At 44.9% G+C, this 144,179-nt stretch overlaps 1 protein-coding gene across 1 annotated transcript; it reads right to left on the reverse strand.

The window, feature by feature from the left end:
• Positions 1-10,077: 10,077 nt before the first annotated feature.
• RFX8 (regulatory factor X8) lies at positions 10,078-69,884 on the reverse strand. The gene is made up of 11 exons (XM_061210912.1): positions 69,813-69,884; positions 33,787-33,897; positions 33,127-33,180; positions 30,101-30,214; positions 29,048-29,198; positions 26,865-26,923; positions 25,327-25,483; positions 21,892-21,986; positions 18,108-18,222; positions 14,291-14,607; positions 10,078-10,254 (listed from the first exon to the last, which is right to left on the reverse strand). The coding sequence occupies exons 1-11, from the start codon at positions 69,882-69,884 to the stop codon at positions 10,078-10,080; spliced, it is 1,422 nt and encodes a 473-aa protein (XP_061066895.1).
• Positions 69,885-144,179: the final 74,295 nt, after the last annotated feature.

Raw genomic sequence — 144,179 nt, forward strand, 5'->3', positions numbered from 1 at the left:
TTTCCCGCTGGATGGCACAGGTTTTGCAGCCAGACGGGGGGTGGGGGGGGTTCAAATCCCGGCTCAGCGCACTCCTCCACTCACCAGCTGTGTGGCCCTGCCGAGTCACGTAAGCTCTCTGTGCCCGGTTCCTTCATTAGGAAACGCAGAAAACAGTATTTACATCATGGGAGTGAGGGATGGGAGGATGGAACGGGTTAATATTTGGAGAGGCTTAGAACAGTGTGTGGTGCGGAGTAAGCGTTATGTGCTGTGAAATAGACACAAGGTAGGGATGGTTATCATTTTATGGAAGAGGAAGCCGAGCGAATGATGAAGATTAGCACCAAGTCCGTCTGAGGCCAAAGCCCATCCTCTTGCTCTGTAAGGACCGTAACCATCTTACACTTCGCTGTGACAGGAGGGCATTGCTTCCAGTTAATCTAAAAGCAGAATCAAATTACTCACTACGCATACACTAAAATAAAGTGGAGTCAGCAGTACCCAGGGAGAGTGTGGCCGGGATGGTGTGGCAGAGGATTGTATGAATGCACCACCCTTAAACACATTCTCTTATTGATGGGAAGTTGGCTTGTTTCCAATAATAAAGTTTTATGAACAGTCTTGTATTCTGATGTATTGGTATCTTTTATGCTCTGTCTCACTTCTCTGGGCTCCTCTGTTTTCTCCTGTTGTTGCTGTGGTAACCAACTAATGGTAGTACAGACAGCAGCAGGTTACCTCACCAATCTGCATGTCCCTTGCTTTCTGCCTCAGGGCCTCTGTGCCAACTGCCACGTGGGACATAGGTAGGGTTCCACTAAGCAATGTGAAAACCCACGAGTGCAGAACATTAACCCCCCATTGCCACGACCTTTGGCGAATGGGTACAAAAGCCAGAGGATAAATACTCCCCACTTCAAGTCACAAGTGGATGATTCTGAGGGCCACTCTACACAATTTCTCGGAGGGTCTCCAACAGGATTGAGCCCCGGTTACTCTCAATGCTAACCAACTCAGTGATGCACCCTTAGAATGGCTTTCCGCCCTCCGCGTTCCAATCATTCTAATCAGTCCCCGCACTTTGGTGCTGTAGGACTGCATCCCAGAATGACTAGCTAGGTGCAGGTCCTCTTCTCAGACTCGGTTCTCGAGAGGATGCCAAGCTCAGGCACAGGTGCGCACACGCAAGAGCTCTCTCGAGTATGTACCTTGTAGTGGAGTTGCGGGTTCTGGGGCATGAGTCTGTTTCATTTTATTATATACCATCACACTGATTTCCTCAACGATGGGACCAATTTATTGCTACCATCAGTGTGTGGAAGTTCCTGTTGCTCCACAGTCTCATCAACACAGATTATTGCGAGGTTTTCTGCCCCCCACCCCAGCAATCTGGTGGATGAGTAGTGATAACTCATTTTTATTTTAATGGCTCATGTGGTTGATCACCTTCTCATACAAGTATTGGCCAGCTGGATACCCTCTTTTGTGAAACGCCTGTTAATGTCTTTTGTCCATTTTTATTGGGTTGTCTGTACTTTTTTGTATTGATTTATTAGAATTAATTTTATTTCCTATGTTCCAGGCTTTGGGTGTTCAAATATGTCACGAATTGTCTTTGGCTTGTTTGAATGGTTCATTTCATGTGTTAACTTGACTGGGCTAAGGGATGCCCAGATAGCTGGTAAAACGTTATTTCTGGGCGTGTCTGTGTTTCTGGGAGAGATTAGCATTTGCATCAGGTTGAGTAAAGATCGCCCTCACCAATGCAGTGGGCGTCATCCAACCCAATGAAGGCCTGAATAGGACAGAAAGGCAGAGCAAGGACCGGTTTGCTGTCTGCCTAAGTGGGACATCTTTGCTCCGCTGCCCTTGGACATCGACACTCCTGGTTCTGGAGCCTTTGGACTCAGGCTGGGACTCACTGCATTGGTCCCCCTGGTTCTCAGGCCTTCGAGATGTCAGGTTTGAGAGCCCTCACCAGAAACTGGATCAGCTGGAACCTTGATCTTGGACTCCCCAGCCTCTAGAACTATGAGAAAATAAATTTCTGCTGTTTAAGCCACCAGATCTGTAGTTTATTGTTATGGCAGCCCAAGCAGATGAATACAATAAACCTACTGAAATTAGCTTATCCATTATCCTAATGATGGTTATTAGTATTGTTTTCAGGTGTTATCTGTTAGGAATAAAATTGCTATAAATATCCTTCTACAAGTCTTTTTGGGAATGTATGTTTTCTTTCCTTTGGGTAAATACCTAGGAATAAAATCATTGGGTCATAGCGTAGGTATATGTTTAATTTTATGCAGAACTTTCTGTTATGGACTGAATGTTTGTGCCCCCCAAATTCATATGTTGAACTTCTAACCCCTAATGTGACAGTATTTGGAGATGGGGCTTTTGGAAGGTAAGTAAGGTTAGATTAGGTCATGAGGGGATTAATGGCCTTATGAGAAAAGGGAGAGTCCCCGCGCCCCCCTCCCCCTGTGTTTCTGCTCCAAGGAAAGCCCATGTAAGGACACAGCAAGAAGGCAGGTGTCTGCAAGCAGGAGGAGAGCTCTCACCAGGAACCCATCACCTGGCACCTTGATCTTGGACTTCTAGCCTCCAGAACCGTGGGGAATAAATGTCTATTTTTTTAAGCCACCCAGTTTACGATATTTTGTTATGACAGCCCAAGCAGATGAAAACACTGTCAAACTGTTTTCCAAAATGATTTTTGACCGTTTTATAGTTCTACTAGCAATGTATGAGTACTTCAGGAGGTCTCTAAATGATGCATGAGGTGATTTCACAAAGAAGGAGCTATTTTGAATTGGGGCTCAGTTACTTGGCTTGGTAACATTTCCCATAGATTTCAGATTTGTTTATTGTAAGCAATCCTGAACCACCATGTATGTGCTGTTATAGAAAAGGACTCCCCCCCTGGCAAATACTATGAGGTTTGGCTGCAGGAAATTGGTCCTTGGTATATTTACAAGCAGATTTGACTTGTAATGGGAGAAAATGGATTGCATATCTGCTGCTTATCTACCACTTCCCATTAACAAATACTTTGTCAAGGACAATGAGAGGCACATAGTCAAAGGTAACAAAGCACCATTTAAAGTTTGGGGCTGGAAATGTACAAGAGGAGCCTGGGATGTCTTCTCGAGTCAAAAAAAGCAGCAGCAGCTAGAAAAGACCAACGAAACACGTCAAAAGAAGCAACTTGAAAGGTCCTCCACTGGGAAAAGATGGAATAATTTAGGCATCAAAAAGAAAAATGATGGCAGGTAAAGAAAGACCTAAATGTACATTTACCATACTTCCCAGCAATTGCACTCCTGGGCATTTATCCCTGAGAAATAAAAACATATGTTCCCCACAAAAACCTGTATACACCATTGTTCATAGCAGCTTTATTCATAATAGGCCCAAACTGGAAACAACCCGACTGTCCCTCAATATGTGAATAAACAAACAGCAGTGTATCCATACCATGGAATACCCCTCAGCACTAAAAAGAAACAAACTATTAATAAATGCAACAACTTGGGCGTATCTTAAGAGCATCCTGCTGAGAAAAAAGAGCTAGTCTCAAAGGTTACATAGTGTATGATTTCATTTATATAACATTCACAAAATGACAACATTATAGGGGTGGAAGACATAGTTGTTGCTAAGGGTTAGTGATGGTGTGTGGCTATATAAAGCGGTAGCATGAGGGAGATCTCTGTGGTGATCAACAGTTCTGTATCTTGACTGTGGTGGTGGTTACATGAACCCACAGGTCATAGAAAGTGCTAGAACTCTACACATACATTGCATCAATGGCAAATTCCTGCTTTTGATGTTACAGTCCAATTGTTTAAGATATAAGTATTAGGGGAAACTGGGTAGAGGGTACACAGGTCTCTCTGAGTGAATAATGATTAGAAACAAAATTAAAAACAAATCCTCATAAGTCGTCACTAGAAGTTGTTAGGACATCCAATTTATTCTGAAAAAAATTTTTTTCAGATAATTCTAAACAACTTAAAAAATTTTTATTTTATACTGGAGTAGAGTTGATTTAAAAAGTTGTCTTAGTTTCAGGTGTACAGCATAGTGATTCAGGTATACATATACATATACCTATTCTTTTTCAAATTCTTTTCTCAGTTAGGTTATTACAGAATACGGAGCAGAATTCCCTGTGCTATACAGTAGGTCCTTGTTGGTTATCTATTTGAAATATAGTCGTGTGTATATGTCAATCCCAAACTCCTAATTTATCCCTCTCTCCCACTCCTCCGTGTATATACCTAAGAGAAATGAAAACATATGTCCACACAAAAACTTGTACACAAATGTTTACAGAGGCATTATTCAAATGGGAATGAACTTATTCATGTTTTCTATTAAGTGAAAACAACCTGGGTGTCCATCAGATGATGAATGGATAAATAAAATGTGGTGTATCCATACGATGGAATATCATTTCAATAAAAGGAATGTTTCTGGGGGCCAGGAAAAAGGGGAAAAGATAATGAATGTGAATGTGTATGGGGATTCTCTGAGGTGATGAAAATGTTCTAAAATTAGATTAAGGTCATGGTTGCACAGCTCTCCAGATATGCTAAAATCATTGAATTTGATGAAATAAAATTCACGTTTTATGGCAAGCCAAGAACATTTAATTATAAAATTTGTCTTTGCCTGTTTGCCTTCTCTATAGTGTATACTGTGTATACCAGATCTCCTTAGGAGATAACCTTCCTTCTTAATCTTGTAAGGGGCCAGGATGACCCATGACCCACTCTTCACTTTGTACATGTAGATCCGGATCGTGTAAACTGTCAGTAATATGCCATTTGACGTATAACCTTTTGTCTCAAAAACTCATATAACTATGCTTTGACCTCTGACAGGCGGAACTGTTCTCAGAGCTTTCTGAATAATCCTCAAGTTGGCTCAAATAAAAATTTTCCTTTCTGAGATGGACTATTGATTAATTTTTTCATCAACAAATTGTATACTTTAAATTAGAAAAATTTCTGGTATGTATATCTCCAAAAAAATATCTTTAAAATCTGATCTGGGGCAAGCTCTTGGTTACAATTTCTCAGGACAGCTTTCCCCACCCTGAGATACTCAGCAAGTTTCTTTGTTGTTTCCTGGGTGGGTGGAGGCAGGCAGGAGGCGTCAGGAGGGCAGCCTTACTTCTGACTCACCCCTACCTGCAGTGTGTAGCCCTGTGGATGTTCTGGTTTGTGAGCTGTGCCACTCGACTCCCCACCCTGGGCAGGTGTGATATTTGATGACTGCCCTCTTTACCCTAAGAGGTCATCCAAGTTGTGTGGATTGCAAAACATCGCCTTGGCGTTTATGTTTTTTATTTTTATTGTTTTAAAGGTTTTTTCTTTGATGGGGACCATTTTTAAAGTCTATATTGAATTTGTTACAATATTGCTTGTTTTTTTTTTATGTTTTGGTTTTTTGGCCGTTTTTTGGCTGCGGGATCTTAGTTCCCCCACCAGGGATCGAACCCATACCACCTGCAGTGGAAGCGAAGGGTCCTAAACAGTGGACTGACAGGAAAGTCCCTTGCCCGCTTTTTGATGCTTTTAAGATATTTCATAGTTTTTCTAACAAGTATTGTGTTCACCTGATGAGTTGGTTCAACTACACTAGCTTGCCACATTCCTGGAAACCAATAATGATGTTAAATTCCTTAATCATTTTAAACTCATGGCCAATAACATCAAGGGGGCCCAGGGGCTACTTCACATCTCTGATTCATTCTCCCTCCCTTCTAGAAGACTCTCACACCTCTCCTTCTTCCTACTTTCTTTGGATCTCTTTTCAAATTACATCTTGCTTGTAAATCTTGTAAGAAGTAACATTCCCAACCTTGTCACTCTCTCTCTTTTTTTTTTTTTGGCTATTAATGCTTTTCTTTCCTTTTTAATTTTTATTGGAGTATAGTTGCTCTACAACATTTTGTTAGTTTCTGCTGTACAGCAAAGTGAATCAGCTATACGTATACATGTATCCCCTCTTTTCTGGATTTCCTTCCTGAGTCGGTCACCACAGAGCACTGAGTAGTTCCCTGTGCTATACAGTAAGTTCTCATTAGTTATCTATTTTATACGTAGTATCAATAGTGTATATATGTCAATCCCAATTCATCCCACCCCCCCTTCTCCTTGGTGTCCATACATTTGTTCTCTACGTCTGTGTCTCTATTTCTGCTTTGTGAATAAGATCGTCTGTTACCAATTTTTTCAGATTCCACATATATGCATTAATATACGATATTTTTCTCTTTCTGACTTCACTCTGTATGACGGTCTCTAGGTCCATCCACTTCTCTACGAATGACCTAATTTTATCACTCTCTTCTTTATTGTGTGTTATTTTTACTATTACACTTATCACCACCTAAGATATTAGGCTTTATTTTGTTGATTAGTTCATTGCCAGTCTTTTTTACACCAGGAATATAATAAGCTCCTGCTGGGGAGAAAAGAATTTTCCTCTACCTTTCAAAGGTCTTTTGGTTGGTCTAATAACCAAATCAACATGAGACAGAGTAACAGGAGAAAAACAAATTTAATTTTGTATGTACAGGAACCCCACATGCATGAGAGGTTCAAAGACAGAAGTGTAAAACGCGGTAGATATGCCATCCTGAGCTAAGGAATGGGAAAGAGGCCTGGGGCTTTGAAGGGGGGTGCAATTCTCAGGACAATAAGAAGATTCAGTGACGTTTGGTAATTAGATGTTTGCCCTGCCCTACAGGTGGGTCACTCGCATAAAATTTATCGCTGGTAAGTCACTCTGGAAAATACCCCCAATTTAAATTCTTCTAGGTGGTCAAGAGAAGGGAAGATATTTCTCTGGAGCCTGCAGGGTCCCCATGCCAAAGTGGCACATTTTGGAGAGGGCTGGTTGTTCTGAGCCTCTTCACCCCCGAAGGGCAGGGAGATACCTGTTTTGTTCACTGATGATCCCCCATGTTTAAAAAGTACCTGGTAAAAGAATGCATGACAGTTATGGGACACATCACTGTACATTTTAGATCAAATTTCTGGTTTTGGAAAACTCTGCTGACAGAATGTTAGTGGGCCTCCAACTCGTCATCATCATGTGTGAAAATTTATGTTCCAAGATCTATGTGGGTGTAGCTATTATTACTACGTGAAGAAAAATGCGATGTGCTTCTCTTGCTGTGGGCATCACATGGACAACCAGGGATGTGCCCTGGGGAGATTTCCATCTGTACAAGGTCTCACTATTATCCCTACTTCAAATTACTGTTTCAGAAACTACTCTTGACTCTCTGCAGCGTTGAGGAACAGATGTTTGTGTTTCTTATCAGGTTAGGTTGCATGAGGGCAGCGCTGTCATAATATCACAATGGGTGATGCCGTGGTGGTGACTGTGGACTCAGTACTGCGGATCAGGGTCTCACTGCTGCCTGGATGACCTTGAGCAGGTCATTTCCCCTGCAAGACTGTCTCCCTAACCAGACATCTGGGATAATGATTTGGACAGTAGATAGCGCTGACCTTGATAAGGTAGATTGAAATGGATTGTTTGACACACACCCTCCCCCCCAACCCTGCCCCGTGTGCACACCCTTTCCTAGAGGCATCTCTACTTGGCTTTGGCCAATGGGACAGGAACACGCCGATGCAACAGATGTGTGAAAACCTGCTTGTGGGTTTCCATTTCCGCCCTCTAGGCCCGCAGCTCTGCCATGAGAACGTGCCCGGGCTGGGCTGCTGGAGAGATGTGGGAGCAGCAAACAGGGGAGCCCAGTCATCCGAGGGGGGGAGGCCGTCCTAGACCTGCGGGCCCCCACGAGCCCGTCAGGGACAGCAGATGGCCAAGCAACTCAGCCGAGGTTCGCCAAGTCCAGCCCAGATTAGCAGAACCATCAAGACACCTGCAGACTGGTGAGGAATAATAAATACACGGTGGCTCTTACAAGGCATCGAGGATTAGTTTCTCACGCCCGCCATCGCGGGCTGATGGATGGCGCAAGCAGAAAACAAGCCCTGCCACCTGCTCTGTGGATTATTTCCGGCTCTCGGATGAAAAACCAAGTTTAGGGGAGGGGCTAGGGAGTTCCCGCTCACTTTGAACTAGTAGAAGACCACCAGTTACCTTCAAACATAAGAACCGTCTCTGTTCAGTAATGAAAGTGTCCAGTCCAGTGTGATCATCGAGATGTCAGACTGTATGAAAGATGAACGTTTTCCCCGTCTCCCGACTGAGAACTGTGCTGGGACGGGAGACCCTGGTGAGGGAGGTGGATGGTTGGATTCTCCGTCTCATTGGGCGGGCGGTGGGGCCGGTGCAGGTCTCTCCTCGCACCGAGCCCGCTTCCCAAACCCGCCTGTGTGCTTCTTAGCCTCGCTCCCACCGGGAGCCTCCAGTACTAACCCCACGACGTGTGCACTTTTTTTTTTAATTCAATTTTTTAAATTGAAGTATAGTTGATTTACAGTGTCATGCCAATCTCCGCTGTACAGCGAAGTGACTCAGTTATACATATGTATATCTTTTTATAGTCTTTTCCATTCCGGTTTATCACAGGATATTGAGTAGAGTTCCCTGTGCTCTACAGCAGGACCTTGTTGTTTATCCATCCTCTACATAAAAGCTTACATCTGCTGACCCCAACCTCAGTCCTTGCTTCCCCACCCCCTCCCTGTGTGCACTGACTTCTATTTTAAAAAATACATTGTCATATATAACATATGCAGAAAAACAATCATAGCAAGTTTTAAGCTTTGGAACACAGTTTTCAAGATGAACATGCTGTAGGGCCACCCCCAGACCAAGAATTGGATGAGGGTCCCAGAAGCCCCTTCCTCTTCTCTCTGTTACTACCCACCCTTACCCCCATCCTAACTTCTAACCCCACAGATAGACAATTGGAATTATTTTCTTTGATAACCTGGATGGCCTTTCTAAAGACGGAATGCCCTCTGCTAGTTCTCAGCGAATCACTTTACCCCAAACTATGCACATAAAATTCACTGTTTCCAGACCCATAAATCTTGTTGTTGCCTTTGTTCCTTGACTCAGCCCATCACCTGTCTGCTTAGATGTGAACAAACAAAGGATATGCAAAGTCACTGAACAGTGAGCAAAGGAATGAAGGTCTCTGAGTTGCTTTTTGACAAATAACTGCTCCCAGATGGCTTAAGAAATGACATAGCATGTTCAAGGTAGTGGTAAAGGCTCTGAAATACGGTTACTTTTTAAACCATAAAGGAGAATAATTCTTAATGAATCTAGTGACACAAGAGTTCTGACGTTTCTTTAAAATTTCCAAGCATTACAGGAAATTGAATTCATTTCTTATGTAACAGGAGATCAATAAAATATTCTCTTATTTCCACTGCTACCAGAAACTGTGTTAAGCATGAATTGTCAAATTCCTTCCAAATACCATAATCAGTTACATGAAAATGGATCTGGTTCAACAGTGATCTGTGCCTAGTTTCAAGATTTTTAAAGGATTTTGCTAGAGGGGAACAGAGCATCAGTGGGACATCCTCATTTGTTGCAGACATTGTTGGATTCATAATTCTACATAACTTTAAGAAAAGTGCCATGTGAACCAAGCGAAGCTGGGATGCTTTACTGGACTAGTAAGTCTAACAGTACTCCCAAATAACTGAGTTTTTTCCTTTTGCTCACTGCCTGAGGGGATCTTTCTTCAAATTCTATGTTGACTGGGGCACTACCAAGGGGAAGAAAAATATTACGATGGGCCTTTGACTGCTTGCACCAGCTGCTATTCTGTAAACTTTATCTTTCTCTGGAGAATGATCATGTCTTTACTACCAACAAGATTTCTCAAATTTCTCTTTAGTCCCCATAGAAATACTGGGAAAGCCCCAAAGCAAAGCAACAGAGGCAAAAAGTATTCTCCATATTAGTTTATATGATTCATCAAAACCAACTCCTTGAAATACATATAAACAGGAGATAGTGCTACCTCGAGCATGTACATAAAATCTTCTTTCTTATCAATACAAAAGCTTTAGCATTTACTGTAATCTTAAGAATGAAAAATCTATGTTTTCTCAGGTCCTAGTCAAATAAATAATCTTAGGTGTCAGCATTACTGTCCCTAAGATAAATATTCTCAGAGCTTTGGGATACATCTGATACGTGAATCACAAATTTTTGTCCATCTTTCAGGGTTATGAGGGTTTCTTGTTCCAGAGGAAGGTTGAGTTTGATGGTGCTTTCAGTGGCCTTATCTTCCAATAATACCTGGATGAGCTACAGGGGGAAAATGTTGAAAAGAAACGATGGGAAGAGGAAGTTACATTATTCCCTGTTTCAGAACCCACCATTTGAATTCTTCTACCCCACAGTCGTCCCACCCTGGGACCTACTACAGGGGACGCTGATTTCTCCGGGGAGCGCTCAGGGGCTGGTGAGGAATCTCAAACCCAGGATGGTGCACGAGAGAGGGGTCGGGGGGAGTGGGAGCAAGTGGGCTCCCTTTAGGGACAGGAATGGGGGTCTGTAGTTGTTTGTGAGGCCAGAGAGCAAAAGAACGCTGCCATTAAAGACACGGAGAGCCCAGGTCGGTTCTGAAAGTCAGGAGTAATGCGCATCACCTTGGCTGCCTTCCAGACGGACACGGATCCCTGCTTTCTTGGCAGTTCTGAGCTGACAGAGTTGGCTCAAGTTCTCACATAGACCCTCCCCCGAACACCCGTCAAATAGACCAGTATATAAAGGGGGAAATCTGTGAAAACCGTCATTGGTTACATTAACACTCTATTGGGTAGTAACTGACATGAGAGATTCACAGAGTCTGATGTCGGCGCAGGTGCCAGCTCTCAGTCATCTAGTTGCCTGAGCCAGCCTTCCTGTAGGAGAAACAAGGGTAATATGCCACCCTCAGCTCCAAGGGTACTCGGAAGATGGGCAAATCCTCCGACATGATTACTTTCAAACCGGCGGAGATGTATTTTCTTGGTGTGACTTCTTCAATAGCCTCCCCCTTCCCACGAGCTAACATATTGTGACAAAGATGCGCACGAGATAACTTTGAACGTGAGGTTAATGAAAGTACATTTCTCACCCATTCTCTCTAAACTCAACAATAACCATCACCAACCAATGAAAAGATATTTTTCTTCTCCCTCTCTCTCTCAAAAAAACTGTCTCCACCTTTACCCTATAACTGAAGTCACTTATTTTAAAATATTTTTGCCATGCTTTAATCCCTCAGTACACGACCTAAACTGAAAACTGTGTAGTAGGTTTTTAAGAAGCATAGCCTTTATTTAGTATCAGTGTAATTTTTCCCTTTATTCTAAAAACAAGTCTTGGCATCTTACTGTTTTGAGCATCGCTAGAATGGAGAAGAGCGACAGATGGATATGGCAATGGGGATTGCTCACTTGAGTTGTCACCATTGGTGCAGGGCAGCCCCAGATGTGCAGCTGAACAGGCGATAACCCATGGCAGATGAATGCAGACGGGACACGGAGGGTGTGCTTTTTTGTTGATGAGTGCAAATACTGACTAATGAATGCAATGAAAATTAGATGAGCGTAATTTTTTGGTGTTAGATTAAGTCCTTATAGCTAATTCAGCAGGCTTGCACGAGCAGAAACAGGTTTAATTAATCTCTAATGCATATCACCTTGGATTATCTGACATTTATCTGTTTGTACTGCTTTATTATGTCGTTCAATTAAATATTTAATGTCTCCTCTACTGTTTCCACCAATTAAATATAGATGGAACGAACTCCTTGTCATGAACTTCAGAATCGCTAGGGCATTGGGTAGAGAGTGTTCTGGAAAGGTGTTCAGATTAGGAGGTTTTGGTGGAGAAATAATAATGATGACTGGAGTTATGGGTACTTACTATGCTCTAAGAATTTTACAATAATTAACTTATTTAAACCTCATTATAGCCCTGTGGAATTAGATATATTGATCTCCATTTTGCAGATGAGGAAACCGAGGAGCAGATAAATTAAGCAACTTGCCCAAGGTTCTCAGCTAATGAGTGGATGATGGGGAACTTGAACCCAGGAAGTTATGTACCAGAACTGCCTGCTTATTTTCCCAAATCATCAGACTTGAAGAATTTTTAATCTACTCCCAACTCACTGCTTTTGGAATTAAAGCACATGGTAGGTAGTAGCCTCTGGGGAGAGAGGGTGCTAGGAAATGACAGCCTGGGAAGATCTATGGAGCTCTGGAGTCCTGCTCTGCCAATTATTAGCGAGGTTACCTTGGGAACATGACTCAACCCCTCATGAGCCTCAGTTACGCCATCTGTGAAATGGGGGCAATGATAACAGTATCTCACTGTGTTGCTGAAATGATGCCTTTAAATGCCCAGCACAGGGGGCTCAGCAGGGTCTGCTCTCCACCCGCTTCCAACTGTGGCCCAAGAGGTATAAGCTGACTCCCTGTTACCTTGGTGACCAAGGGGCATGTCAGCTGGTCCCTCGCCCCAGCCAGTGAGCAGGGATCTGCACACGTGGTGCTGATGTCCAGCACAGACACGTGTCCTACTGGGGCTCCCAAGTGACTGGGGTGAGCCCCGCCATGGGGCCCTGTTGCCAGGACAGGGTGTGTTCTCCACAGGGTCAGGAGCCGGGAGAGGGCTCTCCTGGGCACAGCCTGGCCAACTGGTCCCTTCTCCAGACTTGGCTGGGCCTTCTGTCTGCCCACAGCCCTGAATCACCAGCTCGAGAGCGGGGCCTGAACCGCCCCCAGCTGGTCCTCTTCTCGGGCAGCCCAGCGCCCCTCCCCCGCCGTGGGTCCCTTATCGGGGGCCAGTATTTCCCTGTTTCCTGTCTCAGCCGTCTTGTGGGCTTCACATACACACTCCCGGAGAGGATGAGTCCCTTATTGACAGACACATGTCGGAAGCTGCAGCACTGAGACCATGGAAGGCAGCTGGATGTATGAATTTACTGTCGCAAGGTGAGCAAACGGAGACCAAACAGAGACAGAGGGTTGGCGCCCACGAGGGAGGCAGCTCTGCTTCTCCTGATCCTATTCTTTTTGTCTGACCGTGTTCGGCTGTGCTCAGTAACAGTCTGTCCAGGTTCTGTGCACTTGGAATGAGGAAGGAAAGCCCAGGGAAGGTTCTGGTTATTCTGAGGGCTGCAGGGCAAGGACAGTTCAGGCGTAAGTCAGCCACATGGCCGGGACCACGTTTCACCCAGGTCGAGGTCACGCCCCCGCCTTCAGTGGTCTCCTACTAAGCAAACCCCGCATCTACTCAAAAGCGGAACTCGTGGGTGTGAAAACAATGCTATGTAAAGAGGCTAAACTTCCAAACATGCGTATAGGAGTTTTAGAAATTAGGACGGTTGTCAGGATTTTTTTCCAAACAGCCCACTCCCCTGCCCTGCAGCAACAGAGGAGCATCAGCTGCTTCTTGATCAATCTGGCTCCTTTTCCCGGCATTCAAGGCCCCACCTCAGACCTCTGCAGCCTGTGTCCTACTCTTCTCGGGGCCTGGACCCACCTTCTCCCATCTAGTGTTGTGGGAGAAGAATGGACTTGAGATCAGGTAGGCCTGGGCACCACTCTCTGTTCTGCTATCTACTTGCTGTGTGACTCTGGTCCACTCGCTTAGCTTCTCTGAGCCTCCATTTCCTCATCCATGGCATGAAAATGATAAGAACAGATACTGTGCAGGGTTGTATGGCTTTGAGAGAATGTATATCAAGGGTACGTAGTAGGTGTTCGATAAATAGCAATTCTTATTTTTGCTATTTTATTTTAATTTCTTTGGCCACGCTGCGTGGCTTGCACGATCCTAGTCCCCTGACCGGGGGTCGAACCCAGGCCCCGGCAGTGAAAGCACGGAGTCCCACCTACTGGACCACCAGGGAATTCCCGCAATTCTTATTTTTATATCTTTCAAGATGGACCCCAATTCCATCTTTTCAATATCCTTTCTATTCAGACTATTTAATGTTTCCTTTCTTTAAACGCCGCCAGAGGCATTTTCAGGGCATGTCACTCTTTTGAGTGGTAGTGATCTACTGCTCAGCGAGTCTAACCATCCCAGGCAGGCTCTGGGAAGGCCAGGCTTGGGCCGTCCCCATATTCCACACCTCTAATCAAGCCGGGCACGTCTCAGAGCTGACCAGTGGTCAACAGACATGCTGTTATCATCACCCCTGGCAAAATCAGCTAAGGCTGAGATGAAGCTAGAATCCCGTACCCTTGTTTGGACAACGTATACCCTTTGTGGGCTTCCTAACCACCTGGCAGTTCTCATTTCCCTGAAAACACGACGGAAGTTGGCGCTCCAGCATCTGTACCTTGTCGCCCGTGACGATGTCCACCAGGAAGCCCGGGACCCTGACGACCACACTGCTCCCCTCCGTGGCACACTGGCTCTGGCTCTTGTGTCTCAGCGTCACCCGGGGGGGATCCGCACTCGGGCTTCTACGCTCCTGAGCTGGGGAGGGGTCTGGAGGGCAGGAGAGTTCCTGGTCTGGCGGGACAAGAGGCTGGTCGTCTGGTAGCATCTCCTTGAGATTTCCCACGTCACCGCCCTCCTCGTCCTCCTCTATGCACGACTGAAGTATGTGAATCACATATTCCAAAAGCAGCAAATGAAACAGATGCCAGGAGCCTACATTGAAATAACAACCCCAAATGAGTAAGTAGATAGACAGATGGACAAGTAAACAGATCCCTGTGAAACTAACAGCTTTTCTGGGGCCTTGAACTCCTGGGCAGTAAAGCCTCACTCCTACTGGCTGATCCTGAGGGCCCCGGGCAGCGTCCATCACCTGCGCGGCATCCCGTACCCAGAGGACCCCAGCAAGGCGGCTTTCGGACAGAAAGCACAGGGGGCTTAATGGCCTGAGCCATGGAAGGGAACGTAAACCCAGCTAGTGTGAGATGGGAGGAAAGCAACCCTACAGAGAAATGGGTGCCGTTCCCAGAGCTGGAGGATGTGCCCCTCGGCCGCCTGTGGTTGGCACGTGCAGCATGGCTGCATCTCCTGGAGGGAGGCGGGTAAGGGACGCATTCTCTCACGCGGGCCCGCAAGGGTTGTCCTTAGGGAGTCTGGGGTGGGGGACAGTAGGGCGTGTGGCTCTGCTGACTGCTCTGAATCCTAGGGCCTTTGGTTCCAGAAAAGAAAAGGATAATTAATGTTCATCTGAGCAATGGGGGTGGGGGGAGATCTGGCCTATTATAATCGTTAAAAGATAATTACTTAATGAAGGTAAAACCACGACTCTTATACAGATATAAAATGAATGTGGGTCAAAGATTTTACGGGACTCAATTAATGAGGGAACTAGTAAGATGTTGCAACTGATTCAAAAGAGAATTCAGGACTTCCCTGGTGGCGCAGTGGTTAAGAATCCGCCTGCCAATGCAGGGGACACGGGTTCGAGCCCTGGTCCGGGAAGATCCCACATGCCGCGGAGCAACTAAGCCCGTGTGCCACAACTACTGAGCCTGCGCTCTAGGGCCTGCGAGCCACAACTACTGAGCCCACGTGCCACAACTACTGAAGCCCACGCGCCTAGAGCCCGTGCTCCACAACAAGAGAAGCCACTGCAATGAGAAGCCCGCGCACCACAACGAAGAGTAGCCCCAGCTCACCTCAACTAGAGAAAGCCTGGGTGCAGCAATGAAGACCCAACGCAGCCACAAATAAATTAATTAATTAATTAAAAAAAAAGGAGAGAGAATTCAAGACACTAAACATACATAGACAACAAAGAATGCCACTGACAGTAATCTACAAACAGATGCCACACAGCTCTGTGCCCAGGGCAGTTATCAACTGCATCCTGCTGACACACTAGTTTGCATTTGTGTGGAGGAGAATCATTTGCATTATTATCTGTTTGATACAATTTACAAGATTTGTAAAATAACTCAAAGACCATGGAAGACCAGAAGGGTGTGTTGACCCTTTCTGTCCATTTCAAAGCTTTATACAATATTCACTATTCTCTGCTAGATCTCAGGTGAGAGAACCTGGCTCCATGAGAGGCATGGCCTGGTCTGGAATAAGCCGGACCCACAAACAACTCCTGGCTTGTTTAACTTCGTGAAACCATGGTCCATGTGAAGGGGAAAAACTAGTGGTGTGAATACTCTGACTTCATAAGAAGGTCCAAGAAGGCAGAGGGGAAAAGCACTGTGAACTGAGAATGCCACCTGCCTTATCAGTAAACAAAGGATTTTGCAGCCATCAAGCCATCACATGATAGCCACCCTGAGACCGTGAGCCCTGAGGGAACTCAGGATAGAGGCAGGATGCCCCCATCTAGTAATTAGCTGCTGCAGCCGCCCGCAGCCGTGCACCCTGAGGAGACTCAGGAAGAGAAAACGCAGGATACTGGCCCCAGATAGCTGAGGAGCACATCAAAGGGATGGCTGCAAGGAGCCCAGACTCTTGCATCTTCCCGAACGTAGAAAAGTGCTGAACTCCTGAACTTGAGATGTCTGGTTTTCTTTAACTACCAGTCATCTTTTGATGTTCTGACGACCTGGTCTTTGTTGCAAAAACTGCTCCTATCTACCCTGGCCCCCGCCTTGCCTCTCTGGAGCCGTCCCTCGGAGTGATCTGAGATGCTGTGTCCCGGACCTTAGTCCTCAGTTTTGTCCACCGAATAAAACACAACTCTCAACTTTCAGGCTGTGCATTTTTTTCAGTCGACAGCACTAACTACAGAGCTGGCTTTCCTTCTGTGGTTGCACCTGAACTCTGCCCTCATCTTCATCTGTGGGGTGAGCCTCATGACGAATGGGGGTCACATATATGGCTGTGTACAGCCACAACCCTCCCAAGAGCCCCAGTGTTTGCAGAATGGTCTAGAACAGGGCTTGTCTGCTCTTCCTGTTCTGTGTACCCGCTGCAAGGGCGTCTGGCAGCCCTGGGGCAGGGATTCCTTGCCCTGATAGGTGTGTGAGTTTGTGGGCTGGAGGCTCTGTCTGTCTGTCTGTCCACGGCCGTTGTGTCCAGTGCCCAGGAAGGTGCCTGGGACTTTGCAGGGACGCACGACATCTGCTGAAACGAGTGATCCCCTCCGTGGGGCTGGGGGGCTCAGTGGTGACTGTCCCTCCCCACGACTCTCCTGTGCTGTGTCTGTACCACAGCTGTGACAGATGGGACCCCCCGGGCCCAGAAAGACCCTCTACTAGACCAGAAAGTTGGCAAAACAGACACTGCTTTACTCTTTCCACCATCCGCACGCAGTGGGGACTTTATCAACTCTTATTCCTGAAGGTTAAATCCGGGTGCCCCCAAAGAACCCATTTTTTGGTCCATCTCAGTTGGGAGATGGAGAAAAAGAGGACGCTTGCTGCTTTTCTCACAATGTCTGAAAGCGCACAATTCAAATGCCAGGGGAGGTTTCCCGCGCGTCTGACAATGATGGCAGGGGAGTGACAAAAGACATGTCCACATATTGAGATACAGGGAAGTCATTCTGGCTTATACATGAGTGAACTTGAATTTGATGCTAACTAAAATAGCCTGTGTGTGGCCTATCAAACCTACACTGTACCTCTGCTTTAATTATTAGAGAAAAGGACACACTGACCAGAAGTAAAGAATGTCCATGTTAAAAATAAAGATTAAATGCCTCCCTTCCTGGGATACCGATACTGGTTACTCCTTTGATGGTAAGTCCCCCTTCCCAGGTGACAAGGCCATACTGACTCGCTGGGTACTTGCTGGTCTGTTTTTTTTAAATAACCTTGAAGAAATGAAACCCTGACTTGTTTAATGTTCTTTGTTCTGACAAGATATAAAACTGTGCTGCTCTCCGGGGCAGTTTCTCAGAGTCATCTGGGAAGCTGGCTTCCAGGCTAGTCCTCAGTTTGGCTCAAATAAAACCCTTTCTATTCTTATTTTAGATTGTTTATTGATTATTTTCATTGACAGGAGAGTGAGGCGTGGTCCGGCTGTTGGATGAACTATCATATTGCCATAATAAAAAGATTAATATGCTTTTTTGTGTGTGTGGTTCTCTGTGTGTTGTATTTTACATAAAAAGGTGAGAAAAAGACGAGTGGGTTCCAGGTAGCAATGTGGAAAACGCTTAGGCTGTCATAACATCTGTAAAAGGTAGAATACAAAATGCTGTGCGTTCTCGGACTTACCGAAGCTGTCTCTGTGCCAGAGGGTCATAGCTTTGCTCACGGCCGTGAGGAGGAAATTCCATCTCAGCTGGAAGCTGGCGGCCAATCTGATCAACTCCTCTTTGCTTCTGCTCGGCTGTGACATTTTAGAGAGAAAAAAATGCTGGGGTTTATGATAAAAATCAAGGCGAGCGTGTTGTCAAATGCACCCACGGGTGGTGCACAGACAGTCTCACGAGGCCAAAGCGGGGCAGGAAGAAGGAAAGACGAGGTGCGAGGAGGCCCAGGCCTGGGCCCGGTCTTGCACCGTCTCCTGTGGGGATGGTTCCAGGCAGAACCCTTTGAAGTGGGTGGGGAGAAGGCAGGAGGTGGGAGAGCGGCTTACTTCCTTTTTTTCATCCCACACAATTTTTTTAGAAAAAGGTCACTTGTGGGGAGCAACAGGGGAGGGAGGCCTGCAGGACGGCCTTGCTGCAGCCCCCTTGCCAGTTGCCTCCGAGAGGGTCGGGGGCTAATTTACACTTGGCAAGTCTGATACCGTGAAGAAGGGGCCCAGAATCCCACAGCGATGGAAGGAAGGGTGCCAATTTTGCAAAGCACAAAGCTGGCCGCTGTGCCGGGTGAATTATCTGAGGCCCGGAAGCCCCACCTGTGTGTCCAGCGGAGCCAAGGTCATCAGATGGCCTGAGTGGCACTAAACTGGGTACCGGGGAGATGCCTCCACGTGCAGACTAAGGAACTCCCCACTAGATTGACAGCAGCCTCAGGCCACACTTCAGGTGAGTTACAAACCAACAGAGTCGTATGTAATTTCCAGCACAGGTTGGAGTGAACCCCCTGAGCCTCTCCTGAGTCTCCTGCGTGAGGACCACCCAGGGACTCAACCGGAAGTCTCCGAGGAAGAACGGCAGGGACTGGCCGGGAATAAGGAGATGCCCTTTCCTCTCGGTTTCTGTTCAGGCCCCACTGAGAGCCCCCAAAGGCCCGCCCTGGGCTCTGGGTGGGCGTGGACCTGTAACCAAGCGGGACCCTATGGGGCCCTCCCAGGACAGAACCCCCCCTCCCCCAATATCCTCTGCTGTAGCTCCTCTCTGAAGTACCTAGATAATAGTATCTCATGCATATTTCCTGAGAGTTTCAGATGCTAAAACCCCCCCAGCAAATGGAAGAAATTAACTACTTGATAATCATGAGACCTACTGGGGCCTAAGGACTGATCACCATCAACCAATCAGAGAACTGTGCACGAGCTGATCACACACCCTGGGACCCGGCCCCTCCCCTCCCCTGGCCTTTCAAATTGCTTTGTTGAAACCCTTCCGGGCGTTCCGGGGTATTCTGAGCACGAGCCACCCATCTCCTTCCTCGTCTCCTTGCTTGGCCCTGCGGTAAACCTTTCTCTGCTCCAAACTCCAGCCTTTCAGTTTATGTGGCCTCGCTGTGCATCAGGCACGTGAACTGGGGTTTGGGAACAGACTTCCCTCGGCAGCGGCACCCTCCCCCCACGACTTGGGACCACCTGGAACGGGGCTCTCGGGGGGAGCCCGGCTGGTGTTCAACACACACAAGGATGCTTCCTAAAACCATCCAGAGAAGGAGCTGTGGGCGATCTCCGTACAAACGTTCACACGTGAACACAGACATTTACCCAGCTTTCCTCCTCTTGCCGGCAGCGTGATACCTCAGGTTCCTACATTTAGAAATGACTCCTGGGCCCAAACTGCACGAGAACCAGGGGAACGAAATGAAGCACGACAGAGCTGAGCATTTCTCTCCTCTGGCTCTGCCAGATGCTAACAACTTGAGGCCATTAGTCATCTTGGACAAGCCCGAGGGTTCACATTTTAACAGTCTGAGTATCTCATTGACAATAGTTTGTGGTTTTTTTTTTTTTTTTTTATCAGCCAGGTTGTTTTACAAAAACAAGCCCTTCAAAGGCAGGCAGTTACAAAACCACCATTTTTCGAAGACGCCTCACTCATGACGCTGCAGGGGTGAGGACAGAAACACCGCGTTACACAGTCTTGCATGCAGGACCGGTACCAACGGTCTCAGTGGTCTCAGCGGGGGTGAAGTGGAGGCTGCGTGAGTGTCTGAAACAAGGACCAGAGGATGGAGAGCTTCATCTTGTCGAATGAATCGCTGTCTCTGCAGCTATGCACCCGCGCACGTTACCACTGGTGCAAGTGAGCTTTGCCGAGGACCAAGGAGGGGGAATCAAAACCACACAGAATCTGGAAAGATTATATCCAAGGAGCAAAGAATGGAAACAGACACCTGCCAAGGCTTGGGACCAGCTTTCAAGCTCCTTCCTGGGTTTTCTGGGGGAGATGGAGGGGGCAGGAAGACATGTGGCTGGAGGCTTAAGGAGAAAACCCGAGTCATGTTCTGGTCCCAGGCCCTCCAGGTCCTTGCTCTCTGCTGCAGAGATGTCCCCCTCTTCCCTAGACCGGTCCCCCACTTTCCCTACGCCCACTCCGCTCCTGCCGTCCTGTCTTGGGAACGGTGTCTCCCTTTCTCAGCTTCTTTTAATCCTATCTGCCCTTCACCTCCCAGTGGAACCCAACTCCCTCATCAAGGTCTTTTCCTGCTGCTTCGGCCTTCAGAGTATGATGCCTCGAGGGGCGGGAGGCCCCGTGTTTCGGGCCCACTGGGGCCAGGGTGCTGGGGCGTCCCCTGACGGCATCCTCCGCTCTTACAGGGTGACTGTGGGCAGCTTTGGGCAGAAAAGAGCTCTTTGCAGGAGGTTCCTTCGTCTCGTCACTAACCTTAAACCAGGCGCCCCCACACTCTACTCATCTCCGGCCCTAGCACACCTTTTAAACCTTTTGATCACACGATACTTTGCCTAACTTGTTGGTTCTTTCCATAGATCAAAGAAATAGAAATGAAGAAGTAATTAACAGATGACCGATCTCTTCCCCAGCTTCCCCTTTAGTAATCTCAAGAACAAACTGTGTGAACAGGATAGCATCTGAAGAAAGAGCACAGGAAGTCGACAAGCCTGCACACCGTGGGGCATGGCACCACTCTGACCCCCTATCTCAGTGATTAACTGAGATGACTTCCCTTTTCCGCTTTAAAAACTTTCATGGCCGAGCAGAATCTTCGGAGGTGGTTTTGGGGAACACTGAGTCCACCGTCTCCCCGGACTGCCGATATTCTGATCAAAGGCAATTTCCCTTTCTGCCAGCACTTGCCTCTCTTGAGTACTGATTTTTGAGCTGCAAGCAGCTGGACCTGATTTGGTAATGTCACTGCTGATGAGGGTGATGATGACAGTCAAGCCAACAGGCCTACTGAGAAGTCAGTCCAAGTGACATGTCCAGCAGAAGGACGAAATCCAAAGCCAATTCATCTTGGCTTCTGTGAACCCAAGCCTGACACCTTACTGGGACTGTCTGCAAAACCCCCAGATGAGTACCATTGTCCCCAAACAGACAAACCCATCTCCCTCCTAAACACTCCTGCTTGGGGCACACATACTCCACTGCACACTAACACTTACCTGCCCACACCCACTCACATGCCCTCCCACGCACAGACATGCTCACATATGCACACATGTGCTCACTAGCAAGCAAACACACACACACAGAGTTGCATGATGTGCCAGCCTCTGAGACACCACTTCCCCATCCTGAACCCCCGTCCCGGCCTTGACACATTTCTGTCCAGAGCACCACAGAAAACCTCTTCCTTTGCACCAGGTCCTGGGCACTCAGTGCTATAATGTAGCTAGAATGACCCACACCCACTTCTTCTCTTAAAAAAAAAAAAAAAAAAAAAAATCATGGTTTTGTACCTGGAAGACAAGTGTTTGGAGATTTGAAGACAGACAATTCAGGAATACACTGAGGTCTGCTGACGTCCCCAGCAAAGAAATTAAACTGCTCAAACCTATCAACAGACAAAACAAACCCAATGATTGTGAGCAGTAGAGCAGAATTTCCCGGTAGGTATTTGTATCCCGGGTGACCTAGGGGATAACATCCGCCCTGCAGTTCAAAGGAATTCCCTGGGGCCTCACCCTCATTTTGAACACAAAGGCTGCCTTGGGCTGGATCTGTCACCCCAGGCCGTCTGGTTCAGAGCTCTGTGGTCTTGCCGTCTAGCAATCCCCTGGGCTACTTGTTGAAATGGGAAGAAATAGTTTGAAATCATAACTACACCTTGTAATTACACAGGACCTGGTTCCAAGTGAGCTCACCGCAGGATACAGACGTGACCTCACCCATCCCTGCCATTTTTATAAAGGGGGTAGTTTGTTCAAGTCCTTTAACTGACGGTGGACATCAAAGCCGCCGAGGGATGTTAGGTGAGTTGCCCAGGGCTACAGACCCTGTCAGTACAGGCCCAAGGGCTGCAGCCCAAGTGTGCGACGTTGGGACTTGGGTCCCGCACCTGTGCAGGCAGCGCTGAGAGTGGAAGGACAGCCTTTGGCCCCTCCCCCACCCGTCTGAGTGCCCCCATGTGCCAAGGAGATTTAGAAAACCCAGTGGGCTGCCATGGCCCTGGTGCAGGTTTGGTCAGGCTCCGTCTAGAAGATTTTCCAGGCACATCTCAGGCATTCGTCTGCCAGGGGTCATGCTGTCTCCCTGCCGGCTCCGTGCCCTCTGGAAAGGACACGCAAGGATGCCAACAGGAGCCCAGGAGCCCCTGGCAGGCTGGCGGGCAGCTGGGGGAGAGGCCTCATGCCTCCTGGGTCTCCCTGGGCTTGGGCTGGGGGTGACAGCAAGGTTTGGGTGGCCAGCTGGGATTGCTGGGGAAGCCAGTGGCCTGGGAGGGGGGGCTTCCACTGCCCTGAAGCCTGCTGGGTTAGGTGTTCACCTTTCAGCTGCTGGTCTGGTTGGAGGGGAGTCTCCCAGGGGAGGATCTGGGATTTGGGACAGGCAGGCAGTAGGGACAGGGGAGATAATCAAGGGACAGGCAAGCGGTGGGGGGAGGGAGCTACTCTGCAACAAGTAAGGACCCATTTCATTATTTTAATAACTGGTACAATACTACCAAGTCAGCCCCACCTCAAGGTCAAAGGAAGAGGACAGGATACTTTGCGGTGCTTTTATGCATCGCTGAATCCACGTAGCCATTTGGTCGTGAAATGCTGAGGTGCCCCTGTGTGCCAGCCCCGTGTTGGGTGGGCCGTGATGAAGCCCACAGCCCACACCTTGAGGGGGCTTCAGGCACTGGGGGGCAGCTTTATGCATGGCTGACCCCTCCCGGCAGCCCTCAGACCAAAGCCTAGCGACTGGGGGAGGAAGTGGTAACTGGTCTGCAGCCCCTCCTGAAGCAGATCCCGGCCCCCCCGAGTGGGGAGCCTCCTGCTGTGGCGACTGTCCCCTCCCAGTGATGCCACCACGCGTGGAACTGTAACTGAGGCAGCACCCTCCGGGGCCTTCCCAGAATAGACCTCCACCTGTGTCCTCTGCCTGCCTTTTGTCTGTAGAAAAACTTCAGCCAAAGAAGAAATTTAATCAGAGAAGTGAGAAAATGCAGAAAGAAAGGAAAACAGGCAAGCAAGACAAAATAATAATACTTTAGCCATTAAACACAGTCAAGGACCTTTAGGTCCTCCTCAAGGACTCTAGAGAATATTCTGAGCCATGTCCCTTGAGCTGTTTTGCAGATACTGAAACCCCCTCCAGGTGGGAGAAGTTAACTGTCTGCTGCCCACGAGCAGAGAGACCCCAGACCGCTTGGAACCAGAAGGTTGATGATGCCGACTCCCGATTACCTCACCACCAGCCAATCAGAAGAGTGTCCACGAGCTGACCACGCCCTGCTCCTTGAACGCTGTAAGACTCCTCACGACCCCCTCCAGGGCAGGACACACAGTCTTGAGGGCATGAGCCCGCTGTGGCCCGCTTACCTGGCAAAGCAATAAAGCTATTTCTTTCTACTTCACCCACAACTCTGAGATTTAATCTGGCACCAGTGTACAGAGGCCAGATTTTGGCATCAGAATGGAGATTTTCTTCCTTAAAATTAACTACAATTGTCAGATAGTGTCAGGGCCCAGAGTAGGCAGCTCCAAAATGTGCCTCAGTGGCATATTGGTTAATTTGATTGAAAAGTTACTTAAGAAACGGCCAACACAGGAAGGACACTGACTCTCCCCCTCGGTCTCCCTGAAAACAGGAACTAAATCTCCGGTGTGAAAGGTGCCCTTCCGGCACCAGGATGTAAAGAGACACCCTTATCCCCAGAGACAGGGAATTCAGGCTGAGAACAAACCATGTATAAACAAACCATGTTACTTTTTTTTTTTTTGGCTGCGCCGCCAAACCTGTGGGATCTTAGTTCCCCGAGCAGGAATTGAACCCAGGCCCTCGGCCATGAAAGCACGGAGTCCTAACCACTGGACAGCCAGGGAAGTCCCAAACCATGTTAGTTTGTTAATTTACTACCCAAGCCCCAATTCTGTTTAGCTTCTTCACTAATTGGGCACCCCAAAACCTAAGTTTCTTTGTCTTCTTCTTAGGTCCTATTTCTATAAGACCTCTGTGCACATGAATTAAAATCTGTGTCTTTTTCTCCTGTGAACCTGTCTTGCGTCAGGTTTATTATTAGTCCAGCCAGGAGAACTCAAGACTGGTAGAGGGGGAAATTCCCCCTTCCCCGGACAATAGCAAAGGGCAAGAATATTTATGGGCTTATATAGCACTTGTTTGTAAAGTAGTGAAATAAGGTCAAAGCACCACCGTTAAACTTCATTGTTAAAAATAACACTTGGTGCAGGAATTCCCTGGCGGTCCAGTGGTTAGGGCTCTGTGCTCTCACTGCCGTGGGCCTGGGTTCAATCCCTGGTCGGGGAACTAAAAATCCCACAAGCTGCGAGGGTGCGAAAACAAACAAACAAACAATCAAACAAAACTACAGTTAGAGCAGAAACTGGCAAGGCAGAGAGCTAAGTCAATCCCACTCAGGCCCGAAGAGGCGATCTGTGTATCTACAAGAGGGATGCAGGAGGGTTTTCCAAAGGAGACAAGAAATACTGTCAATCAGCAACCACACTCACTCGGCAAATATGTCCTGGTGCTACGGACCCCAGGGCAGGCCCTGAAAGAGGGTTCTCGGGGCACTCCTCACCTTCCGCAGGAAGAGGTGTGCGAGCAGATAAATTATAACGTCGAAGAGGAACGTTCTAACTCTACTAGGAAATCTATAAATCAGTGATGGCCGTACCAGCCCTGATTATATACCAAACACTGCAACCAAGCAGCCGAGGAAAGAGGATTACATTTCATCTCTGTGTTCTCCTCCAGGTCGTCAGTGCCGCTCGGGTTACTCCTCAGGGCTTTCTCGGAAATATCCAAAGCGCCCTGACGGATGATGGCGTGTAGATCCGACTTCAGGAGGCTGACTCTCCGGCTGTTTTCCAGCACCGTTCTCATGGTCTAAAGACAAACGGCAAATGCTACACTTAATGAAATCTTGTCATCTTACTTTGGCCTAATGCCCCCTCTCCAAATTACCAAAATTTTCTTGCTGTCGAAGAGAAAGAAAAGTGGATTTGGGTATTTTTGCCCGTAACAACTGAATCTTAAATGACAATCAAAATGTTCAAATTGCACACATTCTAGAACTGCCTTTCTGAAACTCAGCATTTAGAACACTTCTGCTCCCGGGCAGATGTCTCAGGGCCCTGCAGCTCCTCCTCCCGGTTCCTTATCCTCTGCACCCCGAGCAAGGAGCCTGAATTCTCTCGAGAGGGAAACAGTGGGTAACTGGGCTCTGCAAGTGCGGTTCTGGAGAAGCAACAGGGCGGGCGGACTCTACAGGACGGCTGTGGGGACTCAGAAGCTCTCCAGTCCTTCCTCTGGGGAGCCTTGGGCAGTGAATTGGGTCTCTGCCGTCCAATGGGACAAACCTATCCCTTACGTGTTCGGGGTCTGCAGGACGAGCGGTGAGTCATCCTCACACCAGCCCCAAGGGCAGGCACTACAGCCATGTCTGTTTTACGGAGAGGAAAGGGGCCCTTGGGTATTAAGTAAACTCTCCTGGAACAGTGAGTGTAAAGGTACAGCTCCCAGCAGGGCAGGCTCTGGACCTTGAGCTGGCCGCTCCAGTGGATAGGGATGGAGGTCGGGTTGCAAGGTTGTTGCCATCGCCCCGGTCGGGAAGGTGAAAGTGCCAAGAACCGGATGGGCCTCTAGCTCAGAAGGAGAAACAACCCTTCTGGTGGAGGACGGAGATGGTCAAAGGGCGGGCCTGGCTGGGCGACCCCCCTGGCCGGGGCTGATTTGGGGTAGAGGGCCAGTCCCAGGCTCTGTCCCCATCTGCCGCTGTGGGATTTCAGAACAGATCCTAGAACCTCTCCTTCAGCCCCTCTCTCCCCTCCCCTAACACCCAGGAGTGAGAAGGTCGGAGCCAAGGACCTGGTGGCCCTGACACACAGAGTCCACAGGGCCATATGCACAGGGTGCAGGGTCTGTCTGCCCGTCCGTCTGTCCTAGGCTCTGCTACGATGCCCTTCCACCTCTGATGTTGGCTTGCCCGGGACGCCACCCCTGGGGGGACTCCCTCTGGAATTTTAGAACCTTGACCTGCTGGCCCTGCGTCCTCTCCTCCACGGGCAGAGCCTGGAGGCCAGAGGGGAGGAGGGGGTGGCTTCCAGCTGAGCACCTGGGGCCCAGCAAGCTGTCCTCTGCCCTCCAGGTGGGTGGGCCGGCCTCCCTGCACAGGGCCTGCTGCCCGCTCTGAGGGACACTGGCAGCCTTCACTTTTCGCTTTGGGAAAGCTGCTTTGTTCCCTCCTGTCTGGTTGCCTGAAACCTACCTTTGCCATGTTGGAAAGGTATGTCTTTCTTCTTAGTCTTTTGACAAACACAGTAACTTCTGTGAAGAACAATACACACGGCCATTATTGATACTGTAGCTTCAAGTTTGCACGCAGGAAGGCAGGGACGAGGAGGCGCCTGCAGGCAGCGCATACAGGTGGCACATCCATCTGCCCAGGAGGGCAGAGCCGTCCACCTGCCCCACCCAGCCAGGCCCCCAGCACCCTCACCCCCCTGCCTGCTCGCCCCTTCCCAAGTGGCTCCGAGATCCCGGCAGGGGCGCATTGACTAAACAGCCCCCCACTCGCGCAACGCCAGGAAAATGATGTCCTCCAGCGTCTGCCATGTGCTCCATGAAGTTGAGGATTTTGCCCAGGAACCCTGACTTCCCCCAACTTCTCATCTCTACGTGCTCTCCTCGGGAAACGATCAGAAATGAGAAAACATGAGAGAGGAGATGCTCTCCTGGATGTACTCATTCATTTATTCACATATTCACTTCCCGGGGACACTCGTGCAGCGTCTGCTCGGTGCTGGCTGCACGGCTGGATGAAGGGGAATGACCTCCACCCTCCAGGGGCTCCCCACGAAGGGTAGGTTACCGGGGGCACAGACAGCGTCCCAACAGCAGAGTAAGTGCTCCCGGCAACGTGAGACACAGGGAGAAGGAAGTGAGCGGTCCTAGCAGAAGAAGGTATCAGGGACGGCTTCATCTGGAAGGGGACATTCTGCCTGGGCCTTAACGCATAGGTAGGAGCTGGCAGGGAGCAATGGCGGGGGGCGGGGGCGACTAGGCACAGACAGCAGTAGGAATAAGGGCCTCTTGGGGACGACCAGTCTGCGGTGCTGGGGAACGCCAGTGGGTCAGGGGGGCAGGGGGACAGGGTCGGGCCAGAGGCCAAGCAGGGAAGGAGAGAGGACCATCCGGGCAATGGGGGCCGTGGACAGTTGTTAATTGATCGAATCGCTGTTATAGAGCACCTGCTGGGAGAGGAAGGGCGTGTGACCGAGGCGGGGCAAGGCTGCAGGCAGGCCCATCAACTAGGAAGCTACTGAAGATCCTAGAGGGGGTTTGGAGAGCCAAAGGGCTGGGATTAGGGCAGGTGGTGAAGAGGCCACCGGAAAACTGTATCCCTTTCAGGCGCCCCCTTTCCCAACAAGTTCCAGACCTCACTTTCTCTCTGCAGGACCCTTCCTGCTGCCTTCTTGGCTGGCAATCACACGGGCCCAAGGGCCCAGCCTGGGCATGTGAACTTTTCCAAGTGGGTCAGACAGGGATCAACACAGCCTGGGGTGCTGGGGATGCCAGGGGTGGGTGAAGATTAGATGTGGCCTGTTCTGCGGGCCCTCGGGGGAGAGAGCACACAGGGTGCAAGGGTGGCAGACCTGCAGAGGGGAAGGGAAGGAAGTGGTGAGGGCTTGGCGGGCGGGGAGAGCTAGAGGCAGTGATGGAGAACCTCACAAAGGCAGGAGGGAGAAAACCGGGAATTTCCAGGACTGTAAAACGCGATCCACACAGTGGGTGTGTGCTGGCGTTCACAAGGGCCACGGAGCTGGAGGGATACCAAGGGGTCAGATGCAGGGAGGCCGGGGACAGCCAGCAGAACAGCTCGGGCTCCCAAGAGGAAGCCGTCGCAGGCTCGAGCGGACGAACAGCCTTCTGCGACAGCAGGTAGTGTTCAGACACTGCGCCCTGGCAGCCGGATGGAGGGGAAAGTCACCAGGGTGACTGGAACCACGTGGGTGTTAACGCCTGGCGGCCTGGAGTTGAGCAAGTCAGGCTATGGGCGGAATTTCTAAGGAGGGCCCACCCAGAGCACAGAGAGGCGGGAGGATGCTGGGGTCGGAGCCCTCGTCGGCGCTGCTTGGGTGGGCAGTGAGCTGAGGACTGCTGGCTCAAAAGAGGGGAGGCACGGCCCGCCTCCCCCTTGCCCTTTCCTACCTCCCCGTTCCCTTGGCCCTGCCACGATTCACGAGGGGGAAATGGTAAGAGAGTGTGGGTGTATCTGCACAGGCATCCCCTGTGGGCACTACAGGAAAAGCCGGGAGAGCTGAAGCGGCCAGGCCTTGTGGACTGCAGTTTAGTGCCTGAGGACAGAGTTAACACGAGAGGGGAGGAGGCCTGCCCCACGTGGAAAGTTCATCTGCCCTCACAGCATTTATCTTGTCCACCGAAACCTACCTCTGAGCTTGGAGATCTGTAAGAGGGCTGGAAAACCTTCCAAAGCAGTGAGGAGCCACAGCTTAAACTTCTTACTAAACGACTGGACAGATTCCAGATGCTGAATAGAAACATCTTCCAAAAAGTCATGAAGGAGAACGTCCTCAATTCCCTACAACGGAAGTGTCAAGACATGTGACTGCCGGCCGGTGTGCACGGCCTCTGGTTACGAGTGGCCGCAGGTCACGTGAGCCACAGACAGAGAGAGAGGCCGGGTCTCCACCTGCTGAGGGCTCGGCCACCTCGCAGCCCTGGCCACTGCCCACTGGCAGGACATCAGGCTGGAGAAGCTGGAATCGGAATTCTTTCCAAGATTTCCAAGTATTGATAACTGATTCAAAAATTTAAACAACACAAATGCTGGCCAATACGGGGTGGGGGGAAAGGAGGGGAGGTCAACCCAAAATATGTAAGGGCTGGACCCAGCCTCCAGTTTTCAACCTTTGTGGTAAAAATTTAGAAGCCCTGGATTTTTTTTTTTTTCCTAAGAAAATAATAAAATAAAAGGTAAAAGTTCATGACTAGCTCAAGGGGAACACATTTTCACTGTAGAAATTATATGTAATTGACCCCCAAACTATAATAATCACTCCAGAGCTTAAAAAACAAACCCACAAGCCCTGGCAGGTATATACAATGCAAAGCAACTACTCCAATTACTCCTTTTAAAAAGCTCTCTTTTGCTGAAATATCAGAGGAGGAACTCTGACTCAGTTCAGGGTTCACGGATCACCAGAGCCACAGGTCACCATGTGTACTGGCTTTTTCTCCACATGAGGTAACTCAGATGCTCAGTGAATTCAGAAAGAAAAGCTGAGTCTTAGGGAAAGATCCAAGGCTCACGGTCCAAGGGCCCCACGACTGACTCCTCAGAAGGTCTTAGGAGGAGACCTTCTCCATTTTCTCCAACCCCACGGACACCGCCGAGAGTGAGGGCTGCGGGTCTAACCCCAGCATCTGGTACCAATTTCTGGGAAGGATACAAACCAGCACCTCGAAGGAACTTCCTCCTACCTTGTACAGCTGTCTGTCGTAGCATTTCAGGAGCTGGCACACGTCAGGCAATGACATGAGCATGACTGTGTCCTGCTGCAGAGATTTCCAGAAGGACGTGAGTGAGTCCTCCACCTGATGTAAAGAACGGCACGTATCTCTGAACGCTCGTTTTGTGCCTGGTGAGGCCAATCCAGCCCACCCGCCCCCCACTCTTCATCAGCCCCAAATGGTAACAGAATGAATTTCATTCCAACCCACAAAAAGCTCTGCCTATTGGCTTTTCCAAGCTGTATCTCAGAAGTGATTTTACACCCATCAGAGACCACCTGCCAGTTGGGTGGGAGAACGTGGACCACCTTTTTCCTGAGGCAGTTTTCTGGAAGGAAGGCTGTTTCTGACCACAAGGGGGCTCCTACTGATTACAATAAGATGAGGATCAGGCCCCAGGGGTACAAACCAGAGTTTAGAATAAATTTTCATTGACTGATTGACCCCCTCAATTATTTTGCAGCTCAGGAAGAGGTGTAACAGTATGGAATCAAAGACACCTCGGGACTTCCCTGGTGGTCCAGTGGGTAAGACTCCACCCTCCCAACGCAGGGGGCCCGGGTTTGATCCCTGGTCAGGGAGCTAGATCCTGCATGCGTGCCGCAACTAAGAGCTCGCATGCCACAACTAAGACGCAGTGCAGCCAAAATAAATAAATAAATAAATAAATATTTAAAAAAATAAATAAATAAAGACACTTCCTCCTTGACATCATGTCAGAATTCACCTAAGGACGGTGTAGACTAAAGGGAACTGGTGCGATTCTATTGCACAAAGGAGCCTTCTTTAAACACTTCTGTGGACAACTTTTGTTTTGTTTTCCCCCATGTTGACTTTTCAGATTCCATCTTTGGACCAGGTGGCCAACCTGAGTTGTCAGCTCATGAGGACTCTTGCCTTTGGGGATTCCTGCAGCTCAGATATTCTGAGACATCACAATACTGACCCCAGGGCCCTCCAGTGACCCCAGGCAAGAAGCTGTTCCTTCTGTGCAGGCTATCAAGGGAGTGAGGCCTGACCCTGGAGTTACCTGATTTTAAACTCTCTTCTAGAGAAGACGTCTCCCAAGAGACTCATAGATATTTACCGAAAAAGACAAGCGTGGGATGAGCAGGATGTATTGATCCTTCGACTCCCAGGTCGGAGGCTTTTGGGGCCCGCGGGTCTGGATGAGACAGCACCATCTCGGCCCACTCCCCCAGCACCCAGGTCCCAAATCATCTAATCCCGACGCGCCTGCTTCAGAAATATTTCTGATTTGTCCCTCTTTCTCTCTGATGTCACTGTCACTGGAGCTCCCGATCCAACCCTCCTTCCTTCTCACCTTGACTGCGACAAAACCTCCTTTGCACCCTCTGCTCCAATATGGTCCTTGGATGTCACTGCCAACCCGTCTCCTCAGTAAGTCAGGGTCTTCCAGAGGCCCTTCCTAGCACCGGCCGATTCCCACCTCCCCTCTGGCTTCTCTCCTTTCGAGATAAATCCGGCCACAGCGACCTTTTTTTTTTTTTGGCGAGGGCTTTCTCTAGTTGTGGCAAGTGGGGGCCACTCTTCATCACGGTGCGCGGGCCTCTCACTATCGCGGCCTCTCTTGTTGCGGAGCACAGGCTCCAGACGCGCAGGCTCAGTAGTTGTGGCTCACGGGCCTAGTTGCTCCGCGGCATGTGGGATCTTCCCAGACCAGGGCTCGAACCCGTGTCCCCTGCATTGGCAGGCAGATTCTCAACCACTGCGCCACCAGGGAAGCCCCACAGTGACCTTCTTGTCCTGTGATGCCGGTGACCATCCTGCTGCCTTTGCCTGCACCACTGATTCCGCCTGGAATCCCTTTTCTACCCCATTTCGAGTCTGTTGAACTTCTGCTTTTCTAAGAGAGTTGCCAGCTACGTGGCTTCCCCCGGGGGAGCCCGCTCCAGCTGTCTCTGTTCCTCTTCCCTTGGGCACCCAGAACCGTCCATCACACTGTGTTCTAGAACTTTCCATACGGTATCATATTCATTGGCTTACATCGTTCCTTTCAGTACCAGACTATAAGCTTCTCCAGCCTCCTGGGGAATACCTTCCTAGTTCCAGAAACGGTGCTGGTCACAGGGTAAGAATTCAGTTAGTACTTGATGAAGCAATGAAGGCAAGAAGGAATGGATTTTTTTTTTTTTTTTTAATTTTTTGGCCATGCCACACAGCATGTGGGATCTTAGTTCCCTGACCAGGGATCAAACCCACGCCCCTTGCATTGGAAGGGTGGAGTCTTAACCACTGGACCACCAAGGAAGTTCCAAGAAGGAATGGATTAGCTATCCAACACGCATGGATGTTTACAACACGGCATTAATAGGCCAGGGGCCACTCTGAAGACCGCGTGGTCCCTCCCTCACGCCAATGCTTTACACAAAGTACAAAATGCATTCATGCTGAGTGAATATTATCTCCCAAAGGTGAAGTGCTTAGAACACGGAGGCCTCAGAAACTTTTCATTTAAATGTGCACTTGCTTCCCTGGATTTTCATTTTATACAGCAAAAGACAGAATTCAGAATGGTTAAGAGATTTACTCGTGTCTTCCACAGTCAATTCTAGAATAAAATACAATCATCATGATACCCACGTCAGAGCACCCTGCTTCGAACTGCTTCTTGTTCAGTTAGCGTGTATCAATAACGGCTCTGAAGCATCACTGAGAATTCCAGGGTAAATAACATTACCAATACTGGATTCCAAATCAGCTGGAATTAGGATCTAAAAATAGCTGAATTTTTATTTAAAGCGTAAAGTGAGCCATATGAGCACCTTGGAACACTTCCAGATGATTAAACTGAATAAAAATAGCACCTTCAAGAGCTCACTGACTATAAAATAGCTTCATTCTAAGCACTTCAGTCAATGAATTCCCACTAGACATCCCTCGAGGGGTCTTTTCAAGTAGAAAGGTTAAGAACAAGTCATTAATGCTGGTATTTTGCAGATAAAACCTACTCTCTCGAGTTCTTGGTTCCTCACGTTCTGTAAAATGTCTTGACAATAGTTGCAGTATTCATCAGCAAGAAAGGCCATCTAGGAAGGATACGGAGAATCATTTCAGTTTGCAGCCCACTTCCAGAATGAACTGCTCCTCAAAGATCTTTCTGAGCCCCTAAGATGCTGCTTGTGTTGCTATTTGGCTATGACAGCAGCTGGGCTCTTTCCTGGGGCCACGTGTTTTTTAGCTACGTGGAGTAATGCATAACTTATTGGCCTGAAATTGATGTAGCTCCATTTCTGATGCCATAACTCATATATTTCCAGGATCTGCACCACCCACTCTAAAGGCCACCAATCTTTGACAACTTTCTTTCCTAACCCCAATTTCTCCCTCCACACCCCCCAGCCCAGGTTCTAGGAAATGCACATATGTGTTCCCTGTCCTGTCATGGGGAGGCCCTCATTCTAAAAGATGACAACGTGGTCCCACGTGGAGCCTTTCTATAGGACATGAAGAGAAGCCCTGAATTTCCTGACCACCATCAAGCCCAGGAGGGAATGCTGGTTCTCCCTGGTCTGGGAGAAGGCAAACATTACTCCAACTGGTACGACTATGATCACAGGCAAACTAAGAAGCCATTTACTGCCCCCAGGCAGCCAAGGCATGAACGTTAATCTCCCTGATGCATGCAAGCTTACTGTTTTGTAGGAGTACTTCTTTGCCAGTTCCTGCTCCCAGAATGGACATCTCCTGAATTCAGACAAAGGGGATCCAACTGGGTCTGTCTTATTCGGCGAATGACTGGCACCCTAAAAACCATTTACACATGGATTATTTCTTTAAGCCAGGTGATAATTACACTGCTGCTGTGGAGTAATCTTTTATCCACACCTCTGGACACACTATTGATCCCAGCAATTTTCCCTTATATTTCATTGCAAATAATACTAACCTTCCTCTGTAAGTCTACGCACTACAGTCATCAGGGAGGAATTAGGATTTAATATATTGCACTCTTACTGCCGTGTATTACAAATGCTGAATAGTGACGTACAGTAAAAATATTACCTATGAACAATTTGATGCCATAAATACATTCTACAACTCTTGTCTATCTCATTGCCCCTCCTTGAACTAAAACCATATCCTGTCTGGGTCACCGTGCCTGGATCATACAAATGGTTAATCATATAAAAAATCTCAGGGCCTAACGGACAAGGAAAATGAGGGGCACAGACTTTCCTTTAGAAGAACAGATTACAGAATGTAAAACCTTTCCATCAAGGATGGAAAAAGGCAACATGGTGGAAAGCGAATTCAATATTCCTGCCTTTTGTCATCCTGGATGTTCTCCCCACCTCCCCTCCCCACCCCCTCCTCCCCCCGCCCCCCAGAGCAAGGGGAGGCATGGTTGCCCCTGGTTTGAATGAAGGACATCAACTGTATTTGAAATTACTTCTTCAGGATTTTCCCAGACGCCTTTTGAATAACTTCCATTTTAAAAGAGTCGGTGAAAGCATCCCTGGGGTTTGGAAGTTAAGCAGCTAAGCCTGCTGGACTGCACCTCGGGGGCGGGGGGGCTGGCTCCCCTTCATTTTCTCCAACCTCATGGCCCGCCGTGTGGCAGCACAGTTCCAAGGTCAGCAGTTCCTCCTTAGCTCTCTCCGTTCTCACGCGCTCAGAGCCTCACCTAGCTACTCGCTTATATCTTGCTTAGTAGCTCTTTGATGTGGGTTTGCAGTAGGCTCTTGTCTACAAGCCACTGGAGGCCAGACCAGCCTTCTGAACCGCCAGCCCCTATCCTTAGGGCCAGGAGTGCCCCCAGCTGCGCGCTGCACCCACAGAGAACAGCCACCGCCAGCTTTCTCCTGAGCTGATGCTTCCTTGTTATCAGCCAATATCACATTGAAGTCCGGGGGCGTTTAGGGTCACACTCAACAGTCTTCTTAAGGACCTAAAATCTGTCACTTCTCAACTCTTTTGTGGTCCTGAACCCCTTTGAGCACGTGATGAAAACAAATGAGCTTCTCCCCAGAAAAATGCACATTATGCACTACATACTGTGAAGATGCCAAGTTAAACTCCCGTTGTTAATATTTTTGGAAGAAAGTAAGGGTGTAGATGTCTAAATAAATAAAGCAGTAGCACAGAAAGGTGATAGATCAAGAGGCATCATTCCATGGGGTGCTGTTTGGTTTCCACTGGGGGCTGTTCCACCCTCATTCCTACCATTAACCCTGGCAACATTCAGAGTCCTCTGATGGGTACGCTTCCAGGATGTGGGTTGGGGGGATGATGCTCGGGCTGGTCATCAGGAAGGACGGGGCTGTCGCATGGACTTCACTGGCCTGGCCACCAGTGCTGCTACTGGAGAAGAACTGAGGGATCCTCCTTTCCAACCCTGGGCTACCCTCTCCTCTCACGCTGCACGATCCCAACCACGTCCACTTTCTCCGCGGCACACGTGACCTCCCGGGCTCATCAATACTCTCGTGACGCTGATTCTGCCAGTATCCAAGCCCGTGTTTCTCAAGGGCGGCCCTGAAACCAACTACATCAGGATTCCTGGGGTGCCTGAAGTTCATAGCGCTAGGGCCCTCGTGAATCACATGAGGCCAGAAATCTCTCGTTTTAACCAGCTCCCCAAGTGAGCCTTACGCATCTCAAGCTGAGACTACAGCTCCGGGCAGGCTGTGTTGTCCAACTCTGCAGAAATCCCTACATTAAACACGGCTACTTCTAATTAGAATTCAAAATTCTAATTTCCGATACTTCACAGTTTCACCTGTGCAGAAGAAGTCATCTGAAAACACAGTATTGTCAGAATGGAAACGGAAGCTACAATCAAAAATAATAATAAGTAAATTCATTGCGTTCCTGAAGTCAATTCCTTTTGGGCTCTTCCTGTGAAAAGAACTGATCTTTCAGAAAAAAAAAAGAAAATCATGAATTGAAATCTTTTCTTCATAATATAAACAATCAGAAATCTAAAGGGAGCGAGTGTCTGGTGCAGAACCACTAAAGTCTGAATCTCTGCGGGACAAGGCATTCAGGAAAGAATCAGGGGGATTCCTGTTCTGGAGAAATAATTCAGCAAAATGACAAAGAAAAAAGTGAGAAATTGTATTTAGATTTTTTTAGGTGTATTAAATACAGCTTGGGATCTTCAGGAGATCCAAGAACAGTCATTGGGGTTATTATCATTCATTTATTCCACCTACCTTTAGTGAGCAGGTACTAAGTGTCAGCCCCTGGAGAAACGCTGGAGGACCTTCCTGTCATCACCTGTGCCTTTAGGCACCACCTGCCACCCCTGAGTTACTCTATGGATTCTCTTGATGACTTTTGTCCTTCCTGCATTCTTGAAGACACTGCTCCCAGAATTATCGCCCCCAAAGCAAATGTATCCTGTCATTCTCCTTCTGAAGATGTCTCAGTGGTTTTCCCACAGTCTCTTGGGTGACACCCAAATTCCCCAGCCTGGCATTGACAAGCTGTCCACCATCTGGACCTCATGTTGAGTCTACTTCTCCCCGACATCCTCACTTCCGGTTCTCACTGCCCGCACACCCCCCAGCATGAATGCAGGCTACATATTCCCTCAAGATCAACACCTCCTAAAAAGAGGATCTCAGCGACCCTGTCCAGGACCAGCTCAAGGGCAGCAAGATAGGTGGAAGAACAGCCCCTCGAAAACGCCCACATCCTAGTCCCTGGAACCTTACGTGGCAAAGGGGCTTTGCAGGTGTGATTACGGTTAAGGACCCTGAGATGGGGAGATGACCCTGGATCCTCCAGGTGGCCCCAATGTAATCACGAGGGTCCTTAAAAGCAGAGAGCCTTTCCCAGCTGCAGAGAGCCAGAGAGATGGTGTCATGAGAAGGACTCAGCCTGCCTTTGCTGGCTGAGGAAGTGGCCACAAGCCAAGGAATGTGGGCAGCCTCTAGAAGCTGGAAAAGGCCGGGAACAGATTCTCCCCTCCAGGTTCCCCAGAAGGAATGTAGCCCTGTCAACCCCTTGCTCTTAGCCTGGTGAGAACTAGTCAGACTCATAACTTCTAGAAGTTTTAGATAATAAGTTTGTGTTAAGTCATGAAATTTGTGCTAGTATGTTACAGCCACAACAGGAAACAAACACAGGCCACCTCTTCCATGAAGCCTTTCCTAATTACTCCTGGCCCACATCCTTCCTCCCTCCCCCCCTGTGGAGTTCCCAATCCCCCTGTAGCGGGCACGGGCCCCTCACAGCACACCCATAGTTTTATGTCTGTCTTAGATCCCCAGCTACGAAACTGTATTCTATTCAAGTATAGGGAATATGCTTTTTGTTTGTTTGTTTTTACTTTTCTTTCACACCCCATTCAGCCCTCAAGACGGCTGGTCACAAAACAGGCTTTTCAAAGGGTGTCTACTCAATGCCACTTGTCGTAGCAAAGTGCTATCCTGTCATCCTGGGCAATCAAAGAAAAGTTCACCTCGTGATGTCACAGATTAGCTATTCATAGGTCTGGCGTCCTAATTCAAAGAGTTATACATGTAATTGGAGACACTTTCACACAGATTTATTGCTAATAACCTATGCTTCTTTTCTAATTATAGCAGAAGAAACACTGTTAAACGACTGATGAGTAGCTAGGTAGTTTGTTCCTGAGGACAGGGACCTCCCGTCCTCACACACCGTGTGTACACAGTGGACACACAACAGTCCTGGCTGGAGGGGTGAGTGGTTGAGGGCTGCCCATAGTAAGAATGTTACACACAGGAAAACAGTTGCATCTAATTCAGCAATTACTGAATATTCCAGGGTCTATCATAACAAATCTATTTTATTCAACACTCACTGCTCCTTCTTCTTGGAGAATGCTGTTATAATTAGCAGATTTTTCAAAGGCAACGACGTCTCCACTGTGACATAACAGACAACAGAGAAATAATTTCAGTTAGACACCCGTTTCTGAGCATAAGCATAGAGTTTCTTTGGCAGTGAGGTTACTTGTTGTGGGGTAACTTTGATTTCAAAACCCTCCTCCAAGTTTCATTCCACAACTGCTGATTATCACCTGCTTAGAGTTTTTTGTTTTTTGTTTTTTAATCCATTTCTGTAACTGGGATAACCACGTATTTATTTTTATAGGTTTATTCCCTTCAGAAGCAAGAATATGATGTCATCATGGGTAGGACTTGCTCCAGTGAGAAAAGAAAAATTATCATGGAAATGAAGTCTTCTATTTTCTGATTTGGGGCTTTGAAAATGATCTACTCAGAAATGATAATATCCTCTGAGTTGATGGATGAAGCAGGGCAGCTTCACAGCACAAGGAAACTGAGAATGAATAATAAGATGTAAGTTCCATGTCACCATGCCTCTTGGGTTCATATATCGTACTGGAGACATTTATTTATATGTCGCAGAGAACAGATTCAGTTCTATCTATGCGGTGTGGTGCATTTCCCCTTTAATTGTGGGCATCGAGAAACTGGGAGCCCAGGGCCCCCCACTTTGCACAGGAAATGTGCATCCTCCAGATGCCGGAGGTGGTGGCTTCTCCACGCCCTGCCCAGAGCTGTGGCTGCGGCTTCCACTCCCACACACGCCCTCACGCCTGACTCTTTGAATTCTATGTAAATATGCAAAGAGGAAGGTAGCTGGCTAATGCTCTGCTTCTGGAAGCAAGACCAAGGTCTTCAAGGCAGGGATGGCCTGGGGCGGGGTGGGAGTCGGAGGGGAGTGGAGGAAAATGGCTTTCATCTCATATAGGAAGATCCTACATCCCCTCCCAGCCTCTCTACAGCCCTGGGAGCTCTCTTCTGAAGGTTTGGGTCAGTCCATTCTCCATGGAAATCTGGACAGAACACTTGATACCCATGTGATCAATGTTTCTGCATGATATTCTATCTCAAAACAGGGCAGATAGATTCAGGGTCTGGCTACACGCCCACTAGAAAGCCACCGTCTTCATTGTTCAGTAAGAGTTGTTATCACAACAGGAAGTGTACTGTGGACTGCTCATTGGCAAAAGGGTTTCAGGACACGGAATCTGTTCAACCTGGAGGAGATCCAGGATGATGGACTGACGGAGAATCTGAAATGTCTCGGGAGTTCCATCTGTCACGTCTCAATGACATCTTGGGTAGGTGTGGACAATGATGGAGTTTCTCCAGGTAAAATCTATGAACAGCCCATGGCCACAAAGACTCTGAGACATTATAGCAACAAAAACAACACGCAACAATCACCACCTGAAAGCATAAAACCTAGAATGAAAGAAGACAAGAAGATGTCGGAAACAGAAGTTCATTGAATAAAGGGCTAATAGAAAAGGAATCTAAGTAGAAAAATAGGATCATCATCAGCCTTTAAGAGATGCGTAAGAATCACTTGTGAGGCGTCCCTCAGCTGAATCGGAGGCAGAGCAGCTTCTCCACAATCCACGTCTGTTCTCCTGCTGCCCCTAATATGTCTTCTTTGGAAAATGAATGCAAGACCGTGAATGTATTCCGCTTCGTCCATCCATTTCTCATTCATGCGTTCATTATTCACTGCGTACCTACTATATTGGGGCATCACGCTAGGCCCTGGGGGATACAGCTGTGGTCGTGATGGACAAGGTCTGCCCTCTGAGAGGTTACAGCCCGCGGAGGAGAAAAGCTGTTAACACGAATAATTGCAAAGTCATTGTTATGACAGCTAAAGTACAGGCTGTCAGGGGAACCTACGTCAGAGGGCCCATCCTCTTCTCTTATTAGTTCAACAGTTTACAGGCGTATAAACTGGCAGCTTGATCAGCTCGGGGGAGCTTCCCTTGTGATTGGTTAGTGTGCTTTGGTTGGTACTTATCACAACCCTGTACTTGGAGGGCACTTACTAAAGTCTTTGGATGGTAACGGCCATCTTCCTGGGACATTCCTTTGGATACTCAGGAGTCTGGAAGCTAGAAGGTCTGGTTTCTGACTTAAAGGAAGGACAAGGGAAACCCTCCACCTTATGGCTCACCCCTCCCCCAACCCTGACTCAGGAAGCTTTGGAGGCTAAGCCACTGAGAGTGATATTCAGTAATTTTGGATTTGTAAGTGAAACTCCTAAGTTTCTGCCATCGGTTCAATGTAGAGTATGAGTTTAACTCAACAGCCACTGAAAGGAGGGTAGTGTTACAAGGAAGACTGAAAGGGGACTCCTTGCCATGCAGAGGCCTATGTGAGGCCAAAAAGGGGATGCAATGCTCCTATCCTCACTGGGGAGATATGCAACTTTTGTAGCATTTAATTGGGGGATTTTATGCACTGAGACAACAATAATGGGAAACAGAAATATGTCAACCTCACGGAGAGATTCGGTCATCTGTTAGAAAGTCCTCATCTCCACGTAGCCAGACGATGATACCTCTCTTGTTCAAAGGAACGGAGAGGCTGTCTCTTCCCACCTTTGGAAGGTCCTCATTCAATAAATGGCTCATCACATGGGTCAACATGTAGGTTCAGTAAGATCTTAATTATCTATTTAAAAAATTACCTAGTTTCAGAGGTCCCATGCAAGCCAAGAGGCATGAAAATCTGCATGAGATAGAGGGTGGCAATACTAGAGCCACGCTACAAAGCAGCTGAGCAGAGAACAGCTGCAGGAGACCAGCCCTACTGCAAGAGGAGGTCCGTGGAGGTCCAGGTCAAGGGCGTCGGCGCCCAGAGCATCTGGCCGAGTGAACACTGCAGGCGTTGACTGTGCTCTGATCTTGCAGGCCAGGCTGGGCCAGGCTAGAAGGGGGGACTGTGGCAGACAGGTGCCCCACCGAGGGGTCTTCCACCCGAGAGCAGGGGCGCTCAGGGTGAGGGGCTGAAGCAGCACTGGAGGTGATAGTTTTAGCTCTCAGGGTCCAGCCAGGATGGCCTCGTGTTCTGGGGGGGGAGGGGGGCGGTCACTGTCCCTGTGTCATTTCCCGTGTGTGGTTCTGATTCAGTCCTTTGGGACATTTATTAGGTTGTGATCAAAAGCACAGTCATTGTGAAAATAGGGCTCTAAGAAAACCATACCAAACATCCAGAGCTGACCTTACTGGGAAGAAAGTGCTTCCAGCTCAAAAGGAGGTCTTCTTCCATCATCCTCTGAGGCCTGAGATGCTTTATTTTTTAAATTTTTTAAATTATTTTTTTTGGCCGCACAGCTTGTGGGATCTTAGTTCCCCAACCAGGGATCGAACCCGGGCCCTGGCAGTGAAATTGCCCAGTTCCTAACCACTGGACCACCAGGGAATTCCCCCCCACCTTTTTTTTTTTCTTGAGATGCTTTAAAGGCGTAGACACATAAAAACCACATTTTACTTTAATTAGTTTTTACGATCAATTGGGCTAAGAAGGGTCCAAAGTAAAGAGGGCTGAGACATGATTATATGCCACATGACTCATCCTTTTTTCCCCGGGAAAATCTTTCAAATGTCGTGTTAGCTTAATATGCCTTCTGGCATTTAACTTTCTTTTAGTTCTATCTGCAATTTGCATCCACATTCTCAGGTTTTGACATCTGTTGTTATTAATCCAGACTTTCATTTACATCATCTGGGCATCGTCATTTGCCCTTGCAAATCATTCTAACAGCAGTGAAACAACGTGAAGCAATTACAAAGGTAAGAGGATAAAAATGTAATAAAACTGAATTCACGTCCCATACTTGTTCAGTGTCAGATTTCGGAGGGAAGGTGCTTCATCTTCTCATCAATGAAGGGCCTGATTTCAATTTTTACTCAGAGCACACGAATTAGTTATTTTGGTTTTGATTAGGAGAAGATACCCTCAACTTGATATTTTTATATCTAAACAGTCAATATTTGTATTCATATCAGGATGGGTGTTATGATTGCAAAAGCTTTATTTAATATAATTTTGATTATACTAATGATGCTAATCACTGAAATATACTGAGCATTCACCCATTGCTAAGCGCCTTACGTGCATCACCTTAGCCCTCCCAACAATCCGTTAGGTGGTGGATAATAATTCATTATTATTCCCATTTCACGTATGGGAAACGAGAAACAATTCAGAGCCAGAAACCCAGCTCTAACTTCACATCTTCACCTCTATTACCTCTTCCACTATTTCCGTCTTGTAAGACACGTGTGTGCATGATAACAAATAACGTACACGAGGAGAGCAAAGGAAGACGCGAGAGTTTTGAAACTTAAAGTGGAAAAGAACAACCTTCTCTCTTTAAATTTTATTTTATTTTATATCGGACTATAGTTGATTAACAACGTTGTGTTAGTTTCAGGTGTACAGCAAAGTGATTCAGTTATACGTATACATATATCTATTCTTTTTCATTCTTTTCCCATTTAGGAAGAACAACCTTCTTTTTAAACCGGGTTAGGTGAGCGTCGTGGATTTGTCATTTTCGGCGTTGGGGGCTGTTGCTTTTACACTGCTTAACTCTATTCCCATTAGATTTTATGAGCAACTTAATGGCAAAATGATGACCTGGCGGGACACCTTTAAAAGTGTTGAAAGTCTAACCTGTTCACATTCACCTTCCGGAGACAAAACTCAGCAACTGGATGCCAGTCTTCCTCAGCAGATAGCACGTTGCCTTGTCTTGGCGTCTCGGCTGGAGATGAGCATGTAAGGGACACTCTGAACAGGTGAGATAGTTTGGGAGCTTCACAGCATTACCGGCTTTTAAAACCTTCCCCGAGGGATCCCCTGGTGGCGCAGTGGTTGAGAATCTGCCTGCCAATGCAGGGGACACAGGTTCGAGCCCTGGTCTGGGAAGATCCCACATGCCGTGGAGCGACTAGGCCCATGAGCCACAATTGCTGAGCCTGCGCGTCTGGAGCCTGTGCTCCGCAACAAGAGAGGCCGCGATAGTGAGAGGCCCGCGCACCGCGACGAAGAGTGGCCCCCCCTTGACGCAACTAGAGAAAGCCCTCGCACAGAAACGAAGACCGCACAGAAACGAAGACCCAACACGGCCAAAAATAAATAAATAAATAAATAAAAAACAAAAACAAAAAACCTTCCCCAAGCAAAGGTGCAGTCTAGGGCAGGATCCTCTACACCTATGTTTTTTGAGCTGCTAGACAACGATCAGGTAACGCCTATTTTTTTTAACCTTAACAAGTTCTAACCAGCCTTGCAAAGCATAGGGCGGACAAGGCCCAGATGCGGGTTGCAACTTGGACCCCTGATTATACCTGAGAGGGAGGCCGCACGGGGCTCGATAGAGCCCTGGCCCTGGGAGGGTTCAGCTCCTGCAGGTACCAGGGCTGCACGGACAGAAAGAAAAGCTCCGAGGTAACTGCTGATGTTCTGACATCCTTGGGTCCTCGGTGCCCACAATCGCCCGGCTGACGGCTCCCTGTCAACTCACCCTCCTGGGGTGGTGAGTCTGAAAGATGAACCCTGAGCCTTTCTGCTTTGTCAGCACAACTAGCCAGCTGTGGACCCACAGCCCTGGGTTCTGCAGGCGCAGGGCCGCCGGGCAGCCCCCTGGGCTCATGAGCTGGCAGAAGAACAAAGGCGCAGAGAACAAAGGCGCAGACTGGGGAAGGCCCAATTTTAGAAGCTTTCTAAAGGCCTTTAATATGCTACGTTGGAAAAGCTGAGAGAGAGAGACAGAGAGAGAGAGAGACAGAGAGAGAGAGAGAGAGAGAGTGTGTGTGTGTGTGTGTGTGTGTGTGTGTGTGTGGTGTGCTGGGGAAGGAATGAGGGCAACGGTTAGTTTCCATATATCCTGAGAGAAACGTGAGCCTCTGTCCCATTGATGTCAGAAGTCACGTGCGATAGAATGGGCAGTCATCTGTCAAAGATTTCCTTGTAACATATGAGCCAGGGATTTGGCCTAAGAGATAGAGAATAAACCTGAGTTAAGCAGAGCTGTTTCTCTAGATGTGACAACAACACACACACACACACACACACACACACTCTCTCTCTCTCTCTCTCTCTCTCCATTCCCCTCCCCCTCCCCTGATGATAATAGAGCATTTTATACTTTGGCCTCAATTCTCCAGTACATTCTAGGTCAGGACTCAGCCTGGATGCCAGCTAAACAAGACTGGGATCTGGGGAGGCCTGTTTCCTGTAAAATTATGTTACCCTGGAGCAGGGTGGGAAACGTCCTGGATTTTGGGAAGGGGTCCTTTTCATCTGGCACACACTACATATATATATATTTTAATTTATTTATTTTATTTTTGGCTGTGTTGGGTCTTCATTGCTGTGCACAGGCTTTCTCTAGTTGCAGCGAGCGGGGGCTACTCTTTGTTGTGGTGCGCGGGCTTCTCACTGCGGTGGCTTCTCTTGTTGCGGAGCACGGGCTCTAGGCATGCGGACTTCAGTAGTTGTGGCACGCGGGCTCAGTAGTTGTGGCTTACGGGCTCCAGAGCGCAGGCTCAGTAGTTGTGGTGCACGGGCTTAGTTGCTCCACGGCATGTGGGATCCTCCTGGACCAGGGCTCGAACCCGTGTCCCCTGCATTGGCAGGCGGATTCTTAACCACTGCGCCACCAGGGAAGCCCCACACTGCATATTTATAGTCATTTTCCTCAAAAAAAAAAATAGCCTCAAGCTTCTCATTGGTTTTGAAAATCAAGCCTTGGTCTCTCCTGGGTTCAGGGCAGGCGCTGCCTCAGCAGTTTTCAGTGGAATCCACCGCAACCTGCCCCCCTCGCCCCCCCAGGGAAAACAAATGCTGTTGACACCAGGACTCCCGGTCTGCTTGCTCCTGGGCCACCTGTCAGGTGTCCAACAAAGAGGGTCCCTGGCTGGGGATCGTGTCCTCCTGCAGCTTCTGCTGGCATGGGGGAGGGGAGGGGTGGATGGTAGCAGAGAGCTTAGCATCAGCATTTCTCCTCTGATGGGGCTCGGAGGGGCAACATGGGGGAGACAGGGGCTTACCTCAAGACTAAACTGATTTTAATTAGATTGCATGCTTTTTTGCAGCACCTGGTGGTGGCGGTGATGAGAAAGCAGACCCCAGAGTCCCTTAAAGCCACCAGCCCTGGCTCCTGGCCAAATCTCTATGCTGATGCCCTCATCAGTGGCTCCATGTCTTTCCTTAACACGCCGTCGAGGAAAAAAAAAAAAAAGAGCAGACAAGATGCCCTTGAAAAATTCAGATGCCTACTCCTCCCTTAGGCAAATATTATCAGGAAAGTAAATCAGACTTCAGTGGCTGCACCCGTGGAGAAATGCCTGCCTCACTGGGGCCATCACTCTGGGGAACAAGGGAAATGCTCAGCTGGGTTCTAAACACTGGCGAGCTCGTGCTCTTAGAAGCCAGCCCTGAGCGTGTGCCCTGGGCGGACACAGCTACCTGCCCGTGGGGCTGCCGGCTCCCAGGTGTACAGCAGGGCGGGCCCCGGTTAGGGTACCACGTGAACAGCTGTGCTGCCTGTCCCACCCCCACACAGGCCAGAGTGAGGAGGGCACTCTGGGACACAGGAGTGAGCCCGACTCTGCGGGAAGGGCGACTGGGCGCGAGCAGGAGACAGGGGCAGGGGACCCGCCATCCCGTGTTTTCCTGGACTGCAGGGTCAGGCTTGATGCATTATTTGTAATCGAGGTAGCAGCGGTGAGAAATGATTCAGAGAGCTCCCTTTTACCCTCTGCCCCATCTCCCCCGATGGCAACATTTTGCCCATCTACAGTACAATGTCACAGTCTGGCTTTTGACACTGATACAGATTCACCGATCTTACTCGAATTTCCCAAGTTTCACTTAAACTCCTTTTTGCATATGTTCAACACAAAGCCATCACCTATGGAGATTCGTGCATTCGATACCACAGACGAGACACAGAACATCTGTGTCATCACGAGGGTCCCTGGTGCTGCCCCTCCGTAACCACACCCATCTCTTGCTCCCTCAGCCCCAGGTCCCTAACTCCTGGCAACCAGGAAACTGTCCTTCATTTCAAAAACGTGGTCATTTCACAAATACCATCTATCACTTATGACACAAATGAACCTATCTAAGAAACAGAAACAGACTCACAGACATAGAGAACAGACTTTTGGTTGCCCAGGGGGAAGGGGGCAGGGGAGGGCTGGATTGGGAGTTTGGGCTTAGCAGATGCAAACTAGTACATATACGATGGATAAACAACAAGGTCCTACTGTATAGCACAGGGGACTGTATTCAGTATCCTGTGATAAACCACAATGGGAAAGAATATGATACATATATACATACATGCATAACTGAATCACTTTGCTCTACACCTGAAACTAACACAACATTGTAAATCAACTATACTTCAATTAAAAAAAAGAAAAAAAAATTTTTGTCATTTCAAAATGTTTTATAAACGGAATCATACAGTATGGAACCTTTTGAGATAGTTTTTTCACTCAGTGTAATTCCCTGGGGATTCATCCAAGCGGTTGTATCAATAGTTTCCTCCCTTCATTGCTGCACAGTATTCCATGGCATGGCCGTACCATCCTTTGTTTAAAGTCCCCCAGTGAAGGACATCAGGGCTGATTCCAGTTTTTGCTTATTAAGAAAGCTGCTATGAACATCTGTGTACAGGTTTTTGTGGGGACAGAAGTTTTCCTTTCTCTGGGATCAATGTCCAAGAGTGAAATTGCTGGTTTGAATGGTAATTGTATGTTTAGTTTTAGAAGAGTCTGCCAAACTATTTTCCAGAGTGGTTGGACCATTTTGCATTCCCATCAGCAATGTATGAGTCTCTCTGCATCATCACCATCATTTCGTGTTGTCATTATTTTTTATTTTAATCAACCTGATAGGTGTGTGTTCATTGTGGTGTTAATTTGCATTTCCATAATGATGAATGATGCTGAACATCCTTTCATGTGCTTATTGGCCATCTGTAGATCCTCTTCAGGGAGATGTATGGGTATGTCTTTTGCCCACATTCTAATTGGACTTTTTTTTTTTTTTACTGTTTAGTTTTGAAAGCTCTTTATATATTCCAGGTACTAGTCCTTTGTCGGATGTGTGGCTTGTAGATATTTTCTTCCAGGGTGGAACTTATCTTTCCCTCCTCTTCACAAGGTCACACACAGAACAAAAGTTTTCATTCTGATGAGGTCCAACTCATTAGTTTTTACTTTTATGGATCATGGTTTTGGTGTCAAGCCTCAGAACTTTTTGCCTAACCCTAGGGTACACCCCAAAGATTTTCTCCTATTTTTTTAAATTTAATATTTCTATGTTTTAAATGTAAGTGTATGATCCATCCTGAGTTAATTTTTGTATCAGTTGTGAAGTTCACTTTTTTGCACGTGGACGTCTAGTTGTTCCTGCACCATTTGTTGAAAAGCTAGTCTTCTTCCACTGAATTACTCTTGCACCTTTGTGAAAAATCATGTGAGCATATCTGAGCGGGTCTATTTCTGGTTCTCTACTCTGTCCCTGTTCTGTGTCTATGCCTCCACCAAACCACACTGTCTTGATTACTATAGCTGCATAGTGACCCTTAATATCAGGTAGTGTTTTCTCCCACTTGATTCTTCTCTGTCAAGGTTGTTTGAACTATTTTAGGGCCTTGCCTTTCCATATAACTTTTAGAACAAGCCGTCTGTGTCTACAAAAAAACCTTGCTGCGATTTTTTTTAAAAAACAACTTCATTGAGAGAAAATTCACATATCATGCAATTCACCCTTTTAAAGAGTGCAATTTGCAGCAAAGGAAACCGTAAACAATGAAAAAGACGACCTAGGGAATGGGAGAAAATATGTGCAAATGATGCAACCAACAAGGGCTTAATCTCCAAAATATACAAACAACTCATACAACTCAACGACAAAAAAACAAACAACCCAATCGAAAAATGGGTGAAGAACTAAATAGACATTTCTCCAAGGAAGACATACACATGGCCAACAGGCACATGAAAAGATGCTTCATATTGCTAACTATCAGAGTAATGCAAATCAAAACTGCAATGAGGTATCACCTTACACCGGTCAGACGACCATCATCAAAAAGTCTACAGATAACAAATGCTGGAGAGGGTGTGGAGAAAAGGGACCCCTCCTACACTGTTGGTGGGAATGTAAGTTAGTGCAGCCCCTATGGAAAATAGTATGGAGGTTCCTCAAAAAGCTAAAAATAGAGTTGCCATCTGATCCAGCAATCCCACTCTTGGGCATATATCCAGACAAAACTCTAATTCAAAAAGATACATGCATCCCTATGTTTATAGCAGCACTATTCACAATAGCCAAGACAGGGAAACAACCTAAATGTCCACCGACAGATGAATGGGTAAAGAAGATGTGGTATATATGCATAATGGAATACTACTCAGCTGTAAAAAAGAACGAAATAATGCCATTTGCAGCAACATGGATGGACCTAGAGATTATCATATTAAATGAAGTAAGTCAGACAGAGAAAGACAAATACCATACGATATTACTTACATGTGGAATCTAAAAATATAACATAAATGAACTTATCTATGAAACAGAAACAGACTCACAGACATAGAGAACAGACTTGTGGTTACCAAGGTGGGTGGGGTGGGGGACGGATGGAGTGGGAGTTTGGGCTTAGCAGATGCAAACCAGTATACATAGGATGGATAAACAACAAGGTCCTACTGCAGAGCACAGGGGACTCTATTCAATATCCTGTGATAAACCACAATGGAAAAGAATATATATAAAAAAAGAACATATATATATATGTATGTAAAACTGAATCACTCCGCTGTACAGCAGAAATTAACACAACATTGTAAATCAACTATACTTCAATAAAAATAAAGAGTGCAATTTGGTGTTTTCTTAGCTTATTCACAAGGTCATGCACTTGTGCAGAGAAGACAGAACACAGCAGGCCTGAGACTGCTGTCCTTAATGAGGCCTGCTTGCCAGACTGGCCCTCTCCAGTGGGCTTCCCTGAGCTGAAACATCACACGCGTGTTGCTGTGTTTTTCCTGCACAGAGGGCTGTGCTCTGTGTGAGCCCTCGGGGGAGGGCGAGAGCAGGAGAAAGGCTGCACGTGGATCCCTCCAGACGGTGCCTCTCTTTCCCTTCTGATCTGTGTATCCTCCCTGCATCTCTGTAGTCAATCTTAGCCTGGGCTGAGAGCTCCCTGTTGGTGTGGCCTGAGGGGCTGGAGAGCTTTTCTCACGCAGGGCAGGGATTTCCCTCTGTAGCGGAGGGATTCCGTCAGCTGGACTCCTTGGCTGCTTCTTGGGTGGGACAAAGAGGCTTCCTGGACCAGGCTGCTTGCTGTAGCTGGGCCTCGCCCGACAGATGGGCTCACATTCCCAGTATCTCCTGGTGGAAAAGGGATGTCTCAGACCCAGCGAGGAAGGAGAGTGTTTCCTCTGGCTGTTTATATTTGGTGGGAATCTCCCTAGCGCTTCCCCTTGCCTGGTATTGTTAGAAGAATGAGTCTGTCTGGGATGCCTTTTCATGCTCGGTCGGGGGGGGCGGTGGGAAACACTGGGTCTAGGGTCGGGGGTCGCGGGATACCCCACCTCTGTGCTGTGTGTAGCCCTGGGGTTCCCAACCCGCTCACTTTCTTCTTACCACCTTTCAGAGTTTTCCTCTGGTTGCTTCTTGCATTATTTCCAGGGTTTACAGTTGTGCTGAGCACGGAGAATCAGAAAGAAATGTGTCTACACCATTCTGTCCCAATCCAAAGGCTCCATCATCTTTTTTAAAAAAATTTTTATTGGAGTATAGTTGATTTACAGTGTTGTGTTACAGTGTCTCATTCTTTTTTTTTTAACATCTTTATTGGAGTATAATTGCTTTACAATGGTGTGTTAGTTTCTGCTTTATAACAAAGTGAATCAGTTATACATATACATATATCCCCATATCTCTTCCCTCTTGCATCTCCCTCCCACCCTCCCTATCCCACCCCTCTAGGTGGTCACAAAGCACCAAGCTGATCTCCCTGTGCTATGCGGCTGCTTCCCACTAGCTATCTATTTTACATTTGGTAGTGTATATATGTCCATGCCACTCTCTCACTTCGTCCCAGCTTACCCTTCCCCCTCCCCGTGTCCTCAAGTCCATTCTCTAGTAGGTCTGTGTCTTTATTCCCGTCCTGCCCCTAGGTTCTTCATGACCTCTTTTTTTTTTTTTAGATTCCATATATATATGTTAGCATACAGTATTTGTTTTTCTCTTTCTGACTTACTTCACTTTGTATAACAGACTCTAGGTCCACCCACCTCACTACAAATAACTCAATTTCGTTTCTTTTTATGGCTGAGTAATATTCCATCGTATATATGTGCCACATCTTCTTTATCCATTCATCTGTGGATGGACACTTAGGTTGCTTCCATGTCCTGGCTACTGTAAATAGAGCTGCAATGAACCAGTGTCTCATTCTTTTTTTTTTTTTTTAATTAATTAATTAATTTATTTTTGGCTGCGCTGGGTCTTTGTTGCTGCATGCGGGCTTTCTCTAGTTGCGGCGAGCGGGGGCTACTCTTGGTTGCGGTGCGCGGGCTTCTCATTGCGGTGGCTTCTCTTGTTGCAGAGCACAGGCTCTAGGCTCACGGGCTTCAGTAGTTGTGGCTCGCAGGCTCTAGAGCGCAGGCTCAGTAGGTGTGGTACACAGGCTTAGTTGCTCCACGGCATGTGGGATCTTCCTGGACCAGGGCTCGAACCCGTGTCTCCTGCACTGCACTGGCAGGCAGATTCTTAACCACTGCGCCACCAGGGAGGCCCCAGTGTCTCATTCTTAAAGTGGATCTCCGGACTATAGATTTCTACTTCATACTTTTTTTTCTTTAATTTTTTTTTTTTGGCCACTCGGCATGTGAGATCTTAATTCCCCGACCCGGGATCGAACCCTCACCCCCTGCATTGGCAGCAGGGAGTCTTAACCACTGGACTGCCAGGCAAGTCCCCCATCATCATATTTTAACTCATCCTACTTTAATTTATGAGGAACAATCATACAATTAAGCATTCCATTCACCATTAACATTGATTTATAAAGTATATATGGTCTTTTTTCAAAAAGTTTCTGGAGTAGCTTGATTCGTGTCCAGGGAACAGGCTGTAGATTCACTTTTCCTGGCTCCTGCCCTCGAATCCAAACCAATACCCTGGAGATGATTCAATCGCCCATGAGGAAAGGGCTCTGAAAGCTGGAAAGAAGATGGTGGACTGCCTGGGAGTACAGGACTGGAGAAGCAACCAGGTGATGAGTTCGCTGTTTTGTTTTGATCGCCCACGTGTATCTGGACTGCACACAGGAGGGACCTGGGACCCAGAACTGTCAACAGGCACAGACCTGAATCCCAAGACGACCAGGAGAGGGAAGCCTGACAGAGACAGCAGGAGCTGGCCACCCCAAATGCCCACAGCGGCAGTTCTGAAGTGCTGGTGGGCTGAGCACCCCCTACCACCCCCGGGACGCTGATGCAGGCACAGTACTGAAGCCCCTCGCCAGCTCAGCGCCCACCCCACACTTGGAGCTCAGCAGGGCAGGCGGTCTACCCACAGGGGTAATACCAGCAGAGACTGGTGTCTCCCTGCCCTACACCAGGTGGCATAAGGGGATGAAGGCCCAGCACTCTGGCTCTCCCAGCTCCCCAGAGAAGGTGGCCCATGGAGGTGGGTTCAGCCCCTGCAGGTGGCCCAGTAAGTAACTGATCACAAGCCCCAGCAGTGCCAGAAGAGTGAAACAGATCAGAACAGCATGATCAGAAAACTAAACTGTCATTGGAACTACAGCCCACAAAAGTAGGCCAGATCCTATATGCTAAGCCTAAATCGGGTGACTGCCTGCTAAAGAAGAAGATTTTAAACAGGGTCAAGTCTCCTAACATAACCCAAATGCCCAGGATACGATAGAAAATCACCCCTAAAATACAAAGATCAGTGGAACAGAATAGAGAGCCCAGAAATAAACCCACACATATATGGTCAATTAACTTACGACAAAGGACCTAAGAATATACAATGGGGAAAGGACAGTCTCTTCAATAAATGGCGCTGGGAAGACTGGACAGACACATGCAAAAGAATGAATCTAGACCACTCTCTTACACCATACACAAAATTAACTCAAAATGAATTAAAGAGCTGAATGTAAGACCTGAGCCTAGAAGAACTTCTAGAAGCAAACATAGGTAGTAAGCTCCTTGACATAGATCCTGGTGACGATTTTTTTTGAAATCTGACCCCAAAAGTAAAAGCAACAAAAGCAAAAACAAGTGGGATTACATCAAACTGAAAACCTTGTGCACAGTAAAGGAAACCATCAACAAAGTGAAAAGTCAACCTATGGAATTGGAGAAAATATTTGCAAATCATATCTCTGATAAGGGGTTAATATCCAAAATATAAAGAGCTCATACAACTCAATAGCAAACACCAAACAATCCAATTAAAAATGGGCAGAATATCTGAACAGACATTTTTGCAACGAAGACATGCAGATGGCCGACAAGTACATGAAAAGATGCTCAACAATACTAATCATCAGGGAAACGCAAATCAAAACCAAAATGAGATCTCACCTCACACCTGTTAGAATGGCTGTCATCAAGAAGACAGGAGAGAACAAGTGCTGGAGAGGGTGTGGAGAAAAGGGAGCCCTTGTGCACTGCTGGTGGGAAAGTAAAAACACCATTTGGTCCACCAATCCCACTCCTGGGGATTTATCTGAAGAAAACAAAGGCACTAACTTGAAAAGATACATGTACCTCCATGATCATTGCCGCATTATTTACACCAGCCGAGATATGAAAACGACCTACGTGTCCATTGCCAGGTGAACGAATAAAGCAATTATGGTATATATACACAGTGGAATAATATTCAGCCATAAAAAAGAATGACATCTTGCCATTTGGGACAACATGGATGGACCTTGAGGGCAGTATGCTAAGTGAAATAAGCCAGACAGAAAAAGACAAATATTGTATGATCTCACTTACATGTGGAATCTAAAAAGAAAAAGAAAAGCAAAAACCAAGCTCATAGATACAGTGGCTGCCAGGGATGGAGGGGCTGGTGGTGCTGGAGGGTGGGCAAAAGGGGTGAAGGGAGACAAAAGGTACAAACTTCCAGGTATAAAATAAGTAAGTCCTGGGAACGTTATGTATAGCATGATGATTATCGTTACTAATACTGTGTCATATATTTGAAATTTGCTAACAGAGTAGATCTTAAAAGTTATCATGACCAGAAAAAATTCTGTAACTATGTATGGTGACAGATGATAATTAGACTTATTGTGGTGATCATTTTGCAATATACACAAATATCCAATCATTATGTTGTACACCTGAAGCTAATATTATGTTGTATATCAATTATACCTCAATGAAAAAAGAAAGAAAGGAAGGAAGGAAGGAAGGAGGGAAGGGAGGGAGGGAGGAAGGAAACCACCCATAATACTAAGAGTTAGGTAAATCACAATTTGCATCAGAGAAGACAATCTACTGACGCTAACACTGAGATGAACCAGATGTTGGAATTATGTGACAAAGATTTTCACACAGTCATTATAAAAGTGTTCCAAGTAATTATGAATTCTTTTGACACAGATTAAAGAAATAGAAAACCTCTGCAAAGAAATAGAAGTTATACAACAGAACCAAATGGGAATGATAGAACCAAAAAACACAGGAGCCAAAATAAAAATAATATACATAACACTATGAAAAAATCATGCAGATATATTAAAATAAATACATCAAAGCCAAGGGCAATATGCTGAGGAGTCTTAGTAAATGTTTACTATGTGCCAGGTACTGTTTTAAGCATTTTCCTTGTATTAATTCATTTAATCTTCACAACAGCCCTGTGACGTAGATATTAGTATCCTTGTTAATGGGTGAGGAATCTGACACACAGAGAGGTTGAGTGACTTGCCTAAGATCACACAGCTTACTAGAGGTGGAGTCGGGGAGTCTGTCCTAGAGTCTCTGCTCCTGTCCACGTGTAGTATTGCTTGGTATTATGCTGCCTCTTTCAGAGAATGGAACGAATTCCAGTGAGAAGTCTTAGTGGGCATCTCTGCCAGGGCTGCTGCTAAGCCTCCTCACGGGCCCCTCCTCCTCCTCTTCCATCTCCTCCTACAGCCCAGAATTAGCACAGCTGCCAGAGGATCTCCACTTGACATGCCAATCAGCCTGCTTCACTCCCCAGCCTGAGTCTCCCCAGCGGCTCACATCACACTCGGAATAACATCCTGCCTCCTTCCCAAGACCTGCGGGCCCTGCCTGTGTTTTCAGATCCCCCTCCGCCCACTCTCCTGTTCATGCCAACCTCCACCCTCAGACTTCCTCGCTCTTCTTTGCACTCATCCCTGCCCCAGGCCCTTTGCACTTGCCCTTTCCCCTCCCGGAATGCTTGTCCCCCAGATCTTCACTTGGCCACTTGCTTTTTTCACATTTCTGCTCCAAAGTCATCTTCCCAGGGAGGCCTCCCATGACTGCATTTTATTGTCTTCAGATCAATCTCACTATCGTTCCTTTTTGACTGTCTTTCTCCCCAACTAAAACTGACCAGAGGGGGAATTCCCTGGCAATCCAGGGGTTAGGACTCCACACTTCCACTGCAGGGGGCACGGGTTCGATCCCTCGTTGGGGAACTAAGATCTTGCATGCCGCGTGGCACAGCCAAAAAAAAAAAAAACTGGGGCAAAAAAAAAAATAATTAAAAAAATAAATAAACCTGACCAGCGGGAAGGTCGTGTTTATCTTGCTTACTGCTTCATCACCAGTGGCTAGAACAGGGCCTGACTTAGTGTAGGAACTTAAATATTTGTTGAATGAACAGATAAATGAATGGATGAGATATAGTTTTCATTACCTGGAAAGCAGAGAGATGAAGTTTTTATTTTCAGACCTAATTTTTAAAAGGTCACACAGGTCCTAACGTAAAAGATGTCGTATAATAAAATAGAAGACAGTTTCACCAGCATAGTTCATAGATTAACAACAGTATTAACATTTATTATATTCTGCCTTCAAAATATACATGTTGTATTTCTTAAAACGTGGCATTGGTAAGAAACTTACCCTTAAACCTTAATGCTTTTTAAGCTACAGTAACCAAGACAATATGGTACTGGCACAAAAACAGAAATATAGATCAATGGAACAGGATAGAAAGCCCAGAGATAAACCCACGCACCTATGGTCAACTAATCTATGACAAAGGAGGCAAGGATATACAATGGAGAAAAGACAGTCTCTTCAATAAGTGGTGCTGGGAAAACTGGACAGCTACATGTACAAGAAGGAAATTAGAACACTCCCTAACACCATACACAAAAATAAACTCAAAATGGATTCGAGACCTAAATGTAAGACTGGACACTATAAAACTCTTAGAGGAAAACATAGGAAGAACACTCTTTGACATAAATCACAGCAAGATCTTTTTTGACCCACCTCCTAGAGTAATGGAAATGAAAACAAAAACAAACAAATGGGACCTAATGAAACTTAAAAGCTTTTGCACAGCAAAGGAAGCTACAAACAAGACGAAAAGACAACCCTCAGAATGGGAGAAAATATTTGCAAACCAATCAATGGACAAAGGATTAATCTCCAAAATATACAAACAGCTCATGCAGCTCAATATTAAAAAAACAAACAACCCAATCCAAAAATGGGCAGAAGACCTGAATACACGTTTCTCCAAAGAAGACATACAGATGGCCAAGAAGCACATGAAAAGCTGCTCAACATCACTAATTATTAGAGAAATGCAAATCAAAACTACAATGAGGTATCACCTCACACCAGTCAGAATGGCCATCATCAGAAAATCTACAAACAACAAATGCTGGAGAGGGTGTGGAGAAAAGGGAACCCTCTTGCACTGTTGGTGGGAATGTAAATTGATAGAGCCACTATGGAGAACAGTATGGAGGTTTCTTAAAAAACTAAAAATAGAATTACCATATGACCCAGCAATCCCACTACTGGGCATAAATCCAGAGAAAACCATAATTGTAAAAGACACATGCACCCCAATGTTCATTGCAGCACTATTTACAATAGCCAGGTCATGGAAGCAACCTAAATGCCCATGGACAGACGAATGGATAAAGAAGACGTGGTACATATATACAATGGAATATTATTCAGCCATAAAAAGGAACGAAATTGGGTCATTTGTAGAGATGTGGATGGATCTAGAGACTGTCATACAGAGTGAAGTAAGTCAGAAAGAGAAAAACAAATATTGTATATTAACGCATATATGTGGAACCTAGAAAAATGGTACAGATGAACCGGTTTGCAGGGCAGAAACTGAGACACAGATGTAGAGAACAAACGTATGGACACCAAGGGGGGAAAGCAGCGGGGGGGGGGGGTGGTGTGATGAATTGGGCGATTGGGATTGACATATATACACTGATGTGTATAAAATTGATGACTAATAAGAACCTGCTGTATAAAAAAATAAATTAAATAAAATTCAAAAAAAAAAACAACCTTAATGCTTTAAAAAAAAATCTCTTAATTGGCCAAGACTTTAGAGTTCATCTATTATCAGACACGTGTGGAGCACAGGACATTAAAAGCACCTGCTGCTGGGCTGATCTCCAGAATAAGCCAATGTCATCCTTGTCCTGACCTTTGTCCCCTGAAGCCCTCCTCTTCCTCGATGAGGGTAAAGCCTATTTTTTCCCCACAAAGACCCGTTCCAGCCCCTTTCTCTGTGACATCAACGCAGAGGCCTCAGGACACTAATGGCCTCTCACCCGGGCCCAGTTCTTGCCCTGTTCGTTGTTTTCCTTGTGTGTGTGCACGTGGGCACATGCAGGGCTCTCCACACCGCCTGCTGGGTGCTCTGGGCAAACGAAGACACACACACATCAGCAAGTGAGAGATCCCCTTTGCACAAGGAAAGGTCCGACTATGACTCAAACAAATCTCTCATCCTTCCGACTCCCTTCCCTAACTTCTCTATTTTCGCTGCTCTCATTTTTCCATCTTTGTGACGAAGGGCTGAATAAGAGATGTAAGAGGAGGAGCTCGTGGGAAGCAGGTAATTAGGACTCGACTTGAGGTTGAGTTCGAGGTTTCAGTGGGACGGGCTGGCCTGAGTCATCCCTGCCGCCGTCTGTGGACACAGGCTCAACCATCCGAAGACCCTGCCTTCGAAGGGTCCTGCAGCTCTGCCTCCTTTTTGGTCCAGGCGCTCATCAGAACGACTGAGGACCATCTCCTGGCCGCTGTCACCCTCTCCTTCCAGTCTAGTCTCTTTAAACCTTAATTCCAAGTTTTTCATTCTTCAACAGCTATTTCAGGGCCGACACTGTGTTTCCAGGCAACGCTGGGGATAAAACAAGCTCCATGGTTCCTGGCCTTGCAGAGGTTCCCATGATGACACCACCCTGTTTCCCAGAGGACGACTCCAAAGGCTTACAGACACCCCGCCCCCAGCATCGAATTCAAGTCCCTTCCCCAGGCTGGTGCTGCACCCCATCTCCGCATCCTGCACGGCAGGGAGCCTCTGCCGTCACACCTCTGTGTACGCTCACCTCCCTCCCGCCTCCCTCTCCACCCCTCAACGCTCTGTCCTTCACAGCTTCATTCAAAGCACGCCTCTCTACCAGGCCCCTCTGATCCCCTGGCCCAAGACGTGCGCTCTCCATCTCTGAGTTCTCACAGGACCTTGTGTACACTTCCGACACCCATCACGTTATACTTGGTATCAAGCGAAATGTACATTTAGTTCCTCTATGAAGCCATCAGAGAAAAGGGTCCACGTCTTACCCATACTGGTGGTTCCCCATGGCTCCCCTTCGGCCGCTGCCTTACAACACAGGGTACCTTATACAAAAGGTGATCATATAATTCGTTATAGTTTCTTGTCCACACTAGAACCCTTTGGAGAGTGAAAGGGGCCCTCTTAATCATTATGCTGGGCTAGAAGTAAAGGTAAAATTGACCCTGGCTACTTGGATACGTGGTCCTCTATTTATGCCACATGAAGGCTCCATGAACAATGTATGAAATAAGAGGAAACACTGGCTGGGTCGACAGCCAGTGAGCGGCGTGGGGCAGTGGAGGAGGGGGTCTTCCCTAGAGCTGGGGCTGCTGAGGACGGTTCCCTGGAGCAGGTGGTCCCTGAGGTATGTCCCAGGGAAGGGACAGGATTCAGGAAGGTCCAATGAGACAGAGAGAAGAAGGAATGACATCATGCAAGGACAGGATGATAGGAGCAAAGACAGAACCGCATTTGACATTTTCAGAGAAAAGTGAGTACGGCTGAAACCGGCAGTTTATATGGGGGAGAAATTGGCAACCGGGTTGGAAAGTGCAGTAAGAAGGATCTGGGGGGCGGACACCAGTCTGGGAGAGGGGGGTGCGTAGGCTTCACGCAGGAGGTAAGGGCAAGCTCCTGAATGTTTCTGAGCAAGAAAGAGACAAAGAAAATGCAGAATTGTGGGGAGGTTAGTCTCACAGTTGTGTTTATTTACTTATTTTGAAATTTAGGGGTTTGTATTTATATTAATGAGTAGTGTTACAAAAACAATTTTCACAGAATTCCTTAAGGTATTAAGGCTTCTTGATATGTTTCGGAATTCGTATTTCTCTTTTGTTAAATATCTCTTTTTGGTTTTGGTCGTGCTGGGTTCTCAGCCTTCACATGGATTAACATGAATATTTTACTATTAAGTATTATATTTGTTAAATTATATCTATTATAAGAATGTGGCCCATATATACATGGAATTTCCCTTTAATTATTTAAGATAAAGAAGTTTTAAGTTTTGCCAAATCAAGATTATCAATTATTTTCTTACTCTTTCCATTTATTTATTTATTATTATACTTTTAATTTTATTTTTTAAATTAATTTTTACTGGAGTGTCGTTGCTTTACTCATGGCTGTGTTTACAGAGAGGTGAGGCTGAGGAGAGGGAGGTCACATGGGATCCACGGAAATAATCTTGATGTGAGATGACCAGGAAACATCAGTAACCATAAAGAGTGGTCAGGAGACCCGAAAGGGAAGAATTAACAGGACTTGTGACCCGAGGGAGTCAGGGATGGCTTTCGGGTGACACTCTGCACAGGTATCTATTGGGATCACAGTTGGAAATATGGACGTCAAGAGGCAGAGGTGACTGGAGGGAGAGGATGAAGTTAAATTTCTGCATCCTCAGTGTGAGGTACCAGTGGGTCTTCTGGATGGAAACGTCCAGTAGACAGCCAGACAGAAAAGCCTAGGAGGTGGGAGAGATGAGGAGAAGCAGAAGTGATTTAGAAGGAGTCATCATCCACGGACGGAGAGACAGGTGGAAGACAGAAAGGGATGAGGTGTCTTGGGGCCAAAGTGTGGGAAGAGCATCATGGATTATGAAGGATTGGATCTCAGGGAGATGCATGCCCTGGGAGGGGAGGGGAGAGATAAGGAGACCAAGAAGGGCTCATTCTGGGGAAGGAACTGGATGATGCAGAGTCCTGAGGGCTAGAGGAAGTTTCGAGCAGGAAGTGGCTAATTCTGTCAAATTTGACAGAGGGATCGAGAAGGACAAAGACTTTGTGCAAAACGGCTTTGGCAATTGAGATGAGGATGAAAATGAACAGTATCCGAGGAAGTGAACGTGATATGCATTTCTCTGGCCAACGATGTGGCCCGTGTCAGAGGCATGGTGATGTGATGTGTGCTTCCATCCTTAAGAAGGATGAATGGCACAACAGCCAAGTTAGGTTCAACCAAAGTACGAACGGTCGTAATATTGATCAGGCTGTGACCTATGACCAAAATACCTAAATGACAGGCACTAACCTGTGATATCTTTTTTCACCCAGAAGGTAGCAGTACCGGGCATAGAATAAAGAACTTTTCTTGATACAGATCCCGTCGTAATGATACCTGAAAAATAAAGGTTGTCTTCAAGATGATGTCAAACCACTGGCGTGCTTTAGAGAAGACACAGAACGGACTAGCCAAGGAAGACAGAGTTCTTCTCTGGGTTTCATCATTGACTCCATTTATTAGGAAAAGCTAATCAGTCATGCGGCCTGACCAAGCTCTGTTAGGTGGACAATTTCATACTATTTCACATGCATCAACTTTGAAACGGGCTTGCAGATGTTCTCCTCTGCTTTCCCGACTTATGACACTCCGATCTTAGAGAGATGCCACAGGGAAAGCCTCCGGTTGCCTCCGCCATTGACTTTCTCAAAGGGAGGTGGACCGATGCCAGTGTCCCCTCTGTTGAATGGACTCAGGTTCTCAGACCCCCAGTAGGAAGGTTGGTTCCTCCTCTGCTGAGCCGGGGAAAGGCAGCAGCTCATATGGGCTCCTAGCAGCCCCACAAAATTTTTTCAAATTAACTGTTGCCCAGTGTTTAGCTTGGCAAACTCTTCCATGCTTTCCACTCCTTCAAGGGTGGCAGGCTCCTTCCCTAGTTTGGCTTCCACCCCTTCTTACTGATTTCCTGATCTCACTGATTTCTCCTGATTTTTCTTGATTTAAAACAAACAACAAATAACAATGATAATTGAGTGACAATTATAACAGGATGCACCCGATAACACTGGAATTTCCTTTCAAGTTAAAAATATCGCCCGGGTACCTTCTGTCTCCTGAATAGAATTCAAATACGCGAATTAGATGAACACTTAGAAATTTTAGTTCAAGGAGTAATTAAAACAGTTTTATTGTTCTAGGGATACAGTTACTTAATTATTTCAACAATTAGACATTTACATGTCTAAACGTTGGAAGTGTCAGAAACAGAAAAATACACTGTGACTTTTGTATTTTAACAAAATCTCTCAAGAAGATAGAGACTCGTATTTGGTCCTGGCATCACCTGAATTATATCAGGCACTGGGAATTTCATATAATTATAGGAACTCTTTGGTAAGAGCTGATATTTATCGTTTGTTTAGTTTTGGATTCCTTTGGTCACCCATTTTGTGATTTTTCAAAATGTGTGTTTTTAACATTTAAAATAAAACAAACTGCTTGTGATTATGGATGACTTTGTTTTTTGCTTCTTTTGTTTTTTGGTTTTCTATTATGCACATGTTAACTTTTAAGAAATAAGTGTTATTTAAAAAAATAATAAAATAAAACAAAAATGATCAACCTACCTGGCATTTCCTCTTGTGCCCAGCCTCCGGGTGCCAAGATCAGGGAAAACCAAGTGCACGAGCTAAAAGAATAAGCCAGATTTAAAGCTGCAATTTGAAAATTTAGAAATAGAACTTCCAGCTTCGTCTCTTACCACGTTTAAACTGTATTCCCTCTTTTCTGATCATTAAGAAAATATATGTAACTGAAATTTGGAAAAGTCAGACAAGTATAAAGAAGGAAACACAAAACTCAGAGGTATCCCTCTGCCATGTAAACCTCAGTGTGGTCCATTCCCATCTTTTTTCCAAAGCCTCACTGCGTACATGGATTCTGTGGGTCTACATAGGAAATACCTGCATCGCACAATTAGCATGTCTGCAGTTCTGCTTTCCACTTTCTTCCCTCCAACTTGTACCATAAACACTTCCCCTTGTCATTAAAAATCCTCTGAAAACAGAGAAGTATCAATACTAACACCGCAAAATAGTCCAGCATGCGAGTGTGCCATGAATTTTACCAGTTTCTTTTTTCCAATGTGATTGGCATTTTCACTTTTTTTATTATTCGTTTACCTAATTTTTTCATTTTAAAGGTTTTGTTAGCAAATGCTGTTAAATATTGAATAACAGAGCTACTTCTGACTCAACGTTTCATCTCTCCGTTATCTTATCTTTTTTTTTTTGGCCGTGCCATGCGGCATGCAGGATCTTAGTCCCCCGACCAGGGATCGAACCCCTGCCCCCTCCATTGGGAGTGCAGAGTCTTAACCACTGGACCGCCAGGGAAGTCCCAAACCCCACCATCTTTCTGATGTACGTTTTGTTAGACAGCACTGATATGATGTCTATGACCAATTACATTAAAAAAAACCAGAAGTCTGTTTTTTTTACAGGTTTACAGGTCGTTCACAGGTCCATGACAAGCATGGTATCCAAGTGGATGTCTGTTGAAAAGGGAAATCCTGGATTGTGGTAAAATTACAAAAATACAAAGCAGGAAGGCAGGATGTTCCAAGCTGTCGTGTAATGATTTCTGTGATTTTCTACAATTTGCTCCGGAGTCACTCAGCCTCCGCTTCTGCCTTCCTCCTTTTTTTATTCTTAGCTTCCAAAAGCAGCAGGATTTGACAGTGTCTTGAAGCGTTTCTCTTGGCTGGCGCCAGGCCCCACCTCTTCCTCCAGGAAGCCGCCCAAGCCCAGGTGGGAAGGCACAAGTCAGGGATGGAGAGGCAGGTCTTGGCATATCGAGGTCACGAGGCCAAATCGAGGCTTCTTCAGGGAAGGAGAACCAGAACGTACGAGAAAATAAATGACAACAGGAGTTAAAAGAAAACGTCAGCCACGTCTAAAGGCAGAATTCGGAGCCAGAAGTTCCTACTTTCAACCACAGATTGACCATTTCATCTTCTCTTGATAAAATCACTTAAACCCTTCCCTCTAGGTCTAGTTGTAAAATAATAGCTACCGAAAAGAATTATCCGCAAGCATGCAGCAGGCTCAGATTCAAGGCCCTGGCATATCATCTGGTGTTTTGGAGGGAGAAGCAGAAACAAATTCCTAGTTGCCTGGCAGGACAGTAATCCACACGTCTTATTTTACTGAGTATTTCCAACCCCAGACTATCCTGTGATTTCATTTTATAATCGGGAACACCACAGTTACAATTTAAAAAGCGACTGAGATGATCATTTCCAAAAGATGTAATAAGTAAAAAAAACCTTATCTACCTAGTATATAGAGCTCACATAAATCAATAGGAAAAACACTAATACCCCAATAGAAAGTGATCGGATAATAATGTGCATGCATGAAGGATACACATAACCAAAACACATGCCAAAGGACTCACCTTCCCTAACCATACAATAAATGCCAGTTGAAACAGCTAAATGTAGTTCTTACCCAACAAATTCCCTAGGTCAAGGATATCACGGATTTGGGTAAGAATATCAAGAACTATCATGTGGGCTTACAATTGTCTAGAATCTCTCTGAGGGAAATTACCAGATACAGATGGAGACTTATGTTACTCAGAATAGAGAAAAATTATAAACATCATAAATTTCCAATAAGGAAAATGGTTAAATGAATTCTGGAACAACCAGAAAAATATTTCACAGCCATTCTACACCATGCATTTAGAAATATTTTAATGTGAAAATGTTTATGACATTCTAAGTGAAAATACGTTACGTACGTAATTATAAAAGTTAACGGCCCTTGGTTGCTTCCTATGTGCCAGGACTGTCCAATTCTCTCTACGTGTGTTTTTCTCATGAATTTCTTAAAAGCCTCTCATGAAGGAGGTACTATTATTAACATTATGAATATTCTCGTTTTACAGATGACAAAGTTGAGGCACAAAAAAGTTAAATAACTTGCCCAGGATTGTAAACTAGTTAGTCTGATTCTAGGCTTAGGGTTACCTGTCTGTCTGTCTGTCCATCCACCTGTTTGACCATCCACATGTCCATCCATCCATCCACACATTGATCCTCCAATCCATCCATCCTTGTGGTGTCTACACAAGAGGCTGGGGCGTGAAGACAGAGGCAGGCAGCAAGGTGAACTGAGACACCCCCTGCCAGGGGACTTGCACCTTCAGGCTTTCAGCTAAAATTTGGTTATAAAACTCTAAAAAGTCCTCGACTCAAATCGCCCACCATGAGATAGAGAGAGGACGAAAAGGAGGATGTGTAAGGGGGTTTCTTGCAGCAAGACCACTCCCTGACCTATGAAGGGTGTGCAGGACGGGATGGTCCAGTCACCTGGGGCCCAGGGGAAGCGGGTTCACAGATTTGCCTGAAGGGCTGATCGTAAGGCCCTTGCAGTCAGTGCCTGGCTTGGGCAGAGGACTCCGGATGGACGAGAGATGGCTGGCCAGCCAGTGGCCTTGGGGGGAAGGCAGAGGAGCACGGCTGCTGCCCTGGCTCAGCACACCCACAGCCTGTTCAGGCCAAGAGTGGCTGAGAAGTTTCGACGGCCAGACACTGGTCACCCGTGATAAAGAGCTGACAGCTGGGAGAGCCGGGACTCTGTCCAGCAAGGCCCCCCAGGATGGGCAGTCAGGCTTCAGAGTCATTCACCAAGGCCAGGGATGCATTCTAGGACATTCCCAAGGGCTGCCCTGCAGAAGCCAACAAAGGCACCAGGAGACAAGGGTCTGCCTGGCCTCCCAAAGTGTGAAGCTGTGCAGTAGAAACTTTGCAGCCGCTTTTACCTTCCCCTCCCACGGGGTCCAACCAACACCCAGCAAGGTGGTAGGAAATATGGGAGGGAGGAAGAGGAGACCCCTGCAACTAGTTCTCTGCTGGCGAGAAACCTCGCTGAAGGACTGCGGAAGCGATTCCACGTTAAACCCAGCTCAGAGTTTGGACGTTATATGGGGCTGGACATTCGAAGCGTCAGATGGATACTGTTTGGTAAACTAGAAGGACAATGGGGCTTTGTGTCACCCAAGGAGCTCTAGAGAGGTCAGGCTGCCTGCTCAGATGCTCTGTCAGGAGGGAGGAAGAACCACCGCGTGGGCAGGACCGAAGGGACGTGGGAAACAAACAGAGAGGCCTCTGTGATCACTCCCCGCTCCTGCTGGCATGTGTATGTGAGTGTGCCGGGGGCCTGCAAATAAACCACACATGTGCTTGCATCTCTGGACAGTGAGGTCGTAGCCGGCATTTATCTTCTTTTCTTTTATACCCTTCTCTCGAATTCCCACATTTTCTATAAAGGGAATGTGTTCTTTCATAATCAGAAAAACATCAGGAAATGTTACTTTAAAAAAAGGAAGTCAGCCTTTGGGAAATTTCCTCATCCACATAAGCCATCACTTGCACTGGGAGTGAGATGACCTGTCATATAGCCGGGACTGCCGAGCAGAGCAAGAAACACCCCAACATCTGCACAGGAACTTGGTGTGGAGTCTGGAATCAACCCCAATCCCGGGGGGGAGGCAGGAAATGAGAAGCGGGTATTTTGCTGTTTCTCTTGTAAACAAGCTTTGGGATCACATCCTTTTCCCCTTCCTCTCCCTTCTCCACTGAGTCACAGATTCAGCAGCTCAGGGTCCCTTTCCAAGACCAGCACCACTGAACTGACTCATTCTTTGGGCAAATTCCCAACGAGAACTGAAAGCTAGGACCTCAGTGTCTTGGGGGATGGATTCGAAGGGAAGTAGGAAGATCAAAAATGCTAGACAAATGCCCATGGTCACGCACCGGAGGCTCTTTTTAACTCTTTTTTCAGAACACCCTGCAGTAGGACTGCCCTTGAGGGGAAACCACTTCGAAGAAAATCTGAGAGAGGTTTTGAAAAGGAGCCTTTGATTTCTTAAAAAAGGAAGTAGAGATCATCCAGAACCAAGACGTGTCAAGCTCAAGTCACCCCACTCCCATCTGATAAGGCTGCCAGATAAGGAAATGGCTTAGTGCCAGGATACCCAGACTAGCAAAGCCCTTGCGGAAGTGCCCCAATGTGCCTAGTGAAGAAATGACAAAATGTGGGCTGAGTGATAAGACAGCCGGGGGAATTCCTGGCTGGTTGGAAAACCTTCCAGAGACACCCAGCGAGCTCCAGAGCCTAACACGTTGCACGTGTCCACATTGCTTTTGATTTATTGAAGGAGGGATAAGAGACGTGCTATTCCCACGTGTGAGCTTCAGCAGGCTGAGACGACTGGATGACTATGAGTCTAGAAGATACGGCAGGTCAGCACTAAGAAGCTGCCAACTCGGAATAAGGGAACAGCCACTCTTGGGTTCCCACGGTCACGGGCATAATGACCACAGTCTGATAACAAGGACAACATATTGTATCTACATGGAGTGCTTTATAGTTTATAAAGCAGTTTTGGGAGGGCTAGCTTACTTTTAATTCGTGTGAAAAAAATACCAAAGGGTTATTTTTTCTTTTTTTGGATCACAAGCTTACAATGAAACCAGCAAAGTGGCATGGAAGCATGAAAGCCAATAGTAGCCCAAAAAGTTAAAAAAGAAAAATAAAAGCCCCGTCCTCTGAGCCCTCCTGGGACACTGGGCTGTACCCTTGGGGAACCTACCTTTGAAGAGAAACACCAATAAACTGAAGTCATAATGAAACAAGTAGTCAGAGAAGTAAAAATTTGGGACCGAAGAGTATTCAATGAAGAAGGGAAGACACGAAGGTTTAAACAATTGTTTCCAATATTTGAGCAGCTGCCATATTAGAAGATTCTACTCCCTATTTTATGATTATCCAAAGTGCAGAGCTTCCACCAATGACTGTGTTTCAGGGATGACGACTGTGGCTAGAGAAATGGGTCTAAAAATGTCGGTGTTTTGGAAACATCATTGGAATCTACAGAATTGCTGGTGGGAGGGCAACGGAAGCCATCATTTCAGAAGACGATCTGGTCCCATCCCCAGACGTCACAGTCACACAGCCCATCAGCCTGCAAGTTCACCCTCGGACACACACGCCCAAGAGAACATCTCCACATGCATAGCAGGAGATACACACGTGAATGTTCACAACAGCAAAATTGGGAAACAACCTAAATGCTCATCAAAGGGAGAGAAGATGGGTAAACTGAACTACTACACAACAGTCAAATGAATGTAGAGGAATCCTGATATAATAATAAGTGGAACAAGTTCCAAAAGATGACATATAACATGACCCTCCTTTTTAAAAAGTTAAGTCACATATAACATGACCCTCCTTTTTAAAAAGTTAAGTCACAAAAATAAAAAAAATGGGCTTTTAAAAGAAATACATTACATAAAATAAGTCAGACAGAGAAAGCCAAAGATGGTATGATCTTACTTATATATGCAATGTAAAAAACAACCGTAAAACAAAAACAAAAACACCAATCTCACTGAAACAGAGAACAGATTGATGGTTGCCAGAGGTCGGGGATGGGGGTGGTCAAAATGGGTGAAGGGGGTCAAAGGTCAAAAAGAAGAAAACAACAAAAACAGAAAGACATACAAATGCACTAAAACTCTTTTTAAAAAGGCAAGATAACGATGAAGGGGTTGATGCTTCCCACCAGCGGGAAGGCAGGGGGATGGGATACAGGGATCTGGCCATATGGTTCATACGGGGCGGTGGGTTCACGGATGCTTATAACATTGTTAAAAAGAACGGAAGAAACAGAGGGAATCAGGCTGTGAGTGGATCGACGGTAAGAGCGTGTCACGAACCAATTCCATTCTGTCCACTGAGGACCACTGAGAAAGAGGGAGCAAGAAGGAAGGTAGGAAAGATGGGAGGGAGAGGTTGAACTGGCATCTCTGCGGCCGTAAGCAGGCTGGTCCCCCAGGTCATTTCAGCCCCGGCCAGGTGGCCCCTGCAGGGGTCTGATCCTGCAGGCTGTGAGCTGTCCCCAGGCCTGCAAGGAGTCGGGTGGCTTTCCATCCGCCTGTGCTCTGCTTGCCAAGCATGGATCCTGGGGAGGGACCGTGTCTGCCCAGAGGAAGAGCAGCTTCCTCGTTGCAGAAACGCGTTGCCCCCTCCCAGCTCCAAGCCCCCATGGCTGTCTCTGCCCAGAGAGGGCATTTTGTTCTCATAAAAGCTCCCAGCCAGAGGTGCTTTTGAAGGGCTCTTGCATTGGATGTGGAGTTGGACCAGTGACTTCCAAGTTCTCTTGGAAGTCCAGGATATTTTTGAGGGAATAGCAGGTGGAAAGAGGACTGACCCGTAAAGAAGGAGACCAGATTTGCTGCCCAAGCATTGTAACTGGCTGTGGGACCCTCCACCGTAATCACTCCTGGTTTGTTCCTAGACTTCTAATGCTACCAGCCTCTGCTGATGGCTGTGACACAAGACAAGACCTCAAAGATGCCAACTGTTTCCTCCCACCCACCTGTCCTTCCTGTGGGCCTCTCTCGCCTAAAGACCATTACAGTGTGGGACCCTGGGGCAGGTGGTCACGGACAGCATCACGGGAAGCACAGGACAAGCAGCCACCTTGGGAAGTCGTGAAGTGGTGGCAGAAGCTGGCTTCTGGGAAGGGGCCTGGAGCAGCCCAGCGCGGAGAAGCAGTGTCCCAGTGGTTTACATACGGACACACCGGAGGGAGAGAGAGGAGATGCCTGGTGACGTAGAACCTAGTCGCGGGCTGTCTCAGAGGGGACCCACCAGCCACATGTGGCCACTGAGCACTTGAAATGTGGCTGGTCCGAATTGAGATGGGCTGTACATGTAAAATGACGTGTCGGAGTTTTGAGATCCAGCACAAAGAAGAGAATGCAAAAAACAACGCATTCATTTTTAAATACTGATTCCATGTTGAACGATAGTATTTTGAATATTTTGGATTGAATTTAAAAGTTATAAAAGATTAATTTCACCTTAAAAAAACTTTTAAAATGAGGATCTAGAATATTTAAAATTGTATCTATGGCTCGTCTTACATTTTTATTGGGTAGTACTGGACTAAACTCTATGAGGCCCAGTCAAACTTCTTGCAGTTGGATGAAATGAGATATCCCGTTAAAAAAATTCTCCTTTTAACTTGTTTTGAGTGGATGTCTGTCTATTCCTGAAAACCGGATTGAAAATTAATACGATGCAATATACGATTGAAAGTTATTATTGTTAATTTAATAACAATTAAGCCCCGTGATTCTATTAATTCTTTCCATCAACAAATCCTATTGGCTCTGTCTTCCAAATACACCCAGATTTTGACCCCTTCTCACGACATCCACTGCTGCACCCCTGTCCGCTCCCTGCACACCTGGGCTCCTCCCACCTCCCTCAGTTGACCCCCTGGTTGTCTCTCCCTGGTCTCTGCCCTCCAGCCACTGCAGCCTCTTTGCTACTTGAGCCCCCTCCTGCCTCAGGGCCTTTGCGCTGGCTCTGCCTGCACTGCTCTTTGCTCATATAGCCCCATACTCACTGCCTCATCTTTTGGAAATCTGGACTCAAATGTTACTTCTCAGGGAGGCCTTCCCTGTTTGCCTTCCCTCCAATGACAAGTCCTCCCCTAAAACACACACACAGTCACACACACACAGTCCTTTCCTCCTTCCGCTCCATTTAGCATTTATACCACCTAACAGACTATATATTTTACCTTCTTTATCTCCCTCAGCTATAATATAATAAATGCAGTAAAGGCAGGAATTTTTCTCTGTTCTGTTCACTGTTGTACACTCAGCACCTAAAACAGTGCCGGCACATAGCAGCTGCTCAATAAATATCTGTTAGATGTGGAGGGTCTCAGATGGGCCATCCTTGTGCTAACGTTTGCTGTGTATTGCGTGGTCTAAACAAACCCCTGACAGAGTTCTTAACCTCCAGAGGAAACCTTTGAGAGCCCGTGAGTTCTCTAGGAACAAGCGAATTGTGGGAAGCATAAGCTGTCTGACACCACAAAGTGGCTCTTTGAGCTTATGGGGTCCTGAGCTGTGGCATTTCTATGCAGGGAATAATGGCCCAGCAAACCTGGCTGAGAACTGGGGGTATCTGAGGCTGCCATAGCTGCATTCTCTTGGGTGAATGCCACCCCATCCTTGAACTTTCCTGGCCCCTCACTATGAAGTATGGACAAAGGACGGAATGGCTTTCAGATGGAGATGAGGATGTATGTTAGCCATCGGGCTGGTTCCCAGGGTGAAGCCAGTTATATCCACTGAGAAGCCATCAGACCCAAATAAATCCCAGCATTTCCTCATCATTAACCTGCATGCTTTTTTTACTCAGTGGACACGTATTTTTATCTTCACAACCTACCTTCCCAAACGTGGCTGGGTTGACTTGGTTCTGAGCATTTTGCCCGCAGGTCTCCACATACATCTCATACATGAGGCAGCGAGGCACACTGTACCCTTCGCAGATGCAGAAGTTGTCAACCAACCTGGGGGCGGGGAGGAAGAAGAGCAGGAAGAGAAGGTTGGCATCAGTTTTTCGAGAGTGGGACACTTTGACAAGGGTCAGACACAAGCAAGGGACCCAACAAAATGAAATATGCTTACTTTATCGAATGCAAAGTCTCACCCACCAGCATCTGTAATGTGCTCAGCCCAGAGTTCAGAATATTGATTTAGACTATGGTGAGGTTTTGTTGTTGCTTTTAAATCTTTTTGGCGTACAGGCATATTAAAAAGAAGCCCAAACTACTGGGCTCAGCAGAAGCTGCTTCATGTAACTTTGTAAAGGTGGCAGCCAAGGTCTCTCACTGTGACGTAGAGATTTACTCGCTAAAACACAACACAATGCCCCCCCCCCCTTTGTAGAGTCGATCACCCCTGCAGGTGACAGCTGGAGCCCATGTGGTTTCCTAGGACCCGTGTGCCTGTGACCCAGGACAGGCGTGCACAACTCCTCCCCTTCCCCCGTCCCCCCGAAGCAGTCATTTGCACGACTGTTAAACCCGAGTGATTTAGGGCGGGCCACTACATTTTGATTCTTTAAATTGTAATGAGATGGAAGATGGAAGACACCAAGGGACAGAGAGGCAGGCCACCCTCCCTGCCCTTTACTTCCCATTGGGTGCAGAGCTCGGTAGCGTTCAGATGTGATCTGCAGCCCCCAGGCCCCGGCTCGGGGTGGGACCTTCAATGGCCCAAATGTTCCTGGGCCCCGGGGCAGGTGGGGTCCCCTGGCAACGAGGGGCTCTGCCCATGGCTCACAGCCCAGAGTCCAGCCCCGAGGGGACAGCCAGGTGCCTGTTCCAGCAGCAGGTGTGGGAGTGAGGGGGCAGGCAGTGCAGGTGACTGGGCTCAGAAGGTGTGGTCCACACTGACACCCAATCACAGCCTTCCCTTCTCTGGCTGGGGACAGACTGGCAGGTTTCTCCTCATTCTTTTCAAGAAATACATAAAGCAAGCCAGCACAGTTTTTAAACGCCGAAGAATTCTTTAGCAGGGAATTTACCAACAATGCATCTCCTCCTTTCTTACTGATGACCTACAGCTTATCTTCTGGGCTGAGGCAGGCTGAGGCCTACAATAACTTTCCTTGAGAGCAAGAGACCACAGTTGTTAACCCCATCTGCTTCCTGGAAGGAGGAAAAGTCAACATATGGTGGACGGCGGGGTGAGGGGAAGCTGTGGCCCTGTATTGGTTTCCTCAGGTAACCAATTACCATAGGCCAGGTGGCTTAAAGCAACAGAAATATATTCTGTCACAGTTCTGGAAGCTGAAAGTCCAAATCAAGGTGTCAGCCGGGTTGGTTCCTTCCAGAGGCGCTGAGGAAGCATGTGCTCCACGCTTTCCTCCTGGCTGCTGGTGGCTGCCAGAAACCCTTGGCATTCCTTGGCTTGTAGACTCATCACTCTAGTGCCCTCGCCTTCACCTGGCTGTCTCCTCGCCTCTTTTTTTTTTGGCTGCGTTGGGTCTTTGTTGCTGCGCGCGGGCTTTCTCTAGTTGTGGCGAGCAGGGGCTACTCTTTGTTGCGGTGCGTGGGCTTCTCATTGTGGTGGCTTCTCTTGTTGCGGAGCATGGGCTCTAGGCGAGCGGGCTCAGTAGTTGTGGCACGCGGGCTCGGTAGTTGTGGCTCGCGGGCTCTAGAGCGCAGGCTCAGTAGTTGTGGCTCACGGGCTTAGTTGCTCTGCGGCATGTGGGATCTTCCCGGACCAGGGCTCGAACCCATGTCCCCTGCATTGGCAGGCGGATTCTTAAACACTGCGCCACCAGGGAGGTCCCTCCTCATCTCTTCTTATAAGGACACCCATCACTGGATTTAGGGCCCACCCTAATCCAGTGGGGCCTCCTCTTAACTGGTTCCATCTGCAAAGACCCTATTTCCAAACAAAGTCACCTTCTGATATTCCAGACAGACATGCATTTTGGGAGGGGACACCATTCAACCCAGTCCAAGCCCAAGGAGGGGATTTTCTGAGACTCTCCCATAGCATCAGGGTGGGAACCTGACACTTTGGACACCTCACAATGGATTAATTACAGCTGCTGGGGCACCAATTATTTGCTTCACGGTTGAACACAGGGTAATGTCACTGGTGGTGTGTGGGGCAGTGGCAAATTCACAGCTCCACGAGATACTGATATTTATTTTATTAAGACATTTGCTGACATATAAAAAACCTACATGGGAAGTGTCACAGGAAAACACTGGCTAAGTTTGGGGAGGGGCAGCAAAACGTGACCAACATTAAGTGCAAGCTCACTTTTGTTTATTCATAGCTACTTCCGATGTAGTCATGGAATGGTCTCCTTAAAAAAGAAATGTGCAAAATACTCTCCAAAATGAGCTCGAGTGTAAACTTTTGCCAGTTGTTCTTCCTTGTCACTGAAATTCATGTGCTCTGGGCCTCTTGTCCTCCTATTTCAAAATGACACTGCTGAGTCTGACTGCCATCTGGGTGGACAATTCAGACCAAATTATACCACCAATGATATCCCACCAAGGTCCAGGACCAGAGTCTTTTCTCCGCCCACACTCAGAGAAAGGGCTGCCTCCTGGTGGTGAGCCCAGCGCCAATGTTTGGTACTTTTGCTGCTCCCGGAGATTCAGCCCAGGGCCTTTCATCTTCTCCCCAAAGTTCACAGCCAGATCTCACGGATGGCCCGTGGGAGGAGGCAGCACACACTAAGTGGACAAGTGGAAGGTCCTGTAAGAGCGTCTATGTTCAGATGGTGCCTTTACTTCAGCTCAGAGTACGTGCTTCCGCATTTAGTCTCCACGCCCAGAGGAACTTACGACCATGACTCTGACCCAGGGCTTCAAAGCTCACAGACCCAGGTGCAGGTTCTGACTCTGAGACGTCTCTTGGAGTTTTTGTGATGAGAAATCCAGGCATGGGATGTGGCTGGTACACTGGCTGGCACACGGCAGCTCTTACTGTTATCATTTTTACGTCCACCTCCAAAATCCTGAATGGAAGCGAGAAAGGCGTCCATGCTGGCAGACCGGCAGCACAGAAGCACCTACTGCAGGTGAGCCTGACTTTGAACTACAAGTGGGTCCGGTGGGGGGCGGGATGAGCATATGCAGGCAGTAGGGCTGGCCAGGACTCCTGGCAGGTGAGACTGGCCAAGGCTTGCTTTCACACGGAGCCACCAATACGGTTTTTGGCGATACGTGATTATAAAGCCTGTCCAAGTCTGGAGTCGATCAGATCACTCAGTTCCTTGCTTGGGTGCATGATCGCCTTCCCCATGTCTCACCATCAGACGAGGCTGACAGCTAAGATCTTGAGAATCTCATGACGCTCTCCTCGTTTTGAGTGATGGACAATCTGATCATTGCCAACTTCAGAGCACCCACACCGGGTCCTGCAGCTCTCACATTTCTGAGGGCTCCTTTTCCTCATAAAGAAAAATGTGACACTGGGAGTGACTGTACCCTTTGGTTCAGCCTGATCGAAGGCTATTACGAATTCTGTAACTTTCAAAGTAAATTTCCACCTCATGAACCTCAAGAGTCTGCAGAAATCTGAAAGCCGTATTTATATGCAGGAGACAGTTATTTAGTCTATAGCCAGGCTCGGCGTGCGTAGGGTTTAGGTGACATTTAGATTTTTTGCCTGAGGTCTGAGCCAGGGGTCCCACCTGTCCGACCTGTCGGATCTGTACCCTCAGCAGAGGAAATCAGGTCACTTCATCCTTCTGTGCTCCTCAGAGGTCTGACCACTTCTCTCCCCATTTCTACAATCCTTCCTGCCCGTGAAACAGAAAACTTCTAGTACTTCGGTTTCCAGAGGCGGGACGTTTCTTGCTCCTTGCGGGACCTTTCTTTCTCCTTGCGGGACCTTTCTTTGCCCTTGGAGAACTTATCACAAGTTGGTGGCAGAGGCACTGCAGTCTCTAAGGAACACTGGAAGCCCAAGCAGGATTGACTGGGAGATGAAACAATGAATATGCTAAAAATGGAGCGTTTCTTTCGTGCGACAACCATCAGCCCCTCCCTGGGCTTTCACCCGGAAGCCTGAGCTGTTTCTGGGCATCTGGACACCTCGCCCGCCGGTACTCACCACCACTCTTCCAGGAAGCTGGTCTCCTGGGCCATCTTCTAACACCCTCCAGGACGCCAAGCTCTGTTACAAACCGAGGGGCTCTGCTGTGTTTGGTTTTTAAAAAATTGTTCATGTTTTAATTCTGGTAAAATATATGTAACATAAAAGGTACCATTTTTAAATGCAGAGTTCAGGGGCATTAAGCACCTTCTCACCCCGCTGTGCAATCGCTGGTGCATCACCATCCATCCAAAGAATTCTGGTTGTCTCGCAAAACTGAAACTCTGTACCGGCCGGAAACGCTACTCCCCGTTCCCTCTCCCCCAGCCCCCGGCAACCACCATTCTCCTTTCTGTCTCTACGAAGTTGACTCCTCTTGGTGCCTCGTATAAGTGAAATCATATACTATTTGTCCTTTTGTGACTGGCTCATTTCATTTCGCATAATGTCTTCAAGGTTCATCGATGTTGCAGTCTGTATCAGAATTTCCTTCCTTTTTATATCTGAATAATAGTGCATTGTATGTACAGACCACATTTTGTTTATCCATTCATCTGCTGATGGACACTTGGATTACTTCCATCTTTGGCTATTGTGCATAACGCTGCTATGAACATGGGGATGCGAATATCTGTTCCAATCCTTGCTTTCAAGTCTTTGGGGCATATGCCCAGTGGGGGAATTGCTGGATCACATGGTGGTTCCATTTTCAATTTTTTGAGGAACCACTATCCTATTTTCCACAGTGGCTACACCAATTTACGTTCCCACCAAGAGTGCACAAGGGTTCTAATTTCTTCACATCCTCACAAACACTTACCTTCTATTTTTGTTTGTTTGATAATGGCCATCCTAACCAGCGTGGAGTGGTTGCAGCTGCGTTTTTAATGCCAATGTTCAAATCACCAGCACCAACTGAGACAGGCTGGGACCTGGGACCCTTTACCAGAGTGCTTGCCCCGGACAAACGTCTCCCAGAGCATCAGAATACAAAGAAACTATTGACATAAGGGACTACACGTAACTGCATGCACATGCAGCTGGGACAAATTATGAACAAGAAGATACAAAAAGGCCAAAACCCAACTGCCACTTCTGAGGAGCTGGGAGCAAAAGCAGGGCCCCGCGCATGATCCCTGCACACGGCACCACCAAGGGGGTGGGCACACCACCTAAGCCCCGCCTCCCGGCCCGACAGCCCGCCCTCCTCGGAGAGCAAGCAAGGGGACCTGTTACTGGTTTTCGCTCCCTCTTGGTGTAGCGCGAGTCCCAATAAAGCCTTGCCTGAATTCCTCCTCTGGAGTCTTATCAACTTCTATTGATTAAAGAGTCCAAGGACCCAGGTGGGTTGCACAATGACCTGTCAAGCATCGCACCTCATAGATGGGATGCCTCAAGAGCAGTCTTCCAAGGGAAACTCTGCCCCTCCTCACCTCCACGGCCCCGCCTCCCCCCACCTGAAGAGCATAGCCTGGCCCCCTGGGTCCGAGGCCTGCAGGGACAGGAGTTTGGGACACAGGACTTGAATACCATCCTAAGTGATTTAGGGCATCTGCTTTGTGGGCAGCCTGCACCCTGTCAGTTCACAAATGACCTGAGGAGAACATCTAGGTATTTTCTGAAACCCTAATCATTCTTTCGAGTCTCTGGACTTATTCAAGTCTTAGAAACTCTAATTTACTAAATGGTGACCTGAAACTTGAAGGTGCAGATAGGCTGAGGGGTCTAAGTGTGAAAGAAATAAGAGTCCTGCTGTGCAACACTCTAAAAACACTGTGTGTGCTGTGGTTCTTCTTTTTTTTTTAATATTTTGAGATTTAAAAATATTTATTCTTTTGATTTTTTTCTCTTATGCAAGGGAAAATATATCAAAAATTTTCTTTTGGAGGAGAGGGGTGACCATTTAGGCCTTTTTGGGTTCTAATCACAAACACTCCCCTTCATTTTTCTATTTCACTCATTGAACTTTTTCAGAAAGTATTTCTTTCTTGAGAAATACTCCTTAAAACTTAAAAAACGAAGTAATCAGCTATCTACTAGTTATTCACCTTCTAAAACGAATGTTTTCGGACTGGTTTCAATTATTTTCCTATTTATGAAGCGCTACAAACCCATGAGTTCATCAGTCCCAAGGGCTGATGATATTTTTCTTTCCAGCTTTTTCTTCCTCTATTTAAATAGCCAGAAGTGAATTTCTCAAATGTGGAATGCATTGTTAGAGCTAAAAACTGCTTTGCTTTAAGTTAGGAAACATCCCATTCTGGATCGCACACTGAGAGAAAACATTTCCTCTCCTGGCCTAGCCCTCGTGCTTTCAGATGTATATGTAAACCCAGGCCCACCAACAAGCCCCCCGGTGGAGGGCAGGCTGGATTGCTTCCCACGGGAAGCGTGACCAACAGGGGAGGCCCCAGGGGGGAAACCCACACTGCCCCACCGTGTGTGCGTGTGTGCGTGTCCAGTCCCAGCCCAGCCAGCATGAAGGAGCGCTGGTCCTGCGTGTGAACGGCTGTCCTTTGAGCCTTTTACCAGGGCCCCGGGGGCGCAGGCGGTCGCCCCTGGCACTTGGTCCGAGGTCCTGGGTCCTGGGGACAGCAGCCGAGGGAGCCACGCTCCCCTTCCTCGCCCCCCTCGCCCCTCCCATCCGCCGGGGCGGTCCCGCTCACCACTGGATGATGCCGCCGTGCAGGACCCGGCCGCCAGCGCCGCCCGAGGCGGAGGCCGGCACGCCCTCGGCCATGGCTGGACCCGCCCGCGGCACCGAGGCGGCGAGCCGGCGGAGGCGCTGCACCGTCCGGCCGCCGCCGCTCCTGGGTGTTTACTTTAGAGCGGGGCGCGCGGGCGCGTGGGGCAGCGGCGGGGAACGCGAGCGGGGCGGGGCAGGGCCACGTGGCGGCGTGGGGCGCGGGCTCGCAGGAGGGCGGGAGAGCTCGTTGGGGGCGGAGCTAGGGCGCGTGCGTGGGAGCCTGGGGGGCACGGGCCACGCCCTGCACCTGCTGTGAGGGTTTGGGAGGCGGCGTCCTCTCTTTCCCAGGATCAAAAGCTCGTAGCACAGAAACCCAAGTGCCGCTCTTCCCCCCCTTACAAGCAATCCGACAGGGAAACGACAAACAAAAACCAACGGACGCACACATTTTAAGTCAGGTCACGGTGTTTGGTGAGCGGTGGTCGTCAACCTAACTGCACTTTGGGGTCACTTGGGCACGTTTCAAAAACATCACTGCTCCAGCGCCACCCCTAGAGGGTCTGAGGGGTTTGGCCTATACAAACCTGATTAAAAAAAAAAAAAAAAATATTTATTTGGCTGCACTGGGTCTTAGTTGCGGCATGCAGGCTTTTAGTTGCGGCATGCGGGATCTACTTCCCTGACCAGGGATCAAACCCGGGCCGCCTAAATTGGGAGCGCGGAGGCCTAACCACTGAACCACCAGGGAAGTCCCAAACCCCGTGTTATAAGCTGCCCTGGAGGTTAGTGATGCTAACGTGCGCCCGGTGGTGAGACCCACTGGTCCTGGGAGTTTCAGCGTGGCTGGGTCAGGACTTCTGAGAGGCTGAGCAGGGGTGAGAGCTCCTGCCCTAGATGAGTCCCCTGGTCTGCAGCCCGGCCCTGGTGGTCCTTGCCTTCAAGAGCTATTTAGTTAATACGTTGCTGTGAGACTGAGCTGCTTATATTCTCCTAACCTCCCTTCTCTGGCGGGGTATGTGTGATTGTTCTAAGTATTAAGCAGCTAGTAAACGTAGGGCGAGTGGCGTGAGCACGAGCTCAGTCAGGCCACTGTTACTTGGACTGCTGACTGGTTGAGAGCCTCTGGTAAGGATTTCTTCATCTAGATTAAAAACACGGGTGGGAAGGAGGGAGATGCAAGAGGGAAGAGATATGGGGACCTATGTATATGTATAACGGATTCACTTTGTTATAAAGCAGAAACTAACACACCATTGTAAAGCAGTTATACTCCAATAAAGATGTTAAAAAAAAAAAAACCACATTGGACAACTGAACAACAACAACAGCCCACTTAAAATTTGGGCAAGGGACTTGAATGAATGTGTTCGCCTGAAGAAGACATACAAATGGCCAATAAGCACATGAAAAGATGCTCAATGTCATTAGTCATTAGGGAAATGCAGATCAAAACCGCAATGAAATAGCACTCCACATTCATTGAGGTTGCTGTTTTCTTTTAAAGAGTAACGATAAAGATGTATCTATATACAGTGGAATATTACTCTGCCATGAAAATTAAATCTTGCTTGCAACAACGTGGAGGGACCTAGAGGGTGTTATGCTAAGTGACATAAGTCAGACAAAGAGAAATACTGTATGATTTTGCTTGTATATGGAATCTAAAAAAGAAAACAAATGAACAAACGCAACTGAACAGAAACAGTCATAGATACAGAGAACAAATGGGTGCTTGCCAGAGGGAGGGGCACTGGGGAGAGGAGAGAAATAAGTGAGGGAGATTAAGAGGTACAAGCTTCCAGTTACAAAATAAATGAGTCATGGGTATGAAATGTAGTGTGCGGAATATGGTCGATAGTTATGTAACATCTTTGTAGGCTGACAGATGGTAGTTGGACTTATCATGGTGATCATTTTGAAATGTATAGAAATATCGAATCACTATGTTTTGTACCAGGAACTAACATAGTGCTGTTACGTTATACTTAACATAACAATTATATTATACTTCAAAGTCAATTATACTTCAAAAACAAACAAACAAACTCGTAGATCAGAGTTGTGGTTACCAGAGGCTGGCGGTGGAGGGGTGGGGATTGGATGAAGGTGGTCAGAAAGTACAAGTTTCCAGTTATAAGACAAATAAGTACTAGGGATGTAATGTACAACATGATTAATATAATTAACACTGCTCTTCGTTATATATGAAAGTTAAGACAGCAAATCCAAAGAGTTCTCATCACTAGGAAAAAGGTTTTTTTTTTTTCTTCCATTTCTTTAATTTTGTATCTGTATAAGATGATGGATACTCACTAAATTTGTGGTCATCATTTCATGATGTATGTAAGTCAAGTCATTACGCTGGACACAAACTTATACAGTGCTGTATGTTAATTATGGGTCAATAAAATTGGAAATAAAAAAACAAAAAAGTAAGTGTTGATGAGGATGTGAAGAAATTGGAATGGTGTTCACTGCTGGTGGGAACGTAAAATGGTGCAGCTGCTATAAAAACAGGCAGTTTCTAAAAAAAATTTAAAATAGAATTACCATATGATCCACCAATTCCACTTCTGGGTATGTACCCTGAAGAATTGAAAGCCGGGACTTCAATAGATACTTGTAATTTGTACCCACATGTTCATAGCAGCATTAGTCACAATAACCCAAAGATGAAAGCAACCCACTTGTCCGTCAACCAATGTCTGGATAAACAAAATGTGGTAGATACACACCATGGATTATTATCCAGTCTTAAAAAGGAAGGAAATTCTGATAATCTGATACAGACTGCAACATGCAACCTCAAAGACATTATGCTAAGTGCAGCAAGCCAGATACAAAAGGATGATTCCGTTATATGCGGTACCCAGGATTGTCAAACTCATAGAGGCAGAAGGAATGGTGGTTACCAGGGACGGGGGGAGGAGAGAGTGGAGAGTTGTTTAATGGGTACAGAGTTTCAGTTTGGGATGATGAAAAAGTTCTGGAGATTAATAGTGGCAATAGTTGCATCACGATGTAAAAGTACTTAATGCCACTGAATTGTACACTTAAAAATGGTTAAAATCTCAAATTTTATGTTCTATGTGTATTTTATCAAAAATTTAAAAAATCTCAGAACAAAACAAAAATCCAGCCACCACCAATAACACCACATGCACATTTGACAACCACTTCTAGAAGCAGGGCAGAGATTCAGTCCACAAATAGCACTGACTGCCTTCCATGTGACAGCACTGGGATGTAGTTGTCAGGGCGGACCCCAGAGGTCTCCCTTCAGTGGGGACCCCATCATCAGGGCATCAGGGGTAGTCCCAAGGGCAGTCCCAGAGGAGACATCACAGGACGTTCATTGCAGAGCCTGAGGCTTGAGTTTTGACAGGTCCCTGGAGCCAACCCTAGATGGCACCTGGCTCTCCTTTGGGGAGCTGTGCCAGGGATCACCCTGGTCCTGAAACTTGGGGAGGTTCTTTGGGGGGGCGGGTAGTGGTGGGATGGGCGGATACTTGGGATTACAATTACAATTAAATACTTGTAATTAACAAGTGATGGCAGCTGCTGTCTGCCCTATTTCTCTTCTCAGCTGAATGTCCTTTTTTTAGGGCTGGCTGCTTTAAAAAGCCATCCAGTAGGGGACAGCTGACCCCACGTCAGCCCCTCTCAAGCCAGGAACCGAGGGTAACGATGTCTGGAGAGACTCCTTCATACCCGGCAAGGATGGGACGCCAACTGCGTGGGTAAGAAACAGGTTAGCAGCAGCCAGTTTCAGGCAGTGCCAGGAAACTCTGCTGGGGAAAGCAGAAAGGCCACAGTGATGGAGGACCCACAGTGATGGAGGACCCGCAGTGATGGAGAGAGGAAGCCACAAGGTAAAATGATACAGCAGGTCCTCCAAGGCAGCTCTCTTGAGACCAGCCCTTCTCTGGTTGTTTCTAGAAGAGGTGGCAGGATCCTCAGTGCCTTGGGCGGAAGCCCTGTGAGGCCCCTTCATGGGCTTTGCTTGGGCCTGAGTGCTCACCCCCAGCAGTGGGCGTCCTTCTCAGTAGCCTGTGGAAGCTGAAAGCATTGCTCCTTCCATGCCTCTTGCTGGTCCTGCAGCAGCTCCCTGCCACCCAAGAAACTCCCCAAGATGCCCACCCATTTCCACAGAGATTGGAAATAAACAAGAGAAGAGCTTACCGTTATTTAAGGCCAACTTGTGGTCCTGTTATGTCACTGCTGATTATGTAAAATTTGCATATTTACTGAGCCCCAGTCAGCACCAGGCACTGGGACAGACCCTGGAAATACAGTGGGACACCAGGACCCTCTGGTTGACCACTGGTCTCTCTGCTGTTTACTGCATCAAATATAAGATGCTATGAAATGCAAACATTACCTCACCTTGCTCCAGAGCTGTTGAGGTCTGGTGGTTAGAGGACTGTAAAAATGAGGCCACTGGGTCAATTTCACACCCTCCACCCGAAGGACTGGTTAATTTCATCCATAGCAGGTAACAGCTGGTGTCCCTAGTTTAACCAGCCCTCTTACAGGTGCAGCCTCTGAGTAGGTACGTACTAACACAATAACACTCTTAGATTTATTCACAGCTTCTGCCTTCCTAATGTGCTGGATGTGCAAAGGACGTTTACCTCTGCACGTGATTCTTTTACTAGCAGCATAATTAAGGCTTTCATTTGAGTTGAGCATATAGCCACATAGACTGCTAAGTAGAATTAGGTATAAAATCCATTTTCTTTTCAAAGAATGTTTCATTGCAACTGACATAACAAGAATTTTCATGAGACAGCCACAGGTATATGCTGTTTTGTACCTGAAAAGTCCAGCCTCCCTCTAATTCATGTTCAGCATCTTCACTCAAAAGGTCCTATATCATTACAAGGGAAAAGAAATCTTAAAGTTTATATCAAAAGATTTCCAATTCCTGATGTCAGATTTTGTGCACACAAAGCTTTTTCTCCCTCTTCCAGAGAATATATCTCTTTTAGCTGCACATCAATTTCTTTTGCCTACTTCAGTCTACTTGGTTTCTAGATTATCCAATTAGCCTCATTTCACCTTTTAAAAGGGCACCAGCTGTGCCTTATCCTCACACAAAACCATCTCTGATCCGGGGTGCTTAATTTCATTCAATCCTTGCAATTATTCACTTTCTGTGGATGTACCAGGTGTCTCCAGGCAATAGATGTATTTTTTAAAATACAGCTAATGAGTCTAATGCATCTAGTCAAGAATGTAGAATGTAGTTAGCATCTGTATGGACAGAGAATTATAGAGAACAGACAACTGTATGTTCCACTTTCGCTTGGAAGATACCTTTTAAGATCACTGGGCTCTAAACTAATAAGCCATGGGGACTTTCAAACTATGCTGGAGCAAAACAATCTCATTGGAGAGATTCCAAATCACTATCATATGTTAAAATTTTCCTTGGTCTAGATTCGCCTTCTGAGTATCTGGCTCACGTTCTAGTTGAAATTGATGGGGACACGACATTTACAGGCATGTGAGTGATGGGCAAATCCAACTTCACATCAAGCACATCTCTGCCATTTCCTGATCTGAAATCCATGATTTGGAGCATTGCAGGGATGTACCACTTCTGCATAGCTTGTTTTCCACCGATCCACGGTTTTCCTTCCTCCCATTTCGCAGAGGTCACGTGAAAGGCGGGCCACATGCTATGTGACGGACAGTATTATCTACTGGGAACTCTGAGAATGTGTGGAATGAGAAAGAATAGGCTTCATTCATCACTGAATGCTTGTAAATTGTAATTTGTAGAGTAACACGTTTGAACTCTTTTGTTACATTAAAAGTGGGATTTTTTTTTCTGGAAGTCTGATAGAAAACCAAGCGAAAACAAAAATGGAAAGTGGTTTCCTTGTTTGCAAAGGAACAGTAGGAATTTAATAAGTCCTCTTTTTAGGCTGTCACATAACCTCAAAAGGCATTTGTCCAAATCATGATTGTGTGCAAAATCATAAATCATACCCTGATTCATTTAATAATTTTCCAAGAGAATGAGCAAAGGCACATTAAGTAATTACTTTGGGCTTCTGGAAGTACTATTTTAAAGGTTTTCATGAGCATGGAGGAATTAATTTTTTAAGGCAGTTTAAAAATGGTAGCATGAGCTGACTTTCTGGCGTGACGAACCTTCATCTTTCCTAACAGTTCATATTATTCTTTGGTAAAAACATACTCTGACAGCTGCTTGGTCCCCACTGTTCTGCATGGAATTATCTCATGATATCCTCACCATGAAATGAATTTCACTAAAGCATCCCCAAACAAAGTCAATGTTTGACGTATCTTTCTGAAAGCTGCTAAAGGATAGTAGACGCCTTTCAATTGGCTGTGTGACCCCCTCCTGCTAATTCACAGTTGGAATTCCCCAGCAGGGAGAGGCAAGAAGCGTGCTTTATAAAGAACATCTGCCTGGATGCTTTGTTACCGAACAAAGGTAAACATCCCAATAGGTGCCAAAAGATTGTGAAAGTCTGTTTGATGAAAAGAAGCATGTCTTCACCTGGGTTAAAAAACCACTAACATTAAGACCCCAAAGAGCCAGTCCAAGACCTAAACAGTTTGTCAAGATCATCATTCTCAAATATACTTTTCACGTGTCATCGCTGTGCCAGAAGCTTAGAAGCTTGCCCAGTGCCTCTCAGCCTCGTCTACGTGCAGTTGAGCGGTCCAGGGAGATCCATCGCCCACCTGCCTCTGATAATTCCCACCCCCGGCAACCGGACCCTCTCCCAGACCACTCAGCTGGGCAACACTTCTTAGAACCTTGACCAGGAAGCAGATGAGCCGAGGGAAGCTGAGGTGAGAGGCCACGGACGCAGGTGGGGAGAGCTGGAGACGGCGGATGTGTGAGAACCTTCTAGTCCTCAGGTGGCTCAGCTGTCCCTCCTGAAGCTGAGTTCCGCAGGATTCCTCTGTGTTCTCCAACGAACTACCTTTTCACTTGAGCTACTCTGAGCAGATCTCCTTATGACAAATGGATGCGTTTCTAATACTTGTCATGTATTTTATCTTCTCAGGGAGGATTCTGGGAGGAGCAGGTTGATTGCCCACCAACCTGGAGGTGACTGTTTCAAAGTGTATCACGGCTCAGCAGAGGGACGGCTGGGTTTGAGCCATCGCTCAACGAATATTTATGAAGCACCTACATGAGATATGCATGCTCGGGGTTGTGGAGACCTCAGGAAGCACACATTGCGATGGTACCTGCCCTGGTGGTACCCACAGCAATCACTGCCCCTAACAAAGCCACAGGAATGAAAACAGAACTACCCCCAAATATTCTGTATAAGAGAACACATTAGACAGTGGTTGAAGGTCTAGCTAGGGACCTTGTCAGAGCGGGCATGTAGCTCAGGGTCACAGGATGGGCTCTTGGCAGGGAGCCTTGGGGAGATACAGCCAGACCTCTGGGGCCCTCACTAGGGAGAGGGAGCAAGTCCCCATGGAGAGTGACTGAGGTCCAACCATGCCCAGCCGCAGACATTGGCCTTGATGCCACCAGAGGACAAGGCCATGGCCTCTGAGTCCCAGCGGCCAGGGAAGAGGGCAAGGCCTGACAGGGGATCCATGTAGGTGGGTTTGCCTGGAACACTGCCAGTTTACACCTGCAGCCCTTGTGCAACTGTTTCTAGCTCTCTTTGCCATTCTCAAGAGTGGCCTGGCCTAAACTGTAAGTAATGTGATCCTCCCACACACAAGCCACCTCCCTCCCCATGTGGCCGAGGGCCATCCTGGGGAAAGGCAGGGGAAGGAAATGAACCTGAGAGATAAATCCTGTTTACCTAAGGAGACCAGGCGTGATCTCAGAGGGCTGAATGAATCATTACATGGGCTAACTCTAGAAGATCACACTAAAATTTAGATTTCTCCCCCGGTACCCCGCACATGCAGGAGAACACAGCACCCTTAGGGTCTTATACATGAGGCTGTAAGTCCACTCGAGTTGAATTTTCTTGTTTGCCTCATTTTACAGGGAGGAAAAGAAGGCTCATAGAAACCATGTGCAAAGTCACACAGTCGATAAGTGGCCGCGCGCACAGGGCCACGGGCTTAACCACTCTTGGGGGAGGTCTAAGTGGCAGTTTCCTCGTTTGTGAAATGGGCCACTATAGTAGCTACCACCGAGTGTAGCTGTGAGGCCAAAAGAAAGTGGATAAAGCTTTTAGCATGGCGCCTGGCACATAGTAAGTGCTCAATAAGCTCGTGACTGTTGCCTATGTCCAGCTGCCCTTGAAAAGAAATTGTTAAAATGATTTCAGGGACTTTCCTGGTGGTCCAGTGGTTAAGAATCCGCCTGCCAATGCAGGGGACACGGGTGCGAGCCCTGGTCCGGGAAGATCCCACATGCCATGGAGCAACTAAGCCCGTGCACCACAACTACTGAGCCAGCACTCTAGAGCCCGCGAGCCACAACTACTGAAGCCCGCGCGCCACAACTACTGAAGCCCACGTGCCTAGAGCCCATGCTCCGCAACAAGAGAAGCCACTGCAGTGAGAAGCCTGTGCACCGCAATGAAGAGTAGCCCCCGCTGGCCACAACTAGAGAAAGCCCACACGTGGCAACGAAGACCCAACGCAGCCAAAAATAAAAAATAAATAAGTAAAAAAAATAAATTAATAAAATGATTTCAGTTATTTCATATATATATATATAATCAGTATTCTGGGGCATCATGCATGAAAGACATTTATACACGCACACTCCTTTCAGATCTGCCTAAAAAACTCTCTTCAACATGTCAGATACTCAAATACGGTGCATTATCAACAGTATCATGGGCACTAGTGTTTTATCAATATGGCATTATGAGGACTCTGGTTTAGCGTTCTGCAGAAAAAAAAACCAATCTTTTTTTGAAACTCCCAAATACTATCTCTGTCTTGGTGATTCCCCGGTGTATTATCATATTAAAGGATCTGAGAGGTCCTGTGGGAAATAAGTCTGTTTCATTCCGTTTGATGTAGCATTTCCAAGTTTAATTGTCTACGGAATCCCCCCCTCCCCCATGTTTTGGCTTACTTGTCTGCTTTTGCATGACACTGATACCATGGATGAACCTCTTAAAGGGTACTGGGGTTCCACAGAACCGAGTTTGGGAAACACTGGTGTGAACTGCGGTGCAGAATAAGTCAGATCTTGTGGGCTGTCCCAGGAGCGTACGCTGGTTTAAACGAATGGTCGTTGTCTCCTGCTTCCTGTGTCCACCTCTCTGCTCCCATCTCTCCTTCCCCAGGACCCACCCCACACCCAGAGATGGGGGGGGGGGGGCACCTTCTGAGCTCATCGCACCCACCCCTTCCACAGGAGCAGCGTGAACCAGAAGCTCTAGAAACATTTCCTCTCCTTGGGGATTGGGGTGAAGGCCTGTCTCCCACCCTCCCCTCCACGATCGCACATGGTTCAGTCTGCTTCTGTGGCAGGATTTAAGTCAGCTGTTGGCTCTATCCAAGGAGAGGTAACCTGTGGAATTGAAAACACATATGAAGTCATGTTTTATACATTCTGCGTTCTGCTATGATACAAACAGACTTTCTCCTATTTTCCTCTAGTCAGCACTTGAACTCACGTGTTGGCTGTGTACTGGAAGGCCCCGTGGAACCTGAATAGACCCATCGGTTTAGGATTTCCTTGCTCTGGAAGTTTTATTTAAAAACAGATAAAAAGAGTGTGGTCATAACTGCTCAAGAAATATGCTGAGAGTCACAGAATGTTGATTCACAGACTCACTTTTTAATTCATCTGCCTGCCGCACAATGAGCCACTTCCCCTTCTGCAGCCCAGCCAAACGCCACGGCCACAGCCTTCCCCCTGGCCCTCCATGCTGGCTTCCCTCTGCCGGCAACCCCGGGGCCTCTGGGGTCTGGAGTTCCCACACCTCCCCTCCTTTCCCCCTTCACTTTATCTTCTCTGTGCTTCTTCCTTTCCATCGCTCATCGTGCTGGGAAGTTAGTTATTAAACTTGCCATGATGATGATTATGGTCGTCATATGATAATTATGAAGATTGTGATCGTAATCACACTAATGGTAAACCCAGTGACCCTTAATGCAATCATTGTTACCATTATATCACATTTGCTCACAAAACAGTTTCACGTCCATCCATCTGTGGAATAGATATGTTTATTGTTTTGTAGGTAAATCAACTGAGGCCTTAGAGAAGTGGAGCATTTATCTCAAGATCATACAGTTCCAATTTTTATTGCAACTCAATCTGTGCCCTGGTCGTTCACGTTTCTGTCGTACTCTGGATCCTCAGTTTACCAAAAATGATGACAACTCCATGACCACACATCTGAGGATTTCTTTTCTTCTCCACAGAGAGAAGCCTATAGTTCCAAATATTCTTACAGAAATTATTCAGATTTGAACAACTGCTGCTCTAGCCTCATCTCACCTACCTCCCCGAAGCACAGAACTTGCAGTTCCGTGAGGAGCTGCACATTTGCATGGCTCAGGGCCTTTGCACAAGCTGCTCTCACTGCCTGGAATCTCAGGGCTTCTTCTCATCTTCTCCTGGCTAACTGGTGTCCAGCCTACTTCAGCTTAATCTCCCCTTGTCCTGGAAGGCTTCCCAGACCTCTTCTTCTTCAACCGGCTTAAGTGGGTGTTCCCAGTACCCTCCCATACCCATCCAGCATTGCTTGTGCTGGGCAGTCCCTCCTCTATAAAGTGACTTCCTTAAGGCAGGGAGTACCTAGCATAGTGGTGGACAGATACTGACAATGTTTGTTGAATGACTAATGAGAAATGTCCTCTAAGAAGAGATGAGTTTTGTGTTTCTTAAAAGGACCATTCCTTGCATCTTTTGCTCCAGCATAATATTTTCTATTTTGTTAGATGGGGGTGGTGTTTTTTTGTTTGGGCCCATCCTAGGAGACATCATTTGAACTTCCTGAGTTGGTTGCCTTTGCCGCCTCAGATACAGCCCACCATAAAGAGTTCTGCTGCATTTGATTTCCTCTGCAAGGAAGAAAAACAAAACAAAACAAAAGTCTCAATTTATCACAAAATGCAGCACAGGAAAGCTTAAACAATGGCCCCCAAACTCAGCTCTCGTGTAGCTGAAAAAACTATTTGTCTTTTACAAGGAAGAGAGTTCCTCAAACCCAAGAAAGGCAACTCTTCTTCCTGGATAAAGCAGCTTTGCCGGGAATGAGAGGAATATTCATAATACAGGTTGATGGTCAAGTGACTTTGCAAACCCACAGGCTGGTCAAGGGAGGAGGGGCTGTCAGGGCCCTACTGGAGAATGGATTCATTTAGTTTTAAGGATGGGATGGACAGCAAATACGAGTTATAGCATCTTTGGACAATATACATGTTTAAACACACACCATGAAATCATCAAATGTTTTAGAGGAAGCTAGGGGCAGTTGAGTCCCCCACATGCTTGTGTAGATGGTGAAACAGAGATTCTGTCTGTGATCTTGTCTTATGCCTCCCTCTGATAATTGCTGAGAAAGAATGCCTGCTTTCACTTCATTTAATAGTGACCTCCTACCATGATGTCTGTGTTCCTAGTTTCATTATCTGTTGAGCATCATCTATCATGATAAATTTAAAAATCATTTTCTCTCCTTTCTTGGATTAATTTACTATTTTTATCACTCCATTTTTTATTCTTTAGTAGTTTGGAAGTAATATCTTCTTTTTTTTTTTTAATGATTACCCTGGAAATTACAACATAAATATTTAACTTCTCAAAGTCGAAATCTGTCGATTTGTTTAGCCTAAAAGAAACTTTAAAATGCTTAATTCCTTTTACCTTTCTACTTATATATAGATATCATTTATTTAAATTCTATCTTTTTACCACTTCCCAGTGTTAATATTTTTTTATACAGGCAATTTTGCTTGGTTTACCAATATATTCTCCATTTTCTTTTGTTGTTTGTTTTGTTCCTTCTTTCATCACACTACTCCCATCATTTCCCTTCTACCTAAAGATTGTCTTTTAGAATTATCTTTATTAAAGATCTGCTCTTGGAAAATTCTCTCAGGTTTTTTTTTTTTAATATCTTCATTTTGCTCACTTTCTTGAAAGATGTTTATACTGGTTTTAGAATTCTTGATAGGTGTTTACTGCCTTAAGCATGTTGAAGATATTCCACCACCTTCTAGCTTCCAATGTTGACAGCAAATAATCAGTTGTAAGCCTGTTCTTTCTTTGAAGGCAGTTTGTCTTTTTTCTCTGTCTTCCTTTAAGTTCTCTTTGATTTTAGTGTTCTTCAGCTTCACTGCAATGGTCTTAGATGTGAATTTCTTATATTTTACCCTTCTAGGGAATTTGTGGCGCTTCTGGAATCTATGGATCAGTGTCTTCCATCGGTTGTGAAAACTTTTCAGCCATTATCTCCTCAAACATTTCTTCCATCCGATTCTCTCTCTTCTCTCTTTCTGGAACTCTGATTAAATGGATGTTAGCCTCTCTCAGTCTATTTTCTAAGTCTTTAAATTTCTCTTTATGGATTTTTTTCTTCTTTTGTTTAATTCATTTACTGAGTTTCTACTTCAATTATTGTATTTTTCATTTCTAGAAGTTCTGCTTGGTTATTATTAATATCTGCTATATCACATTTATACTTTCTTATTTCTTGCAAACATAACTTTATAGATTTTTATGAACTTTTCTTTTTAAAAAGATACCAAGTATTTGCTATATATTCTATCTGACAATTGATTATCTGAAGTCTTGGCAGTTCAGTTTCTCTAATCTACTACTGTACTAGTTCTTGCTCAAGGTGTCTGGTTACTCTGTATGCTTGTTTGCTTTGGCTATGTGTTGGCCACTGTTTTTGAAAAATTATCTTTGGAGTTTTATCTGCCCTAGGCTGAAGGTGCTTTCTTCTAGAGAGAATTTATGCTTATTTTTGTCAGCAGTCTTGGACACTACTGGTCCAGGATATGTTTAAACTAACCTCAAGGCTTGAGTATTATTGGACTACCGGGTGATATGGTCGTGGACTGCAAATCCACACAAGGGTTGGCTTGTGGTTATGACTCTAAGGAAATTTTTATTTCCTATACTCTGCTCAGTATCGATTAAATTTTCCTTACAATCTGTTCTCTCATGGGATGTTTACTGAAGTAATAGCCTTTTGTTGGTCCCACCTTTATGGAGGAAGGGTCTCCCCTAAGACCAACTCCACCCTGATCATGCCCTAGGTGTTGATTTTTCTGCCATTGTCCTATGAAGCCAAGAAAATCCAAGCTCAGTTTTGACCAGATTGACGGAGGCTTCCAGGGCGGAAGGAACAACAGAGCTTCACTTGACTGTCTAGGTTTCCATGTAGATGTTTGTCTTGGTAATTCCTTATTATCTTGTCAGCTCTTTGGTACTTTTAATATATCTAAAAATATTTCATATATTATTTTTCATTGATTTATAGCAGGATTATTATTCTGAGTAACCTAGCCCATTGTATTCCCAGAAATTAGAAGTTCCTCTGTCATTTTCCTAAGACTGATGCTTATTCACCCATCAAGACACATTCAGGCATCAACTCCCCAGAGTACCTCCTTACACTCCTAGCTGTTCTCATGAGACTCCAAGCCCTGCCCACATGACCCCAAAGCCTGTCCACATGAGTGTACTGCCATCGTTGTACTTATCACACTGCATTCTTTTTTAATCTTTTTTTTTTTGGTGAGATATACTGCACCTACAAAAAGTACATTAAATATAAAATACAGCTTAACAAATTAGTATGAAACAAGAGTTGGCAAATGTTTTCTGTAAAGGACAAGATAGTAAATACTTTAGGCTTTGTGGTCATACGGCGTTCTCTGTCACAACTACTGAACTCTGCCACTATAGTGCAAAAACAGCCATATGTTTATAATATGTAAACAAATGAGTGAGGCTGTGTTCCAACAAAACTTTATTTGTAAGAACAAGTGGCAGGCAGGATTTAGCCCACAGGTCATAGTTTGCTGACTCTATAGTAATTTATACTAATATGTAAACATTCCTGTAACCATCAACCAAGTTAAGAAATGAAATATTGCCTCTCTTGGCCCTTCTCAATCATAATTCCTCCCACAAACAAAATCACTATATTTACTTTTACGATAATCCCGTCTTTGCTTTTTTAAACAGCCTTACCACCTTAGTAATATGCATCCTTAAGCAATATAGTTAGTTTTACCTGTTTTGAATATTATATATGAAATCACTTAATTTTTTGCATCAGGACATTTTTAACTTATGTTTTTAGGATTCATCCATGTGGCTGCATCTAGTTGTAGTTAATTCATTGTCTTTGCTGTATAGCATTCCACATGGTTGTATGACTATACTACAATTTATTTATCCTTTCTACTATTCATGGATATTTGGGTTGCTTCCAGTTTGGGACTATCTTGAATAATGTTCCTATGAAACGTCTTTAGGTATACATGTGCAAGCATTTCTGTTCTACCAGAAATGCCTAGCAGTAGGACTGCTAGGTCACAAGGTATGTATTTCTTCACTTTTATTCAGCATACTAAATTATTTTCAAAGGGGTTGTAGCAATGTTCACTGCCAGCAGCAGTGTAGGAGAGTTCCTGCTTCTCCATGTGGTTAAAGATAAAAGATTCTAGCCTGAGTGGACACTTCCCCCACTCTCTCAGGCAGGAAATTCAATCCAGCAGAGAACGTAAAGTGTAAAATTCAATGGCTTTTAGTATAGTATACACAGAGTTTTGTACCCATCACCACAATTAACTTTAGAACATTTTTATCACTCCCAAAAGAAAACCTGCACCCCTGAGTAATCACCCCCCCCCACCTCCTCCATCCTCTCCAACCCTAGGCAACCACTAGTCTACTGTCTGTCTCTATGGATTTACCCAGTCTGGATGTTTCAAATATGAATGGAATCATACAATATATGGTTCTTTGCATCTGGCTTCTTTCACTTAGCTCAGTGTTTTTAAGGATCATCCATGTTGTTGCATGTATCAGTACTTCTTTCCTTTTTATTGCTGAATACTATTCCATTGTATGGATACAACATGTTTTATTTATCCATTCATTACTTGATGGACATTTCGGTTGTTTCTACCTTTGGGATATTATGAATAATGCTGCTATGGACATTCTTGTGCAAGGTTATGTATGGACTTTTTTTTTTATTGGGGTATAGTTGTTTTACAATGTTGTGTTAATTTCTACTGTACAGCGAAGTGGAGTTCCCCGTGCTATACTGCAGGTTCTTATTAGTTATCTATTTTATACATATTAGTGTATATATGTCAATCCCAGTCTCCCAATGTATGGACATGTTTTTTATTTCTCTTGGGTATTTACCTAGAAGTTGGAATTGCTGTATCATATGCTATGTGCTGACTTTCTATCCAGCAATACTGCTAAATTTGATTTATAATTCTAAGATCTCCTCTATAGATTATTTTGTATTTTCTATGATAAAATTATATTAAGGATAATGACAGTTTTTGTTTCTTCCTTTACTGCCTTTATATGTTTACTTCCTGCCTTACATCACTGTTACCTCAGTACCATATTGAATAAAACAGATGATAGCAAGTATCCTTGTCTTGTTCCCATCTCAAAGGGAAAGATTTCAAAGCTTTAGCCATTAAATATACTTACTGTGGTTTTAAAATAGATAATACTTACCAGATTACACAAGTTTCTTTCTTTACCTAACTTACTAAGATAATTTTTTTTGTTTTATCATGCACTGATGTTGTATTTTATCAAACACTTTTTCTGCATTATTGAGATGATCATATGATGTCTCTCCTTTAAATTGGTTAATGTAGCGAATTATGATTGTTATTCTTGGAATAAACTCAACTTGGTCATGATATATTATCCTTTTCATATGGTAGTTTGTAATATTGCTGAACTTGAATTGCTAATACTTTGTTTAGGATTTTTTTCCTTCTATGTTCTTCACTGGGAATTCCCTATGTTTTTCCTTTCTTGTAGTATACTTGCTAGATTGGGATATGAAGTTATGCTTGTCATACACTGAGTTGGGGACTATCGCCTTATTTTGTATTCTCCTAAACATTTGTGCAATACTGGCTTTAGCTTGATAGAACTCACTCTAGAAGTCACTTGAAACTGAACTTTTTTTTAAAAAGTTTTTATTATAGGTCCAACTTTAAAATACTTATAGGTTTATTTAGTTTTTCTTTTCCCTTGGGCCAGTTTGGTAAATTGAATTTTCCTAGTAATTTTTAAATTATAAGGTGCTTCAAAATATTCTCTTATCATTTTAATATTTATAAGATCTATTAATAATCTATAACTATGAGAACTATATCATTCCTCATAGTAGTTACTTGTGCCTTTTCATTTTTCTCTTAATAACTCTTGCCAGATGTTTATTAGTTTTATTTCTCTTTCAGAGAGCCAACTTTTAGCTTTGTTGATCTTCTCTAATTGTATTTTTCTATTTTTCATCTTTTATTTTCTACTTCAGAATAATTTTCTTTTTTGTGCTTTTTAAGAGGGTTATCTTTATCTTCCTGACACTGACCCTTAGCTCCCTAAATTCAGGCTTTTCTTATATTTGAATTCAAGACTAGAAATTTCCACCTAATTACTGCTTTAGTTGCATTCAGCAAATTTTATTATTTTTGTAGTATTTTTTATCATATAGCTCAAATAATTTTCTACCTTATGTTATGATCTGTATTTTGATTTATGAGAAATATGTTTCTTATTCCAAACACATGGGGACTGTGTTTTTGTGATTTATTTCAAGTATAATTGCAGTGTGTCAGAGAATACACTATGAATCATTTCAATCCTTTGAAATTTGATGAGACTTACTTGATAGCATAGTAAATCATGTGTGCTTGTAAAGAACATGAATTCTGCAGGTTATTCCTATTTCCTTCTTCATAAAATCTCACACTACCACTGTGTACTTATTTATTTCTCCCTGTACTTTTTCAATTGTTTCTTATATATTTTGATGCCATGGTGTTAGGTGTAGAAATCTTAAAGTCTTTTATCTTCCTGGTAAATCAATCAATACAGAAAATGGGTGGATAAAAAAAGATGTGTTAGGTAAATTACAACTCACTTTCTACCTGCCTGCATCTTTATATTTTACTTGTGCTTCCTGCAAAGAGTATATGCTTAGGGTATTTTAAAGAAATTCAATGTTTATTTTTTAACTGTAACATTTGGTTAAAATGTTAAATTTTTATATTTAATTTAAAACAATTTTAAAATGTTAAAATTTACATTTAGTGTAATTACTAATATAATTTAGTTGAAATCTACTCTCTTAGTACTTGCTTTATCTTTCCTCCCTTTCTCTTTTCTCTTTTGTTGCTTACTTTTGATTTATTATTTTATTATTACATATTTCCTAGTGTTAGTTTGAAAGATATTCAAATTTTGGTCATTCTTGCAGTAGTTACTCCAGAAATTATGACATGCATCCATGATTATCAGAGTCTAATGATAACTGGTACATTTATCCTCCTGAACAATAAAATTTAACCTTGAAAATTTAACCTCATCTGTCCTCCTCCCAACTTGTACGCCCTAGATGTCATACGTAATTATTCTATGTGTTTTTTAATTTACATTGCTTTTTGAGTTGATATTCATTTAACTTGGCCTATGTATTTATCATTTGCATTGTACTTCATTCCCTCTGCATCTTTACCATCCATTTGTCATTACTTTCTTTTTGTCTAATGAGTATTTTCAAATTTTCTGTAGTGTAATTCTGCTGCTGGTAGACTCTCAGTTTTCATTTGGAAATGTTCTTATTTCTTGAAGATGCTTATAGGATGCTAAATTGGCAGATATGCTCTTTCACATTGAAAACATACCCTCTGGTCCATACTTCTGCACTTCTGAGAAATCAGCTGTCTAACTTTTGAAGGTAATCTATTTTTAATTCTCTGGCTGCTTTTAAGTTTTTCTCATTGTCTTTAGGGTTATATTTTACTATGAGGTGTCTAGGGATAGATTTCTTTTCATTTACCTCATTTGGAATTTATGAGATTTTGAATTTGGGAATTAATATCTTTCATCAGTATATTAGAAAATTATTAGCTATTATCCTAATCTCTTTAGATGTTGATTTTTGCCCCATTTTCTTTCTCCTTTCCTTCTAGGATGCCAATTGCAAGTACGTAACATCTTCTCACTCTATTCTTTTTTTTATTTTGGCTGCATCAGGTCTTCATTGCTGCACGCGGCCTTTCTCTAGTTGCAGCGAGCTGGGGCTACTCTTCATTGCGGTGCACGGACTTCTCATTGTGGTGGCTTCTTTTGTTGTGGAGCATGGGCTCTAGGCGCACAGGCTTCAGTAGTTGTGGCATGCAGGCTCAGTAGCTGTGGCTCGTGGGCTCTAGAGTGCAGGCTCAGTAGTTGTGGTGCATGGGCTTAGTTGCTCTGTGGCTTGTGGGATCTTCCTGGACCAGGGATCGAACCCATGTCCCCTGCATTGGCAGGCAGATTCTTAACCACTGCACCACCAGGAAAGTCCCTCACTCTATTCTTTATGCCACTAATCCTCTTATTTTGTATTTTTCATCACTTTCACATTCTGTGCTTCATTCTCGATAGCTTTTTTTTCTGACCTATCTTCCAATTCATTCAGTTTTCACTCCATCTGTTTCTAATTAGCTGTTAAACCCATCTGTGGAATTATTTTTGTTATTGTAATGTTCATTTCCAAAATTTCTATTTGGTTTTTTAAATATTGGTGATTCTCCTTTTTTAAAAAAAAAAATAATAGACTTCATTTTTTAGAATAGTTTCAGGTCTACAGAAAAATTAAGCCAATAGTATAGACACTATCCCATATACCTCCTCCCTCCCCACCCCCCTATTATTAAAATCTTGCATCAGTGTGGTACATTTATTACAATTAATGAACCAATACTGATACATTATTATTAACTAAAGTCCCATGTTTACTGTAAGGTTCATTGTGTTGTACAGTTCAATGGGTTTTGACAAATGCATGACATCATGTACCCATCACTACAGTATCATACAGAATAATTTCACTGTCCTAAATATCCCAGTGCTTCATCTTTTTATTCCTCCACTCCCTTTCCCTGAATCCCTAACAAACACTTGATTCTGTTTGTTTACACCTTCTGATTCCCTGCCAAAATTTTCAAGCTTTTATTTCTTTGAGCATAGTGAGCATGGTTGTTTTATAATCTGGCAATTCCCATGTCTGGAGTCCTTGTTTCTACTGTTTGTTTGTTTTTTTGACAGCTTTTTGCACTTTAATGTGTAATACTCGAGGTACAAGAAAACTGCGTCTTTGTCATAAATAAAAGAAATCAGATCAGTCATCAAGGGCTCCAGAGTGAACAGCATCTTCATAACCTCCATGCTTATCATCTTTGCTTTCTGGGTGTAATTTAATAAGATCATCAACTCTTGAAAATTCTCCTTAATATTATCTGTCTTTTGGATGCCTGGTAATTTTTTTGTTTGTTTCAAATACTTTCTCAATGTTTTTTATTGTGGTGAAATACATCTAACATAAAATTTACCATCTTAACAATTTTTAAGTGTACAATTCAGTGCTAATAAGTACATTCATATTGTTGTGCAACGCTCATCACCACCCATTTCCAGAACACTTTTTATCTTGCAAAATGGAAACTATACACTCATTAAATGATAACTCTCCCATTTCTCCTTCCCTCTAGCCCTTTGAAACCACCATTTTACTTTTCATGTCTCTATGAATTTGACTCCTCTAGGTACCTCATGTAACTGGAACCATTCAGTATTTGTATTTTTGCTACTGGCTTATTTCACTCAGCATCAAGACCTCAAGTTTCATCCATGTTGTATCATATGTCAGAATTTCCTTCCTTTTTAAGGCTGAATAATATTCCACTGTGTATATAGACCACAGTTTGCTTATCCATTCATCCACTGATGAACACTCAGGTTGTTTCTACATTTAGCTGTTGTGAATAATGCTGCTATGAAAATGGGTATAGAAATATCTCTTTGAGATGCTACTTTCAACTTTGGGCTATATACCCAGAAGTGGAATTGCTAGATCACATGGAGATTCTACATTTAATTTTTTGAGGAACCAGCACAATGTTTTCCACAGTGGCTATACCATTTTACATTCACACCAACAGTGCACAAGGGTTCCAATTTATCCTGTCCTCATCAATATTTGTTATTTTCTGTTTTTTGATAACCATCCTATTGGGTGTGAGGTGGTGCCTGATTATTTTTTATTACGTGCTTGACATTATGTTTGAGAAATCATATGGAGAAATAATTTAAAGTTCAGAATAATGTTGTCTTCCCTTACAAAAGGTTTTCATTTCTGTCTGTCAGATGTGTGGGTACTCTAGCAATAGAGTATGACCTTAAACTATCTTCAGTAGTAGAGAATTTCTGAGTCACCAAAAGGACTCAAACTCTGGTTTGTATTCCATGCTAGGGCTGATTTACTTTTGACTTACCCTTATTTCTCAAAGTCAGACCTTTGTGGTCCCTTCTTGAGGTAGGGAATTAATTTAGCAGGGTACCCACCCTTAGCAGGCTCTGGACTCTGACTTTTGTCCCTACATGTTCAGGAGGCTCTAAAAATGCAGCTGAACCTCTGAGCCACTTATTCCAGATCAAAAATACCCCCACACCAAGGCAACTCCAAGTGCATCGCTCATCCCTCTGGATTTTTTACCTTTCCTGGATCTTGGCCTGGTAGCATTTCACTGTCACATTATTAGCTCCATGATGCTCTTCAGTTTTCTTTAAAAAATATTTTGTTCACCTTTTAAAGTTGTCTTTAGCAGGTGGGTTGGTCTGAATGATCTAGTTGCTATCAGCTGTATTGCAAGTGTTCACTTCTCTTTCCTCCAGATCTAAGGTGTATTAAGGTCAGGGACTACCTTGCTTTCGTTTTTTGTATCCTCAGAACCTGGCATTTACTGTTAGTGCCTGACATATTTTTTAGGAGCTTACTAAATATTTGTTGATTGAATGCATTCTTGGAGTGGGTTCATTCTCCTGATCTGGAGGAAGATACCAGAAGAACTCTTGTGTAATGTCAAAACCAAATTTGTACAGTATAGCAAAGGTGGACTTTAGGGACATGACCAGAGTCAGATAACGAAACAACTATGCAAAAAATACCAAAGTAGGACAAATGAAAAAAATCAAACCATGGGCAAAACAGACAGGAAGAAGACATAAGCTGTAAGGTACTGAGGTAGGGATGCATTGGTTATCCTTCAAATGTCAATGAACAGGGTTTTGTTGATTATGATTATTTTCTTTTAAAAATGCTATGTATCATTGTTACACTATTGCTGATGAGATAAAACATTTGAGAAAAATGCTCATTGGTTCCAGGTCATGCCTGATTCATTTGATGACTCACATTGGAATTATTGGTGCCCATGTGTCCTAATAGAGAGTGAATTTGGGGAATTGATTAGACCAGAGTTCAGAATTTAGTGCCCAGCTTGGCCACTGTGTGATTGTGAGCGAGGTTCCTAACTCCGTGATCTTTATTCACTCACCTGTAAAGGGGAGGAGACTAGCTCCTCTTCAGGGTTGGTTGTGAAGACAGTGACCACCAGGTGCCTGAAGGGCACAGTGTTTGCTCTTGTTATCCCAGCCTTGAGCTCAGCGGCAGGTCCAGCAGGTACACCCCCGGCCCCGACAGTGGACGGCACAGCACTTTCCAGAAAACGGGCACTTAAAATATTTACTGCTTTTTCCTCTTGGGGATGAAAGAAAATAAGTGTGGTAGTTTCTCCGTTTCCTGTCCCAGGGCCTACTCACTCAAGGCCAGGGTCCCCAGCCTCCAAACTGACTTCTACTTCCCTGTGCCCTCCCCAACCCAGCAGGCCTCTACATTAGTGCTCGCTAATTTTGCTAAATTTATAATTATAATTGAAATGTAATTTTTCTTATTTATTTTTATGTGAATCGTTTATTTAATTTTAAGTGAATTATTTAATTACATAGTTATTTAATAACTAATTATTCCAGACACCCTGATACCATTTTCCACCCTGGGCTAAGGGCTTCCTCGTGGCCTCCAAGTCCCGTGAATAAGCTAATACATGTTTTCCTAATTGAAAATTACTGAGTATCTTTCTAAATAGAAACAACTACCTCCCATTGCATTGTGAGGAATCAGGCCTGTTCCCTGTCTTTGGTAAATGGCTCCAATTTAATCCACCCTTGAGATGTGGCATAGCTGTTGTTGTAATATAAATAGAGGGTGTCTTGCTGTGAATAAAGTGTCAGATTCTGATGGGTGAGATTGAAGATAAGGTCCCAGATGAATGGCAAAAGGGCTCTCTTAGACTGTATGTCTGCTAACATCACTGAAATGGGGCTGATACAGAACCTCCAGTGTCATGCTCCCTGCAGAGCAGCGTCCCTCCCCCGTGACGGGCCAGACGGACTCCCTAACAGCTTTCTTAAGCCTGAAAAGCCTCAGTTTCCCTCACCTGCTCGTCCTCTGTAAAAAGCCTTTCAGGGCTTGGACCTTTCAGTGGCCAAAATCCTTCAGCAACCTTTGACCTAAGATAACACAAAGAAGGAAGGAGAACTATCTGGATGAACTGGAAAAGGCTGGCACAGGGCATTCTAACTGAAGTCCCTGTGGGATGCTAAACATAAAATACAAAAACAAAAAATAAAAGCTGATGAAAATACTGGCTCACAACATACTGGTTGATACGTTATCAGATATCAAAAGAATTAACAATAGGACATTTGGAAATGAGTACTCAATTGGAATAAATGTCCAATAGGAGAATAGGGAGGTAATTTCATTGCTTTATGTCAAAGTATAATGTTCAAAAGGTTAAAAACATGAATTTCATACAAATATAGAAGGTTTATTTAACACATTAGTGAGAGATTCAGCAAGACGTTAAAGCTGCTTCAGAGAATTCAAGAATTTATTTATTCAGTTCGGAAAGGCATGCTGAAATGATTTTGCTAAGTGTATTAGTTTACTAAGGCTACCATAACAAAGTACCACAGACTGGGGGCCTAAACAAAAGAAATTTAGTTGTTCTTGATCCTGGAGGCTAGAGGTCAGAGATCAAGGTGTCAGCAGTGTAGGTTTCTTCTATGCCCTCTCTGGTTGGCTGATAGACGGCCGTCTTCTCCCTGTGTCCTCATGTGGCTGCTCTCTGTGTGTGTCTGTGTCCTAATCTCCTCTTCCCCTAAGGACACCAGTCCTATTGAATTAGGCTCCACCCCAATGACCTCATTTTAACTTAATTACCTCTTTAAAACTCTATCTCCAAGTACATTCTGAGGTACTGAGGGTTAGGACTTCAACATATGAATTTGTGGGGGGTGGTACAAAATTCAGCCCCTAAGACTCAGTGTCAGAGACAAAACTAGTTACTATCCTAATAGGGCAAGAAAACTGTAACCTTTGGTGTAACTTTCTTCACCATACAGAAATCTTTGCAAATCTACTGGACACAAACCTGTAATTAAGAATCTGGGCCATAGTTAGTAGTAATTAATAACTCATACAAAGGTATGTTCCCTAGAGAATCAAATAATCTTTGAGCAGGCCTGTTCAACAATGTCCCAAAATAATACTGAAAGGAAGTGCAGTCACCCTTTTATCGTAATCCCAATTTGGCATAGTTTATTTTTTTTTCCCACACGTATAACAAATACAACAAAAATGTAAAAACAGACAAGAGACAATGCAAGAGGTTAGGAAAATAAGTAATATACAGTATGTATTGGGAAAATTGTCAGTCTGGAATTATACTCAATGGAATTTCTCCAAGATTAGGTTACTGGCAAAATCCACTTAATAACACTGAAACTCTTATTGATTCTTTCAATTTATATATAGATTGAAAAGTCACAACAAAACTCATAATAAATTTGTAAGTATTCATTCATTAATTTAGTCACTGGTTTAAATCAAACCATTGTATTGTGGGAAAAATGGATTTAAGAAACTAATATTAATTTTTTCCATAGATGCTTAAATTTACTTTATAAGAGCTATTTTCACATGAATAATTAATGTATCTATTACAAATGATTCTGTCATAAATGATGATAGATCCAACTGAGCTTTCTTAGCTATTAACATTACGCTGGTTTAAATTGCCCTTTGCCTTATTTTAATGTTTGATAGACACTCCCCAGCACTCAGCCACCTCCAGGTTCCCCAAATTGTGTCAAGTGAATGAGGAATTATTGCTGCTCTCCACAGTATATATAATAAAGAATTCTCATTTTTGGAAAAACTTCAATCACTTACTTTATTTCCCCCTCAGTAATACTGGCTTCATTGTTGTTATTTAATAGGTAATATTTTTTGTTGTTAAACAAATAGGAAATCTTATCCCCTCCCCTCATTTTAAACAATAGAGCAATGAATAAAATTCTACAGAGTTCTCTCTACAGGTGGATGATTCTTTTCTTAGTATGTTTTCTTAGACATGGAATTGTTGGGTTAAGAAGCATGTTTAAATTTTTAATAGATACCATCAAATTGCTTTTTGGAAAAGTTGTCCCTACTTTTCCTGAAACACACAATGCTTCAGAATGCTTGCCCATGTCTTTGTATCCTGGTCAGCATCAGATGTTTGTGGTTTGTCTTGTAAGCCAATTAAAAAAAAAAAAAAAAAGTTGTTAATCTAATCAATGTTTTTTTCCTCATTTCTATTTTAATATTTATTTCTTTGATTATTACTAAAGTTGTTTTCCTTTTTCACAGTTCATGCCTTTTGAATTTCTTTTGTGAAAAGAGTAATCGTATTCTTTACCGGTTTTTCTATTAGGGTTTTTGTTTTTTTCTTATTGAGTCGTAAGACCTCTTACATAGTAAGTATGTAATTTGGATGTTAATCATTTCAGTTGGATATTTTGCAAACATTTCCCTGTACCTTTCTTTTGCTTTGTTAAATATCTAATTAATTTATTGTTTGGGTGAATTTTTGCCATGTGCAAGTCTTATATTTTACATAGTTAACCTTTAAAAATACAATTTGTGATCCTAGTATCAAGATAAAATAATATATATACTTTTGCAGCTTAGAATTTCTTAGATGGTAGGGATTGATTCTACATCCTTATCTATATTCTGGATGCTGTGGAAGTTGGGTAATTTCTAAGCATCAACAAATTTAGGTAGGCAAGGAAAAATTAATTACATAGTCATAAACAATGGCACACTAAGAAAGAGATGACTTTACTAGAAAAACAAAAGATTGAATAATTTCCAAGAATGTATTTAAAGGAGAAGTTTAAAAGTTCACATGTGGGTAATGGAAGCCACCATTAGTAATGTTTTGGAATATTTTGCAAGTGTAATTGATCTTTAAAAAGTTGAAGCCCTTGAAAAAAGAAATGAAAGGCTCTGGGAAGTAGGATCATTTTGTTTAAAAATGCATGAAGCTCTTTGATAATACACCGTGGTTGGGGAAATGTCAGGAATCAAGATTGAGCCACAAGAACAAAGCTCAAGTATTTTATGTCATGAAATGAAATAAAAAATTTTAAAGGATAATTTCAGCAACTTTACGGCTATTTTCCAGGAGATCACTTACAACCCCAGATCTGCAGCTGTGACCAGAAATTATCTGGGTTCCCCCGGCATGAGATGAGAAAACGAAGGAGAGCTCTGAGTTCACACACATCCAAGTGTATAGCCAAGAGTAATTTAAGAACCTCAGCTATAAAAGATTAGCAGCCCGCCTTTTAAAAAGTACAAAATGAAGTGTGTTTGTTGTCTTAGAAAAAGAGAAAATATCAATATATTTTTGCTGTTGTTGCCTTAATTCCCCAAGAGCCACGTGAAAATCCTGCAGGCACCTCCAATGTCAGGTGTGCAGACTCAGCCCCCATGCCCTTCCAAGCCTACCCCCAAGGGCTTGGTTAGTTAGCCTCACCTGTCCTGATATCCAGGCTAGAAAGCCTCGAGATATTTTGGGTTCCTCCCTTCTTGTTTCCCTGCCTTAGATCCAAACGGTGGACAGAAGGGATTTCTTCCCAGGAATCTTCCCAACTCCTGGTGAAAATTAGTTATTCCCTCCACTGTGTTTCTAGAAGGAAGGTACTTTTTCAGTGATGGAGCTTATCAGAGCTGCTTGGTCTTTATGGCCCATGTACATCCCTGGCACATAATAGGCGCTCACAGTGGTGCTCACCTGAGTTGAGGTTAAATCCAGGGAGGCCGGTCAGCTATAGGATGTGTTTCTACAGCTGAAATTAGTCTGACTGCTATTTTATCGTTGCGGCTCTTTAGTCCTTGCAGATTCCATTGCTATAATTTTTATGATGATTCTTCTCTGCCCCAGGATTCACGGTGTTTTTTTCTGCAGCTGTTAGTAACGGCCTACAAAATTCTAGACTGTATCCCCAGGCTTGAAGTATCTCTGTAAGTGAATAGGCTACTGTGATCACTTTTTGTTACCAAATCAAAGAGCCACCTATGATGCAAGGCATTTTGTAACCTTTGGGAAAAATATTTCTGCAAGTCATTCTCAGGCATCTTGTGAATGGCAAAATGAGAATACTTTTGCTTTAAAAAAAAAAAAGAATTCTTTTTAGTCTGTTTGTAGAAGTAGCTTTCACATTCTTTTATAAAGTGCACCTTAAACACTTTTGTGCTACATATATCGAAATACTGTTACTTGAGGTAAGTTTGGAAACAGTTACCGGAGCTGAGAGGCCAAGCTGCTCCCACCTCTGAATAAAGCCTAATTCAATCATCAGAGCCAAACAGCCAGGCTCCTGGCCAGGTGGATGGGATGGAAAAGCTGGGTAGATGGGTGGTTACGAGAGAGACACTCCGTCCAGCTCCCGAGGTTCCTAAGGGCAGGGACTTGATCCCAGTCACCATTTTATTCCAGAATATCATTCACAAAAGGCCCCTGAAGCAGTTCACTATAGGCACAAACTTCAAACAGAGGTTGTCCTGTGCTCATTTCCTTGGGATGTACGTGATTGGTCAGCAAGTGACAAAGGGGTTTCCCGGCGTTGGGCACAGAAAAAATACTTGGGAGAAGTGGCAAGAACGAGGCTAGGTTCCATGCCCCACATCAGGAGAGGATGCTCCAGGTCTGAGAGGCACAGAGCCTGGAAGATGGAGGGAGGATCTGAGTTTACTCCACTGCGGGATGGAAACACTGCCTATGTCGAGGGTGGCCAGGGAGGGGTGCTCACAGCGGACAGTTCCCGATACCTTCCCGGTCCCCCTGGTCCACCCCCCTCCACCGCCAGCCACACACAAGAGTCCGCCCAGGGCGCCTCGAGGCTTAGCTGGCTCCCCGGGCAGCCTCCCCATGTGGGCAGCTCTCCCACTGCCAGTCCTCCGGATGGGCCTCCAAATACCTCTGAGTCCAAGGATGGAGACAGGGCTATAGAACGAAAGTGCCCCACACGGCACTGCAGGCTGTTGGGAGACTGAATGGGGCCCAAGCCTCCTCCCAAGATGGGATGGTGGTTAATTACTTGTTGCTGAATAACGCTGGAAGCTGAACAGCAAAGGTGGGAGGGGAAGGAAACCAGCCAAATAATGTTTAAATAAACTAATGTTTAAATAATGTTTATGTAAACTTTAGCACATTTGTGTTACTTATCCATTATATTAGTTTTTCTACTTCTGCATAACACATGGCCACAAACGTGGTGGCTTAAAACAACTCTCACTTCTGGACATACATTCAAAAAACTGAAATCAGTATAGATAGACTGATTAGAAGACACATCAGAAGACATTATAGAAGACACATCTGCACTCTCCTGTTCACTGCGGCACTATTCACAAGAGTTAAGACGTGGAAACCACCTAAGGTCCTTGACGGATGAATGGACGGAGAAAATATTCATATATATATCTATATAGAGATATTATTCAGCCATAAAAAAGAAAGCAATTCATTTGTGACAACATGGATGAACCAGAGGATTATTATGCTAAGTGAAAGAAGCCGGACCCAGAAAGACACATATTGCATGAGCTCACTGACATGTAGACTAAGAAAAAGTCAATCTCAGAAGCACAGAGTAGAACAGTGGTTGTCAGGGGCTGGGGGGCAGGGAAACAGAGAGATGTTGGTCAAAGGGTACAAAGTTTCCATTACGCAGAATGAATGTGTTCTGGGATCTAATGTACAGCTTGGTGACTATAGCGAACAATACTATATTGTATACGTGAAATTTGCTGAGAGTGTAAATCTTATGTGTTCTCAGCACACACAGAAAGTAACCCTGTGAAGTGCTCGACAGGTTAATTAGCTTGATTGTGGTGGTCACATCAAAATGTATACATATCTCAAAACATCAAGTTGTACATCTTAAATACAGACAATTTTTGCTCATCGATTATATTTCAGTAAAGCTGAAAACCGACTAAACAAACCAACCCCGTCACCTGCCCATTAGCTCACAGCTGTGATACTTAGGATCTGGCACAGTGATGCCCAGCCCGTTCTCTGCTCAGCGTCAGCCAACCTGAGTCCTCACCTGGAGGCTCCAGGGGATAAATAACCTGTCTCCAAGCTCATTCTTGAGGCAGAATTCCGTTCCTCGTTGTGGCAGGACTGAGGTTCCCACGTCCTTGCTGATGGTCAGCTGGGGGCTGCTCCCGGCCCCTAAGTGGGGGGCCTTGCCATGTGGCCCCTCCATCCTCAAACCAGCCACAGTGAGTCCAATCTTTCTCCTGCTTCAAATCTCTGATTTCCTGGGTCTCTGACTCTACACCCAGGTTGAAAGGGCTCCTGTGATCAGGCCAAGCCCACCTCCATAATCTTCCTAAAAGGCCAACTGATTGGAGACCTTCATTCCATCTGCAAAGTCCTTCACAGCAGTGCCTCAATGAGTGTTTGATTGACTAATGGGAGATGGTGCCTGGACGCGGGGGCTGGAAATCTTGGGGCCATCTTACAATTCTGCCCACCCCAATCCTGAATAAACTTTGTCCACTATGGGAAAGTGAATCAGAACATTCCAGTTATGCCGTTGGCCCTGGATTAGCCTGGGCTCAGCTACACCCTTGCGTCCCTTTTGAGCGAGTTCACTCTGAGTTTATGTCTAATCCTCTGTGGAAGGGCATATTCCCGCGTTTAAACAGTAGATTTGAAATAAAGGATGATAGCAGTACAGTTGTGGAGACGAAGTGGAATGACTTCTATTCTGGCATTCTATATGATCACGTGGGGTTTTTATTTTTAAAATTTAAAACCATGAAGCTGTGCAAACTGCCAGGTATAATACTTTTGTTATGTGCAAATTTTCCATACATGAAATACGTGATTAAATGTAAGTGATATTTGAAAATGTGACTATTTAAAATTCAAATTTATTTTTTGTATTTGCCTTCTTTTTTTATTCAATTGCTCTGAAACTATAGTATTGTTCATTACCATGATGGACTAATTTTTAGGTATACCTTTTCCTCCTTTATAAAAAAAATACATTAATGTAATTAAAAAGCACTAATCCATTGCTTCTTTCCTTTGTTGTACTGGAAATTCATTTCCTTTGTTGTACAGGGTGTTTCTTTTATATTTTACGTTTTGCTGTCATCATTATCTAGAAAGTTCAGTAAAAGGAAAACTTTACTGCATTTTTCTGGCTATTACTATTATTTATTCCATTTCTTAATTACTACTGAAAACTGTTTTGTTGTAAAAGAGGGAGGGGGATAAAAACTCTTCCCTCCAGGTGTCAAATGCCCTGGGTGCCCACTGCAGGTGCTTGGACCCGCTTCCAGTGACGTTAGCAGAAGCTGACATTTCCTGGCACTGCGGTAAGTGCTTTGTATATAGTATCTCATTTAAGCCTCACAAAAACTTCACTTTACAGATGACAAAACAGCCCAGAGAGTGGCCCTCCTGTAGGTGGAGAAGCTGAGACTTGAAGCCATCCAAAAGCCATTAGACACCTCACTAACTGGTAAAGCCTTGGTTTGCTGGAAGTAACTTTATGTTCTATTTGTCCTGCCTCAAGTTGGGCAATGACACGATTTCCTGACACGGCTTCTCTGCCATAGACAACGGTGTGGGCTGAGCCCTCTCCACCAATGGCAGCTTCATTCCTGAGCACGGCTGACCCCACTGATGCTGGGTTTCCAGACTCGCTCCCCTCGGATGCCTTCCTCTGCCCATCCCTACCCACTGCGGTTCTGGGATAGCAAACGAGGTTAAGACTTGCTTCGGATATTTTTGAATCTGCTTGCTGCACGTTAGTTCTTTCACAGCAGGGGCAGTGTGTGGTGGGTAGATATAACCCCAGCACCTCCCAGAGTCCTTGGCACAGAAAATGGGCTTAAGCAATGTTGGAGGAACTTCCTTGGCTGGCTGCATGAAAACTGCTGGCTGAGAAGGTGTTTGGAAACTCTCTGGGAATATTGTTTAATAATACGCCTCTTGATCTCCCATGAATGATGATCAGTTCCTTCCTCTGGCAGGAAGTAGCGGCCTGGTTTCCTCAGCCAGAGAGATTTATTCCCTTGCAACTCTGGGTGGATTAAAATGGCAGACACAGGCAAAGCTGAGAGTCGGGCAGGATGGCCAATGTTAGCCTGGCTGACAAACAAGTCCAACCACACTGTCGGGAAAGGGAGAGTCTGGTAGTCCGTCTCCAAAGCTGTGCAGATGTTCCGGTTCTGCTGTCCTGCTGCGCATGGCAGGACCGTACTGCACACCCACTGGGATGAGGCATGGCTGTGTGGCTTGTTTGCCCAATGAACTATGGCCAGAAGCTTAGGGAGCTTGTGTGTAATTTGCTGTGTCGCATTCCTCATCCCACTGTGATCATGGGATAGTGCGTGGGGAAGGAACCTCCGTCGACCTGGGTCGCTTAATGACGGTAGTGAGCAGAGCTCCTCCACCAAGCCAGAGCGGACATGTAGCTTAAGCAAGAAATCAGCTCTTACTGTCGTGGGTCTCGAAGATTTTTAGAGGGATTGTTCTCGTAGCAGCACCTAGTAACACAGAGAACCCGAGGATGCTGAGAAGGACATCAAGGGCCTGAAGAGTTAAGGGAAAGAGACAGGAAATGTGGACCAAGAGGTCGGTGGCAAGGGGGTCTGGGGAGACATGAATGCTGGGCTGTCCACACTCTGTACGGCGGGCTGGGTCCCTCTGCAGGTCCGGGGGGTTGGGGAAGGGAAACACAGGCCGTGGGGTGACACCACCCAGGAGGTACGCTAATGAGGATTTTGTGGCACACCCTGACTATGGGTCACCGCCGCCTGGAGAAGTGGTGGCCGGGAAAGGGTCAGGGAGAGTGTGTCATGCACTGGACAGTTGGAGCCTGGAAAGTTCTAATTCTCCTCCAGGGTGAGTAAGCTGGGATACCCACAAAGGAGGCTAAATCCGACTTCCTGTGTGGGGAGTATGCCCAGCTGTGGGTGAGCTGTCACTTTATCACATGTGGCTGGTGACTGATGCGCTTGGCTCTGTGGCCCCTTCTTGAATAGAGAACTTCTATGGTCATTACTCATACATTCCTTCTGCAAATATCAGAGGTCCGAGGCACTGAGACCACCACTGAGGTAGACAGGCTGCACGGATATCATGGGCTGCATATAGCCCAATAATTAACAGCAATTTACTGTGAATTCTTAAGTCCTCTGACAGAGGTAAGTACAGGTTGTCCAGAGGAAGGGCACAGAAACTAGTCCAGGAGGTCTGCAAAGACCAAGGCTGCTGGTAACCGAATTGGGAGTTAAGTTCTTGCTGCTGCAGAGGGAACGCCCTCCCGCCCCACTTACAGATAAACACAGCCCTTCCTTCCAAGGGCCAGCTGCAGCAGGAAAATACTGCCTGTGGATTTGAAGGCAATATAAAAAGTTCTGAAAGTCAAAGTTCTTGGAATAAAACATTCATGAGGTGAAGGCTTATGATTCATACTCTTAGGTTCACTTTGTGGTCAAACCAAGGAAGAAAAAAAAAATCTGGGGAATTTGAAAAAAGCCAGGTATCTGGAATGAATTAACTAGTTCTTTTTCCTCTCTCTCTCTCTCTCTTTTTTTTTTTTTAAATTATAAGTACTATCAGAAACTCAAGGGACCTGAGACCATCAGAAAATTAGTATATCACAATGATAATGGGGTGGGTGCCCATCTGGAGTTAACTCTTCCCATTCCAGAGAGTCCCACCACCCCGTCCCTGTCCCATTTTCTTCCACTGACCAAACATTTTCATCCTTTAAGGCGCAGTTTAAAATCTCCTGGAGGGCTTCCCTGGTGGCGCAGTGGTTAAGAGTCCGCCTGTCAATTCAGGGGACACGGGTTCGAGCCCTGGTCGGGGAAGATCCCACATGCCGCAGAGCAACTAAGCCCGTGTGCCACAACTACTGAGCCTGTACTCTAGAGCCCACGAGCCACAACTACTGAGACCGTGTGCCACAACTACTGAAGCCCACGTGCCTAGAGCCCGTGCTCTGCAACAAGAGAAACCACCACAACAAGAGAAGCCACCACAATGAGAAGCCTGTGCATTGCAACGAAGAGTAGACCCTACTTGCCGCAACTAGAGAAAACCTGCGTGTAGCAAGGAAGACCCAGTGCAGAAAAAATCTCCTGGAATTACACAAAGCAAACCCTAAACGGTGGTTACCTGCTGAGAATGGAAGTACATGGGGAGTGAGAAGAACGCCCACTTTTGCTTTTTTCAAGTTTTATAAGTATGTATTATTTTGTTTAACTATAACCAAAAATAAACCCATGAGGAAAAAAATTCCACCTCCCCGTGGAAGCTTCTTCTCTGATTCTCTATTGCAGGGGGACCTCACGCCCCTGACACCTCACAGCCTTTTCCCATTAGCTAACTTTCCATGGGGAAGTCTTTTCCCTTCCTTTAGATGGTAGGTCTCAGCTGGAGCCATCAACGTGCACGGTACTGCTCACACACTGGGAACTCAAGTAATATTTGGTGAATGAATAAAAACCCACAACGTTGGCACCTCCATTTATGGGAATCGTGGTTGTGTGTGTGTTCGAAATTCATACCTTTAACCGAGTCCCCAACTTTGTGCAGTCTAGTAGACGTAACAACTCTTTCTGGTTTCCACACACCCGCGTCAGTCCTATCGCCTCCTCCAAGAAATGAGAAATGATAGTCCGTGGGAGCTGACGGGAGTTGGGGAGACTTACAGCTCTCCCTCCTGCGAGGAAACAGGACTCTGAGCCCTGAAGGGCCTGCTCCCCTCCCGGGGTGCCTGGGGAAAGGTCTCCCCGCCACCGCTCTGAGCCTTTTTCCCACGTGGATCCACTAGATGGCCTTCGATGAACACTGTGCCTTGCTGGCAAAGGAAACACTTCCTTGCTTATCTGTTCATTTGTTTGCTTTCCCTTTCACCCTGTGTCCCCTTAAACCCCTTGAAGTATCACTAATATTAAAAATAAATCACTTGTGGCTTTGAGAATGGGGACAGTGCTGTGTCAGCATCAGAATGGAAGGGTCTTCAAGCAGAGATTTCTGATTGTTGGCAGAACGATGACTGATTTTCTGAGCGCTGGCATCTTGTTCATCCCAACGTAACTCTGTCTAGAAAGAAATATTTAAAATAAAGAGAGACGGCAGGACCTAGGATAGGTGGGTGTGGGAGGGAGCAGGCTCTTCCGGGCATGGCTGGCGCTCTGCGTAAAGTTGTGGCTTCTGTGAAGCAATGTGGCTTCATAGAAGAGCCATAAAATAACTCAGATGCTTGAACGAGGAAACTTTCCTTTGAGGAACAATCTAAGAGTTAGAAAAAAGTGACCGGTATAAAAATGTTCAGATCAGAAAACCTGGATCAACAGTAGGGAATGACTCAGTCACCTGTGAGGAATCAGTAGAACACGTGGGCATGAAAAATGGTGGAAAGCGTGAACTCTGTCTGTCTCTGTGCACATGAAATCTGTTAGGTGATGTTTTCTCTAGTTAAAGATGAATTTTCTAGTTTAGAGAGTGAGATGAAGAGCAGGTACTTTCCTCATAGTGAGACTTTACGCAGACAGCAAAATGTCCCCAGGTAGGAGTCAAACAAAAGTAAATTCAATAACCGCCTTCCACGGAGACCCTGGGAGGAAGTGGGCCATCTCCAGATGGGAGAGAATACAGTGCAGACTTACGAGGAGGAGGTATTGTGGGGGGGGGTCTTAGTCTGTTTGGGCTGCTGTAACAAAGTACTTCAGACTGGGTGGTTAAAACAACTGAAATTTATTTCTCACAATTCTGGAGACTGGAAGTCCAAGATCAAGGTGCCAGCAAGTTCAGGGCTCTCTTCCTGCCTTGCAGACAGCCATCTTCTTGCTATATCCCCCTATGGCAGAGAGAGAGGGGGCTCTGGTCTCTTCTTCTTGTAAGGACACTAATCCCATCATGGGGGGTCCCATCCTCATGACCTCATCTTAATCTAATTACCTCCCAAAGGCCCCTCCTCCAAAGATCATTGCGTTGGGGATTAGGGCTTCAGCATATGAATTTTGAGGGGATACAAACATTTAGTCCACGAGTGGGGACAATTCCACCCGTGAATGTTAGGCTGAGCACAGAAGTAGCCCAGGCCAGGGGAAGGCCCGAGAGCTGCTTCTTCTGTGGGACTAACTGGGTGTAGTCATGGCTCTGGGGAGAGAGGCCGTGCGCTCAGGGGCTAGCCCGCACTTGCACAGATGAACTACCATCTACTCAGATTGCATCGCTGATGGTCAGTCACAGGCTTGTCATTCAGACCTAGCATTTGACCTACATTCAAACTACCACACAGTTACAGGCCACACCATTTTGTATACAGCTCAGGGCCCACAGGCTTGAACCACTGTAAGGGACAGTCTGGTGACCAGAAGGAAAAAGCCAGCATTCCCTTGGAGGCCCAGGTCCCACTGGGAGATTTTTCTACGACTCCAAAAGATATCCTCAAATTCAGAGACAGTTTTTAAGATGATCACATCTTAAAAATATTTATAGAGCATCTACTGTGTCTGGACCCTATGCTAGACACTGGGGTTACATCACTGAACAACCCAGATGCTATCTCCACCTTGATCAAGCATAGACTCGTGGAGAAGCGCTGATAGTTACACAATTAATTAATGCTATTGTGAAAAGTAATACTGCAAAGGAGAATACAACTGCTATGACACTGGGTATCAGGGGTCCTGTCCAGATGGGAGTGTGGCATGGGAGTGGGGAATCAGCAATTTTTTTAAAGTGGTTTAAACAGAGACCTGAAGGATAGAGGTTAGTTGAGTGTATTCATCAGCTAGATCTGCCGTAACATAAACAACAGAAATTTATTTCTCACAGTTCTGGAGATGAGGGTGCCAGCCAATTTAGTTTTTGATAAGGAACACTTCCTAGCTTGTAGATGGTGTAGATGGCTGGCTGTCTTCTTGCTGTGTCCTCTCCTGGGTGGGGTGGGGGAAACTCCAGTGGCCTGTGGTGTTTCTTTTAATATGGACACAAATCCTATTGTATTAGGGCCCCACCCTTATGACCTCATGTAACCTTAATCGTCTCCATAACGGCCCTGTCTCCAAATATAGTCCCATTGGGGAGTGGGGCTTCAACACATGAATTTTGGGGAGAATGCAAGCATTCAGTTTGTAACACCAAGGATGGAAGGAAGGAAGGAAGGATGCTGTAAGCAGAGGGAGCAATAAGTGCAGAGGCCCAGGGGCATGAGGGGAAGGAGTGACCGGGTGGCTGGAAAGGCAAAAGTGGAAGCTGGAGGAGGGACTGGGTTAGCCTGGGCATGGGAAGCCAAGTTAAAGATTCTGTTCTAACCTAGAAGCAGTGGAAAACCACCGGAGAGTGTGAAGCAGGGGCGTGGCACTGGAGAGCAGGAATGAACGTGGGGCAGGCCGTCAGGAGGCAGGGGGCTAGAACTAGGGTGGTGGTTGTGGAGATGGAGAAAGATGGATTTGCCATATGGTTTGGAGGTAGAATCAACAGGACTTAGTATAGGCTTGAGCATGAGAGGTGAAGAGAGGGTGTCAGACACAACTCTCTCTGCAGATGTTGGCCCTTTACCAGGACGGTTTTGGAGGAGGAGCACGTTGGCAAGGAAATGGCGGGTTCAGTCTGGACGTGCTGAGTTGGAGATGCTACAAGACCTCCAAATCTGAAGTTGGACATGGAGGTGGGGCCTGAGCTGGAGACACAGGTTTGGGAACAGGTGAATAGGGTCAGCTGAGGACAGAGTGTAGAGTGAGAAAAGTAGGAAGCCTAGGACTGAACCCTGAGGAGCGCCAGGATTGGTAGGTTGAGGAGGGGAGGAGGGGAGGAGGAGGCGGCCAGGGATGCTGAGAAGTGGCCAGTGATGTAGGGGAGAAATTAGGAGAACAGGATGCCGTGGAAGCCAGTGCAAGAGGGTATTTCAAGAAGAAGGTGGTGGCCAACACCGTTGAGTGGTGCTACTGAGCCAAGAAGAGGATTGAGATGTCTCTCGTTTATAGTAATTTCTATGCCCTTCCTTGGGCAGGAGGACTTGGGGGGGTTGTGAGGCATAAGACAGTCTAGAGTGGATGGAGAAGGAGAAGGTGAGGAAATCAGCTCTGACGGGAGATGGGCTGGGAAGGGACTGAAGGAGGCTCCACAAGGTGGAAGGGACTTGGTGGCTCCATTGCTAGTTGGAAGGCTCTATTCTCTGACAGGAAGAGGTTCAAGGTGTCATTACTGGGAAGATCAAAAGGGAAGGGTGGAGAGCCCAAGAGGAGTGGGGCCTGAGGAGGAAAGACAGGCAGTTCCCTGCCTGTCAGAGGAGGGGAGGGGGAGGGGAAGATGGCTGAGCAGGGAGTAAAAGGCTGGCTAGACGTTGTACTGCGGTTGGGAGGTGCTGTTGACTATCAGCTTCTTGGTGGGGTGATCTGCCCGGGCTGTGTGATGTCAGCATCTCCAGCATCTGAGCCCCCAGCATCCTCCATGGAGGGTGAGGACCTGCCTGTCGGCATTCTGGGAGATGAGGGAGAGGAGAGGGCTGCCCACTGCAGCCCCCACTGGGCACAGCGTGTGTGGTTTTCCCCACCTTTCAGTGCAGGGCCCCGTCCTCGTATGCATTATGGTCCCGTCTGCTTTCTGCATAGACTAGATCTCCAGTCTCCTTACAGGGCTGGGGAGAGGCAGTTGGGGTAGGGGGCACCTGCAGACCTAACCACTCCTCCAACACCCTGCAGCCCTCCTCCTTCAACCCCACTCCCAGAAGTGCCCGGTCAGCCTTTTCCTGGGGTTTTTGAGGATGTTGCCATGTCAATGGTGGAGAATCTCGTCTTTCTGCACTGCCAGATTTGGCTTTGATCTGCTTTCCAGCTTCCAAAACCTTGGTATCTCTTCCCCTGTTCTCTCTGTTATAGTTCAGTAAGGTTTCAGGAAAGACCAGAATCAGAGGCAGGGGTTCAGGCCGCCATCTTTCACCAGAAGTCAGCACCATAGCAGTGGATCGGCAAGGAATACTTTTGCTTTTATAAGAAAGGAAAAGACTCCAGAGCTTCTTGTTTCTCTGCTGCTGTTTGGATACCAACACCTCAAACCTGCCCACCTGGCCGCATCAAACCAAACCAAGCAAAACAAAGACACACACAGACGGGAAACGCCGTCAACTCAGATTTGGAATTAGATGGACCCCAAGGCCTTTGGACCCACTGATGGCCTATAGCCACCAAAGATGAAATGAGTCAAATATAGAAACATGTCCTGAATCTTCCTAATATAGTGATTAATGAAATGCCCTCTGAGTCCAGAGAAATGATTTCTTTTTCTGAAGTCTTTATAAAGAAACTTTATAAAAATAGTCACAGAAATTAAAATAAAAGAGTAAAAGAAACTTAATGGTAATCATATCTCCTACCCACAACACACGATTTTGTTCTGTTTTGTTGTTTCAGATTTTTGAACAGTTCTGGTCCACAGACATTCATAATATTACAAAAAGAATTTATTTATGTGTCAACTCTTGTTGGTTTGTAAAAGCCGGCATTCCTCTCATCCTTTCAGGGCCTAAGCCAGGCCTCTTTGGGAAGAGCATTAACTGTTTCAGGTCAATCACACACAGAACAATGCTTAGATTGTCTAATAGAGGGATGGGGTACTATTGCCTCTAAGAAGCCCCTTCGTCAGGTGCTTAAGTAAACTAGGGAAGTAGACACCGCTCTGACAACGATTTGCAGGTTGTAGGGAACCCTGGCTCCAAATCTCCCCTGTCAGTCTGCCCAATGCCTACCTTACTACCTATCACAGCCTCTTTCTGGGGGGTTAAGACATGGAGCCTCACAGCAGCACTGCATGTCAGGGTTAGAAAGAGCCTGGAGACCATTTGGCCCAATACTCCATATGGTGCCTGAATCACCCCTGATTCATGAGTGTCCACCTTCTGCTTGCATGCTCCCATGGCCAGGAAACTCACTACCGGAAAGCTCCAGCAAAGTTCAGACACATCCCTGGGACTACGTCATTCATCAAGCCCTCAGCCCCTAATTTACATGTTCTTCTGGATTAACTCTTACCAGCGAATATGGCTGCTGGGGTTGAGGGTTGCAGGGGGCATCGGGGTGCCCAGATGGAATGTGGGTTCCAGGCTGGGTACCAGGCCTGGGCACAAAGAGAAAGCTTGCCTGTTAATGTCACCCCACAAAGTCCTGCCAACTGCCACCTCTGAATTCCCTGCCCCAGAGCAAATCCCACACAGTCCCCGGAAGGAACTTCTCTACCGGCTGTTCCGCAGCTCAGAGAGACATTCTGCTCTCCAGTTACTCGCATCTGCTGACCTATCCTTACCCCTCTCCCCCAGCCCCCAGAGGGGGCCCCGACCCCTAGATCAGCTTGTCCTATTTAGGGCCTCGTGAAGACTTGCCCCCAGACTTGTGGCGGCTGCTGTGACTGTCCCCCGTCATCCAGTCCCACCCCTCCCAGAGTGCCTCCTGGACCTGCAGCCACTGCAAGCTGACAACCGCATTTCCCAGATCTCCTTGCAACCCGTTCCCACTGGGATCCAGGCTCCGCCAGTGAGATGCGCCACAGCGGAGTCTCGGCTTGGACCAGAGCCAGGAGGGAGAGGGCAGAGGGCGAGCGGGGAGCTCGGGGGGCAGGCTCCTGCAGGGCGGCGGGAGGACACTCCCGCTCGAATCGGCCCCTGACAGTGAGTTTTGTAAACCACCTAATGAACGGTGAACCCCATTAATGATGTTCATGAATCCCTTGAACTAGCCAGAGCGGTTTCTGGTGTTTGCAAAACTCTGTTTAATGTACCCTCAGACTCTGGATGACATAATATCTAATGTGGATATTAATATTTAATACGTACCCACTTATTGATGACCTATGACATTCCAGTCACATTGTGTATGTTTACACACACACACACACACACACACACACACACACACGTCTCATTGAACATCAGAACAACCTAACATGTAGCTCTATTCTCATTTTGGAGAGAAAGAAACTGAGACCCAGAGGGTTTAACAACTTTCACATGCTTTCGTAGCTAGTAAACAGCAGAACCAGGGTTGGAATGTATCCATGTCCAGAGACTATGGCTTTCTTCTGTCCCATATTGCATCCAAGGCAGACCCCTGGGACACAGCGTGACAGTGTGCGGTCCCTCCGTGGACGCCCCTCTCCTCAGCACTTCATGTCATGCCCAGTTTTACCTCCCAAGAGCCCCACAGGGCCACACTCAGCTCTCTCTGTTCTGCAGGGGTCACTGGAGAAGGGCTGGGTGTCAGTCAGCGCTTCTCAAACCTCTTTATGCACGGGAAGCCCTGGAGAGCTCGTTAAAATGCAATTCCTGATCCAGGAGTCCCAGCTGGGGCTGAGATTGCATTTCTAACGAGTTCCCAGGTGATACTGAGGTTACTGGTCCACGGACCCGTCTCTGAGTAGCGAGGGTGGGTGCAGTGTGTCACCGATAGGGGAGGAAAAAGTGTTCCTGGACCCTCTTAGGGTCCCTGGCGGGGCCTGAAAATCAAACTGACAAAGACAAATTAGCGGCAGAAAAGCATACACGTTTACTGGATATAAATTTTACGCGACATGGGAGCCTTCATAAAGAAATGAAGACTCGTAGAAACCGTCAGCCCTGAGTGCTTTTCTGCTGGGTTTGCTGAAACGCGGGCAGACGTGCAGAAATACAGAAGGTCAAAGAGGGCGAGGTAAGTGTTGTAAACTGGGGGAAACTTAGCCAGGCCTGTTTGCTTGGATTCTTTTCGGTGTCCCTTTGTCTCTGGGGAGGGCACCTCTCCCATGAGGGATTTATGGCCTGTCTCAGGGGAGAAGGGCTGGTGGGAGTGTCAGTGACCTTTTGCACCTGCCGTTTGCTCAACTGCCTTCAGCTGGAAGCGTTCATGATGCCAGGGTGCCATCACCGGGTGCAGCGTGTCCTGAACCCCATCCCATCTCACTGTTGGTTTTTTTTTAAAATAAGTTTATTTATTTATTTTGGCTGTGTTGGGTCTTTGTTGCCGCGTGCAGGATCTCTCTAGTTGTGGTGAGCGGGGGCTTCTCTTGCTGCGGTGCATGGGCTCTAGGTGTGCGGGTTTCAGTAGTTGTGGCTCGCGGGCTCTAGAGCGCAGGCTCAGTAGTTGTGGCGCACGGGCTTAGCTGCTCCGCGGCATGTGGGATCTTCCCGGACCAGGGCTCTAACCATGTCCCCTGCATGAGCAGGCAGATTCTTAACCACTGCGCCACCAGGGAAGTCCCTCACTGTTGGTTTTGAATTTCATCTCTCTCACTTCTTCACACTGCGGTCAAGGGCAATTTGTTGAACTGATTTAACCTCTGAGGCTCAGGATCCTCATTTGTAAAATGAGGACAATTATACCAACCTCACAGGTGAATTTACATTAAAGGAGATGAAAACACGGGCGAGCTTCTCACTCATTCTGGTTAGAATAGGGGGGCAACCTCCACTGACACAGTGCGTTAAGGCTGCTTTCCACATGGAGCTGCTAACATTTGGATTGGGGCCCAGATCTTGGATTATGACGACAGCTCTTAGCGTCACCCAGGAAAAGTGGCTTTACGTGCAGCCTGGACTTCTTAAACAAAGTGGGCAGTGGGAAGAGGGAAACTACACACAAGTGGGCAGGACCCTGACCTGGGTCCACGTGTGCACGTGGATTATCTGGAGTTTCTGCAATGGCTCCTCCCAAGCGCAGGGGTCCAAACTCTCCCTCAGACAGAACTGAAAGAGGCAAAGTTAGCTCCACTTTTATTTTTTATTTTTTTGGCCACACCATGCCGCTTACCGTACCTTAGTTTCCCGACCAGGGCTTGAACCCACGCCCTCGGCAGTGAAAGCTCTGAGTCCTAACCACTGGACCGCCAGGGAATTCCCAAGCTAGCTCCAGTTTTATCCGGAGAAAACAGGAAGATGGGATCACATTTCCTTGAGTCCCCAGTGCAGACATCAGGCTGGGCCCTGGGCCTGTGCAGCCGCTTGATGGCCAGGCTGGAAAGAGGCGGCCCTACTGTGCGCAGGTTGGAACCGTGCCCGCTGCCTCTGCGCGTGTTTCCTTTTCTGGAATAGCAGTTGGTTCTCACCGCTCAGTGTCGTCAGCATTTCCATGCAAGCCTGTAGTGTCAGGGCTTTATTTTTAAGTCAGGCATAAAAAAGGGGCTTGAAACTTGGAAGCGGGGCAATTAGCATATTTGAAAGGAAGCCAACTGGTCTTCTGTGGGGCAGGAGGGACTCTTCCTTCTGAGTGACAAAAAGGGTTTTGTGTTGGGCATTTTGAAAACTAGTAGTGGCCATGGGCTTGGGCTGTTTATGCTGAAGTTCACAAGAAAATTATCTCTGGACTCCCCGGCATGGTGTCCACTTAGAGGCTTCAAGACCCAGGCGTGCTCTCTGCTGACCAGAAGAGATCAGAGCACTTGAACGTGACCATTGAAAGGCAAGGGACTTTGTGTTTAAAGTAGAACTTTTGGAAGTGGCTAGGTCCACTGCTGCCTTCCAGGACGCCCTTGGGAAAAATGCTGACTGGTCTCCTGACAAATATGTACTGAGTGCCTTCTCTCTGCTGAAACTAGAAGCCAGAGGTTTGGCGATCGGACTGGGTAGTGATACGTGATCTAAGAAAGAGGGTGTTCTGTATCTAGAGAGGTAACAAGACAGGTGACCAGAGCTCCCGGCCAAAGGAGGACCCAGACACAGAGTGATGGGGAAGTTCGGGAGGAGAGAGACCTGGAGACCTGGAGAAAGATCCTTGTGTGTGTGTGTGTGTGTGTGTGTGTGTGTGTGTGTGTGTGTGTTTATGTTTGACGAGGGTCAGGTGGAAGGAACAGTGGATTTGGAAGCACTCACCAGCTGTGCAACCCTGGCAAATTTCTGAGCCTTGGGCAACTACCAGAAACTATAAGGAACCTAAGAACAGTAATACCAGGAACGGCTGGGTAAGGAGATCCAAGGAGATAATGCATGTCAAGAGCTTAGCATGTAATAAATGATGAGTATCATTTATAAATGATAGGTACACTGGTTTCAGAGCTAAGTAATCAGAGAAAATGGACCTTTTCAGAAGACTTGAAGATACAGGCAGTAGGTATTCTGTGATCCTCTCTGCTCATTCCTTGCGCTCTAAATACGTAACTGCTGGCAAATTTTTCACAATGTACCTGAGCAGGACAAGCATATTTTTCTTATATTTCAGATACAGAGATGAATATAACTAGGTTTGCCAGATAAAACACAGGCTGTCCCAACAGGACATATACCGTATTAAAAATTATTTAGACTAAAAATTATTTGTTGTTTATCTGAAATTCACTTTGAGTGTCCTGGGTTTTTTTTTTTGTTTTTTTGTTTTTCTTTGTGAGAGGTCTGGCAACCTGATACCTAACACCTATGTACCCAACACTCAGAGTTCACGAATAGTAATATTTTGCTATCTGAGCTTGAGCTATTTTTATGTTTTAAATAGAAAGTTACAGATCACAGTTGAAATCTCTTTGTAATCTTTCCCAAGCAATCCCTCCCACCGCCCACCATTCTCCTCCAAAGGAACTCACTATTTATTGTATTAGTGAGTGTCTGGATGGGGTGTTTTTTTTTTTTTTTTTTTGCTTTTCCTATTTGTGTGCGTCCAGAAACAAAATACACCCTTGTTTTCTGTGCTTTACTTACTGTACTTTACTTTCTGCCAAGTTTTTTTTTAATTTAAACTTATAAAATATATTATGAAGACATTATATATGTTATATGCAAGATATACATCATCATCATCATCAAAACCAATGCCTATGTGCCTACCGCCCAGAAGTAGATCACGGCTGATACTTCTGAAGTGCCCGTGTGCCCCTCCCAAATCTCACCCCCCCCAACCCCTGCGAGAGGTAACCACTTCCTTAAATTGATTGCTTGTTTCTTTACATTTCTTTATGGTTTTCCATAATATATGTAACCCTGAACAATGTATTTTTTCATTTTGAATATGTTTAAACCATATACAAAATAAGGTGTCATGTTGTATGGATTCTTCTGAGACTGTTTTCTGTTGATATGTGTGAGGTTCATTCCTGTTGATGAGTGTAATTATGGTTCACTGATTTTTTTCCCCAGTGCTGTATAGCATTCCATCAGAAAAACACACCATATCTTGTACTGCCATTGGATATTTCGGTGGTTTCAAGTTTTTGCTACTGCAAACATTGCTGTTATGAAATTATTGTATTTTTCCCTAGCACTTTATATGTATATAAATGTAGGAATTTCTCTGTGGTAAATTCCAAAGACTGGGATTCCTGGGTCCTTATATTATTACATTTATTAATATAATTTTTCAAAGTGGTTCTACTGGTTTATACCCCACCAGGATTTTGACCAGTTTATACCTCTACCAGAGTGTATTAAGTGTTCTGGGTATCTCACAGTCTTTTCAACATCTGCCAATCTACTCGGGACAAAACAATGTCTTGCTACAGCTTAATTTTCCATTTCCCTGATTATTAACAATGTTGATCATCTTTTCATATGATTACTGGTCATTTGCGTTTCCTTTTTCTGGGAAGAGACTGTTGCATTCTTTGTCCATTTTTCTGTTGGGTTTGTCTTTTTCTTATTGATTTGTCAGAACTTTTAACATATTCTGGATATTAATCCTTTATTGGTTATATATGTTGCAAATATTTACTTCTGTTTTATGGCTTGTCATTTCATTTTTTATGGTGTTTTGATGAAGAAACATTCTCAATTTTAAAATATTCAAATTTATCAGTCTTTTCCTTTTCTGGTTAGCACTTTGGGGTTTTATTTAAGATACCCTTCTCTATTCTGACATCACAAAGATATTCTCTTATATTTTCCTCTTTGAGTTCCAAAGCTAAGCCTTTCATATTTAAGTGTTTAATGTACCTAAAATTGATTTACCTGTTTGTAAGATGGTATAAGGCAAGGATCCAATTCCATATTCCTTCCTTATGGAGAAACATTGTTTCCAGTGTCATTTATGGGGAAGCTACCTTTTCCCCACTGATCTGCAATGCTGTTTTTTCCACATATGTATGGGTTTGTTTCTAGGTTTCTCCTGTCCCGTCAGTTTGTCTGTCTATCCTTGCACTAATTCCATACTATTTTAACCATCATAGCTTTATTTATTTTTTTAATTAATTAATTTATTTATTTTTGGCTACGTTGGGTCTTCGTTGCTGTGCATGGGCTTTCTCTAGTTGTGGCAAGCGGGGGCCACTCTTCGTTGCAGTGTGTGGGCTTCTCATTGCGGTGGCTTCTCTTGTTGTGGAGCACAGGCTCTAGGCATGTGGGCTTCAGTAGTTGTGGCTCGCGGGCTCTAGAGCACAGGCTCAGTAGTTGTGGTGCACGGGCTTAGTTGCTCCGTGGCATGTGGGATCTTCCCAGACCAGGCTCAAACTCATGGCCCCTGCCGTGGCAGGCGGATTCTTAACCACTGCACCACCAGGGAAGCCCCATCATAGCTTTATAATAAATTTTGAGGTTTGGGGAAAGAAGCATCCTAACTTCTTCATAGTGTTTTAGCTATTCTCAGTTCTTAACTTGAAACATAATTTTTTTTTTTTTTTGAAACATAATTTTTGATACAACAAATTTTTATAGGATTTGTCTAGAAAGTATATCTATATATTCATTTTAACTGCCCTTTATTTATATTTATATATTTTTATATTTATGTATTCCATTTATAAATACTATAGATCAGTGGTTGGCAAACTATGGCCCTTGCCCATGGTCTGTTTCTACAGGACGCTGAACTAAGAATGGTTTTTACATTTTTAAAGGTTTGTAGAAGAAGATGAAGGAGGAAGAGAAGGGGGAGGAGGAGAAGGGACAGAGATGAATGTGGTCTACAAAGCATAAAATATTTACTATCTAGACATTTACAGAAAAAAGTTTGCTGAATCTGGTTTCAATTGTTTTCCAACAATTCCAGTATGTTTACTTTCAATGTACTCTAAGGTATTGTTTTTTCATTATAATATGATAGAATATTATGTGGCTCTGTTTCGGGTTCTCTGGTTTCTTTGGTCTGTTCACCTATCACAATGCCAATTTACTAGTGTTTCAAAATATCTTGATATCTGATAAGGCAAATCCATGCACTGACACCCCAACACAACCCATTTTCTTCTTTAAATCGCCTCTATCACCGAAACATCCTCCCCACTTGGTCATGATGATCAAAGTTGATTCATTGCATGAGCTGATTTTATACTTACACATTTCAACTGCCAGTACATAAGAATTAAAGGGTTTCTCCTTTTTCTGGCCAATTATTTTATTGCTATTCTTGAGAGGAAATGAGTATTTTCCAACCCATGGCACATGTTTGCATTATTTGTAATTAGGAAACTTGCTAGAAGAATCAAACTCATTTTGGGCACATCTGTTTGGCTTTCTTTGTCCTTCTGCTTTCTTCTAGCACGGGAGATGAGCTCTTAATTAATTACTGCTTACACTGAGCAGTAATACCCCCTGAGTAGGGCAGTAGCTTGCACTGAAGAAAGCATAGCAAATAGTAAATTGCTGTAGAGACAATGAAATTAACTGAATGTTTATTTCTTTAAATATCATTGTGTACCTAAAACCAATCTTCTTGGAGATCTATCAATTAGATTCACATAGTCATTCCAAATTCTAGCTTAACTTCAGCAGCAGAAATGTTTCACAGCAAAGTAGAGCCAACTGGATTGCAGTTGGATTTTTAGATCTCTATATTTCACATTTTCAAGTTTTTAAACAGTTTTGTCGAGGCATACTCTACATACCTTTAAATTCACTAATCGTAAGTGTACAGTTTAATGATCTTTAACAAATTTACGGAGTTGTCTGATGATCACAATCCAGTTTTAGAACATTTCCATCAGCCCACAAAGTTCCCTCAAACCTGTTTGCAGTTAATTAGGTTAATTAGGCAATCACTGATCTGCTTTCTGTCTCTATAAATTTGCTTTTCCTGGACATTTAATACAAATGGAATCATATAATAATTAGCCTTTTGTGCCTGGCTTCTTTCTCTCTGTTTTAGCAGTGTTTTGAGGTTCATCTATGTCACAGGATGTATCAGTAGTTTTTTCCTTTTCATTGCTGAATATTCCATTGCATGCAGATGACATGTTTTGCTTATCCATTCATCAATTAATGGACATTTGGATTGTTCCTAGTTTTGGGTTGCTATGAATAATACTGCTCTGAACATCTGCATATGCATCTTTGTGTGGCTATGTGTTTTCATTTCTCTTGGGCAGATTCCTAGGTGTGGAATTGCTGGATCAAGTGGTTAGTTTAAATTTCTAAGAAAACACTGGACTGTTTTCCAAAGTGTCTGCACCATTTTAAATTCCCACTGGCAACATATGAGGGCTACAGTTTTGCGACATCCTTGTCATAGGTGATTTTGTCTTTTTTATTAAAAACATCCTAGTGAGTGTGTAGTACTGTCTCACTGTGGTTTTAATTTTCACTGGTGAAATTTTGGTTCACATTTTTGACCATTTTTATATTGCATTACTTGTTTTTTCTAAATCAACATGTTCAGAAAGTTCTTTATATAATTTGAATATAAGTCCTTTATGAAATATATGATTTGCAAATATTTTCTCCCAGTCTATGTCTTGTCTTTTCATTTTCTTAATGGTATCTTTTGAAGCACAAATGTTTTAAATTTTGAAGTTCAATTTAACAGTATTTTTATAGACCTTGCTTTTGGTGTCATTTGTAAAAATGTGTAGCCCAATCTAAGGTCACAAAGATTTTTTCCTATGTTTTCTTCTATGAGTTCAATAGTTTTAGCTTTTGCATTTATGTCTATGATCCATCGTGGGCTTAATTTTTTTGTTTATACTACAAGATGAAGGTCTAAGTTCTTTTTTTTCTGGCATGTGGACATCCAGTTGTTGCAGAAACATTGTTGAAAGTATTACCCTTTTGAATATGGTCAATAATATTATAATAACTTTGTGTGGGAACAGTTGGTTACTAGGCATATCGTGGTGATCATTTCGTAATGTATGCAAATGTCAAGTCACTATATAGTACACTTGAAACTAACATAATATACTTAATGTACTTCAACTACATTTCAATTTAAAAAAATACCCTTTCATCATTGAATTTAATTGTCTGGAACCTTCACAGAAATCAACCAGCCGTAAAAGTGACAGTCTATTTCTGGACACTTAATTCTGTGCCACTGATCTATATGCCTATCCTTGTGTTAACACCACACTGTTTTGATTAGTGTGGTCTTATAGTAAGTTTTAAATTAAGTAATATAAGTCCTTAATTTGTTCTTCTTTTAAAATACTGTTTCGGCTACTCGGAGTCTTTTGCATTTTCACATAGTTTTCTTATCGAATCAGGTTGTTAATTTTTACAAAAAAGCTTACTGGGAGTTTGATAGGGATTGTGTTAGATTTATACATCGATTTGGGTAGAGTTTCCATCTTAAAAATATTAGGACTTCAAATCTGTGAGCCTGGAATATCTTTCCATTTATTTAGATCTTTAATTTTTCTCCACAGTGTTTTGTAGTTTTGCAGTGTACAAGTCTTGTACTTCTTTTGTTAATTTGTTCCCAAGTATTTGACTCTCTGTGATGCTATTGTAAATGGAATTGTTTTCTTAATTTCCTTTTTGGATTTTTCATTGTTAGCATATGAAAATACAATTGATAATTTAATGTGCTTCTTGTGTCAGGCAACCTGGCTAAACCTTGTTTTATTTTTGTTCTTATTAATTTTATGTGACTTCTCTGGCATTTTCTACATATGGAATCTTGTGTTCTGAGAATATGATTTTATTTATCCCTTTCCAAACTGGATGAGTTTAATTTTTGTTGTTGTTCTTTTGTTTTCTATTTTACTGGCTAAAGCTTTCAGTACAATGTTGAAAAGAACAGATGAGAGTGGACATTGCTGCCTTGTTTTTGATTATAGGGTAAAAGTATTCACTTTTTCACTGGTAAGTATGATGTTAGCTATGGTTTTTTCCCAGAAGCCCTTTATCAGGTTGTGGAAAATCCCTCCTGTTCCTAATACGCTGAAAGTTTTTATCATAAAGGGGTGTTGGATTCTGTCAAATGCTTTTCTGCATCTGTTGAGATGATCATGTGGATTTTGTCCTTTATTCTATTAATATACTGTATTGTGGTCATTGTTTTTCAGATGTTAAACCAACCTTGTATTCCTGGGGCAAATCCCACTTGGTCATGGTGTATCATCCTTTTTATATGTTGCTGGATTCAGTTTGCTAATATCTTGTTAAAGATAGCTGCATCTGTGTACGTTAGGGGATGTTGGTCTGTAGTTTTCTTTTCTTGGGTTGTCTTTGTCTGGATTTAATATCAGGGTAATACTGGGCTCCCAGAATGAGTGGTTAAGTGTACCCCCTTGATTTTCTGAAAGAGCTTATGAAAGATTGGTGTTATATCTTCTTTAATTATTTGATATTATATCTTCTTTAATTATTTGAAGCCATCAAGTTCTGAGCTTTCTTTGTGGGATGTTGTAAACTAATTCAATTTCTCTACTTCTTAGGGTCCTATTCAGATTGTTTCTTTCTTCATGAGTAAGTAATTATAATATTTGTCTTCCTAAGAATTTGTCCATTTTATCTAAGCTTCTTTGACATAAATTTGTTCATGATAGTCCTTTATAATCCTTTTCATCTCGGTAGGATCAGTAATGATGTCCCCTCTTTCATTCCTCATTTTGGGAATTTGTGTCTTATCTTTTTTCCTCCGTCAGTTCAGCTAAAGGCTTCTCATTTTTATTGATCTTTTCAAAGAACAAATTTGGGTTTCATTGATTTTTCTCTATTGTTTTTCTGTTTTCTATATCATTGATTTCACTTCCAATCTTTATTACTATCTTTCTTCTATTTGCTTTGTCTTTAGATTGGCCTTCTTTTTCTACTTTCTTAATGTGGAACTTTAGGTTATTGATTTGTGAGCTTTCTTCTTTTTCTGCTATAAGCATTTAATGCTATAAATATCCATTTAAGCGCCGCTTTATTTGCATCCACATATTTTTATATGTTGTGTTTTCATTTACATTCAGCTCACTGTATTTTCTAATTTCTCTTGTGATTACTTCTTTGACCCATGGATTATTTAGAAGTGTGTTGTTTAATTTCCAAATATTATGGGATTTCCATATTTCTTTCTTTCCTTTTTTTTGAATTTTATTAATTTTTTTATACAGCAGGTTCTTATTAGTTATCCATTTTATACATATTGGTGTATATATGTCAATCCCAATCTCCCAATTCATTACACAGCCCCCCACCCCTTTCCCCCCTTGGTGTCCATACATTTGTTCTCTACATCTGTGTCTCTATTTCTGCCCTGCAAACCAGTTGGTACAGATGAACCGGTTCTTTCTTTTCTTGATTTCTAATTTAATTTCATTGTAGTCAGAGAACAGACTTTATATAATTAATCTGCTTAAATACATTGTGACTTGGTTTATGGCCTAACATATGTTCTTTCCTAGGGACTGTTCCATGTGCACTTGAAAAGAATGTGTATTCTGTAGTCAGAGTGTCCTGTATAAGTCAGAGCAAATTGGTTGATAGTGTTGTTCAACTCTTCTATATCCTTGTTGATTTTATATCTAGTTTTGCTATTGATTATTGAGGGGGGGTATTGAAAATATCCAACTATTATTGTGAAATTGTTTATTTCAACTTCAATTCTGTCAATTTTGGCCTCACATATTACATTTGTAGTTATTCTATTTCCTGATGTATTGACCTTTTTATTGTTATAAAATATTTCTTTATAGCTCTAGTAATATGTCTTATATTCTAGTCTATCGTGTCTGATATGAGTATACCTACTTGAACTCTCTTATGGATACTGTTTTGGATATCTTTTTCCATCCTTTCACTTTGGATCTCTTTGTGTCTTCAAATCTTTGTGTCTTTTATCTCTTGTAGACAAAAGCGAGGTGGATCTTGGCTTTTAATCCAGTATGACAATCTCTGCCTTTTGATTGTTTAGACTTGACAGAGGTTTTGCCCAAGCACCTGGATCCAGTTAGGCTTCTGTCCTCTACTGCTGGGTCTGTGAGTGGATGGGGTGGGGGTGGGCACATGCAAAGTCTGGGTCACTTTCAAGTCTTCCCCAAGCTTCTCCTTTCCACCTGGCCTTTTTGCATTCCTTCTGTGTCTTGTGTATAACCTCAGGATTGGCTGGGAGTGTGCGGCTAGCTTGGGCTTTCTTCAGTCTGCTGTGCATGCATGCAGACCCAGCCATGAATATGCTGGCCCCAACCACAAACGCAACCCCAGTTTGATAGAATAACCAGCTCATCCACTGCCAGGATGGTCGTTTCCAGACTGTGCAGTTGGATGCGGGTGTGGCCCACTGCTCCAAATCAAGCAAGGCCTTTTGATTGCAGCTGTGAAGCTGCTGGTCCTCATGGCCTTCCTGCCCTGGTGGGACATTCTCCTCCACTGACCTGGGGAGTGGGGTGGAGCCTTCCCAGGCAAGGATGCCAGACTTTCACTGTATTTCACAGTTTTTCATGCATAAATGTTTCTTAGATTTTTTTGTATGCCTTTGGTCAAATTCCGGGGCACTGAAATCGTTGTTTTCGTCAAATTTGCCCAGATTTATAGTTGCTTTTTCAGGAGATTTGTTGATCTTCTTACTTGGCCATGGCCAGAAATCCCATGAACAAAGCCAGTGGCGCTGAAACCTATTTCCTTTAGGGCAACTGGAAGTTTCAGTTTGAACATTGCCTCTTAGATCCCGAAGCCTGCTCCCCCCCTCACTTATTACAAAGCAGAACTGCCCCATACTGGTTTATCTGCCTTCCTAATCTAAGGGAGTTTAGTTAATGAAATGGTAAAAAACCTTCCCCAGGGGACATTTTCCCCAATGTAGCCATCCTCAGCAGAGACTTGTAGATGGAGCTCAGTGTATGAGTAGATAGATGTTTATGTATTTTAATACTCATGACTTCAAATTTTACAGCATCCCCCAGCGGGAGATAGAAGGTAAGATTTTTCATGACCACTTTACTGGCATGGCTGTGTCTTTAAAAGATGACTAACAGTAACACTTGTTCAGTGCTTCAGTCCCTGGCCTTGTACTGTTTCACCTACATTAACTATTACAAGCCACATTTTAGAGTTGGGAAAGTAGCTCACCAGGAGTCACCAGCTAATCACTGGGCTCTGAAGGCTGCTGGTTGAGCACCAGAGCCTTAGTCATTTACTGCCCTCTGTGGCTTTGTGACAACTCTTGAAAGTTACAGGCCTGGAAGTGACAAACCAAGGGAACAATGGTGAGTTGTAACCTACCCCAACATTAAAGATGGAAAAGAGGAGACAGTTTCCATGTCCCAGGTCGAACATGGAAAGTATAACTCTCCTGGTATAACTAATTCTTCCCTAGATGTGCTCGGCTGGAGTCATTCACGACAGATGTTAAGCATGTCCGGTTCCCGAGTGGTCCGTGTGAATGCGACGGCAGGTCTGGGGAGGGCATCATTTCCAAGAACAGCATCTTCCACCTGTGGGTGGGCCGGGCATCCCTTCCTGGGAAAGCCCTTCTCTTCTCAATGAGTCAAGCTAATAAGGAAATTGAGGGCCATCCAGTTTCTTCATTTTAAAGATGAGGAAACGGAGGTTTAGAGAAACGATCCTTCTGTGAAGACCCTGAGGGCCTAGTTCAAACACACCCTCTGCCTGGAAACCTTCCTTGTGAGGAACACTAGTCTTTACTGCTGTCCTGTCTCTGAATTCCTCTAGTGTGGTCGGTATGCTTCACCCATGGCTGAGTGGTTTGATTCTCATGGGGAAGTGAAAGCCAAAGCAAGGCTGGAGCCCAAACTGGGCAGTTATCTTTGCCCAAAGAACAACTGTTCTACCCACCGCCCACTGGGGTGAAGACAGTAGGGTGGCCTGTCCTGTTTCTGGGGAAGCATTTCAAACATGAGGCCTGCTAAGTGTGGACACTGTCTTCTGCTTCCAAGTCATGAGAATTCTTTCTTTCTCCCTCTCTCTTTCCTTCCCTCTCTCTTTCTCCAGCTCTTAGAAAACAGAGACAAATTGGACTGTGGGATAAAATAAAAGTTTTCCCAAATGGGGCCTCATCCCCCTATGGCATTGGACAGATGGAACTTTTCCCTTCCCAGCCCTCTTCTCCTTACTGTATCTCCAGATTGAGAATGGGCAGATAAATACATCATGGGAAGCCCTACCCTAATGTCAGGGATCCTGGGAACTAGAGACCACAGGAATCTGTTAAGTAAAATTCCATCAAGAGCAGGGATTTGGACTGAGTTGTCCAGCTATTTGTGGTTAGTTGGTGTTGCTAATGCTGCTTCAATTCATCCTTTACTTTTTCTTTCCTTGTATATTTCATAACCTAATGTGATGATGAGTAGAGGCAGAGATTTTTATTTTTTAAAATAAAGAACCTCATTTTCTATGCTCTACTCCCCTTGTCCAGCTAGAAAAAGTCCTGCAGTGATTACATATAATACTATAGACTTGGTAAGGATGAGTCTATGCATATGTATGGCTCATTCACAACTTGTACCATTTTTTGAACCAAGGAGACAGTGAGGTTTGTTCCACAATTGCAAGCCGCAAGGATAGTTTGCAGCTGACATTTTGCATTGTCATGGACTCCCTGACACACAGATTATAAATGAACTCTGATCCATCTCTCTTTGGTGCAATACTCCTCTGTTGACCTTTATGCCTTACAACACTCATGGGTGGAGTGTGGGGAGCTCTTTCCCATTATGCATCATTTAGGAAGACATCAAAAGTTCATGGGTGAAACCATTTCTCCCTACTTTCTGCTTTTGCCCTCCCTCATTCCCTCTCTCATATGGTAACACAGCATTTTCTTCTAAGAATTACTTTTCAAAGTTAGCACTACTTATTGGACTTCTAGAGTAGGCAGACCACTGCCTGGGTTCTTCTCTGTCTTGAACAACTCAAGGATGAACAGTAACCACAGCCTAGACTGAGGCTGAAGGAAGAATAAACGTGGCCAAGCCCTTTACATATACTAGTCATGGCTTTAGCTTGACATTAAGATAGACTGTTGTTTATTCTTTAATGAATCACATAGGCAGACATCAGGAGGAGCCAAATGTGACCCAGCCCATTCCATTCTCCTAGAGCACCTATAAGTATTGGTAATATGGCTTCTGGTGCTCTTAGGGAGAAAAAAAACCACTGACATGAATGTATAAAAGACAAGCCGGTCCATCCATGGCTGTTCCCAGTTTTCTCCAAGGTAATTATTCTCAGAAGTCATGATCAAACAGTCCAAGGTGTTCTGGTCATCTTCAGCCTAGGCATCCACTCTTTTGAGAAGGCTCATTGCAGCGTGAGAAAGACTTTAGATGTGGTTAAAGTGGAATAGGTACTGGGAGGAGGTTCAGGCCATCATTCAAAGGCAGAGCAACAGTGACAGATGGGGGGTGGCCCAGGCAAGTAAATCACTATTCCTTGCTGCTGCTACTGCTGGTGACACCAGCAGAGGCGGGGGTGGCGGCATTGTTGTTGATGTCAGGGATTGTCTAACACAAACTAATGGATATTATTTGACAACCAGGGAGAGTGCTGTTGGAGAGAAACCAGGATTGGGAAACTCTTAAAACTCCAGGCAGCATCAGGAAAGCCAGTGGGCAGAGTCTGCAGTTGTTCAGGGGCATCTGTGAGACCTGGGGCATGAGTTGAGGGTGCATTTCAGGAAGTTATGACAAATAGGCAGATGGTCACAGCCAGGTCAGCAATGAGACAGCATTGTGGTAATCCTCCTTAGCTTTTGCTAAAGGCAGCATCCATCTGACACAGCCCTCGCCCTGAGGAGTAGAGGCAACTGGAGTTGAGGAAGATTGATAGATAAGCCCAAACAAATCTCAGTCCTGCATCGCAAAGCTCTGATCCCCTGTATCTTCACGTAACTGTCATGGCTTGTGTGGCTGAGAGTTGGCACACAAGGAAGGTGGGCTGGTCATAGTGGCCAAATTGTCAACAGACAGAAGCTGGTTGGGCAAAACACAGTTGCCTAAAATGAAGTCTGAGTTGAGTGGGTCAGTAATGAGGAATCATGGCAGAAGAAGAGACTTAAAGCCAAATGTTGTGACATAAAAGGTTTTAGGACTGGAGGCTCATTGGATGAAGAAGAACCAGTTACAGATAGAGAGACTAGCAGGGGAAGGGGGCACTTGTCCTGGTGCCATCAGGACATTGTGGGTTAATGGGTTACAGAACATCTGTCTTTTTGGGATACAGAATACAGTTGAGTCTTTTTTTTTTTTTTTTTTAATCTTTTATCTAACCCCAAAGTCTCCACCTTTTAATTGGACTATTTAGACCATGTATATATAATGTGATTATGAACATTGTTGGGTTTAAATCTACTATCTTGCCATATGTTTTCTATTTATTCCATCTGTTCTTTGTTCTTTTCTCATTTTCTGCCTTCTTTTGGCTTAGTTGAACATTTTAAAATAATTGCATTTTTTCTCCTTTGTTGGTTTATTAACTATAACTATTGCATTTTTATGATGGTTGCTTTATGATTTAGCCTATTATGGTCTACCTTCCAGTGATAGCATACTACTTCACATTTAGTACAAGAAACTTTCAACAGTATACTTCTATTTTTCCCCTTCTAGCTTTTGTGCTATTGGTGTCATACATTTTCTTTCTACGTATGTCAAAAAGTCCACAGTGTATTATCGTTGTCACTGCTTTAAACAGTCAATCATTCTTCAAAGAGATTAAAATAATAAAAAATTGTTACATTTATCTGCATAGTTACCATTTCAAGTGCTCCTCTTTCCTTTACATAGATCCCAGGTTTCCCTCTGGTATCACTTTCCTTCTGCCTAAAGGAAGCACTTTACCATTTCTTGCCATGCAAGTTTACTGGTGATGAATTTTTTCACCTTCTGTATGTCTAGAAAAGTTTTTATTTCACTTTTGTTTTGTACGTATATTCTTTGGATATAGAATTCTAAGATGACTATTTTACCTTTATAAATTTGCTCCACTGTCTCGTAGCTTCCCTTGCTTCAAACAGGACATCTGTTATTCTTATCTTTGTTCTTCTGTACATAATATGTCCTTTTTCTTCCCTGGTGGTTTTTTAAATTATTTATTTATTCATGTTTTAAAGCTATTTTATCATGATATGCCTTGGTGTGATTTTCTTCATATTTCTTGTGCTCAGGATTCATGGGACGTCTTAGATTTGTGTGTTTATAGTTTTTATCAAATTTGGAAATTTCTTTTTGGCCATGCCGCATGGCGTGTGGGATCCTAGTTGCCTGACCAGGGATCAAACCTGGGGCCCCTGCAGTGGAAACACAGAATCCTAACCACTGGACTGCCAGGGAAGTCCCAAATTTGGAAATTTTTGGCTGTTATTTCTTCAAATATTTTTTTCTGTCCCCTGCTCCCTTTGGGGCCCCATATACATGTATATTCGGTCACTTCAGGTTGTCCCAGAGTTCACTAATGCTCTTTTTATTTTTTTCCCCCAGTCTTTATTCTGTGTTTCATTTTAGATAATTTCTATTGCTATGTATTCAAGTTCACTAATCTTTTCTTCTATAATCTCTAATCATCTGTTAACACTATCCAGTATATCTTTCATCTCAGACATTGAAGTTTTCATTTCTAGAAGTTTGATTTATGTCTTTTTATATCTTCCATGTCTCTATTTATCATGTTCAATCTTTCCTCTAGGCTCTCAGGCATATGGAATATAGTTATAGTAAGTGTTTTCCTGTCCTTGACTACTGCATCTATCATTATGTTATTTCTGGGTAGGTTTCTATTAATTGCTTTTTCCTCCTCCCTTCATTATGGATCATATTTTCCTGCTTGTTTGTATGCCTGGTAATTTTTAACTGAATGCCAGACTGTGTATTTTATCTTTTGAGTGCTGGATATTTTCATATTCCTATAAATATACTTGAACTTTATTTTGGGATGCAGTTAAGTTACTTGGAAACAGTTTGATACTTTCAGATCTTACTTTTAAGCTTTGCTAGGTGAGACTTGTAGTGTTTAGTCCAGTGATAATTTTGTTCCACTACTGAGACAAAACTCTCCTGAGTTCTCTACCTGATGCTCCATGAATTGTGAGGTTTTCCACTTTGGCTAGTGGCAATAGGAACTTTTCTGGCCCTGTGTGAGCTTAGGGGATTGTTCCCTCTAATCCTTTTGGGTGACCCTTTCCCTGACTTCAGGAAGTTTCCTCACATGCGTGTGAAGGAAAACTTGAGGGCACCCCTTGAAGATCTAGAGAGCTGTCTTTGCATGCAGCTCCCAGATCTTCAGTTCTCTGCCCTGAGAACTCAGTCACCTTGGCTTCCCTGGACTACCTGTTCCATCTAGTCAACATAGAGAGATTGTGAAGTTCTACTCAGGCTCTCCTCCTTGTGCTACAGAAATTGGGGCAAATTTTGTTTGCTTTTCCCTCTCAGGGATCATGGTCCTTCAGTGCCCGATGCCCAATGTCTTGAAAGCCTATATTTTCTTCTGTGTTTTAGTTGTTTCAAGTGGGAGGATAAATCTAGTCCTTGTTACTCCACCTGGACAAGAAGCAGAAGTTCATTTTGTTTCTGAATTTTTTTTTTTTATACTTTTTGAAATCTCTTTTCTCCTTTTATTATTTATTTATTTATTTGTGGCTGTGTTGGGTCTTCGTTTCTGTGAGAGGGCTTTCTCCAGTTGCGGCGAGCGGGGGCCACTCCTCATCGCGGTGCGCGGGCCTCTCACTGTCGCGGCCTCTCTTGTTGCGGAGCACAGGCTCCAGACGCGCAGGCTCAGTAGTTGTGGCACACGGGCCTAGTTGCTCCACGGCATGTGGGATCTTCCCAGACCATGGCTCGAACCCGTGTCCCCTGCATTGGCAGGCAGATTCTCAACCACTATGCCACCAGGGAAGCCCCTGAATGTTTTCCATCCAACAACAAAGGCTTGTTTTTTTAGATGAGAAATTGATGAAGCTTCTGAACCTCAATGCCTCCTGCTGAGCAGGGTCAGAGGACATATTACCTGATATCGCCAAGCCTGGAAACCTGTTCTCTGGTTTACGTCTAACCTCAGTGATGGGCATGCTTCTCCAAGCCCAGACCAACTTGTTTGGCTGTTGTCTATGTCTTTCTTTAACCTCTGATAATCAAAATTCTTTACCTTCTTCCTTGTCCTCCTAGAGAGCAGAAAATCCCTTGATAAAACCAGTTCCTAATTTCCTACCCAACAATATATATTCTATCAATGCCCACTCACTTGACATTCATTCATTCATTCATTCATTCAACAAGTATTTGCTGAGTGCCTATCATGTACCAGGCACTCTGCTAGGTACCAGGAATAAAACTGTAAGCAAAAGTTGACACTGCCCCTGCTTGCATGGACTTACTCCAGATATTTTCTGACCACAATAATCAATAAACATTGAAATTTACATATTTGGCCTCATCTAATTCTAGATATAATGACAATGATTACAGTACATAAGCACTTCACTTCCTTTTCCCTCTGTTGGAGTGAGACCATGAACATTTAAGTTAACTTTAGAGGTTGCTCAAAGCCATGTCATTTCCTGTGTGTATCAGCTTACTGCCAAGGCCACCACAGGGTCAGTTATCCAATTTTGCTCCTAGGTCCTGAAGAAGAAACTGAATTTCCTTTTTCTCATCTGGCTCTGTGTTTTAAAAGCAATTCACACTAAGCTTCCGTTTTACCACTCAGGATCTATTTAGGCCTAGACTCAGCAAAGTTATAACATGAAAGGCCATCACTTAGTTAATTGAACTCATAAATAACTCATCTGACACCAGCCATTTCTTGGTCTTGTCCCTTCATTAAGCTCGTGATCCCCAGGACAGGGAGTTTGATGCCTAGTTTTCTTTTTTTTGTTCCTTTAACCTGGACCCTCACTGCCACCTCCCACCTCCCCCACCCCCAGGACACATCCATCTACTAGAAAGGAATGCTCATACCACTCCTCCCAGTGCCTATGAGGTGATGGCCCCTTGAGTGTACCTCTTGGCCTGTTGCCCTATCCCTTACTCATGCCTCCACAAGTTATGCGATTCATGGGTGACAGCCATTGGTCCACGCTCTCCACTGGGAGGATCTAATCTATTACAAGGCTCTAAGCACTGAGGTACCAACCTCTCTTCTTCCCTCTCTGCCCCAGACCAGTGTGAGGCACAATCTTGGCTAAGAGGATGTGCTTGCAAACCCATCATGTGGGCTGTCCATGACCAGGATGTGTGGGTAGGAGGACGAAATGGAGAGTGTTAGGAAGCCAGTGGGGGCTCCTCTCCTGCACCCCATCCTCCAGCCTAGCTTTTATTGGTAACCAAGCTGATATTTTGATCACTATCTACCCGACTGCTGCATCTACCGTTCAACTGGGAACGGTATACTCTGTATCTATACTCTGGGAGAAATGATCCCTTCTGAAGCATTGCATAAAGTGAACAGGTGATAAATGGCAGTGACGAGCTAAGTAGTTGGACAGAGAAAGATCACGTACCTAGGTGACAACCACCTAGATTCATGGTCTACAAGAATATGAATGGGGGTCAACAAAATCCATTTCCCCTGTCACCAGGAGGCAGGAACTGTCCCACGATATTAGCTCCTCATTTGCTAGCGGCTGTTCACCATCACACATGTCCTCTGACATTTCGGAGAGTGTGGTGCACGGTGAGGGAGCTGGAAGTTTGGACAGAGCACTGATGGAGCTGTTATCCAGGAAACACCTTGACCCTGGGGTCCCACCCTCCACTTACAGGGCTCTGTTTCCTGATGCAGCAGGAGGAATTCTACGTGAAGCGCTAAATATAACGCTTGAGGTAGTGTTTCTGGACAGGAATTGCAGTTTGAAAGTGAGGAAGATAAACATATTGACAAAGGAGACACAAACATAAAAATTGAGCCAAAGGAAAAAATGATGGCCTTCATTCTGCAGAACTAAAAGAGCCTATTGGAAGTACGGTGTTTTTTTGTTTGTTTGTTTCAGGTTTTGTTTTAGGGCAGCCTAAAGCAGGATGTGATGCAGAACTGGAAAATCCAAACTTTAAGGTTTTTTTTTGAGAAAACCATCACCTTTAACCTAGGTAGAAAAAGCAGAAACAAAAGTATGTAAGAGTTTCTTATAACTTTTGCTTCATAGTTCGGTGGTGTCTTTTTCGTTTTTAAAAACCAGCACATTTATTTCAGTTTAAATAACAGCACACGAAGGCATCTGATGATAATGGAAGTTATATGGTTTTGGTGTGTCTTCAGAGACGCTGTTTATTTTTTTCTTTTCTTTTTTTTGATAGCTTTCTTGACTGTCCTCTGTATATCTTACTTTCCAGAGTCTCATGCAATCCTAAAAGCCGTGTGGTTCTCCTTTTTCAGCTGGTAATCTGTGTGCGGACGTGCCAGTTCCCCATTAGCCATTCAAGTGATGGCTTAATGTCAATTCATAATCCAGACTTGAATCCATAATTTCATGACATTGGTTTTTAAGCTTTATACTTAGGAGAATGTCAAATACATACAAAGTAGAGAGGAACTTCTGACCGGACCTTCACATGCCCATCACCAGCCTCAATGTTGATCATCATCTGTATCCTACCAGCTCTCCACTGCCCGGTTTATTTTGAAGCAAACCCCAGAAATCGCCTCATCCCATCTGTAGATATTTCATCATGCATCTTGCAAATACAAAGACGCTTTAAAAAGTACCCAGAATAGCTTTTTCACACCAAAAATCTTAATAATTTCTTAACATTTCAAATACCTCCACTAGATTATTCTGAAGCAAATGACAGGCATCCTAATATTTTATCTATAAATAGTTGTCTATACATCTAAAAAATAAACACCATTTTCTTTTCTCTAAGCAAAACCACAATGCCATTATCACACTTAAAAAAGAAAACATTAATCCCTTCATATCATCAGACATCCAGTCAGTGTATAAATTTTCCCAATGTTATTTTACAGTTGGGTTGTTTGAACCTGGATCCAGACAAATCTATCGATTACATTTGATAGCTGTGTCCCTTACACCTCTTTCGATTTACGGGTTCTCCTTCTCTTTCTGTTTTTCTTAATAATTAATTCACTGAAACACATGCCCCACATTCTGGCGTTTTCAAGGTAACAGTCCAGTAGCGTTTTTTCCCCTGAAAACATTCTTATTTTGCCTTCACTTTTTTTTAAAAAGAAATTTTATTGAGGCACACTTGTCATATAAGAAACTGCACACATTTAAAGTGTATAATTTGGTGGGACTTCCCTGGTGGTCCAGTGGTTAAGACTCGGTGCTTCCGCTGCAGGGGCATGGGTTCAATCCCTGATCGGGGAACTAAGATCCCACATGCCACGTGGTACTGCCAAAAGAAAAAAAAAAAAAAAGGAAAAAAATTAAAGTATAGCAACAGGAAAAAATAAAGAAATAAAGTGTGTAATTTGGTAGGTTTTGACATAGGTCTGTACTTTGAAACCATCACCACGATCAAGATAATAAATGTATCTGTCACCCCAAGATACATTTCTGAATTAGGGCACACGCTTGAGTTGTCCTGGTCTCAGTGTCTTTCCTGTAAAATGAGGGCCTGCAAAGGACAGGTGTATGAAACCAGATGATCGTTAATGCTCTGTATGTGTCTAAATTTCTGTTATTGTTTCTTTCTTGGTTCATCACTTCTATCAGATGTTAGGAATGCATATAAGTGAGCCTCACCTCTGTGTACAAAATCCACAGATGGAACCTCTAGGTTAAATTAGTTTTTTAAAAAATATTTCATAGGGTTTTGTTTTTCTTTCATTAAAGCGTGAGACTCTCTAGCTGCTTTCTCTCCTGCGTACCAGAAAGGTCCATATATTGGTTGCTCATTGCTGGAAACTGGCATGTTTCTATTTAAGTTTCTGCATCACAAATATCCCATTTTGAACCTTTGTGAATCATTGCCCTTCTTCAAACCAGACTGAATGTAATGTAGGTTTAAGGCCCTGCAGGCTCTAATCATCCTATAAAATAGGAAGGCACACGGGGATGGGGGATCAGTTGTCTCCTGGGGCGGGGCCAGAGAGGTGCCAATTTAAAAATGTTCAAGAGATGATCAAAATTGACATAGCAGGAAAGTGTTTAAAGCTGACAAAACAGAAGCAAAGGCCGATAAAATAAAACGGTGTCCATATACTCCGGTCTCGGCAGAAACGGCTGGCTGGGCGTGAGCAATTGGGGCCTATGGTATGAACGAAAGAATGGTGACATTTTTCTTGGAGATTTGCACATTTCAAAGACTCTAAACCTTCTGAGTAGCAGATTGTTCATTTACTTACCCACTTGATGCTAAGTAGCCGGTAGGTCTCCGAATACTAAAAATAAATAATTCATGGTCCCCTAAGGAGTTTGTTTCCTCAGGCTTCAGGATCTCAAGACAAAATACCCAAGGACAATTCAGAGGGAAGCTAAAAGGTTCGTTTTAATTGCATCCTTGAGCATATCTGTCGCCAGAAATCTTTTCCCATCCTTTTCTCTGGTGAATACCTATTCCCTTTCACATCTCGATTTCGGTGTCTCTTGTTCTGGAATGTCCTCTCCCGCCTCTAAGTTTTGGCTAACACCCTTGTCCATGGAACTGTCCATGCTCTGTGCAGTAGGAAAGAGTCCTTGGCTACATCATTGAGCTATTCCTGCATTTTAAGAAAATCCCCAAACTGAATGCCTTAAATCCACAACTATCTAGCCAGCTCATAATCCATGGGGAGGTAGGCTGCTCCTGGGTGCCCTGGTCTGGCTGGTCTGGCCTGGGGTCCCTCATGCATCGGTGGTCAGCTGGGAACTGGGCGATCTCAGGGCCTCCCAGGATGGCTCACTTGACTCTTCAGGGCACCCCTCCAGCCAGTCTATTAGTCACAAGGCACAAGGCCACCCCAGGTTCTAGGGGCAGGAGGTAGACATCACCTTCTGACGGAAGGAGCTGCAAATACTGTGGACACTTTGCAATCCTTTGCCCCAATTTCAAAACCCAGAGAGTTTGCCTTAGGAAAAGAGCTGTGCTTTGTATAAAATCAGGAAATGAGTCCTCAGAGAATTGGTAGGATTGACTTGGAATGAGTGAAGAGACTTATTTGAATAAAGACATCAAACAAATGTTTTTAAATTTCCATGGGTGCCTAGGAGGTGCGAGAGCTGTGAGGGGAGCCAGGAGGTTGGGTGAGAACTTTGGGAACAGCTGGTTCTCTGTGAGGGTGAATGCAGCTTCTCACATGCACACACACCCCTCCAGACTTCCACAGAGGTTTCCCCAAACAGCCAGGCCTGTGAGACTTCAGACGGTGAGGTGTGATGGAGGTGTCCCACGAGGTGGCATGGGCTGGCAAAGAGAACCTACGGGTGTCCAGAAACTTACACCTGTGTCACTTCCCTTTTTTTTTTTTTTTAATTTTACTGAAGTATAGTTGACTTACCATGTTGTGTTAAATTCTGCTGTACAGCAGAGTGATTCAGTTATACATATATATGTATATATATTCTTTTTCATATTCTTTTCCATTGGTTTATCACAGGATATTGAATATAGTTCCCAGTGCTATACAGTAGGACCTTGTTGTTTATCCATTCTCTATATAATAGTTTGCATCTGCTAATCCCAAACTCCCAATCCATCCCTTTCCCACCCATCCTCCCCCTTGGCAACCACAAGTCTGTTCTCTATGTCTGTGAGTCTGTTTCTGTTTTGTAGGTAAGTTCATTTGTGTCATATTTTAGATTCCACATATAAGTGATATCATATGGTATTTGTCTTTCTCTGTCTGACTTACTTCACTTTGTATTACAGTCTTTAGGTCCTTCCACATCTCTACAAATGACCCAATTTCATTCCTTTTTATGGCTGAGTAATATTCCATTGTATTATATATATGTACCACATCTTCTTTATCCATTCATCTGTCGATGGACCTTTAGGTTTTTTCCACGCCTTGGCTATTGTGAATAATGCTGCTGTGAACATAGGGGTGCATGTCTTTTTTTGACTTATAGTTTTGTCTGGACATATGCCCAGGATCTCTCCTCTGTAAATATTTAATTGTGCATTTCTAAAAGACAGGGAATTGTTTTTAAAATGTATAACCACAATACTGTTATAACAACTTCAGATGAATGGATAAAGACAATGTGGTATATATACACCATGGAATACTACTCAGCCAAAAAAAAAAAGAATGAAATTTTGCCATTTGCAGCAACATGGATGGACTTGGAAGGCATTATGCTAAGGGAAATAAGTCAGACAGAGAAAGACAAATATTGTATGATATCACTTATATGTGGAATCTAAAAAATACAACAAACTAGTGAATAAAACAAAAAAAAAGCAGACTCACAGATATAGAGAACAAACTAGTGGTTACCAGTGGGGAAGAGGGAAGGGAGGAGGAGCAATAGGGGTAGGAGATAAAAAGGAGTTATTTGGGATTACATGAAATCATGTGTATGAAACTTATGAAAATTGTAACGCACTATAGAATTAAAAAAATTTTTTTAAAAAGAGCACTAGGCAGAAAATTTGAAGATACAGATAAGAAAGGAAACAACAAATGTTGTTCCAAAGCTCCTAGAAGAGGTGGGGTGAGTTTGAATCAAGAGCACAGATGGAGAAGTGGGTCTTGAATAAGACAGAGGATGTGAAAGCAAGGAGGTGGTTGGCCATCCTTGGCCGACCCTCAGATGGAGTGAGGAGCTCTGCTCTGTGGCCTTGCAGATCCACGCTCATACCTCTATGTTATTGCTGTTGTTAAGTGCTTTTCTCCCCAATAAACTGCGAGTTTCCTGCAAAAAAAAAAATTAACACTAATTCCTTAAAATTATCAAATATCTGGTCATTGTTCAAATTTCCAGTTGTCTCCATGCTAAGGTCCACACATTGCCAGTGATTGATGTGTCTAAGTCTATTAACCTACAAGATGCCACTCTAATATTCTCTGTCTCTCTTCCTTCTAATATATTTATTGAAGAAACCAGGTCATTTGTCCTACAGAGTTTCCCCTGATCTGGATTTTGTGGATGGTAACTCCAAGAGACCATTTGACATGTTCATCTGTTTTCTGTATTTCCTGCAAATGGGTAATTGGATCTAGGGGCTTGATTCATTTCCAACTCATTTATTTTGGAAAGACTACTTCATAAGTTATGTTTATTCTGGAAGATTTTTTTCTAGATTTCTGGCTTTCAAACTCTGCTCTTCAAATTATGTTCGTTTGTATCTTGAATCAGTAAAATGTTCACAATCTTTTCCTCCCCATTAATGAAAAATACTTTAGCTTTTCCATGTTTACTACTCTGGTGAAAAAGAGGGAGTGAGGAATACATGTGATTTTTTGAAATGCCAAAGCAATAAATTTTCAAATCCGTTTTGTTTGGAAGTACATTTGGTGTATATGTGATCTAATTCCAGCCCTCGGCAGTAAAACTTCATGAGACCTTGTGAAATGTCTCACATACTGGTGAGAGCAGTAAAATAGAAGCAACTGGTTAGAGAAAAGGAAAGCTGTAGCCACAGGGAAGTTTGGATATTTCGAGGGAAGAGTGAGAGACATAGAGGCTGTTGGTAACGTCTGACCCCTATGTCAACATCAGCCATGTAAGTAAGACATCTCTGCCTCTGTTGGCCATCAGTAAATATCTGGTTAGTTGGCAACTCTTCCCCATCTTATTGTTAGTTAAGACTTGGAAACTTGGCTGTAACGTGTTTGTAAATAAACACACAGGGACATCACTGACATCATATCTTCTAAATAGAATTGCCTTTCCTATTTGAACAATGCAGCTATGCAGACTGTGAAACCAAGGCTTTTTTTTTTTTTTTTTTTTTGTTAACCACTTCATCTAACGATCTTTTTAAAAAGAACAGTGACTTTAGAGCTTGTGACAGCACAAATATGAGGAAGGAAAGTGAGACACTCTAAGCTCCCGCAGATGGCTCTCTACTGTGGAGGGGAGGTGGCCCCCTGAGGAAAGGCCAGTCTCACTGACATGCTATATATAGAATCCAGGGAAAGAAAGCTACCAAGTTCTCTGCATCCAAAGGCCATCAGGAAGCAGGCCCGAAGTTTAATATGCCCTCAGCTTCTCCATCCTGGTCCTTTTGTTTGATTTTTATGAGAGTCTGTATGGGGCTCTCTTCTCTCTCTCTCTTTTCTTTCTTCTTCTTCTTCTTTTTTTTTTTTAAACTCTTATGTTCTCTTATTTTTAGGACAGAGGAAGCAATAGCAGAGGTGACTTCCATGGAGAAGCTATAAAGGGCTACTGAGAAAGAAATATACAACCTAAAAGTTGAGTTATGTTTTATTTGGCGGACAAAACTGAGGACTTAAGCCTGGGACACAGCATCTCAAATAGCTCTGAAGGACTGTTCCAGAGAGGTAAGCGGGGGGGGGGGGGCCAGGATTTTTGGGAGTTTTTGCAACGAAGGCCAGGTAGTCGGAACATCAAAAGATTACTGTTAATTAAAGAAAAACAGACATCTCAAGTGAAGGAATTTAGCACTTTTCTGTGTAGAGGAAGATGCAAGAGTCTGGGCTCACTGAAATCATTCCTTTGATGTGCACCGCAGCCATCTCTGGCCAGTGTCCTGTGCTTTCTCATCCTGAGTCTCCTCAGGGCTCCTCTGGGGCTGGGGCGAGGGGCTGCAGTGTCTGACTGCTGGATGGGGGGCCTCCTGTTTCTATCCTGAGTTCCCTCAGGGCTCACCGTCGGGGTGGCTGTCATGTGATGGCCTGATGGCTTCAGCATCCTTTGTTTACTGATAAAGCAGGCAGCATTTTTTCATTGACAATAAATACCACGGATGTTGGGAAACGGATGGCACTGCCGTTTGGTTGCTGATTCCTGCCCACATTAGGTGTGGTACGGCGAAAATGCCCTCCTGCCCCACCACGACCCCTGGCTTCCAGAGGACACAGGGCAGTGGGAGGGGCACTGGCTGGGAGCCCGCACCCTCGGCCCAGCGGCTGCCGTCAGGGATGCTGAGCCGCACTGGAGTTTCCCCAGCCGCAGAGAAACTGGCTGGAACCAAGAGCTCCCTAAGGTCCTGGCTGCCCTGCCTGCCTCTCAGCTCTCAGAAGTATTACAGACGGTTGTATGTTTCCTGCTGCTGCTGTAACAAGTTACCACAAACCTGGTGGCTTAAAACAACACAGATTTGTTCTCTTACAGTTCTGTATGTCAGAAGTCCAACCTGGGTCTCATTGGGCTAATCCAGTTGTCAGCAGGGCTCTTCCTTTCTGGAGGCTCTTGGGGAGAATGTTTCCTTGCCTTTCCCTGCAGTCCTTGGCTTGTGGCCCCTTCCTCCATCTTCAAAGCCAAGTGCTTCTCCTGCTGCTATCTCTCTGTTCTCTGACTTCAAGGGCTCCGTTGAATCGGGCCCATTCCACTAATACAGGATCGTCTTCCCATTTCCAGGCCCTTAACCTCAATCACTGCTGCAAAATCCCTTGTACCACATTCACTGGGGACTAGGGTATGGACATCATTCTGCCTCCCAGAAAGATCGTGTTTTCCTTAGGAAAAAGGAAAGAAAAAGTTGAGGAAGGAAATGATTTCAGCAGTCAAATCTGCCCTCCGCACGTTGAAAGTTCCCAGTAGACGGCGGTGGTGACATTCTTCCCAGTTCACAGAGAGAGGAGGACAAGCTCAGCGAGCAGTGGGGGTTGATGGGAGCACCAGGCAGCAGGAGGAGACGGAGGGGGAGCCAGAAGATAAAACGGGGGAGGGCAGTGAGACCCGCAAAGCCTGGCGCCCTTCAGTTTCACGGGCCTCATCTTCCCCCTTGACACCTTCCATCCCACCCTCATCCCTCCTTCCTGCTGGCTGTGGTGGCTCAGAGGAAAGAAAGTGTGTCTAAGTTTGTAGTTCATGGCAATTCCATCAGTCGGCACCAGTGGGCTGTACCAAACCACCCAACTGGTGGAACCTAGCTTACACTAATGTTTGCAGAATAAGTGAAGAAATAAATGGATGAGTGAGTGACTGAATGAGCCAATGAATGAACGAATGTACCTCTTGG

Source organism: Eubalaena glacialis, chromosome 14 (assembly GCF_028564815.1).
Source record: "Eubalaena glacialis isolate mEubGla1 chromosome 14, mEubGla1.1.hap2.+ XY, whole genome shotgun sequence".
NCBI lineage: Eukaryota > Metazoa > Chordata > Mammalia > Artiodactyla > Balaenidae > Eubalaena > Eubalaena glacialis.

Coding starts and splice junctions, on each gene's coding strand:
- RFX8 (XM_061210912.1), bottom strand. CDS start 69,884: ATGTATGAGATGTATGTGGAGACCTGCGGGCAAAATGCTCAGAACCAA. Junction 18,223..21,891: donor TCCAAACACTTGTCTTCCAG/GTACAAAACCAT, acceptor AAAATGTCACAG/CCGAGCAGAAGCAAAGAGGA. Junction 10,255..14,290: donor ACATCGTCACGGGCGACAAG/GTACAGATGCTG, acceptor TTCCCCCTGTAG/CTCATCCAGGTATTATTGGA.